At 30.6% G+C, this 107,546-nt stretch overlaps 6 protein-coding genes, 1 long non-coding RNA gene and 2 other non-coding genes across 18 annotated transcripts; 7 read left to right on the top strand and 2 right to left on the bottom strand.

The window, feature by feature from the left end:
- Window positions 1–8,564: 8,564 nt before the first annotated feature.
- On the top strand, window positions 8,565–8,635 carry TRNAG-GCC (transfer RNA glycine (anticodon GCC)). Its single transcript has one exon. It is a non-coding gene; the product is annotated as a tRNA-Gly (tRNA).
- A 10-nt stretch (window positions 8,636–8,645) lies between these two features.
- Window positions 8,646–8,733, top strand: LOC114195696 (small nucleolar RNA snoR114). The gene has a single exon (XR_003606530.1). It is a non-coding gene; the product is annotated as a small nucleolar RNA snoR114 (small nucleolar RNA).
- Window positions 8,734–11,238: 2,505 nt separating this feature from the next.
- LOC114194158 (uncharacterized) lies at window positions 11,239–19,356 on the bottom strand. Its single transcript, XR_003606348.2, has 3 exons — window positions 19,250–19,356; window positions 13,047–13,211; window positions 11,239–11,493 (listed from the first exon to the last, which is right to left on the bottom strand). It is a non-coding gene; the product is annotated as an uncharacterized LOC114194158 (long non-coding RNA).
- Window positions 19,357–19,619: 263 nt separating this feature from the next.
- On the top strand, window positions 19,620–36,867 carry LOC114194154 (disease resistance protein At4g27190-like). 4 transcript variants are annotated; one of them, XR_014984292.1, is made up of 5 exons: window positions 19,620–19,737; window positions 31,682–34,797; window positions 35,152–35,944; window positions 36,117–36,257; window positions 36,649–36,867. XR_014984292.1 is itself a non-coding variant. In XM_028084243.2 (4 exons), the coding sequence occupies exons 2-4, from the start codon at window positions 31,699–31,701 to the stop codon at window positions 36,657–36,659; spliced, it is 3,903 nt and encodes a 1,300-aa protein (XP_027940044.2). In that variant the 5' UTR covers window positions 19,620–19,737; window positions 31,682–31,698; the 3' UTR covers window positions 36,660–36,867. The 4 variants fall into 4 exon arrangements, 2 of the variants coding, with proteins under 2 accessions (XP_027940044.2, XP_085522161.1); XR_003606347.2 differs by having other exon boundaries at window positions 36,117–36,262; XM_028084243.2 differs by lacking the exon at window positions 36,117–36,257.
- Window positions 36,868–37,131: 264 nt separating this feature from the next.
- Window positions 37,132–44,621, bottom strand: LOC114195655 (putative LRR receptor-like serine/threonine-protein kinase At1g06840). 3 transcript variants are annotated; one of them, XM_085666036.1, is made up of 22 exons: window positions 44,500–44,609; window positions 44,333–44,403; window positions 44,034–44,206; window positions 43,474–43,624; window positions 42,943–43,014; window positions 42,696–42,767; window positions 42,369–42,512; window positions 42,157–42,228; window positions 41,980–42,051; window positions 41,454–41,528; window positions 41,228–41,296; window positions 40,981–41,049; window positions 40,790–40,861; window positions 40,581–40,667; window positions 40,301–40,369; window positions 39,621–40,102; window positions 39,152–39,310; window positions 38,666–38,949; window positions 38,393–38,444; window positions 37,984–38,234; window positions 37,768–37,902; window positions 37,132–37,665 (listed from the first exon to the last, which is right to left on the bottom strand). In XM_085666036.1, exons 2-22 carry the CDS (start codon window positions 44,335–44,337, stop codon window positions 37,318–37,320), a joined length of 2,913 nt encoding a protein of 970 aa, XP_085522162.1. In that variant the 5' UTR covers window positions 44,338–44,403; window positions 44,500–44,609; the 3' UTR covers window positions 37,132–37,317. The 3 variants fall into 3 exon arrangements, with proteins under 3 accessions (XP_085522162.1, XP_085522163.1, XP_027942000.2); XM_085666037.1 differs by having other exon boundaries at window positions 44,317–44,403; window positions 44,500–44,589; XM_028086199.2 differs by lacking the exon at window positions 44,333–44,403 and having other exon boundaries at window positions 44,500–44,621.
- A 17,577-nt stretch (window positions 44,622–62,198) lies between these two features.
- Window positions 62,199–65,044, top strand: LOC114195416 (root phototropism protein 2-like). The gene is made up of 4 exons (XM_028085882.2): window positions 62,199–62,388; window positions 62,506–62,575; window positions 62,676–63,797; window positions 64,343–65,044. The coding sequence occupies exons 1-4, from the start codon at window positions 62,333–62,335 to the stop codon at window positions 64,841–64,843; spliced, it is 1,749 nt and encodes a 582-aa protein (XP_027941683.2). The 5' UTR covers window positions 62,199–62,332; the 3' UTR covers window positions 64,844–65,044.
- A 782-nt stretch (window positions 65,045–65,826) lies between these two features.
- On the top strand, window positions 65,827–69,946 carry LOC114194322 (uncharacterized). 3 transcript variants are annotated; one of them, XM_028084463.2, is made up of 3 exons: window positions 65,828–66,884; window positions 67,019–67,582; window positions 69,538–69,946. In XM_028084463.2, the coding sequence occupies exon 1, from the start codon at window positions 66,023–66,025 to the stop codon at window positions 66,806–66,808; it is 786 nt and encodes a 261-aa protein (XP_027940264.2). In that variant the 5' UTR covers window positions 65,828–66,022; the 3' UTR covers window positions 66,809–66,884; window positions 67,019–67,582; window positions 69,538–69,946. The 3 variants fall into 3 exon arrangements, with proteins under 3 accessions (XP_027940265.2, XP_027940264.2, XP_027940263.2); XM_028084464.2 differs by lacking the exon at window positions 67,019–67,582 and having other exon boundaries at window positions 65,827–66,859; XM_028084462.2 differs by lacking the exon at window positions 67,019–67,582 and having other exon boundaries at window positions 65,833–66,884.
- Window positions 69,947–86,175: 16,229 nt separating this feature from the next.
- LOC114194283 (putative inactive receptor kinase At5g58300) lies at window positions 86,176–90,915 on the top strand. 3 transcript variants are annotated; one of them, XM_028084409.2, is made up of 3 exons: window positions 86,176–86,729; window positions 88,414–89,762; window positions 89,966–90,915. In XM_028084409.2, the coding sequence occupies exons 2-3, from the start codon at window positions 88,427–88,429 to the stop codon at window positions 90,595–90,597; spliced, it is 1,968 nt and encodes a 655-aa protein (XP_027940210.2). In that variant the 5' UTR covers window positions 86,176–86,729; window positions 88,414–88,426; the 3' UTR covers window positions 90,598–90,915. The 3 variants fall into 3 exon arrangements, with proteins under 3 accessions (XP_027940210.2, XP_027940211.2, XP_085521816.1); XM_028084410.2 differs by lacking the exon at window positions 86,176–86,729 and adding an exon at window positions 87,188–87,859; XM_085665690.1 differs by lacking the exon at window positions 86,176–86,729 and having other exon boundaries at window positions 88,463–89,762.
- Window positions 90,916–103,526: 12,611 nt separating this feature from the next.
- On the top strand, window positions 103,527–105,371 carry LOC114194990 (pathogenesis-related genes transcriptional activator PTI6-like). The gene has a single exon (XM_028085388.2). It carries the CDS (start codon window positions 104,201–104,203, stop codon window positions 105,044–105,046), a length of 846 nt encoding a protein of 281 aa, XP_027941189.2. The 5' UTR covers window positions 103,527–104,200; the 3' UTR covers window positions 105,047–105,371.
- The last annotated feature ends 2,175 nt before the right edge of the window (window positions 105,372–107,546 follow it).

The following is a 107,546-nucleotide window of genomic DNA, read 5'->3' as shown; positions in this document are numbered from 1 at the left end:
ATTGACAAACTGAACTTTCAAGTGCTTATTAGAATTTCATTAGTCGTAGGGACTAATGTGACAGCACTATGCACATTCAAGGACTGAAATATGGTTCACTCCACATACGAGATCATTTGGTAAGGATTGCATATTGTTGCTCTAAGTAAAACAATTCTCCTTACCACTTCAGGAAAATGACCAATGGCTAAATTGTTTATGGATGGCAAGGAATAGCATAACATAAATTTTCCCTTTGCATAGGAGTGAAATCAACGGAGATAATAAATCATACAGAATCTTCAGGCTTGTAAAGTGAATATCATTGTAAAGGACCTTACAAATGTTGAGTGGTGTTCAGTTTTGCAAATGATAAAGGTATAGGTCCTGTGATATTGTTCTGATCTATTTGCAATCGATTCAGTTTTGGCAGAAAGCCAAGCTCTTCTGGTAACTCACCTGTTAATTGATTTCCATCATCCCAGTTGCTCAAATTTCCATTAATATCAATCAAACTTCCCCTTATCAGTCTTAATGCGTCAACTGCAACATAGTTCAAATGAAATCATATATTTTCAATGGAAACCTGTGAAAACACATTACACATTGTTCACTCCTACATATTAAACATCATCAGAAAATTACTCTACTCTTAAAAAATTACACCTGTCTTTCTTAGCATTTCTTGTTTTAAATTCTAATTTTAAATAATTTTGAATTAATTTCAGAAGTAAAAATCTACTTGGGGAAAGTCTTATCGTACTTACTCTTTATTAAACTTGTATGCAGGGGTGAAAGTTTTAGTCCATCTAAAGTGGTAACATTAATATTCTTTCAAGTTCAAAATAAAAGAATGATGAAATCACAGTATCTAAGTAAATTTCATTTTTAAAATATTTTTGTTAATTTAATCTTTCAACTAATGTATATTGTTTCAATTTTATATTACTTTCTAAATGGTTTTACTAATTTTAGTTCTTTTAATCTCTCTCAATTTTTTTTACAAAAGATAAAGTTAAGTTAGACTCTCAAAAAGCATACTATTTGCGATAAATAATTCATAATTAAGAGTATTTTCGTAAAAAGAAAAAATCATTAATGTAAGAGATATTATAGTTTGGCTTTTAATAAAAAATCAAATCAAACCTCTAATTACATTTTTATTTCACTTAATTAAAATTTGATAAAATTCATAAAAGAATGTTATTAAAAATCATAAAAGAATGTTGTTAAAAAAATAAAATAATTTTGTTAAAAAAATAAAATAATTTTATTGAAAGAATTTGTTGCTATGAATAGTTGAAGCAAAGAAAAAAAAGAAAAACAATGACTTAAATATTTTTACCGTCCCTATTTTTGTCACGTTTGTTTATTCAATTTGATCGTCATTTAGTTTCAATATTCAATTAGTTCTAATTTTCATTAATTTAGTCATTTTTCTTACAGTGTTTAAAAGAAAACTACCAAATAATGACAAATTTTATGACCAAAAAATTTGTTTAGAGATCAATTTAGTAACCAATTTTCTAATTAGAAACTAATGTAGAAGTCAATTATAATGGTAGTCAAAATCTTGGTATGTACATACCAGATTATAATAAAAACTATTTTAGTTACTAATTTAGAAACCAGATATAATTTGTTGAAAATATAAATTGGTCACTATAGTGACCAATTACTTTTTGTTACTGGAATTGGTCATTAATTAAGATTTTCCTGTAGTATGTATGTGCATATCACGGGTCAGTTCGTCATTTTTCTTATTTTTATTTTTAATTTTTTAAACTTTTTTAAATTTTTTTAATTTAAAAAAAATTACGTGTCAAATCAACATGGTGTCACATGTCAATATCATTCTCACGTGCTGCTAGTTCGTGGTTGTATCATTTTATTTTATTCAATTTAATCCCTGTATCCATTACCTTTGATCAGTTTAGTCCCAATTTTTATTAAAATGTAACAATTTTATCCTTTTCGAATTAAATTCAAATTTAATTTTTATATAAATATTATACTAATATTTTTATTAAAATTGACATTTTTTATTAACTATTTCTAAAATTCAATTATAAATAATTACAATTAGTTATAAATTAAATAATTATATTTAATTATATTCAATTATTAAATAGAATATAATTATTAGTGAAACATAAATTTGATATTTCTAAAATATTTCTAATATTTTTAGATGTCAAGTAAATTATAAATTTAAAATTTCTAAAATATTTTTAATATTTTTAAATATTAAGTAAAACATAAATTTAATATCTCTAAAATATTTATAATATTTTTAAATGTTAATTTTATAAATTTTAGTATATTTAAAGTATAATTATTAGAAGAAAATATTTATAATTGTATTATAATAATATTATAATAATTATATTTTATTTAATAATTTAATTTTAAAATATTAAATTTATATTTAAATTTAATAATTTATAATTAAATTTTAAAAATAATTAATAAAAATATTAATATTTTATAAAATTTATATAAAAATTAAATTAGATTTTAATTTAGAATGGACAAAATTGTTCTATTTTAACAAAAATTAAACCAAATTAAACAAAATAAAAATATCAAGCTAAATCGAACTAAAAGAGATTATAATTCTTTTGGCATATTTCAGTTCCAGAAAAGCTAATGAATCATTAAAGAGATGCTACTATAGAATACAAACTTTGAAAAACAGAAAAAATAAAAAGGTATACCTTCGGTGAGATCAGTGAGTGATGAAAGCAGTAGCAAAAAGAAAATAGCAGTAGAAAGACAAGAACAGCAGAACAAAACCCTTTGAGAGATACATCCCAACGCTTATAACTCAGAACAGTGTTTTTCTTGCCCTGCTATCAACAAAACCAGTTAGAGACATTCATCAATTTTTTTTCTTCTAATTCTTTTGTTTAAAAGCTCAGCAACTATATATCAAACTAAACTAGAATTTATATGAATACCCTTTTAAAAAAATTACCCCATATAGAGTTAATATTTTTAGAGACTGAGCATAATATATTTATCTCTTACATTAATATACATTCTCGTTAGAAAATGTTCATTTTAAACGAAGTAACCTACTTCAAGTTGGCGAATATTTATTTTAAATAATATATCCAATTATCCACTTGATAATTATTATATTTAAGATTGAGACAAATCTATATTAAATATATATTCTATGTTTGACTATATCCATGAAGTTATTAACTAGCTTCAAACTTGATTTAGTTTAAACTAGAAAAATCCAATCCAACATTTTAAATGAACAAGAGGTATTGTGGAAAATTAGCTCTCATAGCTCAAGAATAAAGTCTTTTCTTAATGAAATCACTTACAACTACAATGTTTTTAACCAATTGAGTATTTGGTAATTATTTTATTTGATGTCCCAAGAAATACGTATGAATATTTTTAGCACAATGGGTGATGTTATAAAGAGGAACTAGTTCAGAAGTTTGCATCACTAGCCTCACCTAATTTATGAAAAAAAAAAATATTTTTGAAAGCATTGCATGCAAGGTAACGCTTTTATAATTTAGAAGAAGTTTCATACACTCCTAAGGCAAACCTGATCTTCATTAATGCAGAAAAGAGTTTTAGTAGCGATTATTTTAAATCTTCAGCTTCGGTTACTGAACTGAAGCATATTCATATAAGGTATAAAAAGGTGCCCTTTTGATTTTGGTTAAATTTTATAAAAATATATTTTATTTGTATAATTCTTTTTCTTCAATATTATAACTCAAATATCCTTTTAAAAAATGTAAATAAAGGAATATGTTCTCTAATAAGATAAGATGTTATCATATTTATATTATATTCACCAAGTAGTTAATGTAATAATGATGAAAAGATAATTATATAAATGTATGTAGTGCTTTGACTTATTTTTAACTTATAGCTAATATTTCATTAATTTGTACTCTAGGGATTCTTAAATTGTGATTAGGTGCCAATTAGGTGCACTACCAATTACTAGCACTACCAACTAGGTGCACATTACAACTACCGAATAAATGCCACCATGTTGTGTAACTACAACAATTCCAAAAATGCCAAAACATGAGTTGGTTTTACAGACCCGAGGTATATAAGTCGATTTAAAATGCCAAAAATGCATTAGTGCTTGATCAGGCTAGGACCCATATGAGCCTAGCCCACCTCAGGAAAAACATAAGTCATCCTTGACTTAGATGAATGTTGACCTACCCCAACTCGACTTGAGGTGGGATCGAGCCTAGGCCTAAACCAACTTGACTCGCTTTGGGCAACTCAACTTGTTTTGGTTCACTTAACTCTACTTGACCTAGGTAGACTCAGATAAACTCAACTTGACTTGGTCTTGATTGGGGTTAAGACTGCCTTGGTCTTGATCAATTTAGGATTAACTTGGTATAGCTCAACTCGATTGAATGTGGACCTTCCCACTATATTGAATGTGGACTTTCCTTTACTTAAATTGATTCGGGCTTTGGTCGAGTCAACTCATCTCAACCTTTGTCTAAGACAACTCGACTAAATTTAATTGGCTAAAATACCTTTTTGATCCCAATTTTCGTCAAGTTTTGTCAAATAAGTCCTAATTTTGTTTTTGTGTTCAAATAGGTACCAATTTTCGTCAATTTTGTTCAATTGGGTCTTTTTATCTAACACCGTTTAAATCATTAACGGTCATGAACAATGACTGCCGTGTGGTTTTTTTATTTATTTTAGTTTTTTTTTATTTTTTTAATTGTCCACGTGTCAACTCAATAGCGTGCCACGTATCAAAGTCAATGTTCTATATTCAATTTGGTCCCTATATTTGTTATTTTTATTCACTTTAGTCCCAATTTTTGTTAACATGATTCAATTTGGTCCATCTCCAAATTGAAACCAAATTTAATTTTTATATTAAAATTTACATTTTTTATTAAATATTTTTATATAATATATTAAAATTCACATCATTATAACTTTTATATAGAAATTAAATTTGTTCACATCTTCGATAGGGACCAAATTGGTCAATTTTAAATAAAATTGGGACTAAATTGAACAAAAATAAAAAATATAGGGACCAAATTGAATATAGAACATTGACTTTGACACATGACATGTTGTTGGGTTGACACATTAACAATTAAAAAGAATTAAAAAAAAACCACGAAGTGACACACATGGCAGTCACTGTTCATGGCCATTAATGATTTTAACATTGTTAGTAAAAAAAGAACCCAATTGAACAAAATTGATGAGAATTATGACCTATTTGAGCTAAAAAACAAAAGACTTATTTAACAAAACTTACAAAAATTGAAATCAAAAAGGTATTTTAACCAATTTAATTCGTCCAAGCCAACTTGGCTTGATTTGATTGAGTCTAAGTTATCTGACCTTAGACTTAACAAACTCAGTTCGACTTGAAATGACTTATTTAAGCCAGACCTTGTCTTTATTATGGAAACAAAGATCAACCTTATAATTAAGATCTATGATGTACTAATACTTCAACTTGGGTCACGTATCCGTGTCTGACGTGTTTGTGTCCGATATTTTAGGATACTTTATCAATACTTAGTGAAGTAGTGAAATATATAATTTATAAAGTCATAGTACAATATAAGAAAATCTTTGAATAATGACACATTTTAGTGACAAAAAATAATTAATCATTATATAGTGACCATTTTAAGTACCAATTTAAAAACTATAAATTATTTGCAACTAAAATAGTTCAAAAAAATTATAATTGGTGTCTAAATTGATAATTAAAATAGCTTTTATTATGAATTGATTTCTAAATTTGTCTCTAACATTAGCTATTAAGATTTTGACTATTAAAATAATTAATCTCTAATTAGAAAATTGGTCTCTAACATATTTTTTGTTACTAAAATTGGTCATTATTTGAAATTTTCTTATTGTGGTATTTTTACAATGACAATGATTTTTATTTTTTTATGTTGACAACTTTAGTACATATGATAATGTTAATTTTTACCATTATCCAAGCTATATTTCATTAGCAAAATCATCTCTTCCAAAGCTTTTAACCTACTTAATCCTCAATTTTACCTTACTTTTGTAAATAAATACATTTTGGGTTATATTTATCTAAATATACCACTAATCCCCATTTTTTGTGTCCTTTTTGTAGATGAGAAGCTTTGTTCCAAAAATCTAGACTAATGAGTGACCCGGAATAGCAAGGAGAAGAAGAAAAATGTCAATAGGAAGAGCGCCTGGCGACACGAAGCAAGCGTCTGGCGACACGAAGCAAGCGCCAGGCGAAACAAACCGCCAGTCAAGCGCCAGCCAGGCGCCCCTGTTACGAACCGCCTGGCGGTAACTGGACACCGCCCGGCGGTAGCTGTTAGTTTTGCCCCCTGTTTGCTCGATAGCGCCTGGCGGTGAGACCCTTCCGTCAAGCGCCAGTGTTCGCTGATGTGGCAAGTTGGCTCTTTTTCTTCTGTTTTCGCGAGGGGAAACAGATCTTTGGCATTTTCGAGGCACGAAGAACGTATTTTGAGAGCTTGGAGGAGTGCTAGGGCTTGTGGGAACAACTCCATCTTCCTCTTTGTATCTCTTTCTCTTCCATCTCTTTCATTTGCAAGCTTGAGCTATCCATGACAATGGAGAGCTAAACCCATTTTTGTTGGGGTTAGATGTAGCCACGAAACTCTTATGTAAATGCAAATGTTTTGATTATATATATGACTCTTTCATTAATTGCTAGTCTTCTTATTTCTTCACTTAATGCTTGTATTGATTTAGCCATCTATTGCATGATTTTTGGTTCATTGGGTGTGGAAATATCTTTTGAAACCTATATTTGAAATAAGAAAACTCAATGGAGCTTGTACCTAGGAATGGGGCTTGACCCATTGGTTGTCTTAAACCTTAGTGCATAAAGCAAAATTTGCTTATTAAGAGTTCAAGGAATTGACTTTTAATAGGGAAATTTAGGCTCAATTCATTAAGGAATTAGGGTTTGAGTAAAATTGTGGGTTGACATTAGCATATTAATGAAGAGGATGTTAAATTGTAGTTGCATGAGAGCATAGTTGGTGAATTCTTACCCCGACAATATCAACTCATTTCATTTCTAATCTTTTTCATTCACTAAGTGCCTTTAACTTCCAAAGTTCAATTTTAATTATTTATGCAAAATTTAATTTCATACAAAGAACCAAATTATGAATTTATTCATTAGTTTAAATTAGTCACTAATTACGCAAATATTTAGTATACACGAGTCTCTTGGGAAACGATATCCCGGTCTTACCGGTTACTACTTGCGCGACTTGGTACACTTGCCAAAGTCTTAACAACATATAGTTTTAATTTGGATTTACACAATAACAATCATACATTTATTATGTTTTTAAGAATTATTGTACATTTTTCAATATTCATATATCGTGTATCTATCACGTATCGTACCCTATTATTTTCAAAATAAATATATCGACGTGTCAGATATGTATCGTATCCATGCATCATAGGTTAAGATGTTTATAAAAAGATATTTTATTAAACAATATAATTATAATAAGTATTAAATATGTTTTTGGTCCCTTAACTTTCAGTGAATTTTGGAATTAGTCAATTTCAAAACTTTGAACCAATTTGGTCTTTCATCTTTCAAAATACATGGATTTAGTCTTTTTAATCAAATTTTGTGAAGTTTATTTGACATTTTAAGCATGTTTCATAATAGTATTTGACTTAACATTAAAGCAAAAATGTGTCAAATAGTATAAACAACTCAAATACAATCTTGAAATGTGTACGAAACATCAAATAAATTTAACAAAATTTGATTAAAAGGACTAAATCCACATATTTCAAAAGATGAAAGACTAAATTGGTCTAAAGTTTCGAAATGAACTAATTCCAAAATTCACTGAAAGTTTAGGGATCAAAAACATATTTAACCCTTATAAAGATTTACTTTATGATAAATATAAAAATGTTCTCGGTAGAATCTTATATAGACCTATATATTTCTATCTGATTTGTGATCTAGAATTTGCATTTGCTTTTACAAATGGAGTTGTCACAAAACTCAACGGTTAAAATTATAAATAATAGAAAGTTTAGAAAATTTTGGATGTTGCAATGTGTGTATAAATATTTTTTTTAAAGTTAATTATTTTATAAGTTAACTATTGTATGAATTGAAAATTCAAATTCAAATGTTAAAAAGTTTATAACTTACACAAAAAATAAATTATACATAATTGGTTACTCATCTAATTAGTTAAGATTATGCTTGGATCATGAATTTTACGGAGTGATTTACATATTTTTTTAGAAAATTTAAAATAAATTATAATGAAATGTTTTTTTTATATATTTTAAAAGGAATAAGTTATAACTTTGTTAATATTTAACCAAAAAATCATAATTTAAAATTATTTGTATTCTGTCTCATTTTCATTTCTCTTATTTTGAGTTTTAAATTTTGAAATACAGTGAACATAATTTAATCCAATATCCGAGGAGCTTTTTTCACAAATGTTGAACCTGTTCAATTCAAACCAAGTTATAATAAGATCCACTTTCTAGTATTAAGAGAAAGATCAATAAGAAAAAATGCACCAGTGGTCTAGTGGTAGAATAGTACCCTGCCACGGTACAGACCCGGGTTCGATTCCCGGCTGGTGCAGTCTGTGGGTTTGCTATGATGAAACTGTGTCCACTGTGATGGTTAGAGCCTATCACTCTTCTCTGACCTTTCAGACGAACTGGGACACATCTGAGCTCTCTCTTTTTGTTTTTTTCTGTGATTATTCTTTTTATTTGATGCTAATAACGACCTAAGTTGGAATTATTAATTAATAATATGGTTTTAAGTAATCAAATATTATTTTCTCCTATATTCCTAACTTGAAGAGGTGGCACAGAAAAATTGAAAAAGAATTTAGTTTATTGTTGTTGATAAAGCCCCACAAAAATTAAAGAATGAGTTCCATCTTTATCAATTCTACATCTTACCAATTTAGAAAGCTTACATTTTATGCATGAGAAAGAAATACTATGCTTGATTACCAACACATTCAATTCAACCAATTTAGAAAGCTTACATTTTATGATGTTAGAGTATACACATCAATTATAACATGTCAAAGAATTCAATCCATTCTAAGTACATGTTTTAATATAACTCTGTTTATCATTTTCAGATTTATTCAACTATATTTTCTAAACAGTGTGTATCTTTGAGAGATGAAAATTAGAGTTCATGTAAGATTTTGATCACTGTCTTATAAATACCAATTGAAATCTCAAACTCATACCAATTGAAGTTCACGGTACACTACGGTGGCCGGTGATATTGTCAATTTAAACACGCGTATTAGATTCAATTAGGAAAAATCATTCGTTTCATTCAAACCCAATTTTGGAAAAAGTAAAAGCACAATAAAATGAAATGAAGAAATGAAGAAAAACCTTGTTGCAAATTGTAGAAGAAAAACAACAGAAAAAAAAGAAGAAGAAAATATAAACTTTGAGCAGAAGAAGTCGTAGAAGAAAGCAAGGATAACACCTACGATGATGAAAGATGAAAGGGAAAAAGAGAAAAAACACAAAGAGAAAGGACACAAAGAGAAAAGGAAAAGAGGAAACAAAATAAATCACGGCTAAAAGATATTTTTTTATTATTATTATATTCAAAAATTTTAATATCTAACCAAATCTAATTAACAAGACTAAATTGAAGAATTTCTAAATTTAAGCGTCAAAATTTTAAAGAGTAATTAATATAAATTTTTAATGAAAAATTAAGCAATTAAAAACATATTTAACTTTATATTATATTATATCATATTATATGTTTCGGTGGTTACAAAGTTTCAACTTTTAAACTAAGTGTACCTAAATTTAAAATACATCTATATATTCATTTGATCCTCCTATTTGTTTGATTGGTTTAATTATCTCCTTTTATTTTGTTTGTTTCAGTTGATATTTTTTAAAACGATTCAATTTGGTTCTTTTAGATTGAGGTTAACACCGTGTTTATCCATGTCACATATTAATGGGGGAATTTTAATTTTTTTAATTTTTTTCTAATATTTGTTTAAAACAAAAATTGTTACGTGTCAAGTCATGGTTGAGTCACGTATCACTCTTAATGCCACATGATAGTGTTTGTTTTTAATTTAGTCTCTATATCTATAATTTTTATTTAATTTAGTCGTCTTTTTTTCTAAAATTAAGCAATTTCATCCTTTTCCAATTTGAGACCAAATTAATAATTAAGCTTAATTACAATTTATATATACATGTTAACCAATTTTAGTTACTATTTAGTGACTATTTTAGTTACTATTTCAAAGGCCAATTATAATTTTTTATTCATAATAGTCACTATTTTAGTAATCAATATTTTTTTACTTTGTAAATGAGTATCTAAATTGGTCACTATAGTGACTAATAACTTTTAGTCACTGAAATTGGTTACTAATAAGATATTTTCTTGTAGTGTTGCCTTCTTTTTGCAGTGAAAGATTGTTCTTAATGCTACAACGTTTCTCCATTGAATCGAAATGGGTAATCTCTTAAGATACCCCCAAGTTTGGTCAAGCATTAGTCTCCTAGAGAATTTGGTCGAGCATTATCCTTTCAAAAGGAAATTGGTCATTAGACTCCCAATATAAAAAACTAGTCAAGAAATTAAATCTCCCAAAAGATGATTTTTTGAGTGTTAGACTCTCAAATAAAAGATTAGAAGAGAAAATAAATCTCCCAAGAGGGGATTGGTTGAGTGTTAGACCCTCAAGTCGATAAATTCAATCTCTCAAAAAGCGAATGGTTAAGCGTTACACTCCCAATATAAAAATTTAGTCGAGAATTAAATCTCTCAAGAGACGATTGCTTGAGCATTATTTTTGAATTTCTAAACCACTTTTTCAAAATTTAAAATAAATATTAACATAATTGAAATACTAATAAATGATGCACACCTATTTATTAAAATTATTCAAGGAATTTGTTGGACCTTCTCATTTCCTCTGTTGGATTTAGGTTTAGGGAGTGATTATGTCGTTACTTTATAATTTCAAATGTCATTATTTTTTTCATATTTACTATTTATTTATTTGTTGATTCATTCATTTATTCGTTATTTATTATTTATTATTTATATTTATATTTATTTGTACTTACTGTTTCAACTTTTTGAACAACTTTTTAGATTATAAATCTTCTGTTCATTATTCAATCACATAGGAATATTGTAACGTTCCATTTAATTAATAAGCGTAATTAAAAGAAACGCCACACACACATAGTACAACAGCGCAGTCTTGGGGCCCTTAACACAACCCCTACAAAGTTAGGCACACCACAATGCCAACAGGAAACTAGAAAAAAAGTTTAACAGATGAAGGTAGAGTAGTAAAACATATCGAAATACATGGGACAAAGCCCTAAAGAAAGCCCAAAGAAACTAAGATCCAGCCCATGCAGATTATGCAGTAGAACCATCACCTCCCTGTTGTCCGCAGGTGTTCCTCACAACTGCTCACACCAATAAGTTAATGATCATCGCAAGAGAGAGTACCACACAGCAGAACACACAACAACAAAAGTAGGGTAAGCTAGAGTAGAAAACAATATATCATGCAGTCACATACTATCACCCAAACCAAGTAGTATTTATAAATCATCCAACATGTTATGACTTTCTCAAGCAATACACTAGACTCTGACTTGACTCATCCAGATACATATAATCTGGTCGGATTCAGCGGAAGCTTGCACTTGTGGTGGATACCTCTGCTCACCCCCGAGCTATGTGTTACAAGTGTTACAAGTGTTACAGTGAATCAATCCCCCCACAAGGTTAGCCCTTAATGAGTTTCAGGCCTCCTGCTACTCTCACCACAAGAGTTAGTCCGCTCTAAGTGAGACTAACTGACCCCTTAGAGTGTCAGGATGCAATCCTTACCTTGAATCCTTACCAAATTATATAGATGGGGCACCACCATGGACACCCACTAACAGGGGCTTACGTCTCGACCACTGAAGCACGACCCTGAAATCCCACCAAGAGATTTCAAGGAATTACGCACTGACCACAGACCAATCATGTTCAATCAATCAAGTAATGTTTACCATACACAATATCTCATGCCAACCTTCACAACCCATTCTCATTCATAACCAAATGTTGAATCCATACCAACTCATCCTTCCCAAACAGTGAATATATATTTGTATTTCATATCAACATGTCTCCTTGATACCAACCCTCTCATTTAAATCACGTGCCAAGTTCGTACAAAACCCATCATCCACAATCCATGAATCACATCACTCATGCATAATCATTTATCACATGCTCTTAGTATAACAATTAGATTTGAGCCAGTAATAACCATTCAAGATCAGAGAAACAATCAAACTACAGTGATCTTGCGATAAAAACTGCTCTAACTACAGAGCTCTGATTCAAGATCGAATCGGTCAAAGTCAAAAGCTATGTGTTAAGGATCAGCTGTTAAAATATCAGCTCGATCCAACAGTTAACGAAGTAGAAATCTTCATTTTACAAAAAGTGTGTAGTGCTGTCAACAACACAAATTCAGTGACCTTGCGATAAAAACTGCTCTCACTACAGAGCTCTGATTAGAGATCCGACCAGTCAAAGTCAAGAATTATGTATTAGGGACCAGCTGTTAAAATATCAACTCGATCCAACGGTTAACAAATTAGAAATCTTCATTTTACGACAAGTGTGCAATGTTGTCAACAACACAAATTCAGTGACTTTGCGATAAAAACTGCTCTCACTAAAGAGCTCCGATTAAAGATCGGACCGGTCAAAGTCAAGCATTATATGTTAGGGACCAGCTGTTAAAATATCAGCTCGATACAACGATTAAAGAAGTAGAAATCTTCATTTTACGAAAGGTGTGCAGTGTTGAAAAAGAGTAGCGCCACATCAATCAAACATACTTGCACACCATACATTTTTATTCGACCAACAACCTCATTCAAGCATCACAACCATACAACAGACCAAAAATCGGCAAAATAACTTTAAAAGCGTAAACCCTAGCTTCCCTTACCTGAGAAATGTTAGCTAGAGTTCCAATACTCGAACGGTGAAGGACAGTAGCTTAAGGAACAGCTTCGCGAAGCAGAATGGAAGAATGAGGCCGAGCTTGCTAGGCTATGACGACTCCAAACCCTAGCAGAGGATGACGACAGCTACTCTAAGAGATGTGTGGAATCTGTTTTTACAAAGAGTGGTTACAAGTTAGGGTTTTGGGGTACCTTAGGTCAGAAATTGAATTGGGTCAACCCCATTTAGGCCCAAAAGATTGGGCAGCCTTTAAAATAAGATGGGCAGAAACAATTGGGCCTTACAAATATTGTATGTTTATTTTAAATTTTAAATTTATATTTTAAATTAATAAGATAATTTAAATAATTGTAAATCACTTACACATATATTTATTAAATGTAATATTACCTACAATATATAAATTTCTAAACTTACAAACCATAAAAGTCGTCATTTGTGAATTTCAATATCAATATCAAAATCAAAATAAGAATCATATACAAAATCAAAATTATATTGAATTTAAATATGCAAATCTATACAACATTCACAACATACAAATCCAAATTTATTAGTTTATAATTTTTGCACTAAGGATTCATTTGCTGCATAATAAATTGGTAATATTCTTCATATATTCACACCATATTATAAATAAGTATATTAAAAACAAGAAACCTTACAATATTTCATTTCAACTTTCTAAAATGATGTTATAATTCATTGTAAAGGGTTTTTTAAAAATAAATTTTAAAATTAGTTCATTGAAAACCAAGATGTTCTATGCTTTTTTAATTGAGAGTGATAAATCTTTTTTATATATAAAATAATAAAGTTTCGATTTAAAATTTGAAATCGTAAAAAGACTGTAAACAAAATTAAATTTAACATTTAAAATATAAGACTGATAAGTGTGATAATTACCTATTGTTTACACTTCTTAGAACCTCTTAATTGTCTTTTATTCATGTATTTTTGTGTTAATCTCATGAAAGAATTTAAGATTTTGTTATTTTATTTCAAAAACATGTTTACTTTGATGTTTGTGGACTTTTGTAGAAAAGAATGGAAGATTGGAGAAAAATCACTAGTTGCTGCTTGGAGCCACTCGCCCAGCTACCCAGACTCACTAGCCCAGCGAGGAAGGCTTGCTAGCCCAGCGAGAATGAATGTTGGCCCAGCGATTTTCACTTTTTGCTTAAACATTAAAAGTGTCGAGACTCGAATGAAAAGACAGTTTTTGGTGGGAGGAACACTACTAGAACTCAAGACGAAGGCAGAAACGCTTCTAGAGCTAAAAGGATTCATCCTTCTTCTTCCATTCTACCATTCAAACTCCATTTGTGCTCTAGATGTATAGGAGTAGCTAAACTCCATTTCATTGGGGTTGGATGTAATGTACCTAAACTCATTATAGTTTCATCTATGCAATAGAATCTCTTTCACTACTTTTGTGTTCTATCCACATTATTTTCGTGCATGATGGAATATTTATGCGTTTTGGGTGGTATCCATGCATGGCAACGGGGCGGGGCGGGTACGAGTTTCGCTATCCCATACCCATCCCCGTAAAAAAAATTCATCCCCATCCTCATACCCAAATCCAACGGGTATCAAACTTGTGTCCCATCCCCATCCCCACCGGGTAACGGGTATAATCTTGTACCCATACCCATACCCATTTTCTTACTACTTCAATATTAATTTTAATTAATTTTATAAAGTAATAAAAAATTATGGTAAAGGAAACATAATATTATCAAATATTCAATATTAGAAGGATGGTTGTTCCTTCGATATCAAATACTTTAAAATAAATTATAATTGTTTACGTTTTAGATTATAATACTAAATAAAATTTCATGAGAACCAAAACAATTATTAAATTTGCAAATATTAATGAAACATAGTTGATAAAATTTTTAAAAAATATAAAAGGAAAACAAATATTCAAATTAAAATATATTTTAAATGTTTGTTTACTTCAATCTTTTAAATTCTAATAAATCTCTTTTTTATACACTAATAAAAGTTATAATACATCATTGGATCAAAATGATACAAAGAACAAAAATATCACAATAAAAGTTTAAAGTAAATTATAATTGATTACATTTTAGATTATAATACCAAATAAAATTTCATGAGAACCAACACATTTATTAAATTTGCAAACATTAATGAAATCTAGTTAATAAAATTTAAAAATATTTTTTTAAAAACATAAAACAAATATTCAAATTAAAATATATTTTAAATGTTTGTTTACTTCAATCTTTTAAATTCTAATTAATCTCTTTTTTATACACTAATTAAAGTTATAATACATTACTTGATCAAAATAATACAAAGAACAAATAATAATCATAATAATAAAATTTTAACATAGATCTTGTATCTTTTGAACTTCAATTATGTTGGATGGTGATAAAAAAATATTCATGACAATTACATTAAATTTTTATATTGTAGTAAATAAAAGTTATTTATACAATTATAGTGAAAAAAATTACAGTATGATTGATAATGAGTTAGAAAAAAAAAATTAGATAAAATATATCGAAATAGTATTCTATATAATGAAAATAAACAACAAATAAAAATATTTAAAAATTAACAAATGTTTACAAACAATTTAAGAGACTATTGAAAGAAATCGCACAAAGAAAAACAAATGTATAATTAAAGATATGATAAGTTGAAAAATATCTTAGAGATCTAAGAAAACTTTTCAAATATTAACATATATACTCAATAGTTGAGAAATAACAAAAATTGTTTTAGTAAAACAAAAGAGTTCTTCAAATGAAACAAAAACTAATAATAATAAGTAAATGTTTTTTGTATATTACCTATTAAATGAAAGGTTTGTGCTATTAAATACTTAAATTGAGCGTATTAATCATTCTCATGTGAAAGGAAAATATACAATAAATAAAAATATTAAAAAATAATAGAAATATTCAAATGTGAGACAAAAAAAAATTTTAATTGACATACATCTTTTTAACATGATTACACAAATGTTATGATAAGATGAAAAATATAATTGAGATGTGAATGAGTGTCATGACAAACCAAATAATTAAAAGAAATAAAAAATTATATATATATATATATATATATATATATATATATTATATGGTTACTTAATTAATTGTGAATATTTTAATAATTTAAACGGGGACGAGTATTATAGTGGGGATATGTACATCCCCATACCCATTTGAAAAAGTCAGGAATTTCCCATACCCACACCCATACCCAATCAACGCAGGGATTCCTCGTCGAAACGGGGACGGGTTCGGGCAATACCCACGGGGACGGGTTTATTTGCCATCTCTAGTGGTATCTAATCATTGGAAAGTGTTTTGGAACCCTAGACATGGATAGAACAACCTAAAGGTTTGGTTCTAGACATAGACCAAAGCTTTTGGTCATTCTAGACATCGTTTTTAATGTGTCTTTTGTGTTTAAACATCTAAGGAATTAGTATTTTTACATAAAAGTTCAAGACATACCCCTAAGGGATTAGGGATTGCGTACCTTTGATGTCAATGCTTGAGTAGATGAGAGATATATATTGTGAGATGCTTGCTTAGAGTTTTGGTCATGAAGTCCAACCCCAATGAGTCTTTGCTTGGTATTTTATCACTTTAAAGTTTAGAAATCTTTATGTTTTCACTTGTTTCAAATTAATCTATGGTTATATTCGACGCTTAAATTAGTAAATACACCTAGTTAACTAAACAAACGCAATTCCCGTGAAAAAACGACACTTGGACTTACCATTTTTATTACTTGCACGACTTGGTACACTTGCTAAAGTCTTAACAAAGACATATACAAAAATTTAAAATCCTTTTAATAAATATTTTTAATGTTTCTGATAAAAAAATATGAAAATTCAAAACTTCAAAAGATTTGGTCATTCATAACGATATAATAATTATTATAAAATATAATCATATTTAATAACAATATAATCATGAAATAACATAATAATAATTAAAATATAATGTAAAAAATAAAATTTATAAATTTTGTAAACTTTTAAAGATATGAAAATACCTACCATTTCAATTTCAATCTTATTTCGAAGATTTATATTATGAAATTTGAAATATACATAGTAATAAAGTTTGAGTTTTAAAGTTGAAATTTCAAAAATCTATAAAAATATCCTACTTATGTTTGAATTTGAAATTCAAATTCCAAAAAAATTTAAAAGAGTGAAATCTTTTTAATGGATATTTTTAATGCCTCTAAACAACTCTTGGATATTTTTAATTTATAAGATAAGTTCGTATTAAGGATATGAAAAACTCTGGAGATGAAAAATTAAAAAAAGCTTTGATGGTTATTAATAATATAATATGTTATCATTCATAATAATATTCAACACTATCGTAATAACATATTAACACTAATATAATAATAATAATAGTAATACTATATAAAATATGGTTTAAAATAATAAATAAATAATTAAATAATGACATTTTTATTAAACTAAAAATAAATAATTACATACGATTGTATTTTCAACTAAAATAAAATATTAAGCTATTTATACTATTTACAATTTATTATTTCAAAGAAATATTTATAAATAATATTATATTGTTTGTTTTCTAGTCTCTATGTTCATTGTGGATCATCTTTTTAAATAAGTTCTTTTTTACTACTCTCTTCTTAAGCATTTGGAATGTTGCGCAAAGGGTGATATGGTAAATTGTTCTACTACTTTTTCAGAGTTATTGATTGACTTTTGAAATTTTAATTCATCAAAAATTAAATATTTTTTGAGGTTTTTGAACAATTGTCACATATTTTTCACTTTTCAGAAAAACTTAAACATTAATTTAAAAAATAATTTTGACAAAACATTGTTTGCAGGAAAAAACATTGGTGACAAAATATTTATCCGAATAATGAATTTAGTTACTTTTGATTTAGGTTTGTCGTTTAAATTTCAAAGAAGACAATTTTCAATATCAATATGTTTTGCATTGACAATTAACAAAAGTCAATGTCAGTCTCTTTCTAGAATTAGACTTTATCTTCCACGTACAATATTCGCACATGAACAACTATATGTTGTCATTTCTAGAGTAAAAACAAAGAAATCACTCAAAATACTTATTTTAGATGAAGATGGAAACATGACCAATACAACTAAAAATGTTGTCTACAAAAAAACTTTCAAAAGTCTTTAACAAAGACGAAACTATAGGTATGTCACTCCTTATTTATCGATCTTTTTCAAACTTATTTCATTATTCAATGATATATCTATTATCTGAAATTAACTACAATGATCATAAATGCATATCTTACTAATGATGTTGTTCTCTTATTCGAATTACACATTACCAATAATGAACTTCAATTTCTTTACAAATGATGATATACAAAATTCATCATATGTTTTTAAAGAGTTATTTCCTTTACAATATATTCTGAATTTATTACATACAATACATATAATTGTATAACAATCATCAATAATAACTTTTATTATTTTTATTATTAGTAACTTTATTTTTTAATAATATTTAAAACTTAGATTAATTTAAAACCAATGAAAATGTATTAAAATAAATCTCGTGGGATGCACAGGTTGAAAGACTAGTAGATATACGTATTAGCGTATACCCATATCCATTATCCATTGGGAAGGGAAAGAGATAAAAATATTATGTCCTTGGGTATGAGTATGAAGATAAATTTGTTTATTTGAAGATGAGTATGAGATAATGAACCTAATCCCTTCCACTCCAATGTCATCCCTAATAGTGATTTAGTGGTGTTATAGTCTCGCATTGTGGAACTTGGGGATGGTGTTGGAGAAGATGGTAAAGTGATCCCATTTGAGCATGGAAGTCGTATTGTGGAGTAAAAAAATGAACCTTTTAAGTCGAATTTCAGGACTCTTATTCAATTTCTCAACAAAATGCAAATTGGTGTTAGACTTTGGAGTCAAGATTAGTAAAATACCAAATTGGTAAATATTTATGAGAGGTTATAGAAGAGAAATGAGGGGTGGAATAAGAGAAGACTTTAAAAATGAGTTATGGAAATAATAAAAGAAAGAGGGAAACTTATTAGGGGTTAGTAAAAGAAAAATGAGAGATAATTCTTTAAATATTCTGACTTATTTGATTGTAGTGATTAGTTAGAACACTTTGTATAAATACATACCATATAAACCGTACCATCGAAAGCACCAGTTGTGAGGAGCTGTGACGAAACTGTGTGCACTGTAGTGGTTGGGTCTATCACACTCCTCTCATCTTTTTTGAATGTCATTATTCTTTTTATTTGATGCTAATGGTCAATGCCTAAGTATTAATAACATGATTTCAAGTAATCGAATATTTTTGTCCTCCTTTGTTGTATATTCCTAACTTGTGCAGAGGTGACACCACAGACACAACGGAATTGGAAAAGAATGTGTTGTTATTCAAAAACCCCACAAAAATAAAGGAATAAGTTGCATCTTTATCAATTCTATACTTTACTTGGAAACTCAGAAATTTCATACTTTCTTATTTACTTATATGTCTATCTTATCCCTTTTCAGTTTTTTTCATTCTCTAAAATTGCAACTCCACACCTTTCGATCAATAATCTGTTTCGCAGCAAGGTTGCTCTTCTTCACATCGTATCTGCACAAATCTTCTCTCCAGGTAAGTTTCTCAATCCAAATCTTCAATTTGGTTAGATTTTAATCTTCTCACTTCTATTTAATATTGATGTGAATGATATTGATATCAAATTACTTTCCAAATCTTCAATTATTTTATATTAATCACCACCACCACCACGCTCTTCCCCTTTTGTTCCCCTTTTTGTCACGTTGTATGTCTTCTGTTTATCCCTCTCATAACCAAAACGTTGTGTCTTCTTGCTCCTATCTTCTTTGAGCCATTGAAAAGCTCAATAAATATATATATATATATATATAATATTGTTTGTTTTATTTAATATTTATAAAATTCATTCATATCAAGATAATTTCTCTCTTATCATAAGTCTACAAAGCCCTTATAAAGTTATATAGAAGCCGATCTTGTTAATCGCGAACCCTTCGTCTATAAAGGATAGGCAATTGAGAGAGAATAGGGTGATATTCCAATTTTGATTGAATATCCGTTCCTGTGCTTGTCTTATTGATGTATACCTAATATATAAGTCAAAGTAGGTAACATAAGGTTCGATGTAATTGAACTCGACCTATAGGTAGTAGACTGATATAGTGCCTGTGCTAAGGAATATGAATATGGTACGAATGGGAAACTAAGGCAGCTAAATACACTAGTACGAAGGAGCAAGCTCTGCCCGTTCTATCTACTAAGTAAAAGAATGATGGGTGCGGTTAAGTTTAAATAGTGTATTATTAGTTAGAGTCAATCAAATAGTCTCACATTTAAATATTTTTACTATTTTTTTATATTTTTATTTATTTATTATTAAAAATTCTTATATTACATAAGATTTTTTTTTTATAAATTTATTAAAAAAATTTGCAAGAATTTTCTTGTTATTTTTTATAAGAATCTTAATTGGCAAGTAATTCCTTCGTAAATAATTATTTCATACAAAACTATAAAATTCGTAAGTATTTCCTACAAAATTTGTTATGAAAAGTGTTTTATACAAAATATTTTACAAAAAAATGACAACAATTTCCTGCAATTTTTTTTTTCATAACAAATTTATAAATATTTCCTACAAAAAAAAAAATCAAAGCAAAATTGACATGAAATATGAGTTTTTTTAGTAGTGATTCTTCTTTTGATATATAAATATTTGACTTTCAATTTCAAATGTTCAATCATATAAACCCTTTATTCAATAGGTAATATAAAAGAACTAATCTTGTTTATTTTATATGATCCTTAATCTTTGTTTCATATGAAAAACTTTTATTTTTTCTAAAACAATTTTGATTATCACTTATAACACTTCAACTACTTTGAGGTATGAAAAGTTTTTTTAGATTTTGAGATACTTTTTCATGTTCTTAATTATACATTTTTTTTTCTTGCAATTTCATCGAATGATGTATCAAATAATTTTTAAGATGGACATTTAATCATTTTTACTTCTTTTTTAATATTCTTATCTTTTATTTATTCTTATTATGTAGAATATTGTTTTGATAAATTTTCATATAATTAATTTTATTTTCTTGAGTGTAATTTTATTGCTACAATTGTATGAAAACATTTTATTTACTATAATATAATAAGTTATTGTCTTTGAATCTCATTTATTACCATCCAATAGGGATTGAAATTCAGATGAAGATATGTGATAAGTTTCGATTATTATTGTTTTTTGTAATTTCGTTCAAGTACTATATTATAAATTTTTAATATGGTATAGAAAAGATTTAACTAGAATATTTAGGAAGGAAGTAAAGAGAATTTAAAATATTTTTTAAATTTGATATATTTTTTTTTTTGTTTTTAAAACATGTTTTTTTTTATTTTATCAACTTTTTTTTATTAATGTTTACAACTTTAATAAATATTTTGGTTCTCAAGAAAATCTTATTTTGTACTTTAATTTGAAATATATATAATTATAATTTCATTCTAAATAATTTATATTAAAAGAACAAGAATCCATCTCTTTGATATTGAATATGTGATAATATCATGTTTTTTTTGCCGTGATTTTTTATTTTTTAATAGAAAATAATTAATTAATATTGAAATAGTAAAAAAGTAGATATGAACATAAGTATAAGTGTATGCCCATATCCATTACCCATTAGGGAGGGTAAGAGATAAAAATATTATATCCTTGATTATAAGTATGGAGATAAATTTGTTTCTTTGAAGATGAGTATGAGATAATGAACCTCATTTCTTCCACTTCATTGTCATCCCTACTAACGATTTAGTGAGTGTTTTAGCCTCACATTGTAGAACTTGGTGATGGTGCTTGAGAAGATGGTAAAGTTACCCCATTTGAGCATGGAAGTCGTATTGTGGAGTAAAACATGAACCTTTTGAGCATGTGAAATTGGGAAGAAGATGATGTCGTGGGTGGATTTGGGGTATTGTGATGCCTCTACAGTAGGTGTTGACAGTGGGAATGGATGACGAGGGTAGGTGGTGGTCGATGTTGTTGAACTTGTGATGGTGGTGGAGAGTGTTATCAAGGTGGGTGGTTGTAAGTATCATCGAAATGGTGGTGGAGTTGTATTGACGAACAAGAAGAGGATGAAGAGACGATTTATCTTAATACATGGTTTAATAAAAGGAACCACATTAAATATTTTTAAATAATACAAAAACTAAATTTGAGGATAAAATAAATTAAAGAATCACGTTCAATTAAACCCTCAAATATTAATAGTAAAATAATTTAAGCAAAGGTTTAATACTAGCCATCAACAAATTTTACAAAGGAATATTGACACAGAAAAAAAGAAAAACTTGAAAGCACAATCGCAGAATATGATCCTAATATTGATTCTAATAATCAATCATAAACTCATAAACAATATCTCATACCCATACTGATAATCATGTTGTAAATAGTAAACGGAAGCATACCTGAATTGGCCATAACCATAATATTAGAGCACTCCTATATGCGCAGTGATCTTCCTCCTGTAGAGCACCTTGATTTCACTTGGTTTTCTCTCTTGATGGGGATAGAGGGAAAGGAACAGGAAAAGTACGTTATGACTCTGTGTGTGCTCTCAGAAGGGGACCACGACCATTTATAAACTGAATTACTTAAGTTTTAGTATTTCTAATTTGGCCCCTCATCAAATTAGAAATTACTAAGTGGTCTCTACACAATATTTATTTTTATGACATATGCTTTTAGCCAAATCTTTAATTTAGTCAGATCAATTTATTATTTATAAATAATGGCCCTAACACATTTAATTATGTGTCATATATATGCATGACCCAAAATTACTAACAATCTCCCATTGGTCACAAATATATATGTCCTTACAACCTTATAAATGTGTTAGACTTTATGAGCTCAAAATTGTTATTATATTACTCGAGCATACTCCAAAAGTCTCGTCCATTGATTATATCAGTATGTAGAACCAAACCAGTTTTTCATTGCATCAATCGGAACTAAAACCAACAGTGATCATTAATCCTGACACAACCAAATGACATGGATTCATCATGAAATGTGTAGCATGAAAAATTATGTGAAGGTGATTTGTATATACATATCTATTTTCAATTGGTCCATACTTTAACTTAATGAGATCGATATAAAAACTTAATATACAAAGTGTAAAATTAAAACACACATATATAAATAACAAAATATGTCTGAAAGTTCAATGTATGCATACAAGAAATTAAACATAAAACATAAAACATATGAAAATGACTATCTCCCACTAAACCTCAGATTCCTCAAACTGTAAAACACCCATGTGAGCAACATGCTCATGAAAGACCTTGGGTGGAATTTTTTTGTTAGAGGATCTGCAATCATGGAGTTTGTCCCTAAATGTTCTATGGAAATCTATCCACTCTGTACTCTTTCTTTAACAACTAGGAACTTAATGTCGATGTGCTTCGACTTAGTCGAGCTCCTATTGTTGTTGGAATACAATACAGCTGATTTATTGTCACAATATAACTTAAGTGGTCTTTCAATGCTTTCCACAATTTTCAGCCCTGTGAAAAAATTTCTCAGCCATATCCCGTGATTAGTTTCCTCATAGCATGCTACAAATTCTGGTGCCATGGTGGATGAAGCTGTAAGGGTTTGCTTGACACTGCGCCAAGAAACCGCACCACCTGCCAATATAAAAATGTAACATGAAGTAGATTTTAAGCTATCTTGACATCATGCAAAATCTGAGTCAAAAAACCCAGTGATCTCCAACTGGTCTGACCTCTTGTATGTGAGCATATAACCTCTTGTTCTCTTTAAATATCTCATGACCCTTTTTGCTGCTTTCAATGGTCCATTCTTGGATTGCTTAAGTATCTGCCTAGAACCCCAACTATGTATGCTATGTCTGGACGCGTACATACTTGGGCATACATCAAACTCCCTACGGCTGATGCATAAGGAATCTTCTGCATTTCCTCAATTTCTAAATTTCCTTTTCGGCACTGATTGAGACTGAACTTGTCTCCCTTAGCAACTGGAGTATCCCCGGATTTATATTCATGCATGCTAAACCTTTTAAGAACTTTATCGATATAGCTCCTTTGTGATAATCCTAGAATACCCCGAGATCGATCTCGATGTATCTGAATTCCTAATACAAAGGAGATGTCACCAAGATCTTTAATTTCAAAATTCTTTGACAAAAATTTCTTAGTTTCGTGCAATATGCCTATATCATTAGTGGCAAGCAGAATGTCATCAACATACAAGATCAGGAAAATAAACTTGCTCCCCTTAAACTTGTGATACACACAATCATCAACAAGATTCATCTCGAAGCCAAATGAGAGAATTACTTGATGAAATTTATGGTACCATTGACGGGATGCTTGTTTTAGTCCATAAATGGATTTAGTCAATTTGCAAACCATATTCTTTGGGTCTCCCGACACAAAATTTTCTGGTTGCATCATATAGATCGTCTCGTCAATGTCACCATTGAGAAACGTCGTTTTGACATCCATTTGATGAAGCTCCAAATCATAATGTGCAACAAGAGCCATAATTGTCCTAAAAGAGTTTTTTTTATGAAACTGGAGAAAAAGTCTCTTTAAAGTCAATCCCTTCTTTTTGAGTAAATCCCTTAGCTACAAGACGAGCCTTATACCTCTCCACATTACCGTTAGAATCTCGTTTGGTCTTAAATAACCATTTACAGCCAATGGGTTTCACACCTTCTGGTAATGGGACAAGTTCCCAAACCTTATTATCTTGCATGGATTTATACTCTTTCCTCATTGCTTCAATCCATTTTTTTGAATTAGGATCCTGTATGGCTTGACGGACGGTGATTGGATCATCTTCCATCACACCATTGTTAGGATCTTCATTTTCTTGGAGAAATACAACATAATCATCTGAAATGGCACTTCTCCTTCCTCTCATCGATCTCCGCAAAGGTGTTGGCTCATGAAGCATAGGTTGTTGAGGATCTTGAGTTTGTTCTTCACGAACAACCAAATCATCTTGAGTATGGGGTTCATCAGCAATGTTTTGTGGAGGTTCCGAACTTACTTCATCAAAAGTAATTATTTGAATCAGTTCTGGAATTATTACCGATTCTTCCTCCAAAACAAATTTCCTAATCTGATTCTTCCCCCTAAACTTAATATCCTCAAAGAATGTAGCAGTCCCTGTCTCAAAAATTGTCTTTAATATGGGATCATAAAATTTATATCCCCTGGATCTCTCAGAATAACCAATAAAGTAACTACTTACTGTTCGGGAGTCCAATTTCTTTTCATTTGGCTTATAAGGCCTTGCCTCAGTTGGACAACCCCACACATGGAAATGGTTTAGACTAGGCTTTCGCCCAATCCAAAGCTCATAAGGTGTTTTAGTAGCTGCTTTAGTTGGTACTCTGTTTAGAATATAAGTTGTCGTCTTTAGTGTCTCTCCCCAAAGTGACTCTGGTAAGGTGGAATGACAAATCATACTCCTTACCATATCCTTAAGAGTCTGGTTTCGTCTCTCACCTACACCATTCATACTGGGTGATCCCGGCATGGTGTACTGTGGGACAATTCCACACTCTTCTAGGTACCTGGCAAAAGGTCCTGGACGTTGTTCACCTGATCCATCATACCTGTCATAGTACTCACCACCACGGTCAGATCTAACAGACTTAATTCTTTTGTTGAGTTGATTTTCAACTTCAACTTTAAAAGATTTGAACACATCCAAAGACTGTGACTTTTCATGAATAAGAAATAAGTATGCATATCTTGAGTAATCGTCTATGAATGATATAAAGTATTGTTGACCATTCCAAGAAGGTGTAGGAAATAGCCCACAAATATCTGTATGAATCAACTCTAAGACGTCTGAAGCTCTATATGCACCTAATCTCTTCGCTGTGGTCTGTTTGCCCTTAATGCATTCAACACAAACATCAAAGTTTGTGAAGTCAATGGACTCTAAGATTCCATTTGACACAAGTCGTTCAACTCTATTTTTAGAGATGTGACCTAAGCGCTTGTGTCATAATGCTCCTGATTAAGTATTGTCAATTTTACGTTTAGTACCATGAGATTCTGTATTGAGGGTTTCATTATAGGTGGTCACAGTATCAAGCAAATATAGATTATCATAAGCCAAAAGTGAACTAGTTCCAACAATATTTGAATTAAAAGACAAACTAAATTCATTGTTTCCAAATGAACAAGAATAACCGGATTTGTCAAAATAAGAAACTGAAATTAAATTCCGTCTAAATGACGACACAACAAAAGTGTCTTTCAAATCCAAATAAAAACCAGTACATAATAATAATCTAAAATGCCCAATAGCCTCCACCTCCACCGATTTGTCATCTCCAACATATATCCATTTTTCAGAATCAATTGGCTTCCGGTAGTTTAGGCAACCCTTCATAGAAACACTGATGTTAGTAGTTGCACCTGAGTCTAACCACCAAGTGTTACTAGGTACTGACGCTAAATTGACCTCAGAACAAACCATAGCAAGACTATGCTTTAGACTTATGTAGTTGAGAACAATTTCCATGTTCCTTTTCCAGTCCTTAAAATTTGTTCCGTTGAGGATCGGAACAGAATTCATATTAGCAGATACAGAAGCAATTGTAGTTGTATATAAAACAAGAGGAATTAACTAATTATGCTCACATAATAAAATAAATCATTATAAAAATATTCAAATAATGGTTTAACCCATCCCAAAAACACCCAATGCACCATTAATATCAAGTCTTTGGACAGTAATATCAACTGCTAAAGGTATATGGTTGTAATGATCAAACATTGATAATAAAGCACGTCCAACATCAAACTAATCTTTGGATTAATTTATCATCGACAAAGCAAATCCTTATAATTATCACATGTTTATCATCACAAGTGTATATGCAATCCGGCCAAATATTAATCTTCATTTGGGCCGATCAATACTCGCATGAACGTACATAAACACCAACATTTAACATTTTTTCATGAACTATCTACTCAAGAGAGGTCACTTTGGTGACTTCTTGATTCAATTAATTCATTTAAAATATTAAACAAAACCAAAATTTGATTATATATTTATTCCAAAACCAAATATATTTATTTTATATATTAAACAACCAAAAATATATATAAAATAAATAAAATTATTTATATTCTAAAATATAAATCCTTATGTTCAAATGTCTTGAACCCAAAATTCAAAATTAATTAAAATAATTTACTTCAATTAGGGTTTTAAGAAACCCTAAGATTCTCAATTTGGGGTTTTTATTTATTTCAAAACCAAATATATTTATTTTATATATTAAACAACCAAAAAAAATATATAAAATAAATAAATAAAATTATTTATATTCTAAAATATAAATCCTTATGTTCAAATGTCTTGAACCCAAAATTCAAAATTAATTAAAATAATTTACTTCAATTAGGGTTTTAAGAAACCCTAAGATTCTCAATTTGGGGTTTTTATTTATTTCAAAACCAAATATATTTATTTTATATATTAAACAACCAAAAAAAATATATAAAATAAATAAATAAAATTATTTATATTCTAAAATATAAATCCTTATGTTCAAATGTCTTGAACCCAAAATTCAAAATTAATTAAAATAATTTACTTCAATTAGGGTTTTAATAAATCCTAGGATTCTCAATTTGGGGTTTTACTCCCAAAAACAAAATTGGGATTAAGGGTTTCAGAATTAGGGATTTAGGGTTCTGAATAGAAATTAATTAAATTAACCAAATACAAACATGAATATGGGTGGCTCTGATACCACATGTAAGCACAAACGCAGAATATGATCCTAATATTGATTCTAATAATCAATCATAAACTCATAAACAATATCTCATACCCATACTATACCCATACTGATAATCATGTTGTAAATAGTAAATGGAAGCGTACCTGAATTGGCTATAACAATAATATTAGAGCACTCGTATATGCGAAGTGATCTTCCTCCTGTAGAGCACATTGATTTCCCTTTGATTTTCTCTCTTGATGTGGATAGAGGGAAAGGAACAGGAAAAGTATGTTATGACTCTGTGTGTGCTCTCAGAAGGGGACCACGACCATTTATAAACTGAATTATTTAAATTTTAGTATTTCTAATTTGGTCCCTCATCAAATTAGAAATTACTAAGTGGTCTCTACACACTAATTATTTTCATGACATATGTCTTTAGCCAAATCTTTAATTTAGTCATATCACTTTATTATTTGGCTTTATAAATAATGGCCCTAACACATTTAATTATGTGTCATATATATACATGACCCAAAATTACTAACAAAACTTTATTGAGAGGCTTTAGACAATGTAATTAAGAAAAAAACAAAGGCTTATTAAAAGGTCTACGGACACATAAAAGCTTTATATTCACTAATTTTTTACAAAATTGTGCAATAAAAACAACATCTTTTCTTTTACCATTTTTATTTTTTACTTAGTAATATATTTATATGTCATACCTTTCCTAAAATTTGCAGCAACATGAAAAATACGACTCAATTGATTGTTGCATTTGAAACAATTTAATTACGCTTAAATATCTATTTTGGACTTTTATTAATTTTCAATACGTGAAAAAGATTAAGTATGAGAAAAAACTAAAAATTAACACTTTTTAACGTGAAAAAGATTACGAAACAATTGAACGATGGTGAGCTTAGGTGATATATCCAGAAAATCCTACCCATTCCCTTTACGTATAACCTTTATAACCTTTACAACTAAAGTAGCTTTGTGGAACTCGATGGATCCATTAAATTTGTATAACCTTTTATATCTAGCGACATGGTAGTTTTGTGAGGTGATAACTTTGTAAGATTGTAAATGTGATTCATTTGAAAAGGGCAATTTGGATAATTTTAATCCAAGATTATGTCATGAAGCCTTAACATAATGTAGGAAGTGAGTTCGGTGGTGGAAAATTAAGGCATGATAAAATGATGATGAGATGGAAAGAGGTGACAATAAAAAAAATAAAGTAGAAAAATACTAATGAAAGGATGATAACAATTGATGTAAAAAAGATTATAATAATCTTGAAGTTAAGAGAAAGGTTGTGAAATATGTGTTTATCGATATAAGTTTAGAAAGAGGGGCAGCATTAAGGTGGGAGGAGGGAGAGGTGAAGCATTGGAAGGAAGTTTAGTATCATACAATAATAGAAGAGGAGAAAATGAGAAGAAAGTATAGTGATGTCATTATTTACAAATGGTTATGGAAAATTATTCATAAAAAAATATGTTTCTTGGTGAGTGAGATTAGGGTTGGCAAAGTAGGTTGTGCTCGAGAGGTCTGTCTGTCTGTTAACCCGACTTAATTGAGTTAGACAAAATTAAACTTTTGAACCCCAGCCTAAATTAACTTAGTTTGCCAAGTCTACCAACCCTTTAGGCTACACACAAGATGAGACAATCCTTTTGTGTTGGTTTGAAGCTAAAAAAAAGACAAAGGGATAATCTCTAGGAATGGCAATGCGGGCTGGCCTGACCCGTTTAGGTCCGGCCCGCATAAGGCCCACACATCGCGGGCTGGCCCACCCCACCCCGCACTTGGCCTGGGTTATTTTTTTATTTTTTATTTAATTTTTTTTTAATTTTTATGATAAAAATTTCAATGTTTAAAAATTGAGAAACTTTAAGAAGTTCACAAAATTAAGTAAAGAGTTTGGGGAGTTGGATGATAAATTGATAATTCAACATTTTCATCATATTCATATTCATACTATGATATACACAATGTATTCTTTAAATTTTAGCACATTAAAAAATACATAATATTTGTCTTTTCCAGTTATCTCCGTTAGTGCAAGTTTTTTTTTATGCGAGCTTGTGGGCCGGTCGTGTGGTGCGGACCGCGTGACAACCCGCACAGGTTACGGACTGCGTGCCAGCCCACACAGGCTGCGGGTTGGACCACTGCGGGTTATTTACCCTGGCCCGTCCCACGTTTTCTTCGCAGGCCTACGGGCCGACCCGAGGGCCAGACCCTAATTGACATCCCTAATAATCTCATAGGTTTGAAGCTAAAAAAAGTAACATTCAAATTCAACAAAATTACACATTCCACCTAAATGAATTAAAACTCAACCCCAACAATAAAATTGAGATTTCTCATAATTAACTTACACTTAATATATATATATATATATATATATATATATATATATATATATATATATATATATATATATATATATATATATATATATATATAATCAGCCAAAATGCTTACCAGAAAATGGACTAACGGAGATAACGAATTTCTTATCTTAATGAACATGTGAAACCTTAGTAGAAACTAGAAATAGAAAAGAGAGAAAAAGTTTAGAGTGAACGACAATTCCAAATAAAAAGATCTTAGTAGAAAAAAGTAATCATATGTAACTTCAAAATCTTAAAAAGTATAGAGAGACTTTAGAGAATGGAGTTTTAAAAATTGAATTTTAGAAATGAATAAATAATTAAAATTTATATTTATATTCTTAAACATAACTTAAAATTTCAAGATTATATTTAAAATCACCCCACTTACCTGTGCATAATATATATATATATATATATATATATATATATATATATATATATATATATATATATTATTTGTTTAGTTTTAAATTGTATTAATTATTTCATATTTAAATTTATGTTTAAAATTATTTTTATCCTATAATACATTACCAGATAAATATTTGGTCTTTAATTAAAACCTTCTAGAACTTTTTTGACTCTAAAAGTTTTCATTGATTTTTTTTCCTCAAAAATATTATCTAAATCATTACTGTTGAAATATAATATATGTTTTCGAGGCAAATAAAAATTCATGATTTATTAGGGAGAGAAATTTAAGTTTAAAATTTAAATTAATTTACTTTAATTATTAGCCTCAACATTATGTTATATTTAATTTCAAGTTAAATCCTTTTCTATGATAACTTGAGAAAAATCTTGAATCGTTATACTATTGTCTTCATATTTAAGTCATATATCATAAAATCATATAATTTTTTTTTCTCTCAATACATTTCAAAGGTGAGAATTCTAATTTCTTTGGAAAAATGAAGACAAGCAATTACAGTAATGAAATATGAAAATAATAAATACGTCATTATATACGTATTTTTATATATGTTTTACTTACTTTTTTTAAAGGTCAAAATGTACATGATAGTTTTTTTATTGATTTTTTAGCATGTTTGTGCAAGTCTTTAGATATTAAGACATGATTATTAATTTATATTTTACCATAAATACTAATTACATGTACAAATGATATATATATATATATATATATATATATATATATATAAAAGACAGACATTTCAGTGTGCACATCGCTAATACTAGTCTTTGTTAAATAAAATTAAGATATTCAATTTGCAAGTTTAATTGTATAATCTCTTACTACATTACATGAGATAATATTATTTGTAGTTAACTCAGAGTGATTATCTAATTCATGTTTAGGAACCGTGTCAATTCAAATGGAGGACTTTTTTCTTTGCATCGCAACAAAAATCGCAGAATATGCAGTGTTTCCAATTTTAGATCATGCTCAATACTTATGTTGTTTCAACAAGTTTGCTTTGAAACTTCCAATTGCCAAAGAACAATTGGAATTGACTCGAGATAGTGTGAAGGAGCGAATTAAAGAAGCCATCAATAAGACTGAAAAAGTTGAACCAAGTGTTGAGAAGTGGGTGAAAGATGTTGAGAAAGTCTTAGAAGAAGTGAAAATGCTGGAAGAAAGAATATCGAGTGTGAGCAAGAGCTATTTCAGAAGGCAATGTAAATATTCTCTTGTAAAAGAAATAGAAACAAAAACAACTGAAATGATTCAACTCGTTTGTAATAGCAAGTTTGAACCATTTTCGAAGATTACTGAACTTCCAGGCATGAAGTACTATTCTTCTGATGATTTCTTTATGTTCAACTCTACAGAAGCATCTTACAACAAGCTTCTTGAAGAATTAAAGAACAAAAGTGTTTTCATGATCGGATTAGTTGGATTAGGTGGTTCAGGTAAAACTACTTTGGCAAAAGAAGTGGGTAAAAAAGTTGAAGAGATGAGAATCTTTGAGAAGGTTGTCTTTGCAACAGTGTCTCAACCTCTAAATATCAGAAGCATCCAAGATCAGATTGTTGATCAATTGGGATTCAAGTTAATGGAAGAATCAGATATAGGTAGAGCCCAGAGACTATCAGAGAGATTAAGAAAAGGTACAACTCTTGTAATCTTGGATGATGTATGGGAAAAAATAAACTTCCAAGCTTTAGGTATTCCACTTGATGAAAGTGGAAAGGGTTGTTGCGTATTCATAACAACTCGGAGTAAAGAAGTATGCACTTATATGCAATGTCAATGTACAATTGAACTTGATCTCTTGAGTGACGAGGAAGCTTGGACCTTGTTCACACATTATTCAAACATAAGTGACGACTCCTCAGAAGCTTTGAAAGGTGTTGCAAGAAAAATTGTTAATGAATGTAAGGGGTTGCCCATTGCAATTGTGACAGTGGGAAGCACCCTAAAGGAGAAAAGTATTGAAGATTTTGAGTTAGCATTGTCAAGGCTAGAAAATTCTAAGCCACTAGATATTCCACAAGGCTTAAGAAGTCCTTATGTTTGTCTTGAATTAAGTTACACTAATTTGACAAACCAATTATCTCAATCCTTATTATTATTGTGTTCTATGTTTCCAGAGGATTGTGAAATAGATTTGGAAGATTTATTTCGATTTGGAAGAGGATTTGGCACAATTGGGACATTTGGAACAATGGAGAACGCAAGGAGAGAGATGCATGTAGCTATAAAGTTGCTCATGAATTGTTGTTTGTTAATGCATGGAAAAGAAAAACAAAGGGTAAAACTGCATGATTTGGTTCGTGATGTAGCCTTGTGGATTGCGTCTAAAAGTGGTCAAGCAATTTTCACACGTACTGAAGTGGATCCAAAGGAGTTGGCAGATGATGACGTCATGAAAGATATGAAAGCAATAGCCATATGGGGTTTGAATAGTTATCATCTACTCAATTATAAATTAAATTATCCAATACTTGAAATTCTCTTGCTTTCTTTTGAAGTGAGTGGTGTAAAAGTATCAGATGGGTGTCTTCAAAGCTTGGCAAAGCTTAAAACCTTGGCAATCATAAACGAATGGAATGAAGGTGCCTTGCCTTTGCAAGAGTCATTGAATTCATTAAAAAATATTCGAACGCTATGCTTGAGGGGTCATGATTTAGGTGACATATCTTTTGTGGAACGACTGCAAGCACTTGAGATTCTTGACTTGCGTGGCTCTTATTTTGATGATTTGCCTGTTGGGATCGTAGAATTAAAGAAGTTGAAGCTTTTGGATTTGTACAAATGTGTGATTAAGAAAAATAAAAATTTTGAAGCTTATGAAGTTGTAAAGAAATGTTTGCAGCTGGAGGAATTGTATTTATGCTTAATCGAATATGAAAAGGCCTTTCCACATGATGTCTCTTTCCCCAGATTACAGAGGTATGTTATAATGAGCGGTTATCTTTTTTCTCATAAACATTACTTATGTCGTGGTGATCTTATGGTTATGAAAAAATACGCACAATCTAGAAGTTTATTAATAGATGAGTTTAATGTTGGCGCTCAGAGTTTTATATCATCACCAATAAAGGATCTCTTTATAAGAGCAGAGTACCTTAATTTGAGAAACCTTAAGGGAGATTATAAAAATATAATCCCATCTATGGATCCACAAGGCATGAATCAGTTGGTTGCTCTATCACTCAAATATTGTTCAAAGATAGAATGTCTGATTGATAGCACTATCAATAGCAACACCAGTTTTGGTTTGCTTCAAACTGAAGTTGTGTTCTCCACCATTGTTTACTTGAGTTTGGTAGACTTAGATAATCTTCGAGAGGTGTTTTGTGATCCCTCTTCTCGATGTTCTCTGAAAAATTTACAAGAGCTCGAGATAGAAAGATGTTACAAATTGATCAGCGTATCATTTCCTATGAGCTCAAAGCTATGCAATCTGAAGGTCCTTACAATATCAGAATGCCCAATGCTATCTTCTCTCTTCACGCCATCCGTTGTCCAAACTCTAGAGCTGTTAGAGGTTCTAAGAATATATAGATGCAAATCATTGAGACACATAATAGAAGAAGAGAATGACGTTCTTTCAAGCACTCAAAGTCATTCTTCTTTGACGCTCCAGAAATTAAGGACTCTTCAAATTTCTTCATGTGACAATTTGGAGTATATATTCTCTGTGTTTTTAGTGGAAGGGCTAGTAAGTTTGGAAAGTGTGGAGATTTCATGCAATGAGAAGTTGAAGTATGTATTTGGCAATGAAAAGGAGCATAATCTTGCAGGGTACCCAAGTTTCCAACAGACTAATAGTGAAAGAAATTTGCCTAATTTGAAATCTATGGAGTTGAGGAGTTTACCAAATTTAATTGACTTTTGGCCTGAATATTGTCGTGCACATCTCCCAAGTCTTAATGGTTTATATTTCAAGGGATGTCCAAAATTATCTAATTCTTCCATACATAAGGTGATGACTGTTTCAGATATCCAGCAACACAAAACTCCAACGGTAATATATTAATTATTATTTCATTAAATTGATTAAAAATAGTAAGTTTTAAACATGAAGTAACATTTTTAATATATGTGATTAGAAATCAGTATAGTTTCTCAGGTAATATTTAAATGTACTAAGAATAACAATCGTATCGAGTAGTTTTCTTCATCATTACTTTTACCCGATAATTATCAAGATTATATTTATATTCTAAGTTTGAGTTGAAAAATATATTTATAAATTAATCATAATCATGTGAAATGGAATAAACAAGTATTTATCTATTTAATCAATTATATTTGTATGACTTATATCGTGGAATAAAAGTGTAGCGTATTAACAATGAATTGCGTTGTGTATACACAGGAGAATGATATCCTATGGTTGATTAGCAACACATTGAAGCAATTGGACGATGATCCATTGTCTCACCCACAACTCAAAGTTTTCCTCAAATTTAGAATCCTATGGTTGAGTGATCTTAAGATAAAAGGTATCTTCGAATTCCAAATGGGAGAAGAAGGGGGCACTGCACAACTGCTTCCCCTAAACTTGGATATGGCTTGGCTACAATTGTTGAATCTACCTGAGCTCAATTTCATATGGAAAGGCCCCACAGCTTTTCTAAGCTTCCAAAACCTTCGTGATATTGATGTGGTAAGCTGTCCAAAATTGAAAACCATCTTCTCCACCGCCGTTGTTACAAGTTTACCAATGTTGGAGCATTTGAGAATATATAATTGTGATGAATTGGAACAAATATTTGATTTAGGTGATGCGCAACAACTCAAAACCCTATCTTCTTCCCAACAACTCTGCTTCCCAAAACTCTCTTCCATTCGAGTTACAAACTGCAATATGTTGAAATATCTTTTTTATAATATCCCAGCCAGTCATTTTACCAGTGTGATACAACTGGAAATAAGTAATTGTTCTCAGTTACACAAGGCTTTTGGTTTTGAACACGAAGCTGATGATGATGGTTGGGAAGAGATGGGTAAGGATGGAAAACAACTACTATTACACAACTTGAAATTTATAACACTCACAGATCTGCCAAACTTCCAAGAGATTCACCACGGATTTAAGTTAAAAGAAGTTGTTCAACATATCATAAGGGAATGTCCCGTGTATTCTCCAAGTTTATATCTACATCCAGGTAAAATTCACATGGCATTTTTCTAAACACAATTACAATGTCCTTGGATTATGATGTTGTTAAATGAAATATTATTTTATTAACAAGTTTTTGGTTAAACTTTGCTCCATCATGAAATCTTGTCACCAGGCACAAAGGGTGGTATTAATTAAATATATTTTTTGTTTATCAGATATGTAAATAGATGCTACAATTAAGCACGAAAAAACAAATCAAATTGGCTACATACAAGCTGGTCTTGATTTTAAAAAGGAAGTAATAGTTATATGGAAAATGTATCACTCAACTCATCTCCATGCGCTGTAATAAATTGGTCAGGTGACATTTTCTTTGCTGCTTACATCTGTCTTGTTAAATTATGCAAATTTCATCATATTTTAAATTAATACAAGATATTTTTTTTAAATGAAGAAAACCACTTTATGTTCTTCCTTATATAGTGTTCTACTTCTTTATGTCTGCTCACTGTAAGACTTAGACTCATACTTAGATTTTATTTGAATCTTTCAAGCCCCTGTACAAAACATTATCAGAACTTCACCTTCCTATCAAAAGAAGAGTAGAAAGAGGTGTAACAGTCTTGCACCAGATAAACATGAACATGCTGTGCTTGTTTGTTTAAATAATATGATGACTTTTCTGTCATCTTGCTGTATTTTTCAAATCTCTAAAACTGCAAATGTAATGAAATTCTTTATTTTCAGGTGACACTTGAGACCATATGTTGATTCATTCTACAGTGTGATGTGTTGCCGATAAAGTTAAACGGGGTGCTAAATTCTCCACTACTCTACCCTACTTTTCTACCTTACTTTCATATTTTATTTTCCTGTATGACTCATTATTTTATAAATTCATCGGGATTGTTACTCTTACATAATCCATTCTAAGTACAAGTTTTTAATATAACTTTGTTTCTTCTAGCTACCTCTGTTTTTTTGCCATCTGTTAGTCCTTGCATTAACACCTTTTAATTTTTCTAACTCAATAGTCTTTTTTCCTTCTGCTACCATACACATTATCGTATCTCGTTGTATATTTATCTCTGTGAGTGTTTAATGTCTTGTTTTAGGATCAAAGAATTTGATAGGGAATTAATATTATGAGAAGTCTCAGTCTTATATCGTGTATCGTTAATATGATATGATTCGTTATGTATTTAAGTGCTTTGGTAAAATTCAGCATCATAAACCAATCTCCGTCACTGTTATAAAATACATTATTTATAACTTACAAACCAATCCTGTGTCAATTTATGATACAACAAGCAGCACAAAAAGAATAAATGAAAGTTAGTAAATTTGGTTTCATAGTCCAGTTCACAAGGTACTAATTAACATTCTCAGATTCAATCAACTATATTTTTTGAACTTCTATCTTGGCTTGATGGTTGGTATGGTTCCACTGACAAGGTCACTACCTGACACATCTCCGGAAATAAAAGGAGTCTTTATAATAGATGATGAAGGTTGTGAACTGAATATTGTGCCAGAAGAATCACTTGTAACATATTCAACTCCCTTGGTATCTGAATCGGGTAACATAGAATAGATGTATTCAAGCTCTCTAGCCACTTCTGCCATTTTAGGTCTCTCATCTGGTGAATCTTTGCAACACTTTAAGGCTAAAGTCAAAAATCTCTCTGCATACTCAGATGGATAAGACTCGATACGTTTATCAACTACTCGAGATATTCCACCTGATTGGTATGTCATATTAACCTGAAATAAAATAAAAAAAGGAAGAAAAGAAAATATTTAGGTCATTCTAAGATAAACTTTTTTCAATAAGCACTTATATGAAGAAGAAAAACCATAACATACCTGTCTAATAATATTTTCACCGTGAAAGATTGGTGGCCTCGCAGTCAAAAGTTCCAGAAATACAACACCCAAACTATAAACATCACTTTTGTCGGTCAAATTACGAGTTAAGAAGTACTCTGGATCAAGATAACCCTGCAGGAGCAGAACAACGTTAACAACGTACAAGCAAATGCTGAATTATAGTGAAAGCAAATCCAGTTATGAAAACCATACCGGGGTGCCCTTTACTACTGTGGATACATGAGCAGGTACATTTCCTTCAATATCTGGAACTGGAGCAAGCCGTGAAAGACCAAAATCAGCAACTTTTGCTGTGTACCTTGTGTCCAGTAATATATTGCTGGCTTTCACGTCTCGGTGGAATATCGGAGGATTAGCTTCTGTGTGCAGATATAGAAGACCTTTTGCTGATCCCAGACCAATCTTTAACCTCAGAGAAAAACTAAGAGCATCTTTTGAATGAGCTGTCATAAAACATTAAATTAAAGGAGGTTTTTTCATTAAATTAAAAGTAAATTATAACATTAGTCTCTTTGTACTTGAAACCAAAATGGAACCAGAAAGAACAAAGAAACCTTATACAGGAAATACAGAAAATCATATAATCAAAGTTTAAATATACCAGAAAGATGATCCCTTAGGGTTCCATTTGGCATATATTCATAAACCAACATCTGCAAGCACAAAAAAATAAACAAACAGAACAAATAAACTAGTCAGAAAAGGACTCCTTGTAATTTTAATATCAGTTTTAGTCAACATCTTACTTTAGTACTAGCCACGTTCTAGTGGAATCAAATCAATAGATGTGAGACAGTATAACAGGACTCGTTGAAAATAATTCTTTTAAGAAATTATTTGAGTTTACATTTTTGAACTGTGAAACAAACGTTACCTGTTCACCCTCTTCATCACAGTATCCAATGAGAGACACAAGGTTGCGATGGTGTAGCCTTGACAGCAATTCTATTTCTGTAAAGAACTCCCTCTCACCTTGCAGTGAACCCTCCTGTGCACGTTTTATGGCTACAACTGTGCCATCAGGAAGACGACCTTTATAAACCTTCCCATAACCCCCTTCTCCTATTTGAGCAGACTGGCTAAAATTGTTTGTGGCCAAGGCCATTTCTTTGTAATCAAATGATCTTACACCTTCAACTCTTATCGAGATCCTAGATGCTGTGAAAAATTTTGAAGCCTTTGTTTAATATATATACAATCTACCATTCTTCATGGTAAGAGAAAATTAGCTTTATAATATAGTTATGCCAAAATAAAACATGTGCAATAACATCTAGACATCAGATTATTGAAGAGCCAAAGCCTTGCAGACATTTCTAAAAGGAAGAAATAATAGGCTAACTCATTATAAGGTACTCACCGTTACGCCTTTTGGAAAGTGCATGATAATCTCTCATGCGTACTCTCAAAATAAGAATGGAAACAATTGCCGATAATGTAACTGCACAGGCAATTGCACCTAAGATTATTCCAGCCAGTGCACCTTTGCTTATCCCTGAACTTGAAGACGGAGTAATCGCTGCATAATAAGCAGTAGTATATCAGCACAAGTGATCAACCTTAAAACAGTATCATATTCCATACATGGGATCAACCTTAAACATAATTTCAGAACACTTGTTTGACATGCGAAACATGAACTATACTATAAAAGGCTGATTTATTAATAGAATCTTGACTCGATCTGCATAAACTATAAACAATTCAATTTGAAGTTTTCATGATCACTATTCAACCACCTGACTGAGATTCAACTTCAGTTTCCTTGTTAACATTGTCCAAGTACTTCTACACACTCTATCACGTCATCAAAAGTTTCTGTAACTCACCTTCGCTATAAATATCCAGTAGAACGAAGTCCAAGAGTTCATAAGGACCAAACAGGTCACTGTCATTAATATCCCATTCTCTGAACATGTCTCTAATCCGAACAACCTCATTTGTACTGAACTGACGAGAACTTGTATTGTCAATATATTCTGGGAAAAGCTTCAGGTTCATTCTCAATCGCCCTTCTTCCCACGTAAAACGCTCAATGAACAGCTGATTAGTATGCACACTAAGACCATTTGTCAGGAAGCTCTCAAATTCTGTCACATATTCACGGAAATCTGAAAAACCTGGACTTTTCAACCGATAATGAACAATCAATGGGGCAGCACAGATACACTCCACAGTGTATTCATAAGGAGGGGGACATCCTTGACTTGGACACAGAACACTGGAGCCTCCATCCATGTTATTGTCACTTTCACCTCCACAAAGCTGAACTAGGGAGTTGTTATTCAAACATACACGATTTCCCTGAAGCCTGAAAAACAGTAATTTCAATAATAATGTGACAAGTTACCAAGAAAGATGGAATTCATGTCAATCAATGTTCAACGATATTTGACCTTTGTCATAAGGTTTGTATTATTGTTTTGAACATGCTTGACAAAGAAAGAAGATAAAAATCTCCACCTTACTCTTACTTTAGTACGTCTGAAAAATCAATTTAGAAGCTTACATAAGTGTGACATTTGGAGGAAGATTTGTAGTGCCTGATATGCTTGTAAGTTGATTATTTTGCATGTTCCTGTTGCAAATCAAAAACAAAAGAATTAAAAGGCATCTAAGCTGACAAAACACTTGTATGGATACAGGATGCCTTGGGAACGTACGGACATCTGCATGTTCTCACACATGGTATCACTCAATGAAGAACAAAAATAGAGGACACATAAATTCATGTTGCAAGATATAAATCTACAACAGCAAAATTTCGCAATTATAATTTCATGTCTTACAAGATAAGTTGCTCTGTTGCATTTAAAGTCCTGTTCTGCCAAATGGTAGAAGGAACAGTACCACTGATTGCATTGTTGGCAATTGACCTGTAATAGGGAAAGATACGTCTTGACAAATCGTTGATTTTATAGCAGTGTTTGATATGTGTGTGGAAATACATTACGGTTTGATGTAGAAGAAGAAATGGTGAAACAAAAGACAAACTTACAATTTCTGAAGACGTGGAAGACCAGAAAAGTAGGATGGAATTGTTCCATTGAGCTTGTTGTTTGATAAATCACTGCACAAGTCCTCGTAGTAAGACAATAATATCATATGCAATCCATGTAATCGTATTCAGGATATGTTCTCCAACCACTTAACATGAGGAGAATATCCATAAGCAATAGAAGTTCTTACATGGTTGTCATATTGTCTGATAGCTTATTGGTAGGAATTGATTCATTCAATTGATTGAAACTGAGGTCACTGGAACATACACAAACAGAAATCAGTTGAAACACTTACCAACAGTTACGGATTTTTAAGCATGTGCGTTGTCTAACTCATTATTTTGTCAGGTGCAGACACTTCTTTTGATAACAATCCAATGAAGTCAATGAATAAACTAATTTGAAAGAAAATGAAATAACTAAACTAAACTTACAGGTAAGCAAGGTGTGGTATCCTGCTGAAATCAGGAATTGATCCTGTCAAGTTGCAGTTCCTAAGGCTTCTGATAAAGCCAAGAAAAAAACAGTAAGAACGTATGGACCATCAACCTTACACTCTGGTCATTTCTCTTCATAGAACTAAATATTTTGTTTGAGACAAGAAATTTTGTTAAGCATGATGGTGATGTACATGCAAACACAAAATCACAATGCACTTACAATTTCAACAATTTTGGCATGTTGGCATAAGATTCTGGTATGCTACTTCCTTCGAAGTTATTGTTATCGAGTTGACTGCAATAACAAGAAGATCCAAAAGTTACTTAAAATATTTATTTATTCAGAAGACGTATTTATTGATTCAAGTTCAGCTAACACTGTAGAAATAAAAACATTATAAAACAAAAGGGTCTAAAAGTACAATGACAGAAATTGTAACTTTCCAATAATGACTTTAGAATTTTTCTTCTGAGGTTTTTAGTATCAACTTTAGAATTTCTCTTCTTGCAATTCTGATTTAAAAAAATAGGTTGGCATCACTTCACAGTGTATGAAATAAATAACAGAACATTTTTGTCAGAAAGAATGAAAGTATCTAATGAGAGATTAAAAACCAGAGGAAGAGAAGCAAGATGTGCATGAACATACATAAAGAATATGCGCTCTATTCATCCAAAACAAATTGATAACTAAATGAACTCAAAGACATGAATGCAAGCTTATTTAACACAATAATAAATCATACAGTATTGTTAAGCTTGGCATCTCAGAGAGCTCGGATGGGAGATTTCCTGTCAAGTTATTGTTGTCAAGAAGACTGCATTCGAAAGATACATCTTGTTAACAAACGTGAAAATGAAGGATGAAATAAAAGTCAGAAAAATATGTCAGTGACTTCAATCATGTCACCAATAACACTGACAGGTGAATAAGGCTTCCTAATTGGGAAAGCTGTGCTGGGATTTGTCCACTAAGTGAATTGTTGTTCATGTGGCTGCTCCATTGGGAAAAAAGAGAAGGCATTATTTTCTTTCACTTTCTTGCTAAGAAAGTAAAAGGTAGATAAATCAAAGAATTCAAGCAGCAAGAGTGGTAGTTTTTTAAAACTGTAGTAATAATCATAAAGAATGTTACAAGTGTTTTGTGCTGTTCAGGTTTGCAAATGATAGTGGTATGGGTCCTGTAATCTTGTTCTCATCAATTTGCATTCTCTCCAGCGCTGGAAGATGGCCAAGCTCATCAGGCAGATCATTTGTTAGTTTATTTCCACTCAGGAGTCTGCAAAACTTTATTTGATAAGAAAGAGAGCAGAAATATTGTAGCTCTGTGTCAAAATACCAGCCTTTTACTTATGCAACCAATTGAATTCAATTTCAGTCCTATAGAAACAGGTGTTTGATCATACACTAATGTTTATTAACCATGGTCCTGCATGCTGGCCAGGTAGATGAGTAAACTTACAAGAGTTTCAAAGTTTTGATATTGCCAATCTCCTTCGGTATACTCCCAGTAATGTCATTCCACATAAAGTCCCTTTCAAAAATGAAAATTAAAACCATTACTAGAGGAAGCAATTGCAAGCTGCTACAGAATGGACATATTCAACAGAATCTATATATTTTACAAAATTTGAAGCTAGAATTTGCAAAATTGAAGAGTTCATATGTGACAGGTTTGCATTAGAAACATAATGCAGCTACTGCCTTACACTATTTCCAAATAAGACAAGTTGCCGATCTCAGGTGCCAAAGTTCCAGACAGGTTCAAATTCAGTAGTTGCCTACAGACAAAAATAAAAGGTTCTCAAACAAATGTGTCGGTAGTAGCAAAAGCTGTTCCAAGTGATGTGTCAAAAGAAAATCAAGAAAATATAATCTGTATACTACTTGACACTTTACTATTGTGCAGAGCATTAAATTATTAGTATTGGTTCTGGAAGTAAAAGATAATTGATGAAAAGATAGAAAGGTGGTTAAACAGAAATTTTGCTTTGATTTCAAGATATATGAATTTGTCAAGATACAACGAATTGTGAACTTAAAGCTAACAGCCATTGTTGTAGTCAGTTTAACTTTTTCAATCTAAACAGTTTCTGATTGATAAACTTTGGACTCACAACAACCATTGAGAATCTATATACGAAACTGAGCATATTAAAGGGAGAAAAATTAATAAAACATAGACCAAAAAATGGAAGGTTATACAAAAAGAAAATTTAAGTGGAAGATCAAAGTCATACAATTGTAGAACATGTAAATTGCCATCGGCTAATGTTGTATTGGAGCACATAACCCCTATCCAGTTGGATGTACATGGATCTCCACGATCCCAGTTGCTCAAATTTCCATTAATATCAAACAAACTTCTCTTTATGGTTCTTAATGCCTCAACTGCATGTTCAAGTAAATGAAACAATCATACTGTCAAGAGAGCCAAATGAAAACAACATTGACATTATAAACATATTATTTTTGAAATAAATGAAAAGAAACTGTAGCAGCACCGTTTGATGTTTTTGGCAGAAAACAAGCAATGAATATTTCTATTGAATCTAAATATTACTTCCTCGATCTCATTTTGTCTGTTAAGATAATGCACAAATCATAAGAAACTTTTACTTATTCCCATTTCTGAGATAACATAATATTATTTTACTAAAACACCCATATTTCCATAAAAGATCGATTACTCTCGACAGTTGTAACTGTGCATCTACTAGCTCATATTTCTTGAGGGCATTATTGGGAAAAAATGCAAATCTTGGAATACAAATAAAAGACAAAAGGGAGGGGAATATACCTTCTGTAGGGTCAGTGACCTGACTAGCAGCCAATAAGAAATAGCAGAAAAACCAGAAACAGAGAACAACCTCACACCTACAACCCTTTGAAAGATACATCCCAGAAAACCCAGAAAACACAAGGCCTTTAGATTGTCTCTCCTGAACTGAACAGGGTTTTGCTTTTCTTTCCCTACCAGCAATAACACCAGTCAGAAACATTCATTTGCGTGCACTTAAAAACCACCCTATATATGCTTCTAAATCCAAAACAAAGATAGCTATCAAATCAAAGGAGAATACCCTTTTCAAAACAAACCTCATGCATGCATATCCAAGTGAAAAAAATCCCAGAAACCTCGCAAACCTTATAGGAATAACCTTTTTTCACTGAAAGCTTAGAACAAGAAAATAATGAACCCCACTTGCGGGAACAACACAGTAGAACCTATCCCAGAACGCAAAAGGATTGTATATATAACTAACCTCTGGAAGTAAATATTACATGAGAGAAGCAACACGTGGACTATAACTTTATATGTCAACAAAGAAGATTAACATTGAAAACTGAGTACACAGGTGAATGCAAACTTCTGACCAAGTCTCCAATGCAACGTGGAATTGCAGGTGTAGTTTAGGAGTGGTGGTGACGAAGGCCATCACTTTCATTACTGTAGCTAATTTAATTTTCAACGTAGGTGCATGCGTAAATATCAATTAAAGTAATTAAAAAGAGGGAGAGAACTTTTCATAGTGGAGTTGGTCATTCTTAACTTGTGGAACCAAACACTAAAGGTTCATGTTATACAATTAATCAGATTTATTTATGTAGCTGGTGGTGTTGACTTTCTGGAATCAAAATTAAGAACGGGTTAATTATATAGAATTGGTCCTTTCTTTTAAAATACTATTTTCAAGAGGTGTTGTATGAAGATACCTACATATTTTTTCATTGACGGCTGAATTGGACAAGAAAGAGACAACTGTTGAGGCAACAGAGAGGGGGAACATGTGTGCTTTTGAATGTTCCAATTTCAAAGATCAAACGAAAAATTATAAAAAAAAAGAAAACTACTTTAGGAATAATAACAATTTTTTATGAATATGAAAATAAAAGTTAGTATAAGTAATATTTGAAACATGCTATAATAGCATAAAATTCAAATTAAAAATAATTGAAGTATATATATATATATATATATATATATATATATATATATATATATATATATAAAAGCTTAGCAGACTATAATATAACGTAAGAAAAGTATTTTTTTAATTTTTTAATAAATAAATATTAGCATCATTGTCGGCTTAATATATGTTAAATAAAATAAATTTAAAAATAAATAAAATTAGTATTAATTTAGTTGATAATTTTATTTATATTTATTAGTGTCGACTAAAAATATGTTAACCATAAAAAAAGAAATTAAAATAAATATCAAAAATAGATAATTAACTTTATTTATTTTTAATATTTATAATTATTTAAATTATTATTGACTAAGCAAATCATTAATAAATAAAATAAAATAAATATAGTTAGCATCAACTTAAGAGAAGCTAATCTTATTTACTTTTAGTATTTTATTTATTAAGTTTGCATTGTTAAGTGAATGCTAATTATAAATAAATAAGATTAGTATCATTTTAGTAAATTCAAACCTCATTTATTATAATTTGGAGAGATGAGAGATGGAGTTCTAAGGAGCACTCGTGAAAAAAGAATAATTTAATCAAGATAAAGGAAGTTAATTATTTAAAATTGAATTATTTTTTATATGGATTTGTGGTATAAATTTGAACTATGATTGATCGTTATTGATGAATATGATGAATTTGATTAGTCGGAGGATTAATGGGTTGTGTTATTTAAATGTTTGAGGTGGAACACATTTTAGTTTATTAGATTGACAGATCGATATTAAAGGTTAGCAATTGCCATATGCACTTAAAATGGTTCTTTTGTGTTGCTTTAATCGTTGATAAGGAATTTTTAGGTAAATCTTAAATTGATAATATTAGTGCTTCTTGAACTAAGAGAAAGTTAAATTGTAATTTTATAAGACATATTTAGTAGTGATAACTTTGGAAAAGTCAAATTGATCAATTTAAGCTCATAAAGAAATCTCAAATTTTTGATGCAGTACTAGGTGCCTCTGTAGTAACATTGAGCGCAACAAAGTGAGTTCATTGACTTGTTCGCCCTAGGCATCCCTCAAATCAATGATTTTTTCAGGTTTTTTGCATTCGGTGCCACTTACCCAACATCGGACACCGAAATTTTCGATTCGTTAATTATTAGATTGAGCTAAAATTTTGGCAACTAATTCTAGACATATGACTCTTCATTTTAACCATTTGAATTGTCTATTAGAGATTTGTAATTAGAAAAATATATCTAACGATTTTGATATACCTAATGAAAATATTGTAATTGAACATTATACTAATATAATAGAAATAATGATGTATTATTTATATTTCAATCGAATTAAATGCTATGTGAAGTAGATTTTGGAAAAAAATATGATACATATGTATGATATTGATGAATTATAGATGAACAGAAAGAGGTGTGAGAAAGAGGTGTGAGATATGTGAATTATATATATATATATATACTTTATTTTAGTTCAAATTCTCTTTGGTTTGATTTGCGAATGACAGTGTAGTGATTTGGAATGGTTCCTTTTTTTCCTTTAAGTATTGTGTTTTTAAAAACTTTCTTTTGAAGAATAATATAATACGTAGGACATGTCTATGTAGCTTTTATGCTTAATTTAATATAAATTATGAGATGTTTTTATCAATAGAGAAATTTACTAATTTGGAGTGATACAGAATAGGTCTTGTTATGCCTAGTGGTCTAGAATTTAGTGTTTTACAAGTCTCGGTGTGAGTTTAACATTTTCCTGTGTAAAGAAAAGCTTCCTCGAGAAAATAAGTACAATAGTTTTACATTTCTTTTGTATATATTTTGTTTTATAATTTAAAACTAAAAATGATATTATTTCTTTAAATCATAATTATCTCCTACAAACAATATCCGTTTTATATTTCTTTACCACCGATTCCGATTAAGTAATGGAGAAATTTCATTTTTATGGGGCGAAATAAACTAATCATACAAACGATAAAAAGAAAATTGCGTATTAGCTTGAAGGGAGTGAATTTGTACGAATAAGAAGTTGAAGAAATATTGGTACATAGTAAAACAATGTTACCTAGAATTAAAAATGATAATATATTGGTAAACATTTTCACTATGAGCTAGGAATGTTATTATGTCTTCGGTTTAAAAAAAAATGAGCGTTGCTCGAAGAATTTTATAACATATTATATAATATAGTTTAAAATAAATATCTTTTTTATATTTATATATGAAAGTCACATGTACAAACAAAAGTTGATTATGTGTATAAGCAAACACAGAAAAAACCAACAGGTATCCGATTTCTTTTTCATCGTATTAAAAAATGTTTGAAGCAAATTCAACTTTGAGATGATAAATATAGGGTTAAATATGTTTTTGGTCCCTTAACTTTTAGTGAATTTTGGAATTAGTCCATTTTGAAACTTTGAATCAATTTAGTCTTTTATCTTTTCGAAATACGTGGATTTAGTCCTTTTATTCAAATTTTGTTAAGTTTATTTGATGTTTCATACGCATTTCAGAGTTGTATTTGAGTTATTTATATTGTTTGACACATTTTTGTTTTAATGTTAAGTTAAATACTATTATGAAACGCGTTTGAAATGTCAAATAAATTTAACAAAATTTGATTAGAATGAATAAATTCACGTATTTTGAAATATGAATGACTAAATTGGTCTAAAGTTTCATAATAGACTAATTCCAAAATTCACTAAAAGTTAAGGGACGAAAAACATATTTAACCCATAAATATATATAAAAGGAATAACGGTCAACTAATATTCTACAAGATACAGGTTAACTTTATCAAATTCCATATATTCAAGTAAAGTTTGAGTGAGAAATTTGGATGTGTTAGATATACAATTCAATACGATTTTATTTTTCACATTATGTTAATATACCTAACATTTTTAACTAAAATGTATAACAAAATACGTTTTTTTAATTTTAATTCTCAAAGCAAGTCATTTTTTTAATTATTATTCAAATACATTAAACTATCGGGTGATTTCACACTGTTCAAGCTATCCAATCTTAAGAAAAGTCTAAAATCAATATTTAAATTGAATTTACCATAATTTTTTAAACTTTTAAAACTTATTTATGAAATAAATTTTAAGTCATGGTAAATAATTAGATTAGAGATGATAACGTGGGTTGTCTTGTTCCATTTTGGCAAGAAAAAAATAAATCAAGTCAGTCTATCTCATATGATAAATATATATGAATATTTTTAGCTCGTTCCACATAACATCTAGTTTGCATATACGTAAATAGTCCTCATAAGAATTATTAATATTCGTTCAAATCAAAATAACAATTATAATTTTTAAGGTTAAAATACTCCATTCATCCATGTTTTTGTTGAAAAATCTCAAATAGGTCCTAAGATTTTTTTAGTCTCAATTAGGTCCATATTTTTGAAAATGTGTAACAATTAGGCCCATTCCGTTAGTATGATGTTAACGGTGTTAAGGACATGCCACGTGTCAGCTCCTCATTTTTTTGAATTTTTAATTTTTAATTTTTAATTTTTTTTAATTTTTTTAAATTTTTTTTAATTTTTTAATTTTTTTTTTGAAAATTATTCATGCCACGTGTCACATCAATATTGTGTCACGTGTCAAGTCAGTAAGATGACACGTGTCCATATATTTGTTATTTTAATTATATTTTAGTCCAATTTTTTTTTAATTTTCAATTTCATCTTCTCCAAATTGAGATCAAATTTAACTTTTATATAAATTTTATAATGATATTTTTATTAAACAATTTTAATAATATTAAGTTTATTTTATATTTTGTTTTAAAATTTTAAAATATTTATTTTAACTTGTTACAAAATTGTTTTAAATAATTTATATACAAATGTTAGAGTTGGTTTAAAAATAAAAAATTTATAAATTTAAATATAAAATTTTAAAACAATTTTGTAAAAGGTTAAAATAAATATATTTAAAAAATTTTAAATATATGGACTAAAATGTAATAAAAATAACAAATATATGGACCAAATTGAGATTCAAACAATAATTTGACACGTGTCACCTTACTGACGTGACACGTGGCACAATATTGACGTGACACGTGGCATGAATAATTTTTAAAAAAATAAAATAAAATTTTAAAAAAAATTAAAAAAAATTAAAAAAAAAATCAAAAAAATGTGGAGCTGACACGTGGCATATCCTTAACACCGTTAAGGTCATACTAACGGAATGGGCCTAATTGTTACACATTTTCAAAAATATGGACCTAATTGAGACTAAAAAAAATCTTATGACTTATTTGAGATTTTTCAACAAAAACATGGATGAAGGGAGTATTTTAACCAATTTTTAAATATGAATTTTTCAATTTTGGCTATTTAAGATTTTTTTTTATTAAATTATGAGCATTATTGATTATAATGGTTACATTCATGCATTTATGTGAATGTTTGATTAACAACCTTATACTTATTCATATCTAATTATTACAAATCATCATGTTTCATGTATTTACCTTTCCATCTAATATTAAAAACATGTAACTTTTTGTAATTTAAATTTATGCAGCTACGGGATAGGCTATTCCCGTCCTATCATTGGTTCAAGTGAGCTACGAAGTGGATCAAAGCGGGTCAATCGACTTAAAAACTCAATTTGTCCTGCACTTTTCTTCACGAGTATGCAAGTCAGTCCACATAATTCATCCCACATTATCCTTCCTATAAATAATATTATACTTTTTTTATTTTAAAATAAAACTTTTTGTAGTTTCAAATAAAATAATATCTATATTCTTTTCAACTTTTAAATCTATATTTACCTCAATTATATTTTTTTAATCAATAATATTCATCTTTTTAAACTTTTATAAAATAACACTTATCTTTTGTATTTTATTTAGAAACTAGTTTTTAACATATGCCTACACTCGGATTGATACGTGTTTGTGTCTTTATTAAAATAAAATTAGAGAGCGAAGAAAAATAATAAATATTTTTAAGTTTATAATTAAGTTTTGAATGTAATCAACTTAAAATATACCCTGTAGGTTTAGAAAGTCAATTTGTTTATAATCTCAAATATTTAGATTTAAATTTTAAAAAAATCAAAACTAATTTTACAACAAATATATGGATCAAAAATCGATTCAATTATTTAAATTTAGATTGAATATTTAAAAATTGAATCTATGCTCCCCCACGTTATCATTATATTTAAACTTGTTTTTCAAAAAGCTTTTATTTCCAAAAAAAAGTGAATACATACTATACTTATTTCACCTAAAAGATAATGATATTTTGATCTATTTATTTTCATTTACTTTCATCTACCACTCCAATCACTTTAAATAATCACATGACACCACTAAAAATTATCTAAGAGTAATGAGTTTAAAATAGGTAAAAAAAAAAAGTGGATCAAAATATTATACTTTCACCCAATCCATTTCCCTTCCACACATTCGTGTGAAAACAACATCGTCTTAATACATTTGAAAACAATGTTTTGCTCACTTAGCCTTTATGTAACACTCATCAATTACTTTTGACGGAGGTAAACTACATTGAATCTGTCAAAATAGTATAAAAATGGCGCATATCATATCCATTTTGACCATTTATGATTTTGAAAAGCCAACAATAGAAATCTTGGATTGAACCTAATGCACTTTGTGTTCATCGTTTTCTCCTATGCTGACACAAGACAAGCTAGCTACTACAATTTCGTCTGTCTATAAACTTTGCAGACATTTTGGTAGATCAGTAGTAACCTGAGTACATAAAATTAGTGGCTGCAGAACAAGCCACAATCCATAAAATGATTAGCCAAATTCAAAACTTACCACCAGGCTGGTGGATACGATAAGCTTTTCTAAGTTCTGAGCACCATTTGTAAGAGAAGCTATGCTAATATGACCAATGTTTCGACATTTGGCCAAGTTAAGCATCTGTCAACAAAAGAGAGAGCATGAGTGTTATCAAACCGGTAAAGTTAATTCATCCCTCTCCTTTCCGTAGAGCATAATTAAACTAGTTCCATAAATGCTTATCATAGAGAAAATTTTCACTTACGAAAGGGAAAACCAAAAGGAATACCTTCATTGCCTTGCAGTTTGCTTGGAGGGTTGCAAGTCAAGGAACATCGTAGATTACTTTGTTTAGGAAAATAATCATTTGAATACTAAATTTTTATAACTTTCTTTTATAATTTTAAATATTATTTTTTAAATATTTTTTTATTTTTTTATTTTTAATATTTTAAAATCATTTAAAAAATATATTTCATATTATAAAAAAAAAATTGTCAAAATTTAAAATTCAAAATATCATTATTTTTTTATTTACTTTACAGATAATAATTCCAAGATGTTAGAAAATTTCTGATATATCTTGGAAATTTCTGCAATATACCTACCTCCAGTTGAATTCCTAAAATTTCATAATTCAACGCATTATCAAAATCAAATATCTAATATTTAAAATATTTTTAATAAATTTATAAAAAAAAAAACTAAAAAAACATGATTTTACAAAACAATTTAAAAGATTGATACTATATTTATTTTATATAGAGAGACATACTTCCATTAGAAGTTATAGATATACTTAGTACGGTATAACGTTTTCTTTCAAATTCAAGTCGTAGGCTAAAGAAAATTAGATTTTTGGATAAAAAGGTATAAAGTATTATAATAAGTCGTCATATTTCACTTTTGTTATATATTGTTTGTTAAGTTGATAGGATGAATAATTTGATTATACTATTGTATCATTGTAATCAGACTTATTTTACATAAATTGAATTACATTTATCTCATATGAATATACAATGATTTTATAAAAATTAAACTAAAATATGTACATTATTTGAAATAAATTTGAAAAATAGTCTAATAAATTTTAATACAACTAAGACTAAATCTTAAAAATAAGAAAATAATTGATAAAATGAGATTGAATCTGCATCTTAATCTGAAAAAAAAAATTTACAAGTTCAAAAAAACATTTTATTACAAATAAAGTCAATAAAATTAAAAGTATGTCTTATTTTTTAAAGTAATTATTATATTGTAAAGTTGATTATGGGTTCAAAAACTTAACCAAGAAGAGTTAGATTAAGAATAGAAAAAGGTAGAGCTTACATATACAACTTGGGTCTTTCTTTCTGCACCTTTAAAATTTCTTCTACACATCAAATAAAATTTTAAACCACAAAACTACTTTTTGACCATTTAATTAAAACTACAAACATCACACTCCAAAATTATTTCTGGAAGCTGAAAGTCAAAATATATAATCGAAAGTCGTTTTTCGGAAGTCAAAATATATAACCAGAAGTTAACTTCTGGAAGTCAAAAATATAATAAGAAATTAACTTTGAAAGTCAAAATATATTACCGGAAGTCGACTTCCGAAAGTCAAAATATATTACCGAAAGTCGATTTTTGAAAATCAAAATATATTACCGGAAATCAACTTCCGGAGGTCAAAATATTATTTTTAAATTTTATCTTTTAGTTTAATTATTTTTAATAGATTGTATAAAAAAAATTTATATATATATACACACATTTATATATATAATCTTATTTTTTAAATATATATTAAAAATACTTAAGAAATAAAAAAATTAAAAATACTTAAACTTTATATTAAAAAAATATTAATTTTGTTTTGAATATTTTAAATTTTATTTAAAGTTTATGTTTTCTAAATTTTAAATGTTTTTTAGTTTTTATTTTATTTATTTTTTATGTTTTCATACTTCTTAATATATATTTGAAAAATAAAATAAAATATTAATATCTATGTATATAATTTTATTTTTATTTAATGTACTGAAAAATAAATATAAATATAAAAAGTAAATAAAACAAAAATATTATTAAACTTTAAATAAAAAAATGAAAATGAAAAATATATTGTTTTTGACTTTCGGAAATTGACTTCCGGTAATATATTTTGACTTTCGGAAATCAACTTCTGGTAATATATTTTGACTTCCGGAAGTCGATTTCCGGTAATATATTTTGACTTTCGAAAGTCGATTTCCGTAATGTATTTTGACTTCTTAAAGTCGACTTTCAGTAATATATTTTGACTTCCGGAAGTCGAATTCCGATTATATATTTTAATTTCCGAAAATCGACTTTCAGTTAAATATTTTTACTTTTGAAAATTGATTTCTAATTATATTTTGACTTTCGGAAGTATTTTTCACCGGAAGTCGACATTCAAAAACAATTTTGGGATGTGAAGAAATACTTGGAGGTGCAGAAAGCCCCGTACAACTTCTTTTTTTCAATCACCACCATTATATAATAAACATGTGTGTACGAGGTATGGGCCTTATTTATCTTATTGGTCATATCTCAACACCGGGTCTTTCTTTCTACACCCCTTCTTTTCTTCCTTTCCCATAAAAACAATAATTCTCAAATTATACTTCATTAAAATTATAATAAAAATATTTATATCTTATTATTTTTAATATTTTTTAATTAAATGTTTCAAAACATATTTTTAAATCTAAAATTATCTTTTAAAATATTTATTTCAAAAAATAAAAAATATATTTTGAAAATTATTTTCAAATACGGAAATACTTCCGAAACATCAAATCCAAAATATAATTTGAGAAGTGAGAAGTGCAGGAAGAAGCAACCTCAACAATCCGATTGTCGATCCAAATAGATTTTAGGAATTCGTGTTTAATTCGTGTAGAAGGAATCAGAGTATCATTTCCGAATATAAGAGCATTATATACTTTTAAAAATAATATCAAAAGAAAATATTTTGTCTAGCTTTTTAATTAGTATAATTATCTTAGTTCTTTCTTCTTCTTATTTTCTTTTAGTTGTAATTCTAAAATTGAGAAATAATTTTAATAAATCCAATGTTTAAAAGTATCTTAATACAAGTTCCTTTTATAAAACCCCTAACCTACCCAAGAACACTTTGCAAAGTAACCTCTGTATCAATAAATTAATTACTTTGGATTTCTTAAATAAGACTTGGGTATCAATAAAATTAGTAATGATTTAATTCCTTAAATATGGTGTAATGAGTTTCGTTTGTTATTGTATACATTTGTATGAAGAAAATTGTACTGCGAGCCGTAAAACTCATTGAAATTATCTTGGCAAATTTAATCTTCTAAATTGAAAAATATAATTAGAAAATGAAATTTACTAAAAAAAGTTATTCAGACTTTTTAGCAAAAATTGATTATTAATAAAAATCTATAGATATTTTACGCTTTTAGATATAAAAAAGGAGCGTATAGAACTTATTTTTCTAATTTTTGGTATAAAGTCTTAAAAAGAAACTTTTGCTACTCAAAAAAATTAAAGGATAAGGTGAATTAAAAAGGTGCATTATCAATCTCTGTCCAACTTGGTTAGGAAAAAAAAAATGAAAGACCCAATTTAGTTTCCGAAAGCAACCTAGTATGTGAACAAAAGACAAAAATTCGTGGTCTCCAACTTTATAAATAGTTTCCTTCAATTAAACTCGGTTAAAGAATAATAAAAAAGTATTAACCTAAATAAATCTCAATAGCATTTGATTAATGTGTTCCTATATTTACTATTACAACCACAAAGCCTGCTATGCCATTTCATTTACAAAACATTTCTCGATCAAAACACGTCTCATCCCGTGCGTTGCATCCATTCATTTAACATTAATTCATCCAATAATTTCATATAGCTGGCGTGAACGGCACTGGATTACTCTTGAGTAAAATGAAAAATCATGTACTCTAAATCTTTTATGCTAATTCAACTAAAAGGATAAAATACTCGTTACTCATTTTTATACCAAAATCTCAAATAGATTTATCAGTATTTTAGTCTCAATTAAGTTGATATTTTTAAGATGCACAATATTTATGTTCATTATGTTAATATGGTATTAATAACGTTAAGGATGTGTCACGTGTCAATTAATTTTTTCAATTTTTTATATTTTAATTTTTGAATTTTATTTTTTAATATTTTTTTAATTATTATGTCACGTGTTTCATAAGTATTGTGTCACGTGTCTGAATCTCAATTTTGTTTACATATTTGTTATTTTGATTCTATTTTAGTTCTAAATTTTTTAAAAATTTTTCAATTTCATCTCTTTCAAATTGAAACCAAATTTAAATTTTACATAAATATTATAATGATATTTTTATTAAAATTAATATTTTATTAAATATTTTAACAATATTAAATTTATTTAAATTTATATTTTACATTAATATTTACTTATATTTTGTTTTAAAATTTAAAATATATTTATTTTAACTTGTTACAAAATTGTTTTAAAAAAATTTTATATACAAATATTAGAGTTGTTTTAAAAATAAAAGTTTTATAGATTCAAATATAAAATTTTAAAAATATTTTATAACAAGTTAAAATAAATATATTTAAAATTTTAAAATTAAATTAAATAAATTTTAATATAAAATATAAATTTAAATAAACTTAATATTATTAAAAATATATAATAGAAATATCACTTACAATAAAAATATTATTATAACATTTATATAAAATTTAAATTTTGTCACAATTTAGAAGGGGTAAAATTGAAACTTAAATAAAAATGAGACTGAAATGTAATCAAAATAACAAATATATAAACCAAATTTTCGGACAATAACTTAATACATGTTACTATACTGACTTGACATGTGACATAAATAATTTTGAAAAAATAATTTAGAAAACAAAGAACTGCGTGACATTTTTTTTACAATCTAGAATTTTTTTCCATAAATAATCAAATCACATTTCTTTTAATTAAATTAAACAAAACAACATGTTAAAACGGAATATTCAATAACAAAATTCATATATCACTACCAAAATTAGATCAAAATAACATTTGTAGAATTAATTCAAACTAATAAAATATAACAATACAAAGTCTTCACAACCCAATAAAATCATAAATTGCATACAAGTGTATATGATTTAATATCATTATTAGATAACTCCTAGTAATAATTGACTTCTCACATCATAATTAAAATCCAATAACTCACCAAATCTCAAATCTAACAACACCACAAATCAAATGTTTTACATTGTGTTTTGGATGCAAAATTTTAACAATCACAAGAAATTGAAATATCTCGTACCTATATTACTTACAATTGAATTCACTTCATTTATTAAATAATTAATTTGTTTATAATAATTAAAATATTATAAATTTCATTTTTTTTGAATAAAATAATTTAATTTCTATTTTATGGTAAACTTAACTTTACTTTAGAATCTAACCTAACTTAACTCACTTAACTTATACTTGATTCAATTTTTTCTAGTGTGAATCCATCTTGACTTGGCTTAAAATAAACCTTAGTCGAATCAATTCTATCCAATATGAATATAGACTATCTTAGATTGAGGTGGACCAAAATTTAATGAGCCTAAACTGGACCTTATCTTAATCAACACAACATGACTAGTCTTCCTAATTTAGGTTTATTTTGACATAGATTATTCCAACTTATCTTAAGACGATAGATTGGACTAACTAAGCCCAATGTGACATATAAAATAAACTTAAAATATTTTAATTAACCTCTTCAATATCGGTTAAAATTAACTTAGCTTAATATGCACATTAGAGATGACTCAATTAAACTTAAAATAAATCCACCAAATAAATAAATAAATATATATATATATATATATATATATATATATATATATATAACAGTTAATAAATCAAACTTAATATAGCAATATTTACGGTTAAAATATTACAAATTGAATAATCATTTAAATTTTTAATAATAACATACACATTTTTCAAATTCATAAAATTAATAAAAGTGATTAATTGTATTATAAACTAATAATTTGTTATCACAGTTTAAAAATTATAACCTTTATGTTACCAACATCTTCAGTTTTTTACAATGCTATTTCAATATATTTTAAAATTTAAACATTATTAGAAAAATATCATAATTTGACTTGACACATTAATTATTTAAACTTTGTAAAACTAAGAATCAAACGATTCACTTCCAAAAAAAAAAAAAAGAGTAACCATTTCTTAAAAATAATTTTAAAAAATAAATTGTAGGCCAAAAAAGCAGTTCTCTCCAACCCATTATTTAACATGAATAGTAATTTATATTATTTAGGTACGTAATATAAGGAAAATATATTATTAAAGAAAAAAGTCTAAGGATAAGAAAGATGGTGGATCATGGCGGATGAGAAGGAGACAATGTGAAGTGTAGGGCTGACGTGGCGCATCTGTATCCTAGTATCATGCTGCTGTCGCTGTCGTGGCGTCACAGCCACTCGTTTTTTTGTGTGGAGGAGACAAGCTGCCCTAATTTGCTGAATTGAAATACATGCATGTGCATGTTCCAGTTTCAATTTCTCCCATGCACTTCACGTCCCATCGCCATCTTCCACCAATTCTTCATAATAGGTTTTTTCTCAAACATGTATAAGAAATTATTCTCAAATTCTTTACCTAGTAAGCATAAATTTTTATATGATTTTAGTTACATTATTTAATGTTATATATATATATATATAATTAAAAAATTGGATGTTAGAAATAATTTAAAATTAAATTAATTTAAATATACTGATAGTATAAAATAATTATATTGTCGTCTAATTGCATATTCTATCCTTGATCTTAAATTGTTACCGTTCTCTTAGTTTAGTTTTAATAACTTATGGAATGTTGTCACTCTTAAAAATTAATGACTTTTGTTTTCTTTAATAGATGTTATATCATTCAGGAATTTTAATATATTCATTTCGATTTCAACTCCATAAATATTTGTTAGAAGAGACGAGTTTCATTAAATATTTGTTATAGACAAAGGTGACAAGCTAGGATTTGGACCGAGCAAAATCTAGACCGAATAAGGAATCCAAACAGAATTTTGACTAACTAAAGAATTTGAACGAAGATTTGGACCGAGTTTTTTGACAAAAAGTTAGGATATGGTTACTGGATATTTTTTGTAATAGGAAGATTTCCGATTTTTGGAAAGAGTAAAGATCATGTATAATTTTTCTTTTCTATAAATAAAACACTCACTCATCTAATCAAGGGAGAAAATTATTTTGACCTTAGTGCTCTTAAGTTTACCTAGATCAAGAAAGTTCTTCTTACATTTTAATTTCGATAACACAGGGGTTTTTTGTCGAAATATATGCAATCTCACTTCCTTGTATATATATTGTCTTGCGGAGTTTTAAATTTGTCTCATGTTAGTATATATATATATATATATATATATATATATATATATATATATATATATATATATATATATATATATATATATTTATAGTTGTAGTTGTTTCAAACCGAGCTATATAACATTTTTTATTTTATAAATCAATGAGATCTTTATGTTTGCTGAGACTAACGAATATGATATTCTCCTCGTGACAAAACTTCATATGTTACTTTCAAAAGGTATATTGTTACCAACAATATTTGCTATTCAAATTAAGAATATAGTAATGAGAAGTAACTTTTCTCTCAATACTTTTTTATTTGTAAATTCCAATATACTAATGAATTAAACTTTATCAATTTTTAAGGGTCGTATGGAGGAAGTATGTTGTTAGTATCATTAAAATTATTATTTTTTAAATCCAATTAGTAATTTGATTTTTATATTTAAATTTTTATTTGTTTGAGTTATTATAATTTTTTTTACTCAATTGAGTTTGTAATATTTAAAAAAAAAAAACTCAATGTGACCATTTTTATTAAATTAGCGTTAATCCTGTATAAAAAATATTACGTGTTAAAATTTGGATCTTCTGATTTTTTTTTTTTTTACTTCCTCCACCTTTTTCCATATACCATCACCTTCCCCCGCTCCCACCACCTCAGCCTTTAACAACCTTTGTTCCTCTCGTTCTCCATAGTAAGAAGCTCCAACTGTAGTAGATTTGTGGCTATTCAAGTCTCTGAGGAATTTGGAGGGTGGGGTGCAAACAATGTCAAGTGAAGCACGAATTGTGTTGAGAGGGGTTTTAGGAGAAGAAACATTCAATTCAATTAAAAGTTGTTGAATTCAATACGTTTGGGACTTTTCTGATTTAGAGTTTAGGTCGACTAACCTTGCATTTGATATCAAGTTCTTTTTTTTTTAAATAGGGAACCAGATTGAGTATTTAAAAAAATAAGGAGTCAATTGAATAAAAAAAATATAGAGACTAAAACAAATAAAAAATCTAATTATAAAAATTTAATTACTAATTAAGTCTATTTTTTTATTAACTATCCTTAATTGTTATTTATACTGTTATGAAAAAAACGTAGTTAGTATTCCTTCTCAACACATCATCACTTCTCAACTATATGTACTTATGTAGTTAGTATTCGTTCTCAACACATCATCACTTCTAATTCTATATATACCATCGTTTTTTTAAGTATAAGAAAACACATTTAATTGAATTCTAAAGTCTTGTACGACAACTTTCTTTTCTCTGCATATTTACATAACTAATTAGTATGTATTAGTATATACGATCGATCGACAAAATGTTAAGTTTCAAGAAGTAATATATTTTTTTTTTATTTTCTGTTTATTTTAAAGAAAATGTTTACTGAATATTATATATATATATATATATATTGTATTATATATCCCTTCTTAGTTTTCTAGTTAATTAAGCTATTTTTATGCTAATATTATTTTCTTAGAATTGAATTTTACAGTGCTGAATTTCATAGATAAAATTACCTATCAGTTAATACTTACGAAATTTGTTTCATAAATAATTCGTAAATAATAATATATGATCTACGAAAAAAGAACATTACGTACGAAAAATTGGTGTAAATAATTAGTTGATTTCTAATAGTGGAATAATGTGCTTTTTCTTTCTTTTTATGATTGAGCCATTAGATTTGAACATATGACATCAAGCACCAGTGCCTTCCTGCATTTAATTGGTTTTGGTACACATCTTTTCTTTTTAACGCTTTTGATACTTCATCTACTTAGGATCATTAGCTAGAGGCACATTTTGTCACACTCAAATATTTGAAATTGAGGTACATATCATTTTAATGTTACATTACTGTACTCGCAAGTCCATGACCGACGACGCATGATTATAATTAAGGTCAACTCGTGTTTTGTTATTATTTGTCTCTCTCAATGATTAGTTTAACGCTTGACCACACAAAAACATATGAGAAATATAATTGAGGAGGCGAAATACTGAAGCATAATAACAGAGTACGAATGACAAAATTCTAACAACCTGGATATGGTAACACGAAATAGATCATGTTGTCGCTAGGAGATCATGAATGAATGACTTGCCCAAATATGATACTATGCCAGAGTTTTTTCTTTCATCTTCTAGATTTTTTCTTCTATTGCTATTTACAGGATTAACTACGATTGAAATAACACGTTAAGTAGTATAGAACATGTTATTAATTATGAGACTCATAAATTTTTTACATTTAGTTAATATTTTACTTTTTTATTTATTTTACAAGTAAAAAAGTTTACCTTTTTAATAATTTTTTACTCTTAAAAATAGGTTGTGAGTAACTCTTGGAAGTTAAATGAATTTTTATATTTATAAAAAAAGTAAAATAATAAATATAATGTGAATTTAAAAAATTTATGGGCGTTAATATAAAAATTTTATGGATATCGACGGTAACATGGTCCCAAATAGTATATAACTCTATCCCCTCTTTATGATAGCATAGCAGAGTTGAATGTTATTTTGCTGGTATTGTTTATGTTTTGGTATTGTTTTAACACGGATAATATTTTAGTGTAATAATAATATGTTTTCAATTTACAAATTAAAAAATAAGATATTAGTTTATAACTTTTAAGAATTTTATTTTATTTTATTCATATTTTCCTGTCATAAAAATTCTTAAAAAGAATTATTAAAACACAGTCTCCTCTCTTATATATGTATTGGAAGTTCTTAAGTGGCCTTTTAGATATAAGTCTTTTTCTCGTGGGAAAAGAAAGAAAGATATTTTTTTACTATCTCCTAGTAATATTCTTTCGTCGTGAGGGGCAAATGGGTATTGGTATAACAGTTAGCCTTTAATTAAAGACATTAAATAGACAAACACCGACTTCGAGCTTTGAATCAATAACCAGTAAACCAGTCCGTGTGGACTGTAATTTAGGCAAGTAGTATTGAACAAACCGCATAACTTTCCAGAAATTAAGTGTGAAGAAAAGTACACGCCAGAAATCCTAAACTTTAAAGAATAAATTCTTGAAAGTGAAAAAACAGAAAACTTAGGCTGAGAAAAAGGAAACAGAATAAGATAACCTCAGACAAAAAAATGAAAAGAAAAGAAATAGTAGCAAATACAGGTCGTGTAGCAACCAAAAGTTTTTCAATGCTGAAGGTCAATTTCAAACTTCCCACTTGTCTGGAAGCAGCTAGCGGATTAACCGTGAGTCTGGTGCGAATAGCCTCTGAACATGAATTTGAGTAGAAAGAATCAAAAGCAAAATAGTTGCTTTTCAGAAGCAACCGCATTTGACTTGGTGCTGCGAATATTGTGTTATTGACAGTGACTGTTAACCAATGAAAAATTATTCTGTAGTCTCTGAACTCGTGTAAAATAGTTCTTTTATAATGTATATTCAATTTTTATATCATTAACTAAGAGTTAACACAGTTTATGCTGCCCGCAGAGACATGGATTATCATTAACTAAGAGTAATGATACATATATGATAAATTTTATCATACATAATTAGTTAACTTTTGTCCTAATCTATCAAATTACCTACCTATCGTATTGTTATTCACTTTCCCTTTTCTCTTCATATCTATCAACTGTCCCACTCCCTTTTGGAATAAAAAAATCTACGAACTTTCTTAAAAATAACTTATGAAGAGTGTGATACTCTCAGCTTAAAAAGGAACCCCTTTAATGAAAGGATAAATAAGATAACAACAAGTGAGTGAAAAGAAAGCATGCCAGACATGGACCACAGTGATAAACTCAACTCATTACTAGACAACAATTACAATAATGAAATGAATGAACAGGAATCAAAAATCTCCTTATAGAAGCAACTAAACACGGCATATAACCAGCTGTTACTCTCAAACTCCTAATCCTATTCAGACCACGAAAAACCAACTACATCATCCATGGCAATCCCCAGCCCCACCAGATTATCCCTTGCCATGGAGAGAACCGGGCAATGGTAAACACCACTCCACTCCTTCATTCTCCAATGAACAATTTCATGAATCAGTTAGGGATATGTGTTAATGTTAGTTGTTATTGGAATAAATTTCACATGAATCAATTGTTATTGCAGGATTTTCTCCCCAGAAATCCCAACCGATGTAATTGTTACAGTGGGGGAAGCCGATTTTTCTCTACACAAGGTACCAAAATTTTGCACTTTTGCAAGGAACTTCAAAAAGTCGTCATCATCTATCTGTGATTTTGTGTATTGAAATTATAAGTGCTGGATTTTTTACGCAGTTTATTCTGGCGGCAAAGAGCAACTACATCAGAAAGGTGATAATGGAATCAGAGGAGAGTGACCTAACAAGAATAGACCTCACGAACATACCTGGAGGCCAAGAAGCTTTCGAGAAAGTAGCCAAGTTTTGTTACGGCGTCAATTTCGAGATCACCGTTCACAACGTCGCTCCGTTGCACTGCGCCGCCGTTTTCCTGGAGATGACCGACGAATATTGCAACGGAAACCTCGCTGGAAGAACGGAGGATTTCCTTTCTCAGGTCGGCGTCTCTACTCTCCACAGCGCCGTCGCGGTCCTCAAGTCCTGCCGGCAGCTTCTCCCCTTCGCCGCCGAAGTCAACCTAGTTGAGCGCTGCGTTGACGTAATCAGCTCCAAGGCTTGCAGCGAGGCGAACTTTCCGAGCCAGTCCCCGCCGAATTGGTGGACGGAGGAGCTCGCCTTGCTGGAAGTAGATTCCTTCGCGAAGGTGATTTCCGCCATGAAACAGCGCGGCGCTAAGTATCTAACCATCGCCGGAGCGTTGATCACCTACACCGAACGCACGCTGCGGGAGCTCGTTCGCGACCACAGCGGCGGCGGAAGAGGAATCATGTCGTCAAATTCCGGCGATTCGGATTCGGAGTCGAGAAGAAGCGAACAACGCGAGATTCTGCAGTCTATTGTCCCGCTCTTCCCGAAGGAGAAAGCGGCGTTTCCAATCAACTTCCTCTGCTGTCTCCTGCGCTGCGCGATCTATCTCCGCGCGTCGAGTTCGTGCAAGCGCGAACTCGAGAAGCGCGTCACAGAGATCCTGGAGCACGTGACGGTGGACGACCTCCTCGTGCTTACGTTCTCCTACGACGGCGAGAGGCTCTTGGATCTGGACAGCGTGAGGAGGATCGTCTCCGGCTTCGTGGAAAAGGAGAAGAGTACGACAGTGTTCAACGCAGGCGTCAACTTCAACGAACACTTCTCCGCCGCGATGCAGCGCTTGGCCAAAACCGTTGACGCGTACCTCGCTGAGATCGCTGCTTACGGCGAGCTCTCCATCTCTAAGTTCAACGGCATATCCATCCTCATTCCCGGAGGCGCTAGAAAATCCGACGACGATCTATATCGCGCCGTTGATATCTACCTCAAGGTACACAGATTACGTAATCAAGTTCCCAAAAAAACGGATTAACTAAAGAAAACGACACCTTTTGGAATTAAACTAATTGGCTAAATAGTCAGAAAGTTTTTTTAATCACTACTTAATTGCTTGATTATCTTAATAACCCTAAATTTCAATTGGTTTGGCCAATAACAGAATAACTACCAGTGTATAACACTTAAAATTGAGGTTAAATTATTTGAATTAATCATTAATTTAGTATTTGAATTTTCCTTTTTTTTTTCTTTGACTGAGTATTTTTATTTCTCTTTATAAACTATTAAAGTAATTAAATTGTACAACTGGCACTTAAAATTATAGGTTCAATTGTTAAGTTATGTTACTGACGTTCAACTGTGAAGTTAAGTTATTAATTTTGACTGTTAAAATTTGTCTAAAATATCATTTACCATACAATTTCTTTCGTACAACAATGACAAAATGGAATCTAGCAAAAGGCACTGTGTAACCCAGAGCTAACCAGTGATCAAGTAACAAACTAACTCCACACGCGCTCACGCGTGTTGTTGCAGGTGCACCCGGACCTGGACGAGATAGAGAAGGAGAAGGTGTGCAGTGTAATGGACCCACTGAAACTATCATACGAGGCGCGTGTGCACGCGTCGAAGAACAAGCGATTGCCGTTGCAGATCGTGCTTCACGCGCTGTATTACGACCAACTACACCTAAGGAGTGGTATGGCGGAGGACAAGGAGGCGGTGGCGGTGGCAGCTGCAGTGGAGAAGAAACAGCTTCAAGCTGACGTGTCGCTGGTGAGGGAGAACGAGGAGTTGCGATCGGAGCTGATGAAGATGAAAATGTACATTACCGATTTGCAGAAAAATGTGCAAGGAACGTCGTCGTCTGGGAAGGAAACTACTGGGCCTGTAAAAAGGCCCACATTTTTCTCTTCCATGTCGAAGAAACTGAGCAAGTTGAACCCGTTCAAGAATGGGTCTAAGGACACGTCACACATTGACGATGCCCCGGTGGACTTGACCAAGCCCAGAAGGAGAAGGTTCTCCATTTCCTAGATGATTTCTTCCGTTCAGCCATCGTCACTGTTCTTAGTAAATTCAAATTTCCATGTTTTTTAGTCAAAATATATCCCTCTTCGTTAAAAGTATTTTTTTTAAAATTAGTTACGTTTCTTTTTGTCTTTATTGTTATTTTTTTTGTAATGAAGGTGTCAATTTGTAATTAATAAAAAGAGTGAAGTGTGATTGGATTTCTTATACTAGATTTGATCATATTTGTATCTATAATGGGGATAGGAGCTACTAGTTTCAGTGTGAATTAATAATAATTATCATACAATGTTCTGATTGATGCTAACTTCCCATCTTCTTTCGTTCTAGCATCATATTTTGACTCGCTTGTATTTTTTAAACTTAACAAATACGTTAATTAATCAATATTAGTCTAGTTACGTTCAGTTTTGAAAACTTAACATAAAACATAAATATAATTTGTTCTTGATAAAAATCGTATCAAAGTATTCAAGAAAATCATAAAAAAATATAACATAAAATATTGATAGATACAAAATTATTAGATAAAGCTTAGATGAGATTTGGATGTCAAATCGCTCTCATAAACCTTTTGATCTAACTGTATTAAACAAATCGAATTCTCACTCCTACCTCACTCACCTCAATAGAAGTTTTATAAATAGAATGTTGCTTTCCAAAACACCACTAGTAAGAGATTAGTGATAACTACTTTTGCATGTTTCTAAGGATTTTGTTAATTTCTTGCATTTGGATTTCGATTTCGATTTCGTATCATAAAAGGGGTCTCTATAAAGCAATGCATTTCATTTTAGCCTATTTTCTTATGACTCTGGTCAGAGGTTAGTCGCTTGAGGTGATGGTTTATTTTTATTTATAAAATGGGGAGTGCACATTCAAGAAAATAAAATTTAAAAAGGGAGTGTAATGGTGTAAATAGCAACTTGCTGAGCTGTTTTCGGTTGAATAGTGGGCCAATTTATTTGAGTGCTGGCCCAACACCCAGCCTTTTCAGACAAGAAATAATCTTTGTCATTTCCATTTTGTAATTTCACTATCCCGTTTTGAGCAAGAAATTGCAAAACCTAACCTCTGCGTATGTATGCGTTGCCGGAATTTACCGAAGAACGGGCAAAACAGAGAGCTATTCCAATATTTATCGCTGATAAGATACAAATTTGAAGATAGAGAGCGATATTGAATATGTCTTCGAATAAGAGTGAGGAGAAATCTCAGGCCGCGGCGGAGAGAATTAAGGCAGCGGCGTTGACTGCGGCGAAGGGGTTGAGCCGTGCGCAGGCGGAGCGGGCAGCGGCGGCGGCTGCGCGGAACGTGAACGCGTACGGGCAAAAGGAGGAGGGGCCGAGCCGATGGCAGGAAAAGAGGGAGGCGAAGCGTCAGATGTATCTGATGAGCACCGAGAAGGCCGTGAAATTGGGTGAAAGGAAGGATCTCAAGCCTTCGAGATCCGCTTCTGGCGGCGCCGCGCAGTGCCAGAAGTGCTTCCAAAGCGGACACTGGACTTACGAGTGCAAGAACGAGAGGGTTTATATTTCTAGGCCTTCGCGGACGCAACAGCTTAAAAACCCTAAATTGAGGGTCGATACGCCTGTGACGTATGATTTGGATTTGGATGGCGATGTTCCTGATGGTGATGATAAGGAGGAAAAGGAAAAGAAGAGGAGGAGGAAGAAGAAGAAGAGTGAAAAGAAACGACGTCGTTATGATTCAGATAGTGATAGTGAGAGTGACAGTGGGAGTGATGCATCTTCTGTCACCGGATCGGAATCTTCCTCTAAGAGTAGTTCGGGTTCTGATTCGGAGGAAGAACGGAGGCGGAGGAGGAAGAAGCAGAGGAAGAGATCAAGACGCAGCCGGAGGAGTTATAGTTCGTCCTCAGGGTCGGAGTCCGATACAGATCCTGGTTCTGACTCTGATTCAGATGATAAGAGCAGCCGGAGGAAGAAGAGGCGTAGTCGTAAGCGTTGAATGAGATCGTGGCCAGATCCATGGAGACAATCATCAAGATTCTGCGATATGGTGGTTGTTTATGATTTGGCAATGGGTAATGTAGAGTTTTGCTGGATGTTTTTGGTTGTTTATCCTATATTGTTTCGACATTCTAATTCGTGGTACTTGCAACTTAGGTTTATTTTTTTCAACATTTAAATTTATGGATGTGTTTTGTGTTATTGTTAGGTGCTCAAGAAGTTGGATGATTTTTGCAATTAAAGCTATCTTATAATTCTGTGGTACTTTCACACTCATTTTTGTTGCCCAAGAACAAGTCTTGTCACCACTACCCTTTGACACAATGTCATCGAAGATCTTGTCACTCTTTATTCATTCGTCAAAGTTTAGCCGCTGGTCCTGCTTGTCCTTTTCCGTGTCCATCCCTTGTTTCATCGTTAGCATCTCTGCTTTGTATAGCACTGGTTTCAATCTCAGTTTGCATTTCTTGTGTCAAGGTAGTAAACCATTCAAAGACGCTGCTACCATAACCGTCTTAAAAAATCTTTATATCAAGCTATGGGAAATGACTCTCAATTTTGGCTCCAAACATAGAACCAATGTATTGCAACACCCTACATGTTCATAAATGCTTATTGTAAGTTATGGAATAAATGAATTTCTTGTACCTCGAAGAATTTAGCAATCCAACCGATTGGGTCTGCCCCCATAGACACTGGCAACTCTGCCTTCTTAGCCCAGATGTGTGTTTTCTCCATCTCTAGCACTGGCACTCTCCTGAAGATCTGGCTGGTAGGATCAATTTGTTAGGAACTAAGTTGAAAAAAGAAAGAAAAGAAACTTTTTTTATTCAATATTAAATGAACTAGAAATAGGGGAGCTCTCTCTCCTCCACGGGTTTCCCCTTTACAAAGAGCTAATGTTTAATCTACAAGATGAACATCCCCTTCTTTACTCTAATATTCTCTTATTTATTAATATGATTGGCGTGACCCATGATGTCCTTCGAAGTAGTGACTACTATAATTCCTTTTATTCTCTGTCTTAACAGAAGCCCAATAGCTTTTGGTTTTCATGCTTCTGGCTATGTATGTTTTCTTCTGCTGTCAAATTCTTGTTGCTCTTCTTACCTTACTTTATTAATCTAGATTACATTAAAAAAAGACACAATTTAGTTTTTCTGCATCTAGATTACCTTAAACTAACTTATTTTGAGCTATTTGCTTCCCTATGTTAGCATATTGTCAATCCCAGTTCATTTTGGTTTTCATGAATTCATGCTTCTGGTGAATCAAAATTTTGTTTCGCCATCAATTGCAGTTTATCACTTGTTCATGTTACCTTAATTTGTGATTTTTTTATCAGCACCTAATTTTGTTGATGGTTCTAGATTACATTAAACTAACCGAGCATACTTGACTTGATCTTGTTACCTAATTTTCTGTATCTGGATATTAAATTATTTTCAGAAAATGAAAATGGAAAATAATTTACCGGACACGCCTAGGGTTTCCATATTTCCAATGGCCATTGTGCATCCTGACATTGTTATCTCCTCCTCCTTGTTCATCTTATATGTTACCTTAGATCGAGAAAGGGTAGTGGATTATTTTGAGTATTTTAGAATACCTCAGCACTTCTTCAAAATGTCTTCTTTCATAGATATTTAAAACATTGTTGAATCAATTATTCATCTTACTGTGGAGGCAATCTTAGGGCTTGGTTCTTGTTTCCTTTTTTTAATTAGGGTCGGTAGTCTTATTCTATTTGTGGATTTGTGCTTGTGTAAGGAATATTACTCTATCACGTCATTTTAAAGCTCTAGTGTTACCTAATACTTAATTATCGGTATTAATAAATAGGTCTGCTGGACTAGTATTTTCTATCACATCTGATACATTATTAGACATTATGGGTGTGTTTGGTTCATAGTAGAATTAATTTTCCAACGCAAAAGAAAGAATTAGTTGTCCAACGCAAAAGAAAGAATTAGTTGTTTCTCATTCAACGTGAATTTTTTATCCTTTAATTGATTTTGGAAACCTATTGATTCTGCTTTAGAAAATCAATTCTAATCAATTTTACATCACTTTGACGTAGAACCAAACACCCACTATGTCAATGTAATGGATTATTGAAACCCTTGTTTTCTTCCTTTCCTGCCTAAACCCTATAATTTCGACAGTTTTGAGGAAGTGTCTTTCAGTATGGCTTGATTGGAATCTCTTCTCCCCAGTATTGGTCATTGCAAACTTTGTTGCTTGCTGAAATGCGTAGGATTTGGCATTTATAATTATTGAAGTTTCATTACTGAAATCAGAAGATGCAATATTATAATGACCGTAGATTGTTCGCTATGTATGAAATTAAATTAGTATTCTTTTGCCACATTCAAAGTTTTTATATTTTATGTAAGCCATTTTCTTGTTGAAATGGTAAATTAGTTCCTTAAGACTTGGTACTGAAACTCGTTGAGTGCACTCCTATTACTTGCAAGTATCCCTGTCATCCATTAAATTCTAACTTGCATATCTGTTCCAGTGTTCACAAATATCAATGCTATATGTTGTGTAGGTGGAAGAAGTTTAACTGTAACGCCTTTAATCTGAAATGTTTTAATCCCCTTTAAAGTAAAAGATAGTACTCCTTTGATTGCAATTTCTAGTAGAATTTTAGTCTGCACGTTTAAAAACTACTCATATTTTTGCTGGTTATGGAGGTTTTTTGAAATTTCTGAATGTATGTAGGCACTTGCTAAAGGGGAAGAATGCATAGCAGCCATTTTTTTTGGTGTAACCCAAATTGTGGCTACCGTTGTGGGGACTAGGGACTCTTCGTAACTTGGTCAAGCAAAGGTTCAACATAGGGGGATTCAGTATATCATATTCTTCACTTGTGGATATTTTTGCTCACTGGTTATAAAAAAACAACTATCCGCTCTCGCTCTTTAAACAACAACCAATTATTGTTGACATAATTAATGATCTAATCCTTTAGTTTGTGGGTTATTAAAGAAGCTTGCATTTAGTTGGTGAGCTCCTGAATATTTAATTAAACAGTAATGATTAGTAGTCGGGAGGACGTGTATCAATAGTCATGTATGTTTGGATTGATTTCATTGTTTAAAATATGTTGTTTAATGTTTGTTTGGTTTAAGTTATGTTTGGATTGATCAAGATGAATTAGCAAGAATTAAAATAATGCTACAATTAAATTTTAATAATTGTTTACATTGTTTAATATACCAAAAGAAATGTATTTATCTCATTCTATCGAGGAAACATGTAGAACAAAAATTATTTGGACTCACAAGTTCACTAGGTAGTTAGCACAAACTTCACGATATGTTCTTTTCTAGCTTACGAGGTTTCAAGCTTACTTGGTTTCAAGTTGTCTTAGTAAGTATAATAATCAGATTTATAGATTATATATTTTTTTTTTTCATTTTGTAAGTGTTTATTGAATAATATTTCATTGAGCTAATTATTCTGGTATATCTAGGACTGACGTAGCACACATGATATTTAAATCACAATGGATTTTTTTTTTTTCATTTTCCATTTCTTGTTCTTGTCTAATATACTCCCATCGAATCACAGAAGGCGTCACTGATGAAAGTGGTTCCTAGTCAGTTCAATATTTCCTTTTTGTTAGTCTTTCAAGGTACAAATGTTGTTGAAGTGAATGTAAAATTATTATTTCATTAATTTTACTTTAATTTAGGATTCAATCTAATTCTCTTTAATTTTTTAAGTTTATTTATTTCTAGTTGTTTCCTTGTATAAGGGGATGAAACATCTTAAATGTTTTGTGCACAATACTTTATTACTATGTATATGCATCATAGACTACTCTGTCTAATTGTTACAGACAAATATTAATAAGGAAGGTCCGACTAGAATGAAAGGGCATTTTAGAAACTAATTCTTGTTTACCAATTTATTCTGTATTGAACTGATCACTGCCTTGTTGATGGATTAAGCAGATTTATTATTGTCCAAAAATTTTTTAGTTTACGTTTAAATTATATTGATAATTTAGTCTAAAATTTATTTTATTTTAAATTTTCTGCTAGTATGACAGAAATTGGTTTATAAATTTAACTAACTAACAAGTATATATTCTAATTAAATCAAACAATTAAATAGTGAATCCCTATGACTCTGATTATATGTTAGACACTGGATTTATTGAATTCAATTCAATGCATTTGACACTTTTGTGGTTAGATATTTTATAATAATACTGATTTTTTTATAAAAGCATTACTATTTTCTATATTTTATAATTCATAAAAACTCATCAACATATTAATCAAGGAAATCATAATTTCTCATGATTTGAATCTTCAATTCTTTTCAATTCACATTCATTTATAATACTGATATATTAATTTCTATAAATTAACTCATTAAGTCATTAAATTTTTTCTTTATATTTGACAATACTTCATAAACTGTAATTGTTAAAGAATTGGTCAATTAAAATTCTGAGTGTGTATACATGTGTACGTGTATGTCTATTTGCGCATACGTGTTTTAATGTGTATGTACTTGTGTTTATATTTGTGTGTCTATGTTTGTATATGTTTGTGTGTATACATGTGTATGTGTATACATGTGTGTATATTTGTGCTCATGTCCTCTACATTTGTATTTGTATATATGTACATGCCTTTATGTCTGTATGCTAATAAAGAAAAAACTAAAATACCCTCTTTTATTGTACCATATGTGAGAGAAAGAAGAATAAGATGAATAAAACTTATGTTCCGCAAAACCTGTTCAGAACGTTTTGTATTGCTCAGCAAAACTCATTTCTAAAAGCATTTTATATGTTCTGAAAAGCTTGTTTTGGACTAAAAAACTTGTTCAAGAAGATATCATATGTATTCCAAAAAACATATTCTGAAAATTATATTTTGGAAAGTTTATTCCATAATGCATTTCATGTTGTTGAGAAATCTTGTTTTGAAAATCATGTTCTAAAAATTTAAGAAACCTTGTTCCTAAAATTTTTAATATCCATTCTATTAAAAATCATGTTCCTTCAATCCATTTAATATCCATTCTATTAAAAATCCAATCCATTTAAAATTCATTTTATTGGATCTGGATATCAATCTAATCTACATTTTATATATTTTATGGATTGAATATCCATTCTCAAAATCTAGATTTTCAAAATGGATAATCCAAAATATCCCATCCAAATTTTCACTTTATATTTTTTGTTAGGTTAGGTTAAAGGGTGAGACGGACTAGCCCAAATTTAGTCGTATTTGATTGAGTTGGGGTAACCCTGTACAAAATTTGACTGAATCAAGTCGGTCCCGATTGAGATTGGATCCAATTGGTCCTGGACAAAATTGGGAAGTATTCGGCCAAATCTGTCAAATTCTTTGGTGTTAGCCCTATGGACACAAATTTGGATCCACATCCATTATTTGGATCCAAAATGGATGTGGATTAGATTTTCGATAGGGTTGACACCATAGAATTTGATAGATTTTTTGTCGAGGCCAAATTTTAGCATGGGATGAACTTGGATGACTTTTGAACGAATTTCGGTCGGGGATGATGTGACCAAATTTGGGCTAAGATCGACTCGACAAAATTTCAGTCAAGATCGACTTGACTGGATTCGACTAAATTTCGGCCAGGGCCGATTTTGCCTAATACGACCAAATTTTGGTCAGAGCCGACTTCGCCAAATATGGTCACATTTGGGTCAGGTCCTGATCAGTCAAATTTCGGTCAGGGTTGACTCCACTAAATTCATCGGTCGAGACCGACTTGATTGAATATGGCCAATTTTCGATCACAGCCAACTAAGTTGAATATAATCAAATTTCGTTCAGAACTTAGTCGATCGAATACGGCTAAATTTGGGCAAGTGCCGACTTGACCAAATTTTGGTCATGACCAACTCGACTGAATTTGACCAAATTTAGGTTAGGACCGACTTACCTAAATATGAACAAATTTCAGTCGCGATCGACTTTTCTGAATACGACCAAATTCAGCCCTGGACCAACTCGGTCAAATTTTAATCGAGGCCAACACGGTCGAATTTTGACCGGAGTCGACTCACTTAATTCGGTCGTGGCTGACTCAGTTGAATACGGCCAAATTTTGATCGTGACTGACTCATTTGAATACGGTCAAATTTCACCCTAGATCGTCTCAGCCAAATACGACCAAATTTGGGTCAAGGCCGACTTGGCAAATCTCAATCGGGGCCAACTCGATTGAATTCGACCAAATTTTGACTGGAGTCAACTAGGCTGAATACAGCCAAATTTTGGTCGTTTTGGCCGAATACAGTAAAATTTAGTCTAGGTCGACTCAGACCAATGTAGTCAAATTTGGGTTGGGGTGAACTCAACCAAATACTTCCAAATTTTGCCCAAGACCAATTGAGCCAAATTTCGATCGAGACCGACTTGACAGAATTCGACCAAATTTTGTATAGGGTCACGCCAACTCAATCAAATACGACTAAATTTGGACTAGTCGATCTCAACTTTTAGTCTAACCTAACCAAAAATATAAACTGAAAATTTGGATTGGATATTTTGGATTATCCATTTTGAAAATCTAGATTTAGAGAATGGATATCCAATTCATAAAATATATAAAATATATATCAGATTGATATCCATATTCAATAAAATGGATTTTAAATGGATTGAATTTTTAATAAAATAGATATTAAATGGATTAGATCATAGAAAAAATAGATTGGATTATAAAAAAATGGATTTTTTGTCCAGCCTTGATTAGAATTTTGTGACACATCTCTTTGCATATTGAATGTCAGAACAGAAAACCAATAAAAAAATATTGTCTGCCAACATCTAAACATTTTTCTAAAATCATCCATGTAATCATAACAGACATCTGCAAAAGTTTCAAATTTGTGTTGTTGCATAAGGTTAGCTTTCCTATTTCCGGAAAAATAATGTCATTTTTCTTCTTTCGATCAATAAGAAACTTGAAGAAGAATAAACAACAAAGAATAATCTTAGCTATACTGCAACAAGTAAACCAAAGCATCATTATTTTATGAAAGAATCAATTATTTCAGTGCAATAATGTGAGACGTGCGACGTGAGACGTGAGACGTGCTATATGGGATGTGGAAGGTTAGATGTAGGCGTGATACGTTGGACGTGGGACATTCGACATGAGACATGAGACGTGAGACGTAGGACGTGAGACGTAAGACGTGGGACGTGGAGCGTGAAACGATGTGGGACGTGGAACGTGAAACGACATGGAACGTGATACATGAAACGTGAGACATAAGACGTGAGACGTGGGACATGGGACGTGAGACATAGGACGTGCGACGTGTGACGTGAGACATAGGACGTGCGACGTGTGACATGAGATGTAAGACGAGAGACGTGAGATGTGAGCCGTGAGACGTGAGACGTAACGTGGAACATGAAACGTGAAACGTGAGACATGAGACATGAGACGTGAAACGTGAGACATGAGACATGAGACGTGAAACGTGAGACATGAAACGTGAAACGTCAGACATGAGACTTGAGATGTGAAACGTGAATGGGACGTGGGTCGTGTGTGGGACGTGAGACATGAGACGTGAGACGTGGGACATGAGACATGAGACGTGAGACGTGGGACGTGGGAGGTGAGACGTAAGACGTGAGACGTGGGACGTAAGACGTAAGACGTGAGACGTGGGACATGAAACGTGAGACGTGAGACGTGAGACATGAAATATGAGGTAAAAATAATAATTAATGTTTATTTAACACATAAAAATAAAAATTATGAGAATAACAACAATAATTCATATTTATTGAACTCTTAAATGAGCGGAAGGAAGCAGAGAATGATCTGAAAAGTTAAACTAAGGATGGACAAAAAATCTGATTTTCATGATCAAATCCATTTTTGCTATGATCCAATCCATTTAATATTCATTTTATTAAAAATTCAATCCATTTTATTGGATTTGAATATCAATCTGATATACATTTTATATATTTTGTGGATTGTATATCCATACTCTAAATCTAGATTTTCAAAATGGATAAGCCATAGTATTCAATCCAAATTTTCAGTTTATATTTTTGGTTAGGTTAGGCTAAATGTTGAGACGGACTAGCCCAAATTTAGTCGTATTTGATTGAGTTGGCGTGACCCTATACAAAATTTGGCTGAATTAGGCTGAGACGGCTTAGGTTGAAATTTGGTCGTATTCAAATGAGTCGGTCACGATCGAAATTTGGCCGTATTCAACTGAGTCGGCAATGACCGAAATTCGGCTGAATTCAGTCGATTCGGCTCCGGTCAAAATTCAGTCGTGTTGGCCTCGACCAAAAATTTGACCGAGTTGGTCCTAACCTGAATTTGGTCATATTTAGGCAAGTCGGTCCTGACCTAAATTTGGCCAAATTCAGTCGAGTTGGTCATGACCAAAATTTGGTCGAGTCGGCACTAGCCCAAATTTAGCCGTATTCGGTCGAGTAAGTCCTAAACAAAATTTGACTATATTCAACTTAATCGGCTCTGATCGAAAATTGGCCATGTTCAATCAAGTCGGTCCCGGTCGACGAATTTAGTGGAGTCAACACTGACCGAAATTTGACTGATCAGGCCCTGGCCCAAATGTGACCATATTTGGCCAAGTTGGCTCTGGCCAAAATTTGGTCGTATTAGGCAAAATCGGCCCTGGCCAAAATTCACTCAAATCTAGTCAAGTCAATCTCGACTGAAATTTTGTCAAGTCGACCTTGGCCCAAATTTGGTCACGTTGTCCTAGACCAAAATTCGTTCGAAAGTTATCCAAGTTCATCCCATGCTGAAATTTGACCTCGTTGGCCTTGACAAAAAATCTGCCAAATTTTATGGTGTCAGCCCTATGAACACAAGTTTTAAAAAATTTAAGGGTTAATTATGTTTTTCATCCCTCAAGTATTATGCGATTTTGTTTTTAGTCCCCCAACTACCGTTTGCTCCAATTTGGTCCCTCATGTTTTGAAACGATCGGAAATAGTCCTCCTTTTTGGACGCCGTTAGTTTTGTTTGACACCTGGCAAACAGACTGTCACATATGAATCCCGTATTAGGCTGTGTAAGTGGATTGTGTTTATGCACGTGCTAATTAAAGAGAAGCTATAATTAAGTAAAACGAAAATGTTATTTCTTCAGTGGGAGAGTTATTTTGTCTGAATTAAGTGGGCTGTGTTATTTAATTAAGTTGTCCGAATTAAAAGAGACAATCGTTGTTCAAATTAAAAAGAGAGGAAAGGTCATATCTTGAGTGGGAGAGTTATTTGGTCTGAACGAAAGCATTGCACAAACCAATTGAGGGCTTGAGGGAAGGGATTAAACCATTACACAACAATCGGGAGGTTGAGGATAGGGATTAAAGCATTGAAGAGTAGAATCGGGAGGTTGATGTAAGGGATTCAAGTATTGAAGAGTAGAATCGCGACCTAAGGTAAGTTCGTTCCTTCATGTTTTTTTTGGATTCTTGATCTGGTTTGGTTGCATTTTTTGGTTCGTGTATGGTTGTATTTGTTTAGTTTGTCTATTGATTGAAAATGTAGGGCTGGAAATGGGGTTTGCAGTTGCTTTTCATCATATGGGTCGGTTCAAAAGGAATAAGGGATTAAAATACGTTGGGAGTGAGATTCATGTAGTTAAACGGATCGACCCCGATTTTTAATTAGCACGTGCAGAAACACAGTCCACTTACACAGCTTAAAATGAGATCCATACGTGGCAGTCCGTTTACCAAGTGTCAAACAAAATTAACAGCGTCCAAAAAGGAGGACTATTTCCAATCATTTCAAAACATGAGGGACCAAATTGGAGCAAACGGTAGTTGGGGAACTAAAAACAAAATCGCATAATACTTAAGGGACGAAAAACATAATTAACCCAAAATTTAATTTGAATTTATTTTATGAAAAATGGATTTTGGATTTTGAACTTGATCCAAATATTTAGTTCTGGATTTAAACTTAATCTAAATATTTGGATCTGAATTTTTAAAAAATCCAATCTATTTTTTTGAAAAAATGAATTTTGATCGAAAATCTAATCCAATTATTTGGATCCAAAATGGATGTGGATTGGATCATTAAAAATCCAATTCATGATCATCTCTATGATAGATAATGCAAAAGTCACTTTGTTGAAGGATAAAATTATCATTTTAAAATTGTGAGATGCATATAGAAATTATGGAGGTGCAGGAAGAGAAAGGCGAAAGACATTATGTATTTGAAAGTGTTAGATGATTCCATATAGGATGCGCCTCGTCTGAAGTTTCTTGGGCCTTAAGAAGTTCAAACAACAAAGATTCGCTGCATAAATTGTACGACAAGAGTACTCTATTCTCCAAATACTAGAAGAGGTTGTGACATTACTCTTGAAATACATTGTTAAATAAGTCTTTGAAATTAAAAATAATAAGTAATAAATATTATTTATTATTATTTTAATGTCTAAAAATTAATTAATACTATCATATACACTAAAAATTTTAATTTCCCATTATACACTTTAGTGTTTGTAATATCTAGTAAAAAAACATCAATCTAGACAAACAAAAACAATTATTCAATATTTCGTCTTCAAAAAGAAAACATTAAATGAATTTTATTTGATAAATTGTGGACAAATGTATGTTTCAAGTACAAAATATTAAAAGTAATAAACATTTATTATTATCATTATTACTATTATCACGGCCAACCTTACCAATATTATTTCAATATCATTTTTATATTTATATCAACACAATTATATTAAGACAGTTAATTTTTTAAAATTTTAGTAAATTTAGCTTTATTTTCTTTGTCCCCTATTCATTATGCATTAAATAATATAGAAGATAAAATTCGTCTCACGACTTAAATATTTATCTTATATTCATCATATATATATATATATATATATATATATATATATATATATATATATATATATATATATATATATATATATATATAAAGTTGTTCCAATCATCACAATGACATTGCTAGTATTTTTATTTTTATTTTCACGAGAGTTAGAAATATTCCTAGAGAAAAAAATGTTTTAAACTCCCTTGAAAAAACATTATTACAATGAGTTCGAGAAAACTTGATAGGAAAAACAAATATTATACTATTTCTAGTATATTTTTCTTTAATGTATATCAAACACTAAAGAAATTCATTTTTAATTTTCTTAAATTTACTCAGTGGACCTTTTGCATTTATTGGGCCGTGTTTGTGTAACGTTGTCTGGTAGTGTGGTCTGGAAGGAAAAAAACAAAGCACGAGTCCACACTCCAAACAAACCCAAAGATTTAACAAAAGAATAATTAATATAGGGGACCATGGTCCATGCTTGGAGGACCATGTCACTCTTCAACTTTATGAAAAATAATTTACTCATCTTAATGTTGTTATAAAACTCTTGAAGATATAGTGTAAAAAGTAGATTTATGGATATGGTGTTTGAAAATATGAATATATGATTTTTAAAGAAGACCATTTTTATAAGATTTTTTTTTTCTAAAATTATGCTATATTTTAGATATAATTATGAATAGTAATATATAACTAAATAAGATTACTTCACTTTTTATGGTTATTGCTTCGGATTGTGCAACTAGAAAGAGTTGCTTTAGCTCTCACTCACTTCATACAAGAAAAATAAAATAAATTTTGCATTTGTTTCACGTTTTTAATATTTATAGAAATAGCCTATAAAACAATTACATTGATCATTCATTAATTGTCACATCTTCAATTCATATTAAAAAGTTACAATTTCCCAAGAATCATTCATTAATGCACACTAACTTTTTTTCCTTTTTAAACGTTGATGTTTTATACTATTGGAAATATTTAATTAGCTCGTTTCGTCACCAACTCTATAACGAAAATATATTATTAAACTATCTACACTCAATTATTCATCAAATATGTATTTTACATTAAGAAGTAACAAATACTTATAAGTGATTTACCTACAAATTTTTATATGTAATTACGGATAACTATTAAAATGACTTATGGTGAGAGATAAATGAGGTTGTGATTCTTTTGTTAATAAGAGAATTTTTTACTGTTATGATCCGATTTAAGTCCGTACGGTAGTCATCGTTAGAAATAATTCCCGCATTTTCGAGATTTTGTCTACTTTAGAGCGTGAAGTTCCGTTACTATCCTTTCGGCAGTCATCATTAAAAACAACTATTAAGTTTCTGAGGTATTAGCTGTTTTGGAGCATAAAATTTCATTACAATTTTATCTTTAAAAAGCGTCTCACAGAGGGTCAAGAGAGAAAGAAATATTGAAATTGTGCTCTTCAACTCTTAATCAATGTCAAACTTATTGAATATACCGGAACACCTGCTTTAATTAAAAAAAAAAAACTTTCAAACATAACTAACTCTATGATCATCATATCACATAAGGTATTTGCAAATTTTTTTTACTAAGTACATCAACAGATACATTAGCTTTCTTTGGATGATAAGTCAAATATAAGCTATAATTTTTCAATAATTTTATTCATCTTTATCTCACGTTAAACTCTTTTAAATCAAACAAAATATTTCAAACTCTTATCTAATTTTTATTGATAACATTTTGAGTGAGAAATTTTTGTTATACATTTTTATTCTATTTAAAAATAAAAATAAACTTCATATCTTATTTAAGAAAATTGACTCCGTTATCATTTTGATTTTAAAAAGACATGTTTAGTTAGATTGAATTTTTTTAAATATAAAAAATGTTATTAAAACGACTTTAAAACACCTTTTTTTTTCATCTCTTCTTTGTTTGAAAGCAAATATAATTCAAAATAAACATCATGTCAATTTGAATGTCAACACCAGACAATAAAAGACATAATTGGTGTAAGCCTTTTGAAATTCATCACAAGGGCATCTTATATGATAATATATGGAACCATATATCATATAATATACCCCACTCTCATATATGATATATTTAATATGTCAAATATATTGCAATAAATTTATGCAATGATGCATAAGGACAATCATAAGCCACGTGAAAACCCTTACGTAAAACCAATTTCGTTAATATTTTTTTACATTGTTTACTTTGGAAAGATAACAACGTCTGAAACATAGAAGAATAGAATATTCAAATTGGTCATCATTCATATTTCATATAATATAATAATACCTGTGAACAAGTTTAACCTATGATTGTTATCAATGTCACTTGAAAGTGATTCCTAATTGTATTTATTGACAGGAATTAAACTTATAAAGAGACGTCTTTTTCTTCTTCTTAATATAAAATAACACAACTCTCTCTTTATACAAATGAGGAAAATATAAAACATATTATTAATATTTTATCCATAATATTGTTACTATATTCAGTTATTAAATTATAATTACATATAGTATCATTGCTTATGCCACTTTTTCTTTTAAATTAACTAATAATAAGAAAATATGCAAATGACCTGTATTTTAATGTAATATATCATTTCAATTTGATAATAAAAATGTTTAAAATATTATTTAACCTTTTTATAAAATTCTAATATCGATACTTGGATACTTAAAGTTAGTTATTAGTGTAAAATATTACTTTTTATTAATTATTAGTATAAGGTGAAATTTCTATTAATTTATACACTCTAAACTAGTTTTATTAATAATTGGTTAATGCGAGACTTCCAATATATCTTTCATAGAAGTATATATTTTTTCGTACATGAAATTAGATATTAATGGATAATATAATAGAGGTCTGATAAAATATCTAATAAACAACAAATTTTCTGATAATGGATGGAACATAATAAATCGAACAAATAACAAATATCATTATGATAGACTCTGATTCATGACTTTAATATAATATTAAAATGTGAATTTTAAACCTAATTTACCCTATAAAATGAATTTATAAAATAAAGATTACACCTATTTAATATATATATATATATATATATATATATATATATATATATATATATATATATATATATATATAAATTAGTCTTTTATCTTGTGATTCTTCGAACACAATTTTATTGTTAGAGGGTAATATAATTTTAAAACTAAAGTAATAAAAGTGTGTGTATATACGATTTAAACTTTTTTTTAGCCGTTAGAGTTAGCGTAATGATGGACGTTTGAATAATTCGCAAAAGGTGTTAGACTTATATTCTAAATTATTCTAATATTAGTGTTGTTCAACAACAAAAACAAAAAAGCATTTAAAAAAAGTGAAAAATACTTCATATTGGTTCTCACTTGAGGGTAGTTAATAAACAATACAAAATTGAATATGCCACATATATCTTATATTCAATTATATTAACTATGAGCATATATTTATAGTATAATCGGTTACTACTTTTATTTATTAGGTTAATAATACATAATAATTTTTTTGTTTTAATATTTAAAACACACATTAGTTTTAATATTTAAAACACACATAAACTATCATTTATTGAAATAAGATTAAGAAGAATGTCACTAAAATAAAATATAAAATAAAGATTATATGGGAAAAAAATAGTTTAAATTTTTTAATATTTTCCACGTATGTGGGTGTTTTTCATGTATTATTTGTTTGTCATAAGAAACTATATATATGACTAGTGTATAACACATTAGTACGATATATATATATATATATATATATATATATATATATATATATATATATATATATATATATATATATATATATATATATATATATAAATGTATTAGAATAAACAATTAGTTTTACATTTAAAAATGATATCCTAATACCTAACTCCTTTTGCCAATAACTACAATTATCTGGTGATGGTGGTATTTTCCTCATAATATTAAATTATGATTATGAAAAAAGGAATTATTTATAACTATACATAAGTGTGGATTATATTATTTAAATCAAATTGTTAGTTTGTAATGATAACTAATCTTCCTTCAAACATCTCTTCCATTCAAGCCAAATAATATAATATTTGTTGTAATTTATTAATACCACATATAACATTTTCTACATGGTCAATGAATACCAGAATTAACTTATTACTATATTTATTAATCTATTTACATCAAATTCATGTTATATATTTTTTTTCTAATAAAGAAAAGGTAGAAAAACTTACGTACTATTGTTTTTCACAGGTCCTGTGATGTTGTTGGAGCATGATCCCCAGAATTGCAATGATGCATTTTTGGGGGTTAAAGTAGAGACATGATTAAAGAGTTGGAGCTTTAAACTCGTTAGGTTTTCTCTATTATTGACCATTGCTATCATTCAATATTCAAACAAAACTAGCACAACCTTTTTCAGCTTCCCTCATCATTCTAGGTTTCAAAAATTCCAATTAAGTACGTTAAAAAAAATGCCATTATTGTATGTTATTCAAATGCTATATAATATATATATTTCAAACAAAATGTTGCTCAATGAATTTATGATCCAACATACTTCAACACTAAAAAAATATTTATAGAAACTCATATGTATTGGTCTCACATAAATATTTCACATTAATAATACACATCTCGCATTCATATAAAATATAAATATAATAACTTGCTTCTTCTTCTGAAATTAGAATGGTTTAATTCTCTTTCATCGTATAACATATTTTTGTTAGAAAATAGAATCCAAAATGTATATTATAATCTGAATTTGACTTTTGTTATATCACATCACTTACGATAAATAGTAGTTGGGTGATTAATGGGTTCCGAAGCTATGTAGAGGTTTTGTGTCCCCGTTTGTGCATAGTTACTAGTGTTGGAAATATGAAGTTCATTTATTTTTGTGGGCAGAAATAAAGATTGAGATCCAAAAAAATAGGTGGAAGTGGTTGGGAAAAGAAAGAATGGGAGTAGTAGTTGGATGAAGATTTGTTTGTTTGGTTTCTCTTTCTCTCTCTCTCACTGCATCTACTATCATCTATCATATCACTATCACTCACCTTCTGCTTCACTTGCGTAGCACCACCAACTCCTATAAAATAAAGCTTAATATAACATTGTCTTTTTGCTAACATCATGCCCTTACTTCTATACAAAATATCATACGCTCAAGTACGTCTCTAGTCTCTCGGGTCGATAAAATAACGTGTCTTCTTTGCAAGTTTTATATTATTCACGGTGAGAATTTAAGTATGAATCTAAGTCTCACATTAAGTAAAAATGAAAAAGTTAAATATTATATAAAAATGAAGATTTATAAATTTATTGTCTTAAAATTTTGAGTTGAGAGTGGTGTCAGTCCCTCTCTTATGTGTGAGTTTGACTCATGTTTATTGGTATTATATTTGACTTTTCTTCTTGTACTTTTGTAGAAGAATATTATGAAATATAGTTAAATTTTTACCATGAAGAGTGTGAATGTATTTAGAGTCAAAGGATTGAAAATGTTTTATGTGTGTTGTACAAATTTATATATAGTAATTATTCTCTGTAGTTGTGATTTTTTTTTTGGTATTTGGAGTTTCTAAATTATATTTTTGTGTTAATCTTATATTATTCTTGTTAGGTTGATTGATAAAATTAAATTATTATATTAATTTAATTAATTTTGTAAGCTTTAATAAACTGTGAAATATGTGGTCATGAACGTTTGTTAGTAGGTAAATTTAATATTGTTAGTGTAAAAGACACGGAATGATAGATTTAATCAAATAAAAATAAGACTAAAATGGAGCTTTCGAAAATAGAAAATACAACTGAAATAATTGTTTTTAGAAATTATAGTTTATCCCATGTTATTTATAAGCGCGACTGAGTTTGAAGCTCTGATTGTACCCTCTGTTATTCTGTTTTCAATGTTCAACAAACGAACAAATTATACGACAAATTTTGGTAGAAGATGCGAACTGATTTTGTTTAAAAAACATGTTGACTTTGTTTTCACAGGAATCCACGATTGAATCCAATGCTTTGGAACACTGAAGAGAGTATAACAGTTTTTTTTTTATTTTTTATTTTTTATTTTTTATTTCATTTCTCTATCATAGTCTATGATCTCAATTGGGGACCATTAATTAAAATTACATTTTTGTGTTCAAACTTCTTTTCAACTAAATACACATTTCATATGATTTTAAAGAAAAATAGTTTTATTTTTCAAAAATTCTTTAATGAATTTGACCAACAATTAAAGAAAATAGATTTTTTAAAGCAGGTCAATCGAACATGAATTGAGTTTATAGGCCTAAATCTACTTAAAAATAAAGCTCTACCACAACTTTGTAATACATGTTCAACACATTAAATTGAAGCTGATTTATCTAAATGAAGATATTTGATTGTTTTAGAATAATGTTTTCAAAGACCATTTTAGAAGGTTTAAAAATAGTATTTCAAAAAGATGATAAAAAAATAAATATTTTATAAGAACTAAATCAAAATTTGTTGATTTCATATATATATATATATATATATATATATATATATATATATAAACATTGTTTAATTTTCATCTTAATTTATAATACATTATTAAAATTAGTCTCAATAGATACAATTTTAACTAACGAAAAATAAGTTATTCGTATAAACGCTACAAATTTATTAAACACTTTAACTAAAACTAGCGTAACACAGGCGCCATCGCGTCTGTGTGTATATATTTTTTAAATATACGTGATATTATATTAGTAGGTGATAATATGATAATGTTATTAAGTTAATATATATATATATATATATATATTAGAATTATATTTATTAAAAATAAAGTGAAATATATCAGAACAGATAAAAGAATAACCATTAATAAATAAAGAAGAAGCAGAGACATCTGATTTTATAAAATTTTTGTAAAAATAACGGTCAATTTTAAAAAATTTAAAAAATTGTTATATTTAAAGGGTAAAATCGGTATTTTGAAAAGTGGACACAAAAAGGAGAATCCCCTTTATATATTGTTATAGATACAAAAATAAGTTTACAAAATGACCGTTGAATATGTTAACTGATATAGACTTTATTATTTTATATTAATAATTTCAATTTACTTTAAGGAAATAAACTTATATAAATAAAAAATCTCAAGACTTAACAGTGTTTATTTTAATAAATAACTATTTTGTTCACAGTGACGGTAGGACCTCCCCTCACATGAGTATCACCATTCCTAACATAAACTAATCATAATTTATTTATACATAAACCTTTCAATTTTTTGTTATTTTGTTTATTAAAAGTAATTATGGAAAAAAATCAAATATATTCTCCATCATATATGTAGTGCAATACTTTTCATATTCATACTTAATAACAAATCATTAAATGTGATACAGTTGTCAATGTTTATATTAATTTATTTAAAATTATATTAAAGAGAAGGTCGTATTCAATTCAATATATTAAAAACTTATATACTCACTTGCTTTAAAGAAATTAAAAAAAGAAAGAAAAAAAACTTCGTCCACAAGGCAAACTATATAAACTAAACAAATTTTTAAAGCATTTAAGTGTTTTCAATTATAATTGGTTGATTTTAAGGGACATTTTTCTTAGTTTTATGAGCATATTAAATAAATTTCAATGGAGAGACTGTATTTGACTCTCTTGTTTTATCAATTTCATCACTGCGACAAATAAATGAAGAAATAAATACCACGTGCTTCTTTTCTTTGAATATTCCAATCACTAATTCAAATACTTTGACTAATATTTAATTTCAACGGTTTTATACTACAATTACTACATCACAAATCTTATACAAAACTATTTCACCCTATCCATTTTTCCCAAGGCATGAATGAACTTATTTTTTATTGTTTCTCTCTGAATTTATCACTTACTTTACCAAAAATATGCACCATAAATACTGTTAACTGGATAAAAAAGATATTTGTTTCATATAAAATAGAAAGCAAAAAATTTCTGCTAAAGAGAAGAATGGAAAAGAGAAAAAAGAAAATGAGAAGATAATAACAAACAAGTACAAAAAAGAAATGCGTTAATGAAGATGAGATGCAAAGTGAAGTAAATGGATGATTCCATTAAATGTGATGGCAATGCAAGCATGTGACGTGAGGTATAAAAATTTTCAATAAAGAGACCTAATTTCTTAAGATGGAAAGGGAGAGGATCAATAACAAAAAGAAAGCAAAGTTGAACTCTTCCTAATTTCTCTAATTTCTAATTAGAGAGAAACCCTATTTCCATTTTTCTCTTGTTTTTATTCATTTCAAATTGCATCCATATTTTTGCATGCACTATTGCAACTGAAAATGGTTAATTCAAAGAAGGGATTTTTTTTTTCATAGTAAAAGAGAGTGCAATTGGGTGAAAAAAGTGGGTAAACAAAAGATAGGGATTGGGTGAAAAAACATAAAATTACTTTCTTTCTTCTCTCAAGTGCAATTGCTATTTTCTGAGGGTACTTTTGATCTTGGCCGTTTAAGAACTTCTCTGACTTTTCACTCTTTCTCTCTCTGGTTTAGTCAAGAAGCAAGAAGAGAGGTCACTGTGTGTTATGCATTGCTCTGCTGGCCAAACCATTCTTTAATCCTTTGCGACCTTTTTGTTTCCTCTTTGCTTTTTATTTATAATTATCTTCAACTTTGACATAAATAATTAAAGTAAAAGGGCTCACTTTCCTGAATCTTGAGCCTATTCTTACTTTAATTTTGAACTCCCTAATGAACCATGCTTCTTCACTTCTTCTTCTAGCTCCTATAGTAGCCTCAACCTCAACGCCTTCTATTTTCATGCAAATTCTCTGTGGTGTTGAGCTTTCATGCTCCAATTCAGAGCTACGCTGATTCAAATTCTCTAGTCTTTGTTAATTACTTCAGAATCTGAAGCATAGTACAAGGCTGCAACTTGCTCTCAGCTTCTTCAGTGTGAATGCATCATTTCGCCCTGTGGTTTAAGCTCTGAGCTGCTCCATGAATCCTTGTGCTTCTTCCTCTTTGATTCCTTTCAGGTGATTACTCATTGAAAAATCTTCCCTTTCTTTGTCTCTGCGTGCTAACTTGTGCCAGTAACTTAGTTTGCAGATCTGGGGTGTTTTGGTTTAATGGTTTTCTTAGTGCCCACTTATGGGCTTCAAACTATCAAAAGGGTTCCACATTGTGGGCTGGGTTTCCAAGGATGTGCTTCAAAGGGAGTTTTGGGGTTTCTTTCTGGTGCTAGTGCTTGGCGTTTTTCTTCTTCATGTGGAGTGTGACTTCTTAATGATGGAAACTCTTGCGGTGTTTTGGTTCAGTGCTAGTTTGCAGATCTGGGATGTTTTGGTCCAGTGGTTTTCATGAATACCTATTTATGGCCTTCAAACTATCAAATGGGTTGCACATTGTGGGTTGGGTTTCGAAGGATGTACTTCAAAGGGAGTTTTGGGGATTCTTTCTGGTGCTAGTGGTTGGTGTTTTTCTTTTTGATGTGGGGGTGTTACTCCTTAATGATGGGAAATCTTGGGATTTTGTTTTTATTTTATGTTAGATGTTTTGTTTTTAGTTGTTGTTTTGATGAAATTTTAGTTGTTGAGCAACTTTGACTGTTAGTGGTCTTTTAATTTCCTTCCCAATACATTAAATGTGGTATGTGAGCAAAATTTGGGTTCATAATTCGTTCATCTGTATTCAATGTAGAAATTCGGGTAGTTCCTCTTCCGTGCAGGAAAAAAAAAAGGCAGGAAGGAAGCTTACATTGGTTTTTTTGGTTGGCAAGAAAATGTGTTCTGAGAATTAACTGCAGAAATGTTAGTTCAAGTTATAAAGTCACAAGAAAGCTAAATCACCTACTCCAACAACTTAATTTGACAGTAAATGTTGTTCATGAGTTTTTTTTTTTTTTTTTTTAGATTCCTCTTCAGCTAAAATCCTGGGATTCTTTTTCTTTTGGGGTTCATCTACTTGGCTTTCTGCATGGGACCTTTTGTTGAAAAGCTTCTGTCTCTTAAAAATGTCTTTAGGCCAATTAAGGAGGAATTTGTTATTTCACAGACCAAACATTTTCCTTTTCCTTACTAACCAAGCTGTCTTAACATATTCATTTTTGTAGTGATGTTCTTCGCTGCTCATTTCTCTTTGTAATTGATTTGCAGCTATGCTTTAGGTATTGTTTGTTTCAACTGTAACTTGAATATTCTCCTTGATGGTATAGTTGTCTTTCGATATCTTTTAATATCCACTGTTGGAAACTGAAAATTATGCTATTGCTTTCGTTCAACATCATGTTCTTTTTTATTTTCATTTTTGTCACTTATTCTCTAAGTTAGGCTAGGCAAGGATTGTGACTGATGTATATAACCTGCTCCAAGAGGCATGTTTTCTTTAAGTTACTGTTGTTTGTGATTGTCACTCTGCAAAGTTGAAGCTGCATTAGGCATTTTTAAAATATTAAGAATGTTTCTGAATATTAAGTATTTTCGGTAACCTCAAAGGTTTATTCCTCCATTAGATCTCTGATAATGGAAATCTTACAACAAGAAAAAACTGATTGCAAAATTGATTCAGGGCTTTCAGCTACCTAAATACTTATTGGTTGATTCAGATGTGACTTTTAGTTAACTAGAACTACTCTGTGAATACCTTTAGAAATGTTGATAGTGCTTGCTTCTTTATGCTATTGTATTCTAACTATGATTTGTGGTCATGGTGCTAAACCAGGAAAATATGAAGGATGGCAGATACTGCTTCAAATTCATGTATCAATATCTTATACCTTATCACCAAAAAACTCACCATGAAGTTCTACCTCCCTCGAGTGCATCCTTTCCTTTTCATAGTTGTTATTCTATGTCCTATGGTTTTTGCTGACTTAAATTCTGATAAGCAAGCCCTTCTTGATTTTGCTGCTTCTGTCCCCCATCGCCGTGACCTTAAGTGGAATTCAGCTACTTCAATTTGTACATCCTGGGTAGGTGTCACTTGCAATCAAAATGGCACCCGTGTTGTTTCTCTCCGGCTTCCTGGAATTGGACTTGTCGGCACGATTCCGGCCAATACACTTGGCAAGATTGACTCACTCAGAAATATCAGCCTCCGTGCCAACCTACTCAGTGGAAGTCTTCCTCCTGATATTTCTTCTCTTCCTTCTCTACAATATCTTTACCTTCAGCATAATAACCTTTCTGGTAACATACCTACCTCATTGTCCACCCACCTCAATGTACTTGATTTGTCATACAATTCCTTCACCGGTGCTATTCCAAAGACATTGCAAAACTTAACACAACTAACTAGGTTGAACCTCCAGAACAACTCTCTATCTGGTGAGATACCAAATCTCAATGTCACTAAGCTCAGGCAATTGAATTTAAGCTACAACAATTTGAATGGCTCTATCCCTGCTGCTCTTCAGACTTTCCCCAATTCTTCCTTTGAGGGTAACTCTCTATGTGGATTACCTCTAAATCCATGCTCTTCAGCCCCCCCTGCACCTCCTCCATCATTAACTCCTGCCCCACCAACTCCTTCAAGACACAGCTCCAAAAGTAAATTGAGTAAGGCAGCTATCATTGCAATTGCAGTTGGTGGGGGTGTGCTATTACTTTTAGCAGCTCTCATCATTGTTCTTTGCTGTTTAAAGAAAAAGAATGATGGAAGCCCCAGAGCTACTAAAGGCAAAGGTCCTAGTGGTGGGAGAACTGAGAAACCAAAAGAAGAGTTTGGAAGTGGGGTGCAAGAACCTGAGAAAAACAAGTTGGTTTTCTTTGAAGGCAGTTCTTATAATTTTGATCTAGAGGATTTGCTGAGAGCTTCTGCTGAAGTTCTTGGAAAGGGTAGTTATGGCACTGCATATAAGGCTATATTAGAAGAGTCAACAACAGTTGTAGTGAAAAGGTTGAAGGAAGTCGTGGTTGGGAAAAGGGAATTTGAACAGCAGATGGAGATTGTGAGAAGAGTTGGACAGCACCCAAATGTTGTGCCACTTCGTGCTTACTATTATTCCAAGGATGAGAAGCTTTTGGTTTATGACTACATCCCAAATGGCAATCTATCAACCCTCTTGCATGGTATGCATTTCTGTTTCTCTCCTTGTTTCAGCTAAAACTTCTAAACTTGTTATAGTTTTCCTTTATTCTGTATTTGAGTTTATACATATTACACATGATATTTGAATGTCTTTTGGATAATCTCATTTTCTATACATGTGGATGCTATTTAACTTCTTATGGTAAATGTACAAGAGTTAAATTGGATCTGAATTCGATGACAGGTAACAGAGCAAGTGGAAGAACTCCATTAGATTGGAACTCCAGAATAAAAATCTCTGTTGGAATTGCCAGAGGAATTGCTCACATACATTCAGTTGGTGGTCCAAAATTCACTCACGGAAATGTGAAATCTTCAAATGTCCTCCTCAACCAAGATAACGATGGATGCATCTCAGACTTTGGCCTGACTCCACTCATGAATGTTCCTGCAACTCCTTCTAGAGCTGCAGGCTATCGTGCCCCTGAGGTGATTGAAACGCGTAAGCACTCTCACAAGTCAGATGTGTACAGTTTTGGTGTTCTCCTTCTGGAAATGCTGACCGGAAAAGCGCCACAACAGTCTCCGGGACGCGACGACGTGGTTGATCTCCCAAGGTGGGTGCAATCTGTTGTTAGGGAGGAGTGGACAGCTGAGGTTTTTGATGTTGAACTAATGAGGTACCAAAACATTGAAGAAGAAATGGTGCAGATGTTGCAAATTGCCATGGCCTGTGTGGCAAAGGTTCCTGATATGAGGCCTACCATGGAGGAAGTAGTGAGAATGATTGAAGAGATCCGGCAATCCGACTCCGAAAACCGGCCATCTTCGGAAGAGAATAGATCCAAGGAGGAATCAACTGCTCAGACTCCATGATTAACTCTGCCTTTCCTTCTTGTGTTCCAAGCAAATTGATTTCTTGAACTTGTTTCTTTCTGGAAGCAACATTCAGAGGTATATATAAGAGTGCATGAAACAGTTCTTCTCACAGATGGAATTACTTCAGTTGTTTTCTTTTTCTAGGAAGGTTTATTTCATTGGATTTTTGTGTATTAACGTTGTGATTCAATTGATGATCTTCATTCAAGAACAATCTCTCCCATTTGTTCTTCTGAATTGTTAGAAATGTGTATTTCTGTATCACCAAATCATGCCATGGTTAGTCAAATGATATGATCAATAATTAATACCTTCTCTCGTGTCTATTGATCTTTCAATTACAGTGTGCTGATGTGTTGATATATATTTCAAAAGGCATCTGATATATATGGATAAATTTAAACCTATCGTTGTTCTTTTTAACGGGATACGCCTGAAATCTTTGCTAGGTTTATAGATGAGGTTTTATTAGAAAGATATAATATCAATAGTCTAACCATATAAGGTATTAATATCATTCTCAATACAAAACCTTAAGATAATGAATTTATGGGTCTTTATTGTTATATAATGTTCTATTCTCTTATTTCTAATTAATGTAAAATTTAAACTCACACTTAAATTCCTAACAAGTTAGCTTCATTTCATTGATTTAATAATATCTACAGGTTAATTCTTGTTGACTCACATATTGAATCCAAATAATGGCTCAGGTGGATAATACTACTGGTTTATTTGTAAACTAATATTTCTCACAACTTTTTTGTTGAAAATTTATTGAAAGTGAATTTTATTTATTCAATTATTAAATTACTGGATGTAATCTTAACAACTATTTGTATATAATTTAAATCTAACTAATATACACTTAGGTTGTCATTGTCTACTCATAAATTTTTGTATACAATAACATTATTAACTTTATTATTTACTTTCAAAAAATGTAACCGTATTTTAATCAATATCACATTATCTTGATAAATGCAGAACAATGAAGTTCAACTAAGTACACAGTTTCACATAAGATTCTCTCATGTCGAAATGCTAAATTTTGAAGTAAATTCATTCACACTCTCTGACTTGACTTTGCTATCTAAGTTATATTTTTAGACCAAAATAACAATTTGTGGGTATGAGTATTCCAAGTTCTCGTCTTGTTGAAAATTTTATCATTACTTAAAAGAAGATTTTGCCATTATGTTCTCTTTTTTTTTTTTTTTGGGATTTACCATCCATGAAGCTGGGGTAAGCTAGGGTGCTCGTGAATTTGAAAAGCCTAAAACAAACTTAAAAAAGATTTATTATATTTAAAATTTATTTTTTGATGCAAAATTATTTATTAAATTATTATAATTAATTTCATCCAACATTTCCTTTTCGATAGATAAAAAGACCAATTCATCTAATCTTTTTGAGACATGATTGACCCACTTGTATTTTTTAATTCATTCTTCATATCAATTTTTATAAATTTATTCATAGGTCCTTTTTGTGACGCAATTAAAACTTTAATTCTTCTTTTTTCCTAAATGTTTGAATAACCTGATTCAATTTTTTTAGTTAACATATCTATATTTTTTTATATGACAAAAATACACAAATAATTTTACTTATTTTACCCTTGAATCGATCTGTTTATGTCAATTTATATTTATTTTAACCTTACCAAATCAATTTATATGGTAGAGATTTCTACTAATATATTATAATTTCTCTTTATTTCTAGCTTAAGATTTTCCATATATTCCCTTGAGTCAAGGAATTAACATTTTGGATTTGAGATTATATATTTGTGACTGGTATAACACAATCTCATAAGAACAATAACATAATAATTTAAACAAAAATATTAGACCTTGACATTGTACTATCTCACCCTAAACGTCGGTCACAAGGCGGGTTGAAACCTCAAGGACGAGGAATCCTCTCATACGAGACATGTAATTCGGCCTAGAGACGACCAGGTTTCCTGGGATGAGCCACATGGATTTCGATGTGAGGGTGATTAGGTATCTAGAAGTAAAAACATGAAGCTCAGCCTAGGGATGACCAAGACTCCTGGTTTAACCGTATGAAGATCGATGTAAAGACGAGCAGGCCACTCGATCAGACAATAAACACATCAAATCGGACAAAGGCTGAACCAATAATGTAGTAGAGGACGAGGTGCCTATACACTAAGCATAAAACAACTAGTTGCAAGTGGCTCGTGAATGGGTCCTAAGAACATTAGAAGGCCCATATTCTCACTTAGACTCACGTCTCCTGAAATCTAGGAAACTCTCCCTAAATACAAACAACTTATAAGATCTTAGGGAGATGGACTGTTATAACCACCAAACCCCTCTCTTTTAGGAAGATAAAACTAAGACAGTTGTAAATCAACCCTATAAATATGAAAAACACTTTCCATATAAGACATCGAGTTCCTTTTGAGAGAGTAAAGAGTATAAGAGTAATTTTTTCATTTTGTCCTAATTAAGCATAATTTAAAGTTTTCGACAAAAACCGATATTGTCTACTTAGTAAGTTTATGTCTAATTTATTATTATAAAACCATTTTATAAATTAAAGACATCTCATTGATATATTATAATTTTGGATCTCCGACATAATATATGCAAGTTTGAACAAGACTAATTGTAAGTTTGATTGACATTGTCATTGTCTTTGCTTAGCAGGATTACGTTTAAAACTAAAGTTGGAATACATAAACTTTGAGCAGTATACATCAATTTTAATAATGTTAGCACTTAGTGAATACAAACAAATTAAATTAAAGTGTAATCAGCAGCTTATCTTTAATGCATGACTATGTATTATATATATGTTAAATAAACTAATAAAAAAGCCAGTCACGTTCTAAGGCTAGTATCAATTATTGTCACTTTTGTTATCCAAAGATTTCAATAATGAGTATTTCTTCTTCCTTTTTCCTATTACCAAAAGAAAGTTAGTTGACTGGGATTTTTTCTGTCTCTGTGTGTGTTTGCATTGCGTTACTGATATAATTCTCGAAAATAAAATGACCTAGTTATTATTATTTTTTGTGTTAAATATATTTTTTGTCTTTCAAGTTTCAGGAAAATTTGGAATTAGTTCATCATTGAAATTTTTGACCAATTTAGTCCTCATATTTAGAAATGCGTAAATTTAGTCTTTTTAATCAAATTTTGTCAAGTTTATTTGAAGTTTCAAATGCATTTATGATAATATTTGAGTTAGCATTTGAGCAAAAATGGGACAAACGATGTAAACAATTCAAATATTATTATGAAATGCGCTTGAAATGTTAGATAAAATTAATAAAATCTAGTTAAAAAGATTAAATTCATACATATCTAAAGATGAAAGACTAAATTGGTCAAAAATTTCGAAAAAGAACTAATTTTAGATTTTCCTGAAATTTGAGAGATCAAACTCATATTTAACACTTATTTTTTTAAACTTCTAGCGTGCAGAATTGTTTTACTTCTTTCATTCCGATGACACTGGTATACAGTAAAATCTATTATTGTCTTCGCAAAAGATTATTCCATAATCTTAAACAACCCCTTGTCCCACTTAACATTTGTACTAGTTTTCCTCCTTTCCGATTTTTTTTTTTTCATTACACGGTGTAATTTACTTTCAAATTTATCAAAATACACAACTTCAAAAAAATAATACGAATTCAAATAAGTTGGGTGAAATTAATGTAACTTTATTTGAAAATGTCATAATAAACAGTTCTTTTACTAAAAGAATAAAATTGTGTCAAAATAGTACGACTTTAGATCAAACATGTTGAAACAGAAATCTGAGTGACACGATATCTTCAAAATGAAATTGTGTTAGCTTGAAATTGTGACAGAATTTGTAATTTTTTTTAAAAATTCATTTTGATAAATTTGAGAGTAAATTATACCAATATACAGTAAAAAAGAAAAGCCCGTTTGATATGTTTTGTGGATGAAATTTCCTGTGAGGATTTGGGACAATTATGGTGGTTCGTGATGTGCTTTTACTTGTGACTTTTTGTTTTATGGGTTTTTTCTAAGGCTATTTGTTTCTTTCAATTTGATATTAATTATTTTATTATGATAATGTTCTCAAATTTAAATTAAGAAATTACATTATCTTGAACTTTACTTGTTACGTGTTATTATCTTGTCTTTAATACTCGTAAAATTCATAGGTTTCACAGATTTCATTGAAAAAAGATTTCTCTGTGAAATGAATTATTGTTATCTGAATAATCGGTTCACATATTCCAAGATCAGCCTAAAAATTGTTCAAAGAAAATGGTGAGCACAATTCTTTGAAAACATTAAATATAAAGTAAGAATTTCACACGTATCAAATAAAAAAGGAGTGGTGTCCTTCAAGATTATAGAATACTCTCAAACCACACCAACCTTTTGTTAGCATTGGCTTGTGCAAATTCATGTTATAGTTAATAACATGAATATTACCTTTATGGTAAGCAAATATCATTGATAACCAAGTTCCGACAAAAACAAAAAAGAAGAAAAACAATGGCGAAGGCCCAATCGATGTAACCAACGTCCTTAAAATTTATTTTTAACAAATGGATTCACATTCATGATGTTTAATAATAGGATAATGATATTTTAACTATTAAATTTTTATAATTTTTTCTTATAATATGAACAATCTTTTCTTACAATATGAAGTGTCATCTTCTAAGTGGTTTTAGAATATTGAGAATGAAAAAATGAAAAAATAAAAAACCACTTAAAAAATGACACTTAAGGTTGTGAAAGAAAGTTGTCAAAATTTAGTAATCAAAAAATCATTTTCCTTAATAATATACATAAGATTTAATTAGTAGAATCTTACTCATCATGATTCAAATTTGTCAAATTTGTACCCACTTTTAAAAAAATGTCAATTGCATTCCAACTTTTCAAAAAATGTCTCAATTAGGTTCTTTTCAGACAAAAAATATAAATATCGTTAACGGCGTGTCACATGAAGGCATGTCAACAAGGCGGGTAGGTTACAGGTAGTAGCTCCCCCGCACCCTACCCGCTGGATAAATATTCGCCTCGTACCCATATCCGTCGGGTATCCGTTATGTGGGTACCCGTCTATTTTTCTCATATGCGTGGGTATCCACGGATACCCGTGGATATTTATAAAATTATTAAAAAAATAAATATTTAATCATAAATTTAAATAAAATAAAACAAAATACATAACTGTCATAAATTTTAAATAAAGTTCAAACAAACTCAAGTCCATAGTTCAAATAATCATAAAAATAAATATAAAATGACAATGAAATTCTTTAATTAGTGTTTTGATCAACAAGTCCACTTTCTCCGATTGATTATTGAGAAAAAATTAGGTCAAAATGTTTCTTACTAATATATATATATATATATATATATATATATATATATATATATATATATATATATATATAAGGGTATTTAATTTTGTGAATTAAAGTTTAGCGGTTACGGGTATCCACGGATACGGATACTATGATACCCGTACCCGTCCCGTCAACATGTGGGTATCAAAAATATCCATACGCGCGAGTAGCGGGTATCCATTTTTAATATTTATTTCCTACTCATTGCGGGTTTTATCCGCGGATACATATATTTTTGACATCCCTAGTCACATGTCGATCTCGTTTTTTTTTTTTGCCACATGTCAGATCCTTAGCGTGACATATGGCTCTGTCAGGTGTCACGTGACAAGGTACTGTCACGTGTCAGTATCACTACCAAGTGTCATTTTTTTAATTTCAATTTAGTCCCTACAGATGTATATTTGTTTCGATTTAATCCTTACCTATGTCTATTTGTTTCAATTTAGTTCTCACACATGTCCTTTTGATTCAATTTTGTCATTATTTTTATTTGTTGTATTTTTTATTTTCTAACTCATTATCATACATGTAATTGCCATGGATTTTTTATCACCATTCAACACATATTAAAGTTAAAAAGAAACAAAATCAATGTTTAAATTATATTATTATTAATTTAATATTTATTCTTTGTCTGATTTTGATAAGTGATGTATTATAACTTTTATTAGTATATTATAATTTAAAACATTGAACTAGACATTTAAAATACATTTTAATTTGAGTATTTGTTTTCCTTTTATATTTTTAAAAAATATTTTTAAATTTTATCAACTAGGTTTCATTAATGTTATTTTATTTGGTATTCTAGTTTGAAATGTATACAATTATAATTTTTTTCTAAATATTTGATATTGAAATAACAACTCTCCTCTTAATCTTAAATATTTGATAATATTATGTTTACGAGTATGTGAGTGGGTATGAGTACGAGTATATATATACTCTTTACACGATATGGGACAAAAGTTTGGTACTTGTTAGATTTTGATATGGGACACAAAGATGAATTTTTTTTATAAAGATGAATATGTGATAGTGAAACACGTTCTTACCCTGTCATTCCGAGCAACTGATGGTTTAAACCTAAAAATTGTAAAGAAAGAATACACAATAATAAAAGTACAATTAATAAAAAAAAACAATTAATAAAAAAATGTTTGAAGAGAAAGGGTAATTTAATTTTTAAAAATATATAATCCAAACTTTCCATTTCCATGTTTTCTCTCAAAATTAGATGGAACACATTTAGCTTCTTAAAAAAATTGAACCTTCAACCGATTTTAAACTAAACCTTTTAATTGTGGGCTTTGAATCGGTTTTCGAATCGAATTGGTTTTAAAACCAGTTTTGAGAGTTGCTCTTCCCCCATTATTACTAAGTGCACTCACATACCAGTGTGCCATCACGAGAAAGAAAAAGAAGAAAACTTGTTCAAACAAAAAGAAAAACACTCGTTCAAGAAAGATCATTTTGGAACATTAAAAAATTATTTTGGGAAACCTATTTCAGAGAGGTTATTGCAGAAAACTCGTTCCAGAAGGTAAAACACATGTTATGAAAAGCTTGTTCCAAAAAAAACTTGATCCAGAGTGGATCTAATACGTTCAGAAGAACTTGTTTTGGAAACGAAATCTTTTTGAAAAAATTGTATTAAAAATTATGTTCCGGAAATTTTGGAATGCTTGTTCCTAAAGATTGATAGAACATGTATTCTTTCTGGAAGTTACTTCTACAAAGGATAAAATATCATTTTATAAAGAATTAAATATGTACGTCTCTAAATTTTAATCGTGAAATTGAAAGTGCTTTTATTTCGAGCTTTAATATAATTTGATTCTAAAACTTTGAAAATAAATAAATATAATTTTTTTTAAACAAATATATTTAATCTTATAAAAAATTATAGTAAGCAGATAGAAATTATGGAAATGTAGGAAATAAAAGCCCACTTTTGAACCTAAAACCCTTTGGTTCACACAAATACAAACTACTTCATAAAAAAAATGGTTTGGTTTGGAATTGTTTGGGCTTTCTTAAAATTACAGACCATACCCACTTCTATTTCTAAATCCAGCATAAACACGCACGTTGCAAAATGAGTTGGCATGAATAGGTTGTTTAAAAAACAGCAAGTTTTTTTGTCATTGTGCTCTACTACATGGATCAAACAGCACAACAATGTCTTTGTCGAGAGGAAAAGCTTAGAAATACTTTATGATAAGGATCTTAAATAAATGGTTTCAATATATTTCATTAAAATGTAAAAAATATAAAGTCTGTTATTATTATTATGATCGGTTTCAGTACTGTAGTAGCATTGCACAATTGTCTCTGTAGGAAAGGTTTTTTCTTCAAAATAAATTTCTGTAAGAATTTTATACTTGAATGGTATACTCTTTCATGTGGAAGAGAAATTTTCACTCCAATCTTCTATCTAATTTGTACTTGGAAAGGTAAACTTAGGGGTATAATGCGTTGTATTGGCTAGGATTTGAGGTGTTCTGAATTTATCTTTCTTCTTTCACGCATTGCTTAATTTCTGATCTCTCTGGATTTATCGTTTTCAAGCTAAACACAGCAAAAATAATCAAACAGCTTCTGCTCTATATACTTGATCTTTGAAGTGAGCTAAACTGAGCCAAACATAGCCTATTTAGATGTGATGACATTGACATTCTTAAAAAGTGCAGGTTGTCTTTAGGACTTAGGTGTTCCAACCAAGCATCAACAGCAATGGCACATTCTCAAGGAACAATGGAGCCCAACACTAACCATTTCCAAGGTTTGATTTTACCTTGCTTGTTCCTTTTTATATTTATTAGTTTTTGCATAAAGATTGCAGTTGTATTCAACTTTCTGATAGAAACTAGATGAATTTTCTGAATCACCGTGTCTGTAATAACCTAAATTACTGCATGTGTGAGTATTGGAATTTAGTATAAGTTGTGTTCAGTAATTGCTTGCTACTGCTAAAAGTAAATATTTCAAAGCGTGACAGATTTGATGTGTAATGGTAGCTTATAAGTAAATGAACAGAGGTTATTTGATGTGTAAAAACTGTCTATTAAGATATGCGTGACAGATTTTCATTTTCTGTTCAAAGTTTTCAACTTCTGAACTGTTGACTTGAACTGCTGATTGTATACTGAAGAAATTTTGAATATTTGGAAACTAATTCCATTATTGTCAGGCCCTTTAGTCAAATGGCTGAATTTTGAAGGATCCAACAAGAATCATCCACCTGTACCTGAAATTTCACACATGCACAAGACAGAATTATGCCATGGGATGATGATCACAGTGGTGTGTTAGCTGTTAAAATGAAGCAGCAAAGTCATAATTTGTGTAAAAGAACAAAATATTGTCGAGTCCTTGCCACTTAAGTGACTCAGTCTATTTAGTTTCTATCACATGTCATAGGACAATTGATGTTACTTGCAATAATGTTACTTTGATCGTGATTCAGCCCACCTAGCATCCGCTATAGGATAATTGTACAACTCGCAACAATCTCTCCCTTAATTATTGTCAATCGAGTTCATGACTTTGGCTGTAATACCAATTGTTGGATCGAACATTCATCGCTAAACATAATAGGCCAAGTGATTTTTGTTCTAATACCAATTGCTGGATCGATTGCTCACCACTACACATAATAGTCAAAGCATCACGATTCGCAGGACAATTGATGATACAGGAACAAATATTTTCAAATGAATTTGAATACTTTCTTACTATTACCAATTTCTGTGGACTGAAGAATGTAGTGTTTTGCAAACTTTTCGGCTGGTTGAGTTGATATTCCAAACAAGTAACAGTAATACAATAATTACAAGTTAGGCACACTTTTCAAGAGAAAAATGAAATTATGATGTGAGCATATAGTCTATATAGAGCATAGACTTTTATGCAGTTTTAATTTTTTGTTTCTTAATTTTCAGTTTTTTCTTCCGAAACATGTGTGATGCATTAGGGGTAGACAAAAAAACTCATTTTATTCACTAAAATCTTGGTTAGATATTAGTTTGTTATGGTGGAAGTTGATGTTGCAGACAAGAAGGCATTGATATTTAGTAAGGTCTGTGTTTGAACATTATTTTGATGGAGACGGTCCAACCTCAAAATTGTGACAATAATGTGGAAAATATTTGTCCTTTGGTGTAAACAAAAGGAAAGTTGAATCACTTGGGGCGTGTTTATTGTGCGCTTCATACTCGGAAAACGAAAGGCATGGTATGGATATGTTCAATTATAAAGGCTCTGAAGATTTTTCTTTTTCACTTCCATGTTGCTGTGATGTGATGCGATGCTGCAGAGGAACAAAAACTCTTCACTTGTATTCTTCCCACTTTTCTAATTCATGTCATTCCAATTCAAAAAAACCGCTGAATCATGATTAATTTTCTGCGTTCCCTTTGCCAAATCGTGCAGTGAAATTAGGCAGATATCTGAATACAGTTGAAGGGTCAGGTTGACCTGTGATTTAAAATTGTGGTGCATGGAAAGTGCACAGCAGAGTGTGACACGTTTGTGGTGAGATCGTAAGAATAAGAAGCTGCTACAATTTTGAAGTGAGTGGTTAATACAAAATTGAAAGACTTAGAAGAAAAGTTAGCAAAAAAAAGTGATCAAAAAGACTCTTGACTTGGTTGACAAGCAAATTGCGGGGTCACTCTTTTTTTGTCAAATGTTTTTTCTCTCCAAGAAGGGTAACACCACACGTGTTTAACTATCCAGCACCCTTGTTTTGCCTTTGCTTCTTCTTCAAGCCAAACCCTAACTAAACCTTTTTAATTAACATCCATCGTATCAGGTTAACGTTATCCTCCTTACGTGTATCATTCAAGTTAATAAAATAGATAAACACAACTGTTAAATCTCATCTTATATCTAAATTAAGAGGGGTTTGAATTTTAGTTTCGGAACCAAGTTAAAAAAAGTAATTATCTTAACTTAGTTTTTTGAACAAATTTTGTATTTAACTAAATCCTTAAAAAAAGCTAAACATGTTGACCTGAGATTTAGTAGAAACCAAAAATTAAAATGGGTTTTGGTTGTTGCAACTGAACTCTAAATACACTCTAATCTGATTGACAGTTCAAACAAAATATTTAACTCTTCAAACTATTTTGAATTTTTCTTGGTAACCCATCTTATTTGGAAGCCTGTTTTTTAGCAGACTAATTCAATTCCGTCAAAATAGTTGGTTTTAATAAGAAAAAACTAAGAAACAGATTAACTCTGTTTTCATTCAAGATAATGCAGTTTTTTTTAGTTAATTCAGTTTAATTTTAATAAAGCAAATGCAGAGTCGTTCTGATTTGACTAAAACATTCAACTCGTTGAACTATTACTTACTGATCCAACTCAAGGTAATTGATTTCCTCAAATTCATGGAAATTACATGTCCATTACGCGTATACTAGTAAGAACTAACTTCATTGTGATGTTCACAGTTTAAAAATTGAACTTTTTTCATACCACACCCATAAGAAATTTAGAGTAGGTGATGGTAAATGAAGATTGAAATATTTAATATGTATTATTGTTTTTAGAGTATATATTCGTAACATGTAATAGATAATAAGGTATGGCTTTGAAATTTGAGCAAATAATTTGTGCATGAAACGCCATTTAAAAGCGACAATTGATCTTAAAAGAAGGGTCCATGTCTGATTATGATAGTTGGAATTAAAAAAGGAAGAAGAAGAGGCAGCAAGACACACGTCTCTGACGATTGAGAATCAATCGTTTGTTTGCCCTTCGAACAACGCAGAGGTTGTCAGATAGGGCGAGGGGAGACATGGGTGTGTCATGGTCTTCCCAGCTTTGTGTTTTGTTTTATTTTAGTTTATTTATGCTATCAAAACATATATTTTTGTTCAGTATGTCAGACATAAAATAAAGTAATTATTAATGAAAACGACCAAATTATTTCCACTTGTCTTAGTTACAAAGTTGGTAAAAAGAAAACAAAGCTTTGTTACGTAAATTTTGTTGAGTATGTTCATGCCCATATTTTAGCTCTGTGTATTGAAATGGTTAATAGCATATTTAGTGATCCGTTTAAAGTACGTAAACCCTGGTTTAACCCTAATCATGCAAATCCTTGTTTATACTTTGAAAAGTACACAGTCCATGTCATTTGTGAGGAATTTAAAATCACCATAATTTGTTTCTTACATTTCCATTTTTCTCTAGGTATGAATTTGCATTATTTTAGTGTGCACGGATGGTTTTCACTGAAATGATTTAAACAGTAAGAGCTTCTCCATTAGTAGATTCCTAGTTCGAAATACAATTGCGGTAAGTGATTGCGGTTTGAGGTAAAAAATAGGAAAAACAAGGGTTTTTGGGGCACCACACCAATTTGGTTTGGTTGGTGAAATGCAATCCGTGCATGATGATATTTCAACCTTTTTGTTGCAGATAACTAATGCTTCCAGCGGAGCAGTGTCCTGAAACCTCTGCCCAGACAAATGCTGCAGAGGTTTGTACTGAAAAGACTCTGTTACAGCCTCATCATGAGTTGGACTAACCCAGCCCAATACCGTCCTTGCTAAATCATAATAACTTTTCATCAAATAAACAAGACAGTGAAATTGGGCACAAGAAGGAAGAAATAAACAACACATACATGTTCAATATTCAGATCACCAATTTTGGATTTAACCTAATCAATTGCATGATTAAACAAACTCTTGTCGAGATTTTTAAGAAACACGATTATCCGCGTATGTTAGTTTATGTTAGTAATGAGGTTCGACCGCCCTTTTATATTTTGGTGTTTTTGTTCTATCACGGTCGTAGGTTATTGGACCGCGTCGGCAAAAACTAGGAAGCCACACAGATTCACACACCAAGTTCAACGGTGGGGAAAAAGTTTCAAAGTCGGGGCTCGTTAATTGCGTTTGGCGGGGTGCGAGGGAGCTAAGCTTGACCAACGTGTAAAGTTGGGAGAGTTTTGGTTGGACCCTCTTTCTCTAACCCCTTCACTGTATATGAAACCGCATATTGGGGTAGTGAAAAAGGTTGAAAAGTCATAAATAAAGTTCACATGAGGCAGAGTCACACATGCCCCATTAGGAAGCACGCCCTTGTGCACATAAGGCCCGCTGGAAGTAAAAGAACAAAATGAAAAATTAGGTAGGGTTTAAAAGGAGATGACGATGATGATGATGAATTTTCAAGAGTAAGAAAGGTGAAAGGGTTAATTTGGGGGGAGTGGGAGTAGGAATATGTTAGTGAGTGAGTGGGATTTTGATGGAGTAGAAGAGTAAGAGTGGGATTTTAGTTGGGGAAACGGACATCATAGAAGGAAGGGAAACATGGGTTGGGACACGTCACCACTGGCAGCTGGAACATGGAACCTATGATTTTTCTACTCCCGACAAGGACACATTCACACAAACACACGCACACTCGCAGCTCACCACCCTCTACTCACACACTCACACTCCTTACCTCACTCCAACTCAATACCCCTCTTCAATCCAAAACCCCACTCTCACGAGAAAAATGTTTTTCACACCCTCACCCTTGGAGAAACACTACTACCCCGTGCACTATAAATACCCTTTACCCTATACCCTTTCATCTCGTTTTCTTCTCCGTTTTCTCCAACCTTCCACTCTCTCTCTCTCTCTCTTCGCTCCGGTTACCGTAAACACATCTTTCCTCTGCCTTCCCGCCAAAACGTCACCTGTGATCACCAAGGATTGAAGGTTCGGCCTTCAATTCTTGAACCTTGTTGTTCACTATCTTCTTCACTCACTCACTCACGCTTACCCCGTGTGTGTTAGATCCTTCCACCAAAAGCGGAGTGAGATTTCATTTGAAGCGCATCCAAGGTTGGCCATATTCTCTTCTCTCTCTCTCTCTCCTGGAATATATCTCTAGAAGAAAAGCAAAAGTTTGTTAGTTGTTACCCATAAACATCTCGGTTTCTTTCTGCATCACCAACACCAAAAGTTCTCAAACGTCTCAATTCCCCCAGCATATACATCTACTTGTCCACTTTTCCCCCATACCCTCTAAATTCTCTCGCCCTTTAAACCCACCCTTCATGCACTCCACCACCACACCACAACTTTCCCTCTTCCACCCCTTACTCTCACACTCACTCAAAAATAAACAACCTTGACACACCAACACACTCTTCACCCTTCAATTCCTCACTCTCTTCCATCTCTGTTTCTCAATCCTTTAGATATGTCCGTACACTCAACGCTCAATCCCCACCCCATCAACCCCGCCACCCCAAATTCCAATTTTGATGATAACCCACCCTGCAAAACCAAGAACAAAACCCAAAGGAGGCTCCTTCGGATCATAGTCACCGACCACGACGCCACTGATTCTGACTCCGACGACGAACAACGACAAAACAACCCAACAACGAGGAAACTCAAGAGGGAAATTACCCAAATCAGCATGCACCTTCCTCTCCCGGACAACTCCCTTTCTTCTTCTTCCTATTCTTCTGGTTTAGCTTCTGTTTCCACCTGTTCCTCCGAACAAGTCTCAAAGTGCAGAAGACCCAAAAAACCCCCACCACCCTCCGAAGCGGCCCGCCGCCGCAGCAAGTTCCGCGGCGTCCGTCAGCGGCCGTGGGGGCGATGGGCCGCGGAGATCCGCGACCCGACCCGTCGGAAACGCCTCTGGCTCGGAACCTTCGACACGGCGGAGGAAGCCGCCACAGAGTACGACAAAGCCGCCGTCAAACTCAAGGGCCCCAACGCCGTCACCAATTTTCCCCTCACAACGCCGCCTCCAGCGGCGGAGTCTCCTTTCGCCACCATCGACAGCCTCAGCACCGACGGCGGCGCGTCGTACTCCGACTTGGTGGCCTCGCCGACGTCCGTTTTGACCTACGACTGCGACTCGACGCCGTTCGACAGTTTCCATTACGGCGACGTGGACGCGCTCGGGTTCCACATCGACGCGCCGTTAAGTCTGGCGGACGTTGACGTCGCGCTTACGTGTCATCCCGGAAAGGAGGAGGAAGAGGCGTTCGATGAATTCGATCTCGACGAGTTCATGAAGTGGCCTTACTAAAAATCTCAGGGACAGTTTGGTAATTGTGTCGTGTTTGCCCATTGATGCAGTGTGAAAGTTGAAATTCCGAATGTGCCCCTCTCGTTGTTGGAGTTTGAAATTTTGTCGTACTCGTTGGATCTTTGGAAGAGTGTAGAGTTGTAGTCTTATTCTACTACCACCTGAAACGGCGATTCTTTATGTCGTATTTGGCAGAATTTAATTTGTAATTATCATGAAAAGTATAAAAAAAAAATTAAGTGTCAAAACTAGTGAATGAGCAGAGATCAGCGAAGCAAGGATTATATTGTAATTTGGTATATAAATTTTGATAATTATTTAAAGAGATTTTGATATTATCTATATACAATGATGGGTTTGTGTAAAAGAGACACGTTCATAAAATTTGGCTGCTGAATCCAACCATCAATCTTCATATTTGAATCATTCTATTTCCATCATGAGATATTTTTTATTTATTTATTCTTTTCTTTGTTTGGTTTAATTGATATGGTGCTTTATGAGTTATTTATTTGCATGCTTTGACGAAATTACTAGTTGATGGCTCTTTCGGACACCACAAAAACCACACCAATAATCTCTTATTATTAGTGTTGTTTAAATAAAATGCTTTATAATAAGATTCTTGCAAGTGGGACTCCAGTGATTTTTGAAGTATACGATGTTGATTTTACCTAGCTAAAGTTTAAATATTAAAATGCATATTCTGAAAATAATTGACTTGAAAAAGAGAAAAGAAAAGTCCTGAACAACTATTCGAACTTAGTGTCCGGTACATGTTTTTAAAAGGTTAATATAATTCGTGGGATAATCGTATAATATTCACATCTAATCGCGAATTGAAAACATGAATCATTCACCATACCATAGAACAAAAGAATGTCTGTTCATTGAATGTTACAAAATTTCATAGGTTTTCCATTTGGCAGAAGAACCGAGCAGTAAGATAAGATAATCTATACAATTATAGGAATATTTTTTAGTTTCATATTTTTATGCGACGAGTCTTTTATAAATTACGTGTTTTTTAATCCTTAAAATTCTCCAAATTGTATGGTTATTATGTTGTACGAAGAACCTTTTCTATAATTAGTATTTGCCTTGCTGAAATGAGAATGGTTCTGTTATAGTTACCCAACAAAATAGGCTTCATTATCTACCAAAGTTTTGAAGCATCACACTTCAAATCTCACGTTTTTCAAAATTTATTATGTTACTTTCTTCTTCTCACACTTTATCTTATACACGTGGCAATATGTTTCTTAATATCATTTTAGGGAACAGTCTGTTACTTATATCAGAATTTTTTTAGAATCCGGGCTTCCTATTCTATCATTTAAATATTAATTTTATTTTTTATCAAAATTATTTGTGAGACTGTTTTTTTAAATTTAACTATTTTTTTATTTAATGAATTTTTTTAATTTAACCATATACCGTTATATAAATAAATTCTTCCTTTTTTTTTTGGTTTACAATTTATTTATTTTTTATCCTTCAAGCAGCAGCATGTTTTAAATTATTTTTACTCTTTAAATGATTTTTTTAAAATTTAACTATTTTTCGATTTCATTACTTTTTTAAATTTAACTATATTTAAAATTAAAATTATTATTTATAATAAAAAAATTATCTACAAAGTACATAAAAACTATGTATAACAAAATTGTAAAATTTAATTATATTTCCTTTTGTTATCATAAAAAAACTGAACATATATAACATTTGTTTTCACTGGTGATAATAAAGAAAATTTAACATTATATATGGATATGTATGGCAATGAATATGGAAAATATTTAAGTGGGAATAAAAATTAAATAAAAAAATTGACATACATGGGGTGTATATTAAATTGGAGTTTGGAAGTTTAAGTTCAAATAAACCTGATTTTGTAAAATTAATTTCAATAAAAAAAGTCTTTAATTACCTTAGTTATATTTAGACATATTTACTTATAAAGTAGTGAATCGTCAATGAGAATAGTATTAGTATAAATCACTTTTAAACATCGCAGTCACTAAAATGGTATTATAATATTCTGTTAAAATGATTTTGTTTCCAAAATACACAGAAAATTTTGTATCAACCGGTGATTAACTTGGATAACATTATATTCGATATATCTAAATAAGGTATGAAGTATTTTGATTTTGTAAAAGAATAATAAAATATATTTATGGAGATTTTGGTTTATTATAAAAAAATATTTTTCAATTTTATATAAACTCTCACACACATCTTATAAAGATATTGTACTTAAATACTCTAATTAATATATATATATATATATATATATATATATATATATATATATTAAAAAGAATGGCTCTTAATGTGTCATTATTGTAATAAAATTTACTTAAAACATAATCTCATAAATTGTTGTTACACGATAATAAGTTAGATCAAATTTATTTTATTGATAAACTTACTGTTTTTTAAACACAAATGCTAATAAATGTAATTTAAAGTTATAAAATAAAAATCTTACTCAAAT

The sequence above is a fragment of the Vigna unguiculata genome, chromosome 8, assembly GCF_037176805.1.
Source record: "Vigna unguiculata cultivar grain cowpea cultivar isolate G323 ecotype 2 chromosome 8, ASM3717680v1, whole genome shotgun sequence".
Lineage (NCBI taxonomy): Eukaryota > Viridiplantae > Streptophyta > Magnoliopsida > Fabales > Fabaceae > Vigna > Vigna unguiculata.
Note: the sequence above shows the minus strand (reverse complement) of the source record. Positions and strands in the feature narration are given on the sequence as shown.

What these genes read in the sequence shown, in the direction of transcription:
- LOC114195416 (XM_028085882.2), top strand. Translation starts at nt 62,333, where the DNA reads ATGGCAATCCCCAGCCCCACCAGATTATCCCTTGCCATGGAGAGAACC. An exon ending in ATGGAGAGAACCGGGCAATG is followed by an intron (nt 62,389 to 62,505) that starts GTAAACACCACT and finishes TTGTTATTGCAG; the next exon opens with GATTTTCTCCCCAGAAATCC. An exon ending in CCGATTTTTCTCTACACAAG is followed by an intron (nt 62,576 to 62,675) that starts GTACCAAAATTT and finishes TTTTTTACGCAG; the next exon opens with TTTATTCTGGCGGCAAAGAG.
- LOC114194322 (XM_028084464.2), top strand. Translation starts at nt 66,023, where the DNA reads ATGTCTTCGAATAAGAGTGAGGAGAAATCTCAGGCCGCGGCGGAGAGA.
- LOC114194283 (XM_028084409.2), top strand. Translation starts at nt 88,427, where the DNA reads ATGGCAGATACTGCTTCAAATTCATGTATCAATATCTTATACCTTATC. An exon ending in TCTATCAACCCTCTTGCATG is followed by an intron (nt 89,763 to 89,965) that starts GTATGCATTTCT and finishes ATTCGATGACAG; the next exon opens with GTAACAGAGCAAGTGGAAGA.
- LOC114194154 (XM_028084243.2), top strand. Translation starts at nt 31,699, where the DNA reads ATGGAGGACTTTTTTCTTTGCATCGCAACAAAAATCGCAGAATATGCA. An exon ending in AGCAACACAAAACTCCAACG is followed by an intron (nt 34,798 to 35,151) that starts GTAATATATTAA and finishes GTGTATACACAG; the next exon opens with GAGAATGATATCCTATGGTT.
- LOC114195655 (XM_085666036.1), bottom strand. An exon ending in ATGCCAAGCTTAACAATACT is followed by an intron (nt 41,529 to 41,979) that starts GTATGATTTATT and finishes TTGTTATTGCAG; the next exon opens with TCAACTCGATAACAATAACT. An exon ending in GTGATGAAGAGGGTGAACAG is followed by an intron (nt 38,445 to 38,665) that starts GTAACGTTTGTT and finishes TTGTGCTTGCAG; the next exon opens with ATGTTGGTTTATGAATATAT.
- LOC114194990 (XM_028085388.2), top strand. Translation starts at nt 104,201, where the DNA reads ATGTCCGTACACTCAACGCTCAATCCCCACCCCATCAACCCCGCCACC.